A 144,179-nucleotide genomic window follows, 5' to 3' on the forward strand; every position below is an offset into this window, starting at 1 on the left:
GCCCCTGATGATGGATTGTGATGTAGATGTGCTGAGTAGTGGGGAGAGCTTTACCTGTGATGGACTGGGCCGTGTCCACTACTTTTTGTAAGATTTTCCATTCAAGGGCATTGGTGTTTCCATACCAGGCTGTGATGCATCCAATCGATATACTCTCCACTACACATCTATCGAAGTTTCTCGAAGTATTAGATGTCATGCCAAATCTTTGCAAATTTCTAAGTAAGTAGAGGCGCTGCCATGCTTTCTTCATAATTGTACTTACATGCTGGGCCCAGGACAGGTCTTCAGAAATGATAACACCAAGGAATTTAAAGTTGTTGACCCTCTCTACCTCTGATCCTCCAATGAGGACTGGCTCACGGACCTTCAGTTTCCTCCTCCAGAAGTCAATAATCAGTTCCTTGGTCTTGCTGACATTGAGTGAGAGGTTGTTGTCATTACACCACTCAGCCAGATTTTCAGTCTCCCTCCTATATGCTGGTTTGTCACCATCTTTGATTCGGCCAACATCAGTAATGACATCAGCAGACTTAAATATGGCATCAGAGCTGTCCTTAGCCACGCAGTGTAATGTGAGTAGAGCAGGAGACTAACCATACCGCCTTGTGGTGCACCTGTGCTGATGGAGATTGTGGAGAAGATGTTCTTGCCAATCTGAACTGACTGGAATTTGCAAATGAGGAAATCAAGGATCCAGCTGCACAAGAAGGTATTGAGGCCAAGGTCTTGAAGCTTATTTTAGTTTTAACGGGATGGTGGTGTTGAATGCTGAGCTGTAATCGATAGAATATCCTGATGTATGCATCTTTGCTATCTAGATGTTCCAGGGTTGAGCAAAGAGCCAATGAAACAGCATCTGCAGTGGACTTGTTGTGCCGCAGGCAAATTGGAGCAGATCCAAGTCGCAGGAGTTGATGTGTTTCATCACCAACCTCTTAAAACACTTCATCACAGTGGATGTAAGTGATACTGACGATAGTCATTGAGGCAGGTTACCTCGTTCTTCTGTGGCACTGGTATAGTCGAGGCCTGCTTGAAGCAGGTGGGTACCTCAGGCTGCCAAAGCGAGAAGTTAAAAGTATCAGTGAAAACTCCAGTCAGTTGATCAGCACAAACGGTACTTGGCATGAATCCCCATCTGGGCCAAATGCTTTCTGTGGGTTCACCCTCCTGAAGGATGCTGTCATGTTGACCTTAGAGACAGAAATCACAGGGTCATCAGGGGCTGTGGGAGTTCATGAATGTTCCTCCATAGTCAACGTGGCATATCTAAATCTCTTTGTCACCTCACTTAGTATCTGAAATTAGTTACAGAGAGAGTGGAGGCTATCAGAGAGTGCCCAGCACCATGTGGAGTATTTTGGTCAAGAAGGATTTATTGACATTTAGACAGTTTCTTTAAAATCACAGCACAGGGCACTTTCCAATGTAAAATAAAAAAATCAAGAGGCACACAGCAAGGCCTGAGAAAGAACAGCACAGTGATAGCGACGAAGGGGCAAACCAGCCAGAGTATCAGGAGACCTTGGCAAGATGAGAATTCAGTTTGTGGACTCATCTGAGAGGCATTGTCTCACAGACAGACAGACAGACTTTAGTGATCCCGAGGGAAATTGGGTTTTGTTACGGTCGCACCAACCAAGAATAGTGTAGAAATATAGCAATATAAAACCATAAATAATTAAATAATAATAGGTAAAGTATGCCAAGTGGAAATAAGTCCAGGACCAGCCTATTGGCTCAGGGTGTCTGACACTCCGAGGGAGGAGTTGTAAAGTTTGATGGCCACAGGCAGGAATGACTTCCTATGACGCTCAGTGTTACATCTCGGTGGAATGAGTCTCTGGCTGAACGTACTCCTGTGCCTAACCAGTACATTATGGAGTGGATGGGAGACATTGTCCAAGATGGTGTGCAACTTGGACAGCATCCTCTTTCCAGACACCAGACTCCAGCAATGCAACATTCCCTCATTGTCCTGGAGATGAGGAGCTGAGCCACTGTACTGACTGATCCTGGTCCTTAGGGCTTTAGAATAATACACACAAAATGCTGGAGGAACTCAGCAGGTCAGGCAGCATCTATGAAGAGGAATAAGGAGCCGACATTTCGGGCCAGGATGATTTATCAGAGGAGTGGCCTCTAGAGACTACAGCCTTAGACCTGTAGTCTCTACGGATTCTGATTCAGAAGTGAAGGCAGCAACTACTGTGCCCCTGGGGGAGAAAGATTCTCCGACTCACCTCAAGAGTGATAGTTTCACATTGCTTTTGGGTTCCATTTAGAACAGGATCAGCTACAGGCACACGGAGTCCCCTTGCAGTTGCCTGCATAAGTTAAGCTGGGTTTTATTATGCAGGATATTGTTAGTTCCTGAATCTTGGGCACGATCTGGTTGTCTAAATGAACTCAGCTATTCCTCCACGGCAGAAAGAATCCAACAAAGATGAACATCTTTCCTCAGTCTCAAGGGCAGGCACTTCCCTTTCAAAAGCCTGTCAAACCAGAAACAGCCACGTTCCTGCACCATGAATGAAATGCTCACCCTGTGTAAAGGAGTGCTCACTCTGCAGTGCCATGTTTCATTTCCCAATGCTTTTCTACATCCTCTTGTTCCTTTGAATCCTCAAAGCAGCAGTTCTGGCGCCACAGTGCTCAACAGTAGTTTTATAACTGCAAGAGATCAGGCGGGCTCGACTAGCAGACAGAGCCAAGGCTTTGCCGAGCTGCAGCCCTGCTCATTGCAGCGGCTGTTGTGTGAACGGCAAAGGCCTTTGGTGGAAATAGACTGCCCACCCAACCTTACATTCACCCCCTGTGACTGGGGATGTCCACACCTTGTGGCCACATGTAGATAGGGGATTGCCAGCTTATATCCATGCCCCAGATGACGGAAGGCAAGGAGCTTGGGGGAGGGAGAGGGCTTCAATGAGATCACACCTGGTTCTTCTGAGTACAGGCCCAGAGACATCGAGTGTTCCTCATGTGTCAAGTATTTCATGCCTGGAATCTTTCTTATGAACCTCCTCAAAGTTGTCTCCAGGGCCATCACATTTTTCCTTAGATGCAAAGCCCAAAGTTGCACACAATATTCCAAATGCAATATGACCGACTGTTCACAAAGCCTCAGCAGTAAGCCCTTGCTTTTACATTCTAGCTCTCTTGAAATGATTGAGAGGACACTCACAAGTGAACCCAGTTGTGAACTCAGGGCCCGGGTAGCAGTTAGTGTGCATTTTATCACCACAGGGAATAGCTGAAGCAATTAGTGTAGATCAGGTGAATGCTAGGTCAGCACACAAAACTGGAAGGAAACACAAGATGAAGAGTGTTTTTTGAAGGAAGTTTGTACACTTGGTGGCCACTTTATGAGGTACACCTGCACACCTGCTTGTTAATGCAGATATCTAATCAGCCAATCATGTGACAGTGCACAACAGCATGCAGACACGGTCACGTGGTTCAGTTAATGTACAGACCAAGCATCAGCATGGGGAAGAAATGTGATCTAAACTACTCTGACCATGGAATGGTGTCAGGTGCCAGATGGGGAGGTTTGAGTATCTCAGAAACCGCAGATCTCCAGTGCTTTTCACATACAATAGTCTCTAATTCATTCAGAGATTGGTGCAAAAAAAAAACACATCATGTGAGTGGCAGTTCTGTGGGCAAATCACTTCGTCAATGTGTGAGGGCAGAGGAAAATGGCCAGACCGGATCAATCTGGTAGGAAAGCAACAGTAGCTGAAAAATCATATGTTACAACAGTGGTGTGCAGAAAAGTGTTCCTGAACTCACAACATGCAGAACCATGAAGTGAATGGGCTACAGCAGCAGGGCTACACACAGTGGCCACTTTATTGGGTACAGGAGGCACCCAGTAAGGTCACGTACAAGCTTATCAACTTAAGCCCTGTTTTTGTAATGTCAGTGATGGAAAGGATTCCACTTTTCTTTCCCTTGACCAACCTTACCTGCCGTAACAACTGAGGAAACAAAGCCCAGTTGCCATGACAGTCGAATGATGCAAGGTCCGTTGAAGAAACTGTTTCTGTCTCTGCCTCAGGCAGCACCAAAACCACATTCACACATTGGATTCCAGTCTGATATTGAACTTTGAGAAACACACATCCTGTTGCATGACTAATTTGTGAGATTTCATATAACCCAAGCGAAAGGCACAGGAACCCAAACTACCTCACAGTTAGCTCAGCAATAAAGCCTTGCCTGCACCAACCTTACCAGTTCACTAATCTGAATGAGGGCTAACCACTTTGTGATAAGCTTTGTGGGTCGAGATAAAGCAGCTACTTTATCCCAAACAATATCCATACCACATCCTGGCCTGTCCCACGTGACTGACAGAAGCTGACAGAAACGTGAGCAGTTGCTTACTCTGTTGCAGTCTAAGGGAGATTTTAGTGGCGAGTGGGATTCCCTATTTGAAAACTGCCCAGACAAAGACTCGTTCATCCTTTAGATATGCTCATGGAATAGAACCACCCAGGAGAGAGCATGCCTTACGAGGGAATTCTGAGCAAGCTAGGACTTTCCTCTCTGGAGCAAAGGAGGATGAGCAATGACTTGATAGAGTTATAGCCGATTGGATAACCAGAAATTTTTCCCAGGGTAGAAATTGTTAATAATTTTAAGGGAATCGGAGGAAAGTATAGGGGATTCAAAGGTAAGTTTTTATACACAGAGAGTGGTGGGTGCATAGAATGCCCTGCCTAGGGTGGTACTAGATGCAGTACTAAAGTACTAAAGGTACTAAAGTACCTACTTTAGGAATATTTAAGAAACTCTTGGATAGGCAGACAGACAGACAGACAGACATACTTTATTGATCCTGAGGGAAATTGGGTTTCGTTACAGTCGCATCAACCAAGAATAGTGTAGAAATATATAGAAATATAAAACCATAAATAATTAATAAGTTAATCATGCCCGGTGGAAATAAGTCCAGGACCAGCCTATTGGCTCGGGGTGTCTGACACTCTGAGGGAGGAGTTGTAAAGTTTGATGGCCACAGGTAGGAATGACTTCCTATGACGCTTAGTGTTACATCTCGGTGGAATGAGTCTCTGGCTGAATGTACTCCTGTGCCTAACCAGTACATTATGGAGTGGATGGGAGACATTGTCCAAGATGACCTGCAACTTGGACAGCATCCTCTTTTCAGACACCACCGTCAGAAAGTCCAGTTCCACCCCCACAACATCACTGGCCTTATGAATGAGTTTGTTGATTCTGTTGGTGTCTGCTACCCTCAGCCTGCTGCCCCAGCACACAACAGCAAACATGATAGCACTAGCCACCACAGACTCGTAGAACATCCTCAGCATCGTCCGGCAGATGTTAAAGGACCTCAGTCTCCTCAGGAAATAGAGACGGCTCTGCCCCTTCTTGTAGACAGCCTCAGTGTTCTTTGACCAGTCCAGTTTATTGTCCATTCGTATCCCCAGGTATTTGTAATCCTCCACCATGTCCACACTGACCCCATGGATGGAGAATAGAGAAAAGGAGGGCTGTATCGGAGGGAAGGGTTAGATTGATCTTAGAGTAGGTTATAAATTGGCAAAGCATCGTGGGCTGAAGGGCTGTACTGTGCTGTGGTGTTCTGTGTTCCAAAATCCAGATGTGTGGGATTCACGGTGACCTGGCTGTTTGGATGCAGAATTTGCTGGCCCACAGAAAACAGAGAGGAGTGGTCAGTGGGTCTAAATCTAGCTAGAGGTGCAAGACTAGTGACGTTCCGCAGGGATCTGTACTGGGACTTCTGTAACAAATGTGTTGGAGGAAAAAGTGGATGGGTAGGTTGGTGATTTTGCAGATAGTGCAAAGATTGATGGTATTGTTGATAGCCAAACATTACAGCGGGGTGACGATTGGTTTCAGATGTGGGCGGGGGAAATGGCAAGTGGACTTTAATCCAGGCAAGTGTGAGGTGCTGCACTGGGGAATGTAATGTAAAGAGAGAGCACACATCTAATGGAGGGATCCCTAACAGTGCTGATGTAGAGAGGGATCTTACAGTCCATGTCCACAGCTCCCTGAAAATGGCCACACAAGTCAATAGGGACACAAGAGATTCTGCAGATGCCTGAAATCTTGAGTAATACACACAAAATGCTGGGAAAAACTCAGCAAGTCATGCAGCGCCTTTGGAGAGGAACAAACAGTCAACATGGCAATAATAAACCAATCGCCAATGGCAGGGAATCAAGGATATACTCAAAGCTTTCTTTAAAGAAATGCAGCTGCTCCTCTAACTCCTGGGAATCCCTGGAGCTTGACTGCTTAGAGTGGAGGAGAAACACTCAAGATGGATGCCTGCATCAGGAACACTCTGAACAGATGCTGACCTGCTGAGTTCCTCCAGCATTTTACGTGTGTTATCACCTCACAATCTACCTGCCCACTCACAACGCCGACAGCATCGTGTCCTCGGTGTGTGCTGATCCCACATCAGTCACCCTAGAGCATGCTGGATGTAGAGGAAGCAAGCCACTTCGACCCTGAAAGTCTGCCTAGAAAGAAGGTTATATATCCTCAGTGGTACTTTATTAGGTCAGTCCTGTGCCTAATGAAGTGGCCACTGAGTTTGTCTCTGTACGTTCATGGTCTCCCATTCACCTCAAGATTTGACATGTTGTGCATTCAGAGAAACTCTTCTGCACACCACTGTTGTAATGCATGGTTATCTGAGTTACGGCTGCCTTCCTGTCAATGTGAACACATCCAGCTATTCTCCTATGAACTCTCTCATTAATAAAGCATTGTCCCCACAGAACTGCCACTCACTGGATTTTTTTTTTTGCACCATTCTCTGTAAACTCTAGTTGTGCGTGAAAATCCCAGAAGATCAGCAGTTTCTAAGATACTCAAATCACCCCATCTGGCACCAACAACACTGGACAGCATTTTTTTAAAGTGTTGCAATGGATTCACTTTCAAGGTCTCTTCATCTCATGCTCTTGAAACTTATTGCTTATTTATTTTTTTTCTCTCTCCAATCAAGCTGGTAAAACCTGACGTATGGGCATAGCCAAGGAAACTCATTTTGCAATTGCTAGGAATTTCAGGACTTTTTATTCTAATGGTGTTTAGTATTGTGGCTTTCTGTATTTAATAAAGTGGCCACCATGTGTATGACCAATGTGAGAGAAATCGAGACAAAGAGAATGACAGAGTGTGTGTGTGTGTGTGTGTGTGTGTGTGTGAGAGAGAGAGATAGAGAGAGAGAAAGAGAAACTCCTTGACTTCCCTTGTCAGACGTGGTTGCCTCATCCTCCCTTTAGAATATTTCTTCTTCTTTAGGATGTACTGTATCTATCTTACACTTTCTGAATTGCTCCCAGAAACTCCAGCCATTGCTGTCCTGCCATCGTCCCTGCTAGCGTCCCCTTCCAATCAGCTTGGTCAGCTGTTCCTTCCTGCTTCTGTCCTTTACTCCACTGTAATACTGGTACATCTGATTTTATCTCCTGCCAGATCCACTTACACAGTCTAACCCCTGCTTGTTGATGCCACTTTTTACCATTCTCAGGCAGATATTAATTCACTGTTTGGATACTGATCTATTTTGCGGGCTTACTAATAGAAGTTGGTTACAGTACAGCTAATCGATGGGTGTGACTCAAGTTATTTAAAAAATTCACAGTAAAACCAAAGAATACCTGATCATACCAAAAATAACCCACTGGGGAAGGTATGAGATTTTTATCAGATTGGTTACTTTAAGATTCATTGGAGAACTCTCCTGTCCATTGTCAAACATAACTGAAAGGCTCTCCAAACCAGACTTTATAAATTTGATATAACTTGTATCCTAGTAGCACAAATGTAGTCAGTTCTAAATCATGTTTATATATATCTCTCTTCAACGGTGTTGGTGATTAGGGCAAAGTGTGGAGAAATCTCCTTTCTGTTTACACCCCAAACCGCCAACACTACTGCAGATTATCACGTACTTTTGTGCACAGAGCTGGACCTGGTACTTCCTGCACTGCAGCTGAAATGATACATCTGAACTGTGAAGACCTGTGAAACTTACTGATCTTGCTAAGGGAATTGGAAAGCTGAAGCCAGGTTCATTGCCATATGCACAACTATCTGTATGCAGTAAGTTACTAGCGGCAGCACGACAAGCCCATCATTCACAAGAAGAAACATAAGTTATATAAAATTATACCGGAGAGTGCAATTGGAATAGAAAATATGCATTCTAGCGCATTATAGTCATGGAGCAGCTATACAGAGCGAGTGATTAGTGTTGCACAGGTCAGTTCAAAGCTATATATATCAGGACCAGCATGAGATGGGGTAGATTTCTCTGCAACAGAGGAGGCTGAAGGGAGGATCAACTGAGTATAAAATTAGAAGAGAGTTGGATGATGGGATTTGAAAGAGTGTATTTCTCTGAGTCATAAACCTGGGAAGGTAAATTCAGAATAATCAAAAGGATTAGGGGCAGAGATGGAAACACAGTCTGTGCCTGAAAGGTGACGAGGCACCTCACTGTCTGAAAAAACAGGAGAGGGAAAAACCCAAACACTTAATCAGCACTCGGCTGTGACCTGGCTGAAAACCGACACAGAGTGAATGCGCTGAGAGACCTTCTTGATTGCACACATTTTCTGAGTTGTGTGAAGGCCCCTGCATTAGTTCACTTCTATCCTATTTCATTGGTTTTCATTTTTATCCTGAAGATATGAAATAGGCAGGGGATCTGACAGCTCAAATGGTTTATCTCGAAAAAATCACGGAAGACTGTGTGCAGGTAGCAATTGTGGAGGGAAAATGGTAGCATTTCGGGTCAAAACCTTGTATCAGATCCACGTTTGTCTCTCCCGCTACCACGTATATCAACACGATTGGCTGTAAGTGTGATGCGGAGGACGGCAAGACTCTTAATGTTCCATTATTGCTTCAAAGCTTCTAGGCCACATAATTGAAAAGCAGTTTATCTAAAATCAGTAGTGAGCAATTCATCGGAAGTCCTGAAAAGCAGCTTAAGTCGTGTATGAAGATGCAAATTTGTCAAGGAGTCTCAGGATTGGTTTGTTAAGTGAAGTTCAGATATCCAAATGATCTGATTGAATTCTTTAAGGTGGTAACATTTGGATAGATCGGAGGAAGTATATATTTGATCAGATGAATGGATTTTAATAAGATATTTATCAATGCCCCTTAGGAACATTTGTAAATAACCAACCATCTGACATTACTTTAAATCTAGATTGGATACTCATTTATAAAGACAAAAGATTCTGCAACTGCTGGAGATCTTGAGCAGCACACACACAAAATGTTGGAGGAACTCAGCAGGTCAGACAGCATTTATAAACAGGAATAAACACTCAGCAATTTGGGCCAAGACCTTTTGTCGGTACCTGAAACAAAGTGGGACTGAAGAGGGTGGCGAGGGAGATGTACTACAAACTGATAGGTGAGGCCAGCTGACAGGGAAGTGGCTGGGTGAGGTAGCGGTGACGAGGTAAGAAGCTGCGACATGATAGGTGGAAACGGTGGAAGAGATAATGAACAAGGTGGTAGGCTTACAAATGATCTGTTTAAATGAAGCGATAAAGAGCAATGGAATTCAGTACAAAGAGGTAAATCACACACCAAGGAGTAACAGAGAAACAGAATTTACAGTAAAAGCTGATGCACATCCCTCAATAAAGCAAGGTATGGAAATAACATGGCACAGATATTCTTCATTACTGGTTAAGGCTGTACTAATATAACTACAGCCCACAAGAGTAGACAGGTGTAGATTCCTGATCACTGCTCTAATTTGAAGTCAGGATGTGGTCTTGTTTGAAAAACATTGAACCAAAGACAGGTTTAAATATTATAATCCAAGTCTAAAACCAGGCTGTTTTCCAAAAGTTCAGGGAGTAACTAATAAAGCAAATTAGGGAGGCAAATAGACTGACAACAGATTGGTCAGCATACACGTGCTGGGCTAAAAGGCAAGATTCTACACAGGCCAACTAAACTCAGTCAGAGATTTGTCAACCCAATTTACCCATGCCAGCTGAACTAGTCCTATGTTGCCCTATCCCTCTCTAAACCTTTCCTATTTCCATGTACCTGTCCAAATGTCTTTTAAACATTGCAACTGCACTCACCTCCGCCACCTCCTTTCTGAAACCCAACACCCTCCATGTGAAAAAATTAGTCCCTCAGATCCCTTGTAAATATTTCCCGTCTCACCTTAAACCAAAGCCTTCTACTCTTAAACTCCTACTGTGGGGAAAAGACTATAATCATTCATTTAATTTAGACCCCTTGTGCTGTTACATACTTCCATAAGAGCACCATTCCAGTCTCCTAAATTGAAGGGTAAACAATCCCAGCCTATCCTGTTCCTCCTTATAGTTTAAGCTATCCAGTCCTGAGTAAGTGTTTGTGAGTCTTTACGACACCCTTTCCAATTAATTCTGGGGCCGTGCTGTAGTGTTAGTTCGCACACCGCTCTACAGTGCCAGCAGCCCAGGTTGAATTCCCACTGCCGCTTCTAAGGAGTTTGTACGTTCTCCCTGTAACTCCGGGTGCTCCCACAGCCCAAAGACATACCGGTTAATTGTTCATTGTAAATTGTCCCATGACTAGGCTAGGATTAAATCAGGAGATTGCTGGGCAGCATAGCTCTTAGTTAATTAATTAATTACGTCCTTCTTAAAGCTGTGCAAGAACAACTACACACATTGCAATCTCACCTGGAACACAACTTCCCGAAATTTTGTGCTGACCACCCTCTCCAGCGAAGGCAAATGTAGCAGAAGCCTTCTTCGCCACCCTGTCTACCTGGGTCACCACTTCTCAGGGAGCTAAATCTCTCTGTTCTGTAACACCTACCTGAGCATTATCATTTACTATGTAACTCCGGTCTGGTTTAGCTTCCCAGGATGTATCAGTTCTCACATGTCTATGTTAAAGTCCATCTGCCATTCTGTAGCCCAGTTTTCCCTTTGATCTAAATCCTAAAATAGTCTTAGATAGTCAAAGTGCTAGAAACTAACTAGGGATGAATGTGCATTGATTAGAGAAAGCCAGTATCGGCTTAATCTCTGGTGAGTCTGCACTTAGAGTATTGTGTTCAATTCTGGTCACCTCATTACAGGAATGATGTGGAAGCTACAGAGAGGGTGCAGAGGATATTTACCAGGATGTTGCCTGGTTTGGAGAACAAGTCATATGAAGCAAGGTTAGCAGAACTGGGACTTTCCTCATGAGCGTAGAAGAATGAGAGGGGACTTGATAGAGGTCGACAAGATTATGAGAGGCATAGATAGGGTGGATACCTGTTTCCCGGGGCTCCAACAGCAAACACCAGAGGGCATATGTACAAAATCAAGGGAGGGAAGTTTAGGGGAGACATCAGGGGTAAGTTTTTTACACAGAGGGTTGTGAGAGCCTGGAATGACTTGCCAGGGATGGTGGTGGAGGCTAAAACATTAGGGATATTTAAGAGCCTCTTGGACAGGCACATGGATGAAAGAAAAATAGAGGGTTACAGGGTAGTATGGGTTTAGCACTTTTTCTTAAGGATTATATGGGTTAGCACAACATGGAGGGCTGAAGGGCCTGTACTGTGCTGTAATGTTCTATGGTTCTAATACACACTCCATCCCTGACAAACTAGAGTGTTTGAAGCGGTAATAGGGAGAGAGAAAGAACACAGAACAAGAGAGTGAAAGCACACCACAAGAGCAGTCCAGATTCATAGATTCACCAAGCTAATGTACATTCTACAGAGGTGTGGTTGAGAGTGTGCTGACCTTTTGCATCACAACCTGGTACTCCAGCTGCAGTGCTGCCGACAAAAAAGCCTTGCAGAGGGTGGTTAGGGGTGCAGAGAAGGTTATTGGGGTCTCCCTACCTTCTGTCCAAGACCTCTTTCTGAGTCGATGCCTCCAGAAGACACGGTACATCATTAAAGACCCCTCACACTCTCTCCATGAACTGTTTGTTCTTCTGCCATCAGGTAAACGTTACAGGAGCATCAAAACTAAAACCACAAGGCTACTAAACATCTTCCTCCCACAAGCAGTCAGACTGCTAAATAGCTGCTCTACCTGACTCTGCTTTGGACACTTTTAACTTGCACTGGACACTTATAACTTGTTTTTAACTGACATGTGGCTGTTGTGTTTTACTACTTATTGTTAAGTTTATTATTTAATGTTGCATTTGTTATGTTATGATTGCACTGCTCCTGGGAAGCGCTGTCTCATTCTGCCCCGCAGAGCTGATGTACAGTTAGAATGACAATAAAGTTTTTGAACCTTGAAAAATCTTGAATCTAATTAAACTAATGATGCCTAATGGCAGGAGATGGTCCTTATCCCTCATTTCTCTGCAAATTCATATGCCTATCTAAGAGCCTTTTAAATGCCCCTGTTGTATCTGCCTCTACCACCAACCTTGGGAGCACATTCCAGGCATCCACCACTCTCCACCCTTACATATACTCTTGTATTAGACCTTTTGACCCTGAGAGAAATGTGAATGTGGTGAACTACATATACCTGTCTGGACACGCCCCCCCCCCCCCCCCCGCTGACCACTGACCGTGGCTCCTCCCACAGACCCCTGTACAAAGGCGATTGAGGCCTGAGCCCTACCCTCAGTCTCCAGGATGTAGTATAGAAAGTAGCTTGTTCTTTCTTCCAGTCAATAAAAGCCGGTATCTCGCCCCACGTCTCAGAGTTATCGATGGTGCATCAGTGATTGAAGTAGCAAATCTGGATTTTAAAAGGCGTTCAGAAAGTGATATATGTAACCAGGTGACAGTCGGATCTTATTCAGTATCATTAAAAGTGTACTTGGGCATTCATCCAGGTAATGCTCAAATAGTTGTCTGTGCCTTTAAATGGAGATGGTGACGTCATTACGCATGTGCTGGATAGCTGGGAGACCATTTCTGCTTTCTGCTGCCGAAGCTGGTGGGGCATTGGAATCAAGCTCCCGCCCCCCCCCCCCCCGCCCCAGAGGTACTGGGCTGGGTGAGGAAAGGTTTTCACGATTAAAGGTCTTGACGCTGGATAGCGTGGCTTGCAAAGTTCCTCACCAGCCAAGTAGAATTGCCACTACCATATTAGAAACGTAGAAACATAGAAAATAGGTGCAGGAGTAGGCCATTCGGTCCTTCGAGCCTGCACCGCCATTCAGTATGATCATGGCTGATCATCCAACTCAGAACCCTGTACCTGCTTTCCCTCCATACCCCCGATCCCTTTAGCCACAAGGGCCATATCTAACTTCCTCTTAAATATAGCTAATGAACTGGCCTCAACTGTTTCCTGTGGCAGAGAATTCCACAGATTCACCACTCTCTATGTGAAGAATTTTCTCCTCATCTCGGTCCTAAAAGGCTTCCCCTTTATCCTTAACTGTGACCCCTCATTCTGGACTTCCCCAACATCAGGAACAATCTTCCTGCATCTAGCCTGTCCAATCCCTTTAGAATTTTATACGTTTCAATAAGGTCCTCCCTCAATCTTCTAAATTCCAGCGAGTATAAGCCTAGTCAATCCAGTCTTTCTTCATATGAAAGCCCTGCCATCCCAGGAATCAATCTGGTGAACCTTCTTTGTACTCCGTCTATGGCAAGAATGTCTTTCCTCAGATTAGGGGACCAAAACTGCACACAATACTCCAGCTGTGGTCTCACCAAGGCCTTGTACAACTGCAGTAGAACCTCCCTGCTCCTGTACTCGAACCCTCTTGCTATGAATGCCAACATACCATTTCCCTTTTTCACCGCCTGCTGTACCTGCATGCCCACCTTCAATGACTGGTGTACAATGACACCCAGGTCTCGTTGCATCTCCCATTTTCCTAATCGGCCATCGTTCAGATAATAATCTGTTTTCCTGTTCTTGCCACCAAAGTGGATAACCTCACATTTATCCACATTAAATTGCATCTGCCATGAATTTGCCCACTCACCTAACCTATCCAAGTCACCCTGCATCCTCTTAGCATCCTCCTCACAGCCAACACCACCGCCCAGCTTCGTGTCATCCGCAAACTTGGAGATGCTGCATTTATTCCCTCGTCTAAATCATTAATATATATTGCAAACAACCGGGGTCCCAGCACTGAGCCTTGCGGTACCCCACTAGTCACTGCCTGCCATTCTGAAAAGGTCACGTTTGCTCCCACTCTTTGCTTCCTGTCTGCCAACCAATTCTGTATCCACATCAATACCATACCCCCAATACTGTGTGCTTTAAGTTTGCACACTAATCTCCTGTGTGGGACCTTGTCAAAAGCCTTTTGAAAATCCAAATATACCACATCCACTGGCTCTCCCCTATCCACTCTAATAGTTACATCCTTAAAAAATTCTATAAGATTCGTCAGACATAATTTTCCTTTCACAAATCCATGCTGACTTTGTCCAATGATTTCACCTCTTTCCAAATGTGCTGTTATCACATCTTTGATAACTGACTCTAGCATTTTCCCCACCACCGATGTCAGACTAACCGGTCTATAATTCCCCGGTTTCTCTCACCCTCCTTTTTTTAAAAAGTGGGGTTACATTAGCCACCCTCCAATCCTCAGGAACTAATCCAGAATCTAAGGAGTTTTGAAAAATTATCACTAATGTATCCATTATTTCTTGGGCTACTTCCTTAAGCACTCTGGGATGCAGACCATCTGGCCCTGGGGATTTATCTGCTTTTAATCCCTTCAATTTACCTAACACCACTTCCCTACTAACATGTATTTCCCTCAGTTCCTCCATCTCACTAGACCCTTGATCCCCTACTATTTCCGGAAGATTATTTATGTCCTCCTTAGTGAAGACAGAACCAAAGTAGTTATTCAATTGGTCTGCCATGTCCTTGTTCCCCATGATCAATTCAGCTGTTTCTGACTGTAAGGGACCTACATTTGTCTTAACCAATCTTTTTCTTTTCACATATCTATAAAAGCTTTTACAGTCAGTTTTTATGTTCCCTGCCAGCTTTCTCTCATAATCTTTTTTCCCTTTCCTAATTAAGCCCTTTATCCTCCTCTGCTGGACTGAATTTCTCCCAGTCCTCAGATGTGCCGTTTTTTCTGGCTAATTTGTATGTTTCTTCTTTGGACTTGATACTATCTCTAATTTCCTTTGTCAGCCACGGGTGCACTACCTTCCCTGGTTTATTCTTTTGCCAAACTGGGATGAACAATTGTTGTAGTTCATCCATGTGGTCGCTAAATGCTTGCCATTGCATATCCACTGTCAACCCCTTAAGTATCATTTGCCAGTCTATCTTAGCTAATTCACGTCTCATACCTTCAAAGTTACCCTTCTTTAAGTTCAGAACTTTTGTTTCTGAATAAACTATGTCACTCTCCATCTTAATGAAGAATTCCACCATATTATGGTCACTCTTACCCAAGGAGCCTCGCACAACAAGATTGCTAACTAACCCTTCCTCATTGCTCAATACTCAATCTAGAATGACCTGCTCTCTAGTTGGTTCCTCAACATGTTGCTTCAGAAAACCATCCCGCATACACTCCAAGAAATCCTCTTCCTCAGCACCCTTACCAATTTGGTTCACCCAATCTATATGTAGATTGAAGTCTCCCATTATAACTGCTGTTCCTTTATTGCATGCATTTCTAATTTCCTGTTTAATGCCATCCCCAACCTCACTACTAACTGTTAGGTGGCCTGTACACAACTCCCACCAGCGTTTTCTGCCCCTTAGTGTTATGCAGCTCTACCCATATCGATTCCACATCCTCCAGGCTAATGTCCTTCCTTTCTATTGCGTTAATCTCCTCTCTAATCAGCAATGCTATCCCACCTCCTTTTCTTTCCTATCTATTCCTCCTGAATATTGAATATCCCTGGATGTTGAGCTCCCATCCTTGGTCACCCTGCAGCTATGTATCTGTGATCCCAGCTATATCATATCCATTAATAACTATCTGCACATTCAATTCATCCACCTTGTTACGAATGCTCCTCTCATTGACACACAAAGCCTTCAGGTTTGTTTTTACAACACTCTTAGCCCTTATACAATTATGTTGAAAAGTGGCCCTTTTTGCTTTTTGCCCTGGATTTGCCTGCCTGCCACTTTTACTTTTCACCTTACTACTTTTTGCTTCTACTCTCATTTTACACCCCTCTGTCTCTCTGCACTTGTTCCCACCCCCCGCCACATTAGTTTAAATCCTCCTGAACAACAAGACTTCCTTGACTTATTTCTATTTTCCTCTTCCTCGACCCTAACACCCTGGTTTCCTTCCCCTTGCCAATTCAGTTTAAACCCTCCCTAATAGCTATATTAAACAATCCTGCCAGGATATTGGTACCCTTTGAGTTCAGGTGTAACCCATCGTTTCTGTATAAGTCATGCCTTCCCCAAAATGGATCCCAGTGATCTAAGAATTTGAAGCCCTGCCCCCTGCACGAGTTACTTAGCCACACGTTCATCTGCTTAATTCTGCTATTCTTACCATCATTAGCACGTGGCTCAAGCAGTAATCCTGAGATTATTACTCTGGCAGTCTGCTATAAGTACAGTGTTAGTTTTGTGTGGTTTTCTTTGTATTTTCATACTGCATACGCAATTGGTCGAGACACAAGTGTGTGGATCGAAGGTTAAACGGAGATTGTAATGGCAGGACCTGATTGTAAAGTCGTTTGTTTTGTTTTAAGACCCTCTTCTGGCACTTAAACCTCTAAAACAGATAAAGGAATTAAAATCCGAAGAAGTAGTTGTTGTCCTGAGTGTGTACTTTTCCCCGGGTTACAACACATATAACAAGCTTCTCAGCGAGAGTGAAGGGCATGGATGAAAAGGGAATGTGGCAAAATGGATAAAAATTATTTCAGTAACAGGAAACAGAAGTGTGAAGGGTCGGTTTTCATACAGGAAGGATGTGTACAGTGCATTTCCCCGGGGGGTGGTGCTAGGACCACCATTTTAAAAGTTGCATCCATAACTTGGATGTCCAGGGCACAATTTCCAAACTTGTGGATGAAATAAAACTTGAACTGTGAGGAGGATGGAGATTGCTCTGGGTTGTGATGGGAAGGAGAGAGGCAATGCAATCGAGAGCACACAAATCTCGAAGGGCTACAAGAGCAGTGTGAACTGGAGGTCTATGTGCATTGTTCATTGGGAACAGCAGGGTACACTGAGAAAAATGTTTTAAAAAATGTAAGGATCCTGAGCATTATTATCGAGCATTGACCGCAAGAACTCACAAGTCATTACGAATTGTTGTGTATTTGGCCGTTTACTCAGCAATATCATTAATAAAAATGCTGGAGACTGGAGCTACGTTAACAGGGTTCTTTACTAACTAAAGCTGAACTGAACACATACATACAGATCAATACATGCCCAATAGCGCATGCTCAATAACGTGTTACTACGACATAAAGTAGTCCCATATTATACAGTAGGCTATATGGTACACTCTTCCCCTTTTATTTAAAGTGTATTAACTTTTTTTAATGTTAATCTAATACTGTATGTGTACTCTATATATAAACACGCCCACCCACTGTTTAATTAGTAACTTAATAATATGAAATTATAACAAAGTAATGTTATAATAATAATTATAACTCAAGTCTCTGGGGGAGGTCTTCTCTGCCCTTCTGAGTAACGTCTGTCACTAAACTTGTTAGTTTTAATACAGATTTCTACATAAAAGTCATGAAAAGTTGACCTCTGAGCATAGGGAGTTTCCATGGTCTGCTTCAAAGATGACTTGTCACCAGCAAAAGAAGTGGTTGGTGATCTGCTGTCTCTGCTAGTTATTCAAAAGTTGGGCAATCCAATGACTCACAGAAAGATCAGTATTTTACCAGTAATCTTCCGCCATTTGGTGCAGCAGTTGATCAAAATCCTGTTGTTCGTTCCACTGTTCTGAAGCTGCTGTTAAAGTACAGTTTTGCTGATATTAAGGACTACCTGCAGTGCTATCTGTCCGGCTCCAGAGGGAGAATTCCTTCAGGTCAAGTGTGAAAATACAACAATAGAAACCTTACAGTCTGGTGCCAGAATTCATTTCTGCTTTGATGTTGTTTCCCAATTCCTTTGTGACAAGTAAGACACGTTGGCTGAGGATTCAAAATGCACACGTGCAAAAGAAACTTCCCCACAAAGAATTATGATTCTCAATGGAGGAAATGATTGGTTCAAGATTTACCTTGTGCAAAAGCTGTTCTGTTTGAATGGAATTGATTTTGTCCTCTGTTAGGTTTACCTTCTTCCCCAGCAACCTGGTTTTCATTTATTTCACCACCCTCAGTAATTTCTCCCTGAGGCTGGTTGCTATATTGTGGGCGGCGACCATAGCAACGATTAACAAAGTAAGTTGGGTAACGCTGTCTTCTGTAAGGAGGGCAATGTTGCTGATTTTAATAATCTTGGTTTTCTCCATCTGTTGCTGTCTCTGCTCCATCTCCTTTCTCTCCACCTTCAATGTTCGGTTGGTAATTTATGAACATTTATGAAACATTGTTTCAGTCACATCTGGAGTATCCTTTCAAGTTCTAGGCACCACAGTTTAGCAATGGTGTGAAGGGTTTGGAGAGGGTACAAAGTAGATTTACTATGGATGATTAACTCCATTATACGGATAAACTGGAAAAGGTGGCTTGGTCTCTTCGGAGCAGAACAGGTTATGAGGGGATCTGCTAGGGATATCTAAAATCATGAGGGGTATACATTGCTTTCATTAGTGCAAGGGTCAACAATCAGAGGAAATGAATGGCTGGCCAACGCACGGTGTCACCGTACTAATTCCAGCTCCCCCCACCTCCCACTTCACAGTCTGACTACTTGGATAAAAATCACTTTATCACAAAATATAATTTATTCATAAAATAAATATAGAACATTAAATTCAATATTTTCATAACAAGTCACATATTTGCTGTTATTTTAACATTAACATATCATCAGTTTATGTTAATTTGCAACTTTGCAATTCACTGTCAATAAATGTTGACAACACAAGTTCTCAGTTATTTTTCTGCAGTTTGCCTTCTTTTGCACATTGGCTGTTTGTCGGTCTTTGTTTATGTATAGATTTTTTTAAAAATTCTATTGTATTTCTTTTTCCTTGTAAATGGCCGAAAGAAAACGAATCTCAGGGGAGCATATATATTTTGATAATAAATTCACCTTGAATTTTGAACCCTAAAGCACATAAATTTCAGATAGTTGTGTGTCAACCGCAGGACTCTGCAGAGAGTGGTGCAGACAGCCCAGCACATCCGTAGATGTGAATTTCCCACTGTGGAGGACATTTACAGAGACAAGTACGTAAAAAGGGCCCGAAGGATCATTTGGGAGTCCAAGTCACCCCCAACCACAAACTGTTCCAGCTGCTACCATCCAGAAAATCTTTTGTAAGTGCTATTTATTACAAATTACTATAATTGCACATTGCACATTCTGACGGAGACGTAATGTAAAGAACTTTACTCCTCACGTGTGTGAAGGATGTAAGTCAATTCAATTCAATAGCAAGGTAGAACTAAACTGTGCGTGGTACCATTCATGGTCCAGCTCACAGGAAGGACGAGAAAACCAGTGTGAAAGAGGACTGTGGAGAAATAAGTGTTGTGGAGTTTAGGAATCTATGTAGTGGCTGCTTCAGAGCATTCCACAGAACACAGTGCTGGAGCCAGGGAGGTACAACACCACCTTCCTGCTCCCCCTTGCCCTTCAGACTGTCACCTCTTCCTTTCCCACCTGCATTCTTGTGAGTGACCAGCTCCTTAACTGTCTATCATGCATCCCTGCCTCATTATCTCCTTACAGGAACCAGCATTAGACACCATGAACCACAATGGGTTGTTTGGCAACATAACGTAAGTACAAATTATCGTTGTTGCCACTAAGGTTGGGATAGAGGAGGGATTATGGGGCAAAGCCACGGCTGATCCGCTGGGAGCAAGATGGAGGTGAAATTGAGAAAAACAACAATCTGCTGATGACCATCTTCTAATTCACATTAACTGCAAATCGTTCCTCCTGTGAGCCTTGGCACAAGTGGTAGAAACTCAGGGATACACATCACTTTCAATATCTGCAGGACCACAGTGCCATTTTCTCCCAGAGATCTGGGGTTAAGGGCAGATTAGGAATTTACAGATAAATATTAAAGTGATCACCTTTATTTGTCACACCTACATTGAAGCATACAGTCCAAAGAAATGCCTTATTTGCGTCAGGATGAATTCGCAAATAGGATGATAATGGTACTCAAAATAGAACTAGTGAAACTGAGAGCCAGGCCTGTCTTAAAAGGTGATATCAGAACATGAAAAAAAATCCCTTTCTTCTTCTAGATCCCATTAGAACTTGGAGAGCATTATCTCTGATCCAGATATAAAGAGACAGCAAGTCCAATTAATCTGTTGCTTAGTAACATCCTTTTACTTGGTGGACAGTCCCTCAGTGACAAGGACAGTTGACGTCCACTGCAGTGAGGGATGAACCTACGTGGAGTGGCTGATTCACACCAGCCATCATGCAGAGAAGGTCTCAACCTCATGCCAAGAAGGTCCAGGGTGACTGGAAACCAAGAGTTATGGCATGGATTTAAACAAATTCATATGCAAATGAACAAAAATGCCTTCTCTCATTCTGATCAGATTCAGACAGGGGAAGACAAGCACTATACAGGTTCTTGCCTCTGCTCTCTTTCTCACCTCTCTCTCTCTCAACCACTGCCCTTCAGTCTCTCTTTTTCTCTAGTGCCCTCTCTCCCCTCTCCCTCACCCCTTTCACTTCCCACCTTCCTTCTCCAATCCCCTTTCCCAGTGTCCCTTCATTTTCCATTGACTAATCCTTTCCCCGTCCACTTCCCCACTGCCCGACTCCTCCCATCCACTCACAAGGGTGAGGTTGCCCCACCCAACAACTCTGACCCGATGTATGGACTCCTCCAGACCAGCTCAGGGAGGAATTTTACATGGATACCTGGAAAACTATGCTGATCAAAACAGGACCTTTAATATCCTCCTGAACTCCTGAAACTCCCTGCTCGAAGCCTCATTCTACAAGGAATGCCAGAATGAGCGGGACGAGCAAGAAACAAAAACTAACGAGAAAAACACAGAACCAAACCAAACCCACAGTGTTACATCCTGGTGCGGAGTTTCACACACAGAAGCTACAGTGACAGCCTCGGCTCAATGCACTTGTAACATTCTGAATAACAGAAATCCATACCTGGGGATGGGGTTCACGAGATGTCATGAACCCAAAGGTTTCTGCCATTGTGAGCAGAGAGAGAACGAAAATCACAGCAACTTCAGAACAGGTTTCTTCTTAAACTGGAATTCTCCACTGTCCATACACTTAAATTGCCCAAATGGTGTCTGAATTCACAGTGCGTGAACTAAGTGCCTGTAGCAACCAGTCCAGCTGTATGGTTGGTTTTGCTGAGTATCCTTGATGAGTTCTGTCACATTGGGGTTTCAAAACAGGGGTATTGTACCCGAACGTCACTGCTAATTAGAAAAAGATAGTTCCCTCCTCCAAGATATATTTAACCACTATCTAGACTGCAGATGCAACCACAGTGGTTAATAGCATAGGTACTGTAACACACCACTTCCTAACTCCATTGCACAAATAGAAATGGGGTGAATAGGAAAAGCCACTGCATTTTAAAGGTTTGGAACTCTGCCATTTAAATTCCAACCACTTCTTTGTGACAAGATCGTGCAAATTCTGGCGGAACTGTTTTAAGGAAGTCCAGTGCTCTGGTGACTTCCTGAGCTGCAGCGTTATGCTCAGAGCACAGAAGTCATACATAGTGGACCCTGTGACCAAGTGTTGAGGTGCCAGCCCCTGGAGGGTCACAGCTGGTTCTCTGCCAGAGGAGATGGGGTGCGGGAGGAGTAGTGAAGCAGGTGGTCGGAGAGCTCTGGGAGGAAGAACAATTAGACTCTGCTTCCATAAAAGGGAAAGATGTCAAATTCAAAGTTAAAAGCACCTTCCTTACTGAAGTATATATGCTACGTGCAGTCTTGAGATTCGTCTCTTTACAGGCAGTCACAAAGCAAAGAAACCCAGTGGAGGCCAGTTAAGGAAGAAAACCGCCACCCACCCAATGAGCGGGAAAAAAGCAAATCGTGCAAACAACAAAAAGTCAGCAAATGACACTCAGAACTGAGGTCCACAGCCACGACCGATCCAGGATCCCATTAGCTGCAGGCCACAGCCTCAGTTCAGCACAGACTAGTGAAGCTCGTGAAGCAGCAAGCTGAAAACCAGCCCATTCCTCGCCTCCGGCCTCAACTCCCCCGACTCTTCAGTCTGGCCTGGCGCTTAAATTGCCAGGCAGTGGGTCATTTCTTGCTCTTGGGCCCATGCCCTGCCGCTTCAATATGCTCTCGGTGATTGATATCAATCACTCAATATTCACACCAGTTAGGGTTCTGCGAGAAATCAAGCTCTCGGTGAAACGGCTCATTCAAAACCCAACTGCCGTTTCCCTGACTAACTCCTGTCCATTCAGTACCTCTGTATTTAGCAACCTTCATTCACTCAGAGTCCAGTTAAGTTGCTCGTCCTTCCTCAGTACTGTATCTCCTTCCTTTCCCTCATCACTACGCACTCAGGGGCCACTTTGTTAGATACACACGGACAGCTGCTACTTAATGCAAATCAGTCAATCATGTGGCAGCATGATAAAAGCACGCAGACATGGTCAAGAGGTTCAATTGTTGTTCAGACCAGAATCAGAATGGGGGAATAAATGTGATCTAAGTGACTTTGACCGTGGAATGATTGCTGGTGCCAGATGGGGTGGTTTGATTATCTCAGAAACGGCTGATTTACTAGGATTTTCACACACAACAGTCACTGGAGTTTACAGAGATTTGTGCGTAAAACAAAGAATGTCCAGTGAACGGTGGTTCTGTGGGCAGAAGTGCCTTGTTATTAAGAATAGCCAGGCTGGTTCAAGCTGGCAGGAATGTGATAGTAACCATGCATTACAACAGTGGTGTGCAGAAGAGTATTTCCGAAGATGCAGCATGCCAAATCTTGAAGTGGATGGGCTACAGCAGAAGACCACACTGGGTTCCACTCCTGTATGTAATTAAGCACCACTGAACTTAAGCACCATCCTTTAACAACCTGCAATGATAAACTCAGCTCCCACCCTCTTCTGATCCCTTGTGCAGCCCAATACTCCTCCCACCACCAGTGTCTCACTCTGTAACCTCATCCATGCCTTGGGTAAACTGCAATGAGAGTGCGTGCTGAGTTGGTGCAAAAATGGCATACCACTGTGGCTTTGTTCCATTCATGAAGACTGAGCATGTGGGTATGGAGAGAATGTTATAATATGGTCTTCCAAAGAGCACTTTAAATACCCTGATGTCCCATTGTGAAGAACAGGAGTGAAATTCAACCCACATTAGAAAATGGCATCAAAGGTAGATAGCTTTAGGCAAATTGGCCTTCATAAATCAAAGTATTGAATACAGGAGTTGGGACGTTATGTTGAAGTTGTACAACACATTGGTGAGGGCAGCACTGGAGTATCATGGGCAGTTCTCTTACCTCAAAGGTTCAAAGGTTCATTTTATTATCAAAGTATGCATGTAGAATACAACTCTGAGATTTGTCTTCTCCAGATAGCCGTAAAATACAGAAAACCACAGAAGTAGTTGAAAGAAAGGCATCAATCCCCCCCCCAATGAAAAGAAACAAAAACTCATGAACCCTGAACACCCCGACCCCTCCCTTGCACAAAAACTAACATGGAGAAACAACAAGAAAATCAAACCCCAAAGCCCCAGCAACAAGAATGGGCGAGAACACAAAAAAACAGAAGTTTTACTAAAGGAGAGCTATCAATAAGATTGGAAGAGTAATGAGAGAGCTTACAGGGATGTTGCTGGGATTTGAGGAGCTGACTTATACCATGAAAGGCTGAATAGCTTAGGACATTTTTCCTGGAGCGTAGGAGAATGAGAGGAGGTTTGATAGAGGCATAAATGATTATGAGGGGTATAGGTAGGATAAATGCAAGCATACTTTTCACACTGAGGCTGGCTGAGACTAGAGTTGAAGGGTGAATATATAAGGGGAACTCTTGGGGGAACTTCATTCAGAGGTTGGTGAGGGTGTGGAACGAACTATCACTGGAAGTGGTGAATTCAGGATCAATTTCAACATTCAAGAGAAACTTGGATAGGTTCATGGATGTGAGGGGTATGGTCCAGGTGCAGGTCAATTAGAGGGCAGATTAATAGTTTGGCATGGACTAGATGGGCTGAATGGCCTGTTTCTGTGCTGTAATGTTCTATGACTATCTCTATAGTGCTTCTCAATAATTATCTCACAAGCAACTTTATAAAATAGAAAGGTTTTCTAGCCTTAATACTTTGTAAAAGGATGTTTATAAGAGAATGCTGGATTGCCATGCAATTTTTACTACCATAAATTATTTCAAAACTACTACTGTTAATATAAAGCACTTTTAGACGTTGAGATCATGCAGTGTGCTACATAAAAGCAATCCATTTTCATAATAAGGATTCAGACTGTAGAACTGTAGCCACTATGGGGAAGGTGTGACCTGTTTAAGTGTGGATGCTTCTGTAAGGTATCAACATTAGTAAAGTTATAAGAAGAAAGCATATACTGGATCAAGGAAAAACATGATAGTATTCCACATTCCTGTAATAGTAAACACTACACTATCAGAATCAGGTTTAATTTCACTGGCATATGTCACCTTCTTTGTAATTGCATCAAATGTTGGGGCCAGGATAAATCTTCAGAGATGTTGACACCCAGGAACTTGAAACTGCTCACCATTTTCACTTCTGATCCCTCAGTGAGGACTGGGAGTATGCCCTCAATGATCCTATCCTGGTCCATGATTGCTTATTCATACTGACATTGACAGCGAGGTTGTTATTGCAACACATCTGAACCAGCTGATCTACCTTGCTCTTTACACTTCCTCATCACCATCTAAAATTCACCAACAATAGTCAAGTTTATTGTCATTATACATGGATATAACGTATATAACCATATAACGTATATAGAAACAAGGCAACGTTTCTTCAAGTCAGGTCAAGTCAACTTTTATTGTCATTTTGACCATAACTGCTGGTACAGTGCATAGTAAAAATGAGACAATGTTTTTCAGGACCATGGTGTTACATGACACAGTACAAAAACTAGACTGAACTACGTTAAAAAAACAACACAGAGAAAGCTACACTAGACTACAGACCTACATTGGACTGCATAAAGTGCCCAAAAACAGTACCAACATTACAATAAATAATAAACAGGACAGTAGGGCAAGGTGTCAGTCCAGGCTTCGGGTATTGAGGAGTCTGATAGCTTGGGGGAAGAAACTGTTATATAGTCTGGTCGTAAGAGCCCAAATGTTTCAGAGCCTTTTCCCAGACGGCAGGAGGGAGAAGAGATTGTATGAAGGGTGCATGGGGTCCTTCATAATGCTGTTTCCTTTGCGTATGCAGTGTAAATGTCCGTGATGGCGGGAAGAGAGACCCCAATGATCTTCTCAGCTGACCTCACTATCCGCTGCAGGGTCTTGCGATCCAAAATGGTACAATTTCCAAACCAGGCAGTGATGCAGCTGCTCAGGATGCTCTCAATACAACCCCTGTAGAATGTGATGAGGATGGGGGGTGGGAGATGGACTTTCCTCAGCCTTCGCAAAAAGTAGAGACACTGCTAGGCTTTCTTTGCTATGGAGCTGGCGTTGAGGGACCAGGTGAGATTTTCCGCTAGGTGAACACCAAGAAATTTGGTGCTCTAACGATCTCTACCGAGGAGCCGTCGATGTTCAGTGGGGTGTGGTTGTTCCATGCCCGCCTGAAGTCAACAACCATCTCTTTTGTTCACATTCAGAGACAGGTTGTTGGCTCTGCACCAGTCCGTTAGCCGCTGCACCTCCTCTCTGTAAGTTGTCTCATCGGTCTTGCTGATGAGACCAACCATGGTCATGTCATCAGCGAACTTGATGATGTGGTTCGAGCTGTGTTGCAGCACAGTCATGGGTCAGCAGAGTGAACAGCAGTGGACTGAGCACGCAGCCCTGGGGAGCCCCCGTGCTCAGTGTGATGGTGTTGGAGATGCTGCCCTCGATCCGGACTGACTGAGATCTCCCAGTCAGGAAGTCTAGGATCCAGTTGCAGAGGGAGGTGTTCAGGCCCAGTAGGCTCAGCTTTCCAATCAGTTTCTGAGGGATGATTGTGTTGAATGCTGAACTGAAGTCTATGAACAGCATCCGAACGTATGTGTCTTTTTTGTCCAGGTGGGTTAGGGCCAGGTGGAGGGTGGTGGCAATGGCATCATCTGTTGAGCGGTTGGGATGGTATGCAAGCTGCAGGGGGTCCAGTGAGGGGGGCAGCAGGGTCTTGATATGCCTCATGATGAACCTCTCGAAACACTTCATGATGATGGATGTAAGTGCAATGGGACAGTAGTCATTTAGGCAGGACACTGAAGACTTCTTCGGCACGGGGATGATGGTGGCAGCCTTGAAGCACATTGGAACAGTGGCACTGCTCAGGGAGATGTTGAAGATGTCAGTGGGAACATCTGCTAGCAGGTCTGCACATCCTCTGGGCACTCTACCAGGAATGTTGTCTGGTCCAGCAGCCTTCTGTGGGTTGATCCTGCACAGGATTCTTCTCACATCGGCCATGGAGGGACACAGCACCTGGTCACTCGCAGAAGGGGTGGACTTTCTCGCCGTCATGTCATTTTCCGTCTCAAACCGGGCGTAGAAGTTATTCAGCGCATTTGGGAGGGAGGCATCACCCGCACAGTCTGGTGATGTTGTCCTGTAATTGGTGATGTCCTGGATGCCCTTCCACATGCGCCGCGTGTCGCCGCTGTCCTGGAAATGACTGTGAATTAGCTGGGCGTGTGCAGGCTTTGCCCCTCTGATGGCCCGGGACAGTTTGGCCCTTACTGTTGTTAGAGCTGCCTTGTCACCTGCTCTGAAGGCGGAGTCGTGGGACCTCAGCAGCGCACGCACCTCCGTGGTCATCAATGGCTTCTGGTTGGCACGTGTAGTGATGGTCTTGGACAGAGTAACATCATCAATGCACTTGCTGATGTAGATGGTCACTGATGCTGTGTACTCCTCTAAGTTGGTAGAGTCGCCATCGGTTGCAGCCTCCCTGAACATGTGCCAGTCAGTGTGCTCCAAGCAGTCTTGAAGAGCAGAGATGGCTCCTGCTGGCCAGGTTTTCACCTGCTTCTAAACTGGTCTGGAGCTCCTGATGAGCGGTCTGTACGCTGGGATTAGCACAACAGAGATGTGGTCTGAGTATCCGAGGTGGGGGCGGGGCTCTGCCCAGTACGCATCGGGAATGTTTGTGTAAACCAGGTCCAATGCGTTCTCCATCCTTGTTGCAAAGTCCACATACTGATGGAATTGAGGGGGGGCACTAACTTAAGGTTCGCGTGGTTAAAATCACCGGCAACTATAAACAGACCATCAGGGTGTGCGTTCTGCAGTTTGCTAATAGCCCTGTACAGCGCAAATGGTGTAAAGCGCAATAGTACACATAACTTATGAAAGCATGGATAAAATTTACAGATGAATCACATATTTTGTAGATATTCAGTTGTTCAGTCACGTCTGACTCTCCGTGACCTCATGGACTCCTGCACATCGAGCCTTCTTGTTGGAAACTGCCTCTCTAAGATCCCCCAAGGTCATACGCATTTGTCTGAGTGATATTATCTATCCTTCGTAGCCCCTGTCGTCCTCTCCTTCTTTTACCTTCAGTTTCACATATACAGTGCCTATAAAAAGTATTCACCCTTCCCTTGGAAGTTTTTATGTTTTATTGTTTTACAACATTGGATCACAATATATTTAATAGGCTTTTTTGATATAGATTAACAGAAAAAGATGAAAAAAAGTGCTTTAGTTTTAAATATTGGAAGGTATGGAACAGATTAACCAGTGACACTTTGAATACAATGCAGCCGGGAGTTCAGAAGCCGACAAAACTGTTTCTCATCCCGGCCGTTCTTGTTTTTATGCATCATAATCTCCTGCCTGATGATAGAAAGTCAAAGAGGCTCAGCATATGCAGTGCTCCTGATAAATGCCCCCAATGGATGGTAAGAAAACACGAATTTATGTCGTCAGCAGATTTAATGATGCATTTGAGTTGTGCCTATCCACACAGACTTGGGTGTAGAGAGTGGAGCAGTGGGCTAAGCACGAATCCTTGAGGTGCAACAGTGTTGATTGTCTGATCTGCCCAGGTTTTGGAGCTTTTAGATTAAAACTGAGATATGATTGTGTTGAACGCTGGAGCTGTAGTCAATAAACGGCAGCCTGACATAAATATTACTATTGTCCAGGCGATCCAAGGCAGAGTGAAGAGCCAGTGAGATCACTTCTGCTGTAGACCTATTGTGGTGAAAGGCAAATTGCAGCTGGTCAAGGTCCTTGCTTAGGCAGGAGTTGATTCTAACCATGACCAACCTCTCAAATCACTTCATCACAGTATATACATGAGTGCCACTGGGTGATAGTCTTGAAGCATCCTGCTCTTCTTGGGTTGGGCACTGGTGAGGTTCCACAGTCCAGTAGCCTTCAGTCAGCTTGGACAATACATTAAAGATGCACATTCTAAACAACTGGAATTAGAATCGGTTCATTATTGACACATGTACCGAGATACAGTAAAAAGCTGATCTTGCATTCTGTTCATACAGATCAGATAATTAAACAGTGCATTGTTCAAAGTTCAAAATAAATTTTATTATTAAAGTAAATATATGTCACCATGTACTACCCTGAGATTTACTTTCCTGTGGGTATACTCAGCAAATCTATAGAATAATAACTAATACAAGATCAACCAAAGTGTAGAAGACAATAAACTGTGCAAATGCAAATATAAATAAATAATGAGAACATGAGATAACCAGATAAGAAGTCCTTAAAGTGAGGTCATTGGTTGTGGGAACATCTCAGTGGATGGGCAAGTGAATGTAGTTATCCCCTTTTGTTCAAGAGCCTGATGGCTGAGGGGTAGTAACTGTTCCTGACCCTGGTGGTGCAAGTCCTGAGGCTCTTGTACCTTCTACCTGATGGCAACAGCGAGAAAAGAGCATGGCTGGTTGGTGGCTGTGATGCACTCTCCACCACACATCTATAGAAGTTTAACAAAGTTTTAGATGCCATGCTGAATCTCCATAAACTCCTAAGGAAGTTGAGGCACTAGCATGCTTTCATTGCAATTGCATTTACGTGCTGACCCTCTGAAACTGTAACACCCAGGAATTTAATGTTGCTTGCCCTCTGATGAAGACGGACTTATAGACCTCTGGTTTCCCTCTCTTGAAGCCTTGTTCTTGCTGACATTGAGTGAGAGGTTGTTAAGACACCACTCAGCCAATTTTTGATCTCCCTCCTGCACTGTGAATTATCGCCACCTTTGATTTGGTCCACAACAGTGGTGTCATCAGCAAACTTGAAGTATACAAGATAAAAAAAATACAGAACAAGGTATACAGAGAAAGAGCAGTGTAGGCAGACTATAAGGTGAAAGATCATAATGAGGAGATAGAGAGGTCAAGAGTTTTACAATAATAATAACTCCCACCGCAGTAAACTTTTGACAGTTCATAGCACAATGAACCTAAGAAACAGAAAATGCACTTGGTCAGTGAAGTTAGGAAATGCAAATTGAAACAAAATTGAATGCAGTAAGGAACTCATTAGAGTAAGGTTGGACATTCCAGCATGTTTGAAAATGTCAGAAGATATATTACAACATGGGTGCACATTGCTACATGAATGGACAATGCCAAAGGACTGCAGTAGAGCTATGTGCTGGAGTCCATATACACATTGCAGTAATATTCCCATTGCTTTAAAGATGGGTACCACAGGAAGGATACATATTACAATAAAAGTTAACTACCACATTGCAGAAAGGTACTCCCTGTTGTAAGTTTGAGCAGCACATGCCAGAAGCTTGGGCTGTGTATACTTCCGTGAGGTTGCATAATAAATTTATATTTACAGAACAATACATATGTAGCAACCCTTGCTGCATGTACATGGCAACTTAAGGTTCTTTGATTCTTCCCCACACAAAACTTCATCCTTTTCTAGTCCAGTATTCATTTTTTATTGGAGTACAATTTAATTGTTACAATCACTCTTATTTGTGTTTTGATAGTGATTTCAAAAATGGAGAAGCCAGAGCAAAACACACAAAATACTGAAGTAACTCAGCACGTTAAACAGCTTCTACGGAAAGGAATAAACAGCCGCCTGTATATTCCTTAAATGCTGCCTGATCTGCTGAGTTCCTCCAGTATTTTGTGCATATTGCTCTGGAATTCCAGCATCTGCAGAATCTCTTGTGTTTATAGAGAAGCCAGAATGAGTCTTAATGAACATTCACACCATTGTCAGAATCAGATTTATTATTGCTGGCAGGTGTTGTGAAATTTGTTAACTTAGCAGTATGTATTATGTACCATATGTGACTCAAGGATCAAATAATCTTGCTGTTCTTGAGCGCAGGAACGGTGATGTCAATATGTCAAGAACAGGCAACACCCACTCCCCCCCCTTACAGAGGGTTATGTTCCTCAGAAACAGACCATGTCCCAATTTTGCATAATGCAAAGCAATGTCACCTGCGCTTGTATCAAGAAAAGAAAGTTGAAAAAATACTGTGCTGATTTGTTTACTTTTTTTCCCAGATAAATTCACTGAGAGTAAATATTGTTCTCTATCTCAAATTCTTGGCTAGTGATTTGTGAATTCTGTAAGGTCAAATTTATGTTACCTAAATGGCTGTAGTGTGGGAGTCACCAGTGTAGAGCAACTACAGTATAACTAAATAACAACTCAATTTATTAAGCCACTCATGTTTAAAGACTCTATTAATCTGCCATCCTCTGAGTAGAATTTACCTTACTGCTGTTGTAAATCCAAGAAAATTTACAGGAGACCCATCAATAGACTGAATGGTCTCCTTCCTTAAGTATTAAGCATGCAGGGCCTGTGCCAGTTCAGAAAGTGCCATCCAGCCCATTCCGACCTTACAGCTCTAGATTGCTAACCTCCACAGTCCACGACATATGTCCACAGCCAAGTATAGTCTAAACATAATGAGGGTTTATGCCACTCCGAACCTTTTCATCCCATCTCATCGGCCTCTGGGAGAAAGCAAATTTCCTCATTGTCCCTTTAACCTGTCTATTAATTTCTTTAAATTGTTTATGACCCATTGTTAAGGAAGGTAAGTTATCCAATCTCATTTTGTAGTGACGATTTTCCAAAACTGGCAACGTCCATATTAATCTCCTCCAACTCTGTCCAATGTAATCTTGTCTTTTCTCTAAAGTGGTGACCAGGAATGTATGCAGTTCTGTGTACTTAATTCTGTGCCTTAGATAATGAAACATGTGCCCTCTAACCCACATTATTTAGGATTTATAGATCTGTAAATACATCCATTCCTTTATATATCAATAGCTTGCAATATATTGCATCTTCCCTTTCCTTGTTAATCCTTCCCAAATGCATGACTTCACACTTCACTGGATTCTTGTTGAAGCATTCATAGCTCTGACAGAAAGATTGAATTAGCAATGAGCTAGTTTGGATTCAATCTGTCACTCTGTTTAGTATCCAATGTATATTTTTACGGCCAGTAAATTTAACTAAAGGGAACTTCAGTTAAAAATCTTTCTAAAATCCATGTAGGTAATATCAAACCAAAAGCACTCATCAGCTCTCCTTGCTAGCTCAACAGAAAGCAACTAGTCTGACAATTTAGCAAGTCTACATTTCCTTCCTCTGGTTAATCTGTGCCTTTCAAATTAAGTTTTATACTGTCTCCCAGAAGTGAATTTAAACTAGCTACTTCAGTTACTTTTTCCCTTTCTTCCTTTGTAAGTAACAATACTTCTGTCGCTGATCAATCGCCCCTGATCTCATAACCAAGAACAATTGAATGGTGACGGGTCAAAAACTCAACAACTTCCTGGTTTCTTTTAATACCTAGGATATATTTCCTTCATGCCTGGAGATTTATAGAATTTTGAAGATTTTCACTCCCTCAATGATTCCATTGCCCATTCGTCCCTCCCTACTAATCTTTATCCCAGCACTTAACCTTGCAAGAGGCCTTAGTGCTACACCTGCCCATACACCTCCTCCCTCAACTCCATTCAGGGCACCAAACTGTCCTTCCAGGTGAGGCAACACTTCACCTGTGAATCTGCTGGGGTCATCTATTGTGTCCAGTGCTCCCGATGCAGCCTCCTCTACACCAATGAGAACCATCGTAAGTTCAGGGATTGCTTCTTCAAGCATCATTGCACCATCTGCCACAGGCAGAACTTCCCAGTGACCAAACATTTTAGTTCCCATTCCCATTCTCAAGAAGTGGCTTCCCCTTGAGCCAAGATGAGGCTACCCTCAGGTTGCCGGAGCAACACCTTATATTCCGTCTGGGTACCCTCAAACCTGATGATATAAATATTGATTTCTCTTTCTGGTGAACAGATTTCACCACATGCTCCCCCCCCCCCAACCGTCTTCCTCTAATCCCCTCTGTGACCTCTCACTTCCTCTCACCTGCCTATTACTTTCCCCTGGTCCCTTCCTCCGTGGTCCTATCAGGTTCTTTCTTCTCCAGCCCTTGACCTTTCCCAACCACCATGCTTCACCGATCACCTTACAGCTAGTCTCTTTCCCCTTCCCCCATCTTTTTATACAGGTATCTCCCACCCCCCCACCCCCACCCAACCCCAGGTCCTGAAGAGAATTTAAATTATAAATCATAATTAGAAAATAGAAAAGGGAAAGTAAGATAGTGCAAATCAGGTCCGGATGTTTGGAAGGTACAGCCCAGATCCGGGTCAGGATCCATTCAGCAGTCTTATCACAGTTGGAAAGAAGCTGGTCCCAAATCTGGCCGTATGAATCTTCAAGCTGCTGAACTTTCTCCCAGAGGGAAGAGGGAGAAAAAGTGTGTTGGCTTGGTGGGTCGTGTCCTTGATTATCCTGGCAGCACTGCTCGGACAGCGTGCGGTGGAAAGTGAGTCCAAAGATGTAAGATTGGTTTGTGTGATGTGCTGGGCTATGTTCACGATCTTCTGCAGCTTCTTCCAGTCTTGAACAGGACAACTTCCATACCAGGTTGTGATGCACCCTATAAGAATGCTTTCTACAGTGCATCTATAAAAATTAATGAGGGTTTTAGGGAATGGGCCAAATTTCTTCAGCTTTCTCAGGAAGTAAAGGCGCTGGTGGGCCTTCTTGGCAGTGGACTCTGCTTGGTTAGACCAAGTTAGGTCATTTGTGATATTCATCCCAAGGAACTTAAAGCTTTTGACCTGTTCCACCTGCGCACCACCAATGTGGATGGGGTTGTGCTAGTCCTGAAGTCAACAACCCTTCATCTTGCTGACATTAAGGGATAGGTTATTGTCTTTGCACCATGCCACCAGGTTCTTAATTTCCTCTCTGTACTCAGACTCATCATTACCCAAGATACGGCTTACAATTGTGATGTCATCAGCAAACTTATACATTGAGTTCGATGGAAACTTGGCTACACAATCATGGGTGTACAGTGAGTACAGCAGGGGGCTGAGTACACAGCCTTGGGGAGCACCGGTGCTCAGAGTGATTGTAGAGGAGAGTTTGTCTCCTATTTTTACAGCCTGGGTCCTGTCTGTGAGGAAGTTGAAGAACCAGCTGCAGATCGGAGTGCTAAGACCCAGGTTCCGGAGCATAGGAATCAGTTTATTTGGAATGATGGTATTAAAGGCAGAGCTGTAGTCAATGAAAAGGAGCCTTTATTCTCCAGGTGTTCTAAGGACGAATGTAGGATTATCCTTGCCACTGAAGTTACAGGTTAACCTCTATCACATTTGGATCTAATCTTGTTTTTCACGAGACCCATCTGATATTGTTCTGCATGGGGAATCCAACATTTAGGCCACGTTGAATAAAGCTAAGTTAATAAAATTTAATAAGGAAATCAGGACTAAACTAGAATACTGAAAAAGAGGAACTTGCTGTCAGAGGAAGTCATTGAGGTGTGCAGCACCTGCTGCACAGCTGCACTTAAGGCAGCAGGGAAGTACAGGGAAGGAACACTTTATGGAACTTAAAATACTGATATGAAATGCTGACTGACGTGAAAACCTAAAATATGTTGCTTTAACTCAACCACCATCACAAGTGACCCAATACCTAACATTGCTGGTCACCAAGCTGCTAAAGAGAGAATGCCATAAACTTAAAGTCACAATTATGTTCTTGGAATGAATAAAATACTTTCCATTACAGCTGATGTGATACCCATTTTCAAGAGCAAGAGAGGATAGAGAATGACCCTTCCTGCCACTAAAAGATTAGGTAGTAGCCATTTACGAATTTAGAGAGATTCACTTCTGCTCAGTCTACACATTAGCACTCTGCAGTTGGAAAAAAAGCATTTGATTACCCTACGCACTGCAGGCTGTCAAAACTGATAGGAGAAAACTGTTGAAGGGCATGGCTCTATCCTTGATACAGTTCAGACAGAAAATTTACCAAGAGGTAATGTAATAGCTATATAGGACCCTGGTCAGACCCCACTTGAAGTACTGTGCTCAGTTCTGGTCACCTCACTACAGGAAGGATGTGGAAACTATAGAAAGGGTGCAGAGATTTACAAGGATGTTGCCTGGATTGGGGAGCATGCCTTATGAGAATAGGTTGAATGGCCTTTTCTCCTTGGAGCAAAGGAGCATGAGAGGTGACCTGATAGAGGTGTATAAGATGATGAGAGGCATTGATCGTGTGGATAGTCAGAGGCTTTTTCTCAGGGCTGAAATGGCTAGCATGAGCCGGTGCAGTTTTAAGGTGTCTGGAAGTAGGTACAGAGGATTTGTCAGGGGTAAGTTTTTTGCACCAAGAGTGGTGAGTGCATGGAATGGACTACCGGCAATAGTGATGGAGGTGGATTCAATACGATCTTTTAAGAAGCTCCTGGATAGGTACATGAAGCTTAGCAAAATAGAGGGCTATGGGTAACCCTAGGTAATTTCTAAGTAAGTACATGTTCAGCACTGCATTGTGGGCCAAAGGGCCTGTATTGTGCTGTAGGCTTTCTATGTTTCTATGTGGATACTAGTCGAATTCAGCTCTGAGCAAGGCTTTTAATTCTCTTCAAAACTTCTTAGATTCTCTTAAAGCTTTTAGCACAGTTTATGCACAAAGACTGAAAGCAAAACAACAATGGCTGGAGTTCCTGGGAGCAATTTGGAAGGTGCAAGATAAACATAATGCAAAGATGTAGAATTATTCTAAAAGGAAGATGATGCAACCACAGCTGACAAGGGAAGACAGGGTCAGCATAAAGTCTAAAGAGAGGGCATATAATATAGTAAAAATTAGTGGGGAGTTAGAGGATTGGGAAGCTTTTAAAAACTAACAGAAGACAACTAAAAAGCCATGCAAGTGGAAAGAAGAATTATGAAAGTAAGCTAGCCAATAATATCAAAGAGGATACCAAAGTTTTTTTCAGATATAAAAACAAATGAGAGGCAAGAGTGGATATCCAAGTGCTGGAAAATGAAGCCAGATAGGTAGTAATGGGCGATGAAAAAATGGGAGATGAATGTAAGTATTTTGAGTCAGTCTTCTCTGTGGAAGACACTAGCAGCAAGCTGGAAATTTTAGTGTTGGGGCAGAAATGAGTGTAATTGCTGTTACTAAGCAGAAGGTGCTCGGGAGCTGAAGGGCCTGATGGTAGGCAAGTCATCAGAACCAAATGGACTACACCCCAGGGTTCTGAGAGAGGTAGCTAAATAGATTATGGAGGCACTGGTAATGATCTTTTAAGAATCACTAGATTCTGGCAATGTCACTCCACTCTAAGGAGAGGGTGGCATAATTAAAGGAAATTATAGGTGCCAAGTTTTGTAACTTCAAAACATTAAGCCAACTCAAAGACATGGGAGTTTGAAATGTGTGTCTAACTGTGTTTAAGCAAGATGTGCACATATCACTTGGAAGAGTGATGATGTATGCAATTCACATGTTTATACATATAACCTACAACAAATTATTTATACAAGAAAGAATGCTTACTCAACCAATATATATATATACACACACACACACACAATATTACTGAAATATTAAAGTCACAACACTCCTCCTTGCTTAACTACAAAGTCCAACTCAATATAGAATGCATCTCAACTATATACACAGTATATGGTATAATACAACTACTATACAGACAACCACAGCATAGTACATTTTAAATTGTCCTATTCAGGCCTAAAGATTTAATCTCTGTGGTGGATTTCTTACTCTTGTGGGATAACATCTTTCCTGACAAGGGGGATCACTCTGCTTGGCAGGTGAGATTTATGGCTGTGAAATAATGAGGTTCTGATTCTGGGACCTCCTCCACGGTGGTTGTAGTTCACTCTGGGACTGCAGGAAACTATTCTGACAGCCATGGCCACCTTTCTTCCCTAACAATTGACTCTGCTCTCTTCAACTGATCAATGTGTCACCTCCAAATGATATCAGACACAATCTCCACTGTGCAGGAGAGTTCTGTCCTTAAGTCTTTCCAAGTACGCACTTTTGATCACTTCCATAGTCCCTCACCAGGGCTGCTTGTACAGGTGTGAAACATTGAACCTTGTTGTTTGAGAAGCCTTCAATTTGTCTCTGCTGTTGGTCCTGCATACACCTTCTGAGACTGGGTTTGAGGAGATTCAAGTGTAAGGGACAAGCTAGGATCAGCATAGCTAATGTGTTGCTGGTTGTGGAGTGTGCTGTGTTGTGATACGCAAGGAGGAAACTAGCGAGCTTTGAGTTCAGTGTCGGTGTAGAGTGCTCTGCTGATATTGTTCACGGTACACTCTTTAGATTCCCTACAGAGCTTTCCGCTAAGCTGTTTGTAGCTGGGTGATATGGTGCAGATGTAATTTGTCTTATTTCATTCCACTGAAACTGTTCCCCACAAACTGTGGTCCATTGTCACTAACCTTGTGTTCCAGAACACCAGTCCTTTCAAAGAGGCTTCTCGACACATCAGCGCTATGCAAGGCTGTAGTGGAGGCTATTGGAAACACTTCTAGCCAGCTGCATCCACTACCACCAATAAATATGAGCCCATGAATGGTCCTGCAAAATTCACATGAATCCTCTGCTGGGGATGGAGGCCTCTTGGCATTTTCTGGATGCATTAGCATCCCAAACAGTGCATGCGAGCTGCTCAATCTGCTGGTTTTCCCAAGCCACCAGACAAAGCTTTGAGCCAACTCTTCATTTTGAACACACCTAGATGACCAGCATGGGGCTTCTCCAACACTTTACCTCTCAGCTTGGATGGTACAACACTCAATCCTCACATAAGGCAACTTCCATCAAGGGCAAGTTCATCGCAGAGCTGGTAAAAATGGGGAAACTGGAGCTTCTGCTGCACATTCCAGCCATTTAGGGACAGAGTGGGATCATTACCAGTTTCCCTTTGGATTATCTCAGCCATAATAGGGAGACTTCCGATTTGCGTCAGGGAGAATATGTCAATTGGTTTTAGAAGCCACATAATTAGTTAAATGGAGATCTGTGTGCAGTCAAGGTGTTTCAATTGATTGCAGCAAAAATACACTTGTATCTGGAAGGTTCAACTGCTGGTGAGTCAGTATCCTGGCAAAAACTACACCATGAAGACAAAAGAACATTCCAAAGAGCTCCATGAAAAAGTTACTGAAAAATAACAAGTCAAGGGATGGATACAAAAAAATTTTCAAGTCACTGAATATCCCTTGGAGTACAGTTAAGTCAATCAAGAAATGGAAAGAATATGGCACAGCTGTAAATCTGCCGAGAGCAGGCCATCCTCAAAAACTGATTGACAGTGCAAGAAGGGAGCCCATGAAGGAGGCCACCAAGAGACCTACTCCTACTCTGGAGGAGTTACAAGCTTCAATGGCTGAGATGAGAGAGTCTGTGCGTACAACTGCTGCCCAAGGTGCTTCACCAGCCACAGCTTAATGTGAGAGTGGCAAAGAGAAAGTCACTGTTGAAAAAAGATCACATGAAAACTCACCTAGAGTTTGCCAGGAGGCATGTGGGAATCTCTGAAGCCAACTGGAAGAGGGTTATATGATTTGATGAAACCAGAACTGAGCTACTGGTCATCAGACTAAGTTTGATGTAAGCCAAACACTGCACATTGTCGAAGACACACCATCCCTACCGTGAAGCATGGTGGTGGCTGCATTATGCGCTGGGGATGCTTCACTGCAGCAGACCCTGAAAGGTTTCTGAAGGTAGAGGATAAAATGAATATAGCAAAATACAGGGAAATCCTGATGCGGTCTGCAAGAGAACTGCAACCTGGGAGATTTGTTTTCCAACAAGACAATGACCTCAAGTATAAAGCCAAAGCTACACAGGAATGGTTTAAAAAGAACAAAGTTAATGTCCTGGAATGACCAAGCTGTAGTCCAAACTGATTGAGAATTTGTGACTGGACTTCAAAAGGACTGTTCACTCATGATCTCCATGCAATCTGACAGAGCTTGAGCAATTTTGTAATGAAGAATGGGGAATAGTTGCAGTGTCCAGATGTGCAAAGCCAATAGAGACCTATCCACACAAACTAAAAGTTGTAATTGCTGCCAAAGATGCATCTACTGAATACTAACTTGAAGGGAGTGAACACTTATGCAATCAATTGTTTTGTGTTTTATGATTGTAATTAATTTAGATTGCTTTGTCGAGATGTTTTCCCTTTGATAAGAAACAGACTTTTTCTGTTGATCAGTGTAAAAAAAAGCCAAATTAAATCTGCTATGATCCAATGTTGCAAAATAATAAAACATAAAAACTTCCAACAGGAGTGAATACTTTTTATAGGCACTGTGAACGCAATTATCCAAGGCTGAGATTTTATAAGGCATTGGCCAGACCACACTAGGAGTACTTTGAGTAGTTTATATTTCTTATTTTTTAGAGATACAAAACAATATAGGCTCTTCTGGTCCTTCAAGTTGCACTGCCCAGCAAACCCTGACAACCTCAATTTAACCCTAACGTAATCACGGGACAATTCACCTACCCTGCACGTCTTTGGACTAAGCACCCAGAGCAAACCCATGCATTCCACAGGGAGGACATACAGAGACTCCTTACAGAGGATCCCAAGATTGAACTCCGAGCCCTGATGCCCCAGACTATAACAGTGATACACTAGCTGCTACACTACAATGGCATGGCATTTTGGGCCCCTTAACTAAGAAAAGATGAGCTGGTATTGGAGGGTCCAGAGGAGGTTCTTGAGAATAATTCCAAGAATGAAAGTGTATAAGCTGTGTTTGATGGCTCAAGGCCTGTACTCACTGGAGTTTAGTAGAATGACGAAGGATCTCATTAAAACATACTGAATACAGAAAGGCCTAGATAGAAAAGAAGTGGAGAGGACATTTCCTATAATGGCGCACAGAGGGCACAGTCTCACAATAAGGTATCCACTTAGAACAAAGATGAGAAGGAACTTCTTGAGCCAGATGGTAGAGAATATGTGAATTCATTGCCACAAGGACTATGGAGACCAAGTCATTGGGTATAAGTAATGTGGGGGCTGATAGGCTCTTGATTAGTCAGGGCATCAAAGGTTACAGGGAGAAGACAAGAAAATGGGGTTGAGGGGAATAATAAATCAGCCATGGAGGACAGACTCAATGGGCCAAGAGACCTAATTCTGTTCCTATGTCTTACGGAAGATCTCTAATTTTAATCTTTGAAATTCCAAGAACCACTTGTTTTGAAAACAATAGTTTCTATTCTTCTGAAAGGATCAAAAATCCCAACTAAATTTGTTAAAAATCAAGTTGTTTCCTCTTTTGTTAATCATGACTATAACACCTTAGAAAGATATCTTACTGGACCTTTGTGATGTTTTGATTTAATCTCGCCAAAAACTAGCACCAAATAATGCATCAGTTCTTCAAGTGTTGTCTAGATTAAGCACCTAATTTCTGGAAAGGAAATAAATAGAGAATGCTGCTAGGTAAGATGGAAGGCACAATGAGGATGCTCAAATCTGCTATGGATGTCCTGTGCTTTTAAGTAGTTTTTAGCTCCTAATCCAATGATCCATATAGGTAAATGCTTATGTGTAAATACCATTGGTAAAAAAGTAACTTTGGTCCATTTGATACTCATCCATCACAATAATTATGAAAGGGTTATTCACAAATAATAGAACCTTATATCAGAAGTCAGTTAACAGAAAGTTAAGAGGATTCATAATAATACAATAGTAAACAGTAGCCAGAGTTTCAAATTTATTTGTTACTATTTAGCTGCCAACAGCATAACCCTAACTTTATATGGCTGACAGGTTAAAAATACATCAGAAGGAAAAGTGGGCAACCCTCATAGTAATCTTGCATATTACAAATTTAGTACTTTATTAATATGAAAATAGGATCAATTTTTAGATTACCAGATGCCAATTTTGACTTAAAGCATATCAAAAGTTAGTCAGGACAAGAGCATCCAAAAATAATGTAAAGATTACACTAACGTATAACAACACTGATCATTAAGCAAAAATAAGTGTACAGTCAGCATTTACACTAAATTTATTTATATTCAATAGCAAAATTCTCAGGCCATACATGGAAATGCAGAAAAGGATAAAGGCTATTCCTGCTCATCAACTTTCACACTACTTGCTTTGAATCATTCTGAGAGAGAATATTAATTGTAGCAGTTTTATGCTCTGGGGCCAAATTGATTAGGACTTACATTGGGATAATCCAAATTAATTTCTTGACAGCTAGCATTTGCACACACAAGTTTGGAAATACTAAAGCAAATTAATGCCACCATGCTCTCATTTTGTAAATTTCAGAGACATAGTAATCCATTTTAAACAGATTTCATGTTATGATAGTTTCAAAAAAAATCCTGAAACATAAACAGCCTCACATACCAGGAAAAGAATATTACAGTTTAGCTATAATAGTAAATAGGATTTCAGGAATACTTAATTGTGGCAACAAGAAAAGTATTACTACACCCACTCACAATCATCAATATCTTGTTGCCAAATTATAGATTTTGTCCTTCCAGACAGAAGTCCTGTCAAAAGAGAAACAGCTTGAACTTTACAAAACATGAGAGAAATACTCGAGTAATATTGCAAGATAATGCATTAAGATGGCTCAAGAATCAGACTAATACATTTTTTTTTACAAAGGTATACCTCAGGTGCTCACTAGGTAAAGATAATGTCTTGCAAACTACAAACAAGGTCCCAAAGGTGATTTTCTAGTTTCAGCTTGGGTGTTCTCATTGTGATACTCACTTGAGTAAATTGTCTGTCAACATTTAGCCTACAGTTTACATATGAAGAACAGACACTATATGACAAGATGATAATGATTATAAAGAAAATAATTTCAACCCACTTTAATGATATCAAGGAATCTTTTAAAAGCACACACAAAGTTCAATGCTAGAATTCTGGGCTAATTTAGTGATCTTTCACACCAGTAACTACAGTTTCCATCATTAAAGTTTGGTATTACATCAACTACGTGATGAAAGCAACAGCCTGAGTTCTGAGATTAGAGTAACTTTAATAAACACAGAAAGTTAAGATTTTGTTTTAGTTTAAATTGCAGGAAGAGAAAATGAGAATATAAACCTGTAGTTTCTCATGTAACAAAATATTGCTCTGTCAGGAATAAATTGAACAAAACCAATATGGGCCAAACAGTCTATTGATTTGTGGAGACCAATCAGAATAACATCTTAGAACTAATTGGGTAATTACCATAATGTTAACTGAAACCGAAGTTTGGAACACAATAGTGGAAAATTGGCCAAGTTGGAAAAGTTTTAATTCCTACAAACTCCCAACTCCTTCTCACTGTATAGAAAGCAGGTTCTGGCCTCCCTACATTTTTGTTCCTTTGTTGAACGTCTCAATCAGTGCTGGACCTTCTATACCAGAATCTAGCCCTGAAGTCATCACTGCACGTCATAAAACCAGGATTTGTTGGAGAATGCACAATGCAGCGAACAATATTGTTATGACCAAGAGACAGGAGGTTCTTGCGTTCAGCTGTACGTGAATCCCAGCAACAAAGGCTAATTGTTCTTTCATCAGGGAGAAGCACATAATCTTCAGTGTGGTTGAAAACTGCCTGGGTGCGATGAGTTTGTCTACCACTTAATCCAGCTCCTAAATGGAAAGAAATTACAAATATGAGACTGCAATCAATACTTTTTCTGTGTCTAGTTTCATTAAGATAACTGGCACAATGTGGTAAAAAACAGTCCTTCTCATCTTTGAAATCCTATCCCCAATGAAATCTTTTATCTCTTAACCTCCTAAATTGCAAGTCATTCATATTGGCCAAGAGCTCACTATTTAGGTAAAGGACTATGTAGTTGATACAGTAAAAGTGAAAATGAGTACTACAGAACAGAAGAGTTTCAAATATAATCCCAGGTCTGTATTGAACCAGCTACACCAGCACTTGATGCACCACCCGAAAACTATCCTCTGGCTAGGTTGTTAATCTGGCCTTCTGGGTACCACTGCAGTCAACAACCTACTGGGTCCTAGCACTTTCAGGATACTTCTAGTAGTCTGAATCTAATCCACTACTTTGTCATCTAACTAGATATTTGTCTTCTCAAATACAAATTTTTAATTGTGACCTAACCAGAATATATGTTGGCTTAACCTTGCTGACTGTGTGATTGTGAAGCCTGACATGTGATATGCTTTGCAAACTATTCGCTTAGGCTTCTTGGAACTCCTGCCCTGATAGTATTGCAGGAATACCAGATTTCACTAGGATTGCAGCAGTTCAATAAGGCAATTCATCACCAGCACCCAAAGGTAGAAAGTTTTCGGCAATAACTTTTTCCTTTTCGATGCAATACCCACAGCCTGGAAATTAAACTAAAATGCCTTGTAACTCCTCTAACACTGTAACTTCTCTCCCATGGCTCTTTTAAGTAATATTCCTTGACTGGATTTTTAATCCATCATATTCTATACTCATTACAAAAGGAAATAAAGTCTTCAGCAAACTAAAATTCCAAAGACTGTAATGATTCATTCTGGCAAAACGAGGTAAATTTTACATTGATGGTAGGACATAAGAACAAAATTTTCCAGAGTTCTCATTTATTATTGCTTTGCTGGAATTCCTGCTGATCTGTATTGAGAACATCAGTTGAGAACCGGATCGACCACAGATGCAAATTCTCTAACCATCTCAAATAATCCCTACACTTGCTACCTAGGGAGCATACAGAAAGTCAAGGGGTTGGACAAGTGCTGTAGTGTTCATCATGCTGTTCAAGGATTACTGACAATCTCAAGCAACTGAAATCCAACCAATTCAGTTATATTTGAGTTTCAATTTCTTTTTCATTCAATTGCCTCCAGATTTTTTTTTAGAATTTATCTAGCAATGCAACATAAATTCAAAGCCAGTATGAAGATAAAACTTTAGCCTCCTTTAAACTATTCAAGTCAAGTTGATTGTCATTAAACTACGTACATGCATTTAACAAATATAATGTATATAGAAATTAGCTAAGGTTCCTTTTAACCAGGGTCTAAAGCAAATAACATACATAACACAATAACTTATGAAGATAAGGATAAAATCTACAAATCAATCATCCATAAATAACAAATAAAAATGCATTAATATTAAATATTGTAAGATATGGTACAGATTAACCAAAGACAATTCGAATATGATACAGCCCGGAGTTCAGAAGCTTAATGGTCTGGGGGAAGAAACTGTTTCTCATCCTGACCGTTCTTGTTTTTCTGCATTGCAGTCTTCTGCCTGAGGATACTGGTTGGATGGGTGGGATCCTCAATAATACTAAGGGGCCTCTATATGCACTGTTCCTAATGAATGGTAGGTAGACACCCATGAACCTCTCAGCTGCTCTCAAAGTCCATTGTAGGGACTTCAGGTCCAATGCTCGACTGCTCCCATACTAGACAGAGATACAACTTGTCAGGATACTCTTAACGGTGCCCTGGGTTAAGATGGGGGGTAGGAGCATTGCTTGCCTCAATCTTCTCAGGAAGTGGAGGCACTACTGTACCTTTTTACTCAAGGAGGTAATATTAAAGGACTAGTTGAGGTCATCATGATGTGAAGTCCCAGGAAATTGGTGCACTTAACTCTCCCTACGAGGATCTATGTAATCGCAGAGGGAGATGGTTTGTCTGCACCTTCCTGAAGTCCACAATGACTTGCTTTGTCTTCTCTACATTCAGACTTAGGTTGTTCTTCTCACACCAATCCACCAGCCACTCCACTTCTTCTCTATACTCCATCCCTTCATTGTTCTTGATAAGACCACCTTTGTTGTGTCATCTACAAACTTAATGACACGGTTTGAGCTGGATCCTTCCCTTAGTCATGCAACAGCAGTGTTAACAGTAGGGGGCTGAGTACACAGCCTTGGGGACCACCTGTGCTCAGTGCAATGGTACAAGAGAAGTTGCTGCCTACACGGACTGACTGTAGACTTACTGTTAAGAAGTCCAGGGAGGTGTTGAGGCCCAGCAAGGGCAGTTTCCCCATCAGTTTCTGGGGTATGATGGTGCTGAATGCCAGACTGAAGCCCGTAAATAGCAGTCCAGCATATGAGATCCCATTTTCTAGGTGGGACAGGACAGAGTGGAGAGCAGAGACTATTGCATCATCAGTGGATCGATTTGAGCTAGACACGAACTGGAAAGGGTCGAGTGTAGCCTGGAGAAAGGCTTTAATGTGCTCCATGACAAGCCGCTCAAAGCATTTCATAATGGTTGACGTTAATGCCAGGGAGGAATACACTATCAGTCAAACTATAACAAAGTACCGTACTTTTAAGAAAACTGGTCATGAAAAATTACCATATTTTAGTAAATGCTAAAATTCAATCTTCTTTTGAAATTACTAAAACAAAGTAAATTTAAAACTGGAATATGAAAATATTAGGTTGAATGATGAGGTTGCAGGATATCATTTTGAGAACAAACATTCCAGTCCAATATTAATGGGTAAGCACATATCAGCAGAATATCTTGTACTTAAAGTATTTTATTTTTATTGAAAATTCATTTAGAGATACAGTGCAGAACAGGCTCTACCGGCCCTTTGAGCCGAACCACACAGCTACCTAATGATTTAACCCTAGCCTAATCACAGGACAATTTTCAATGACCAATCAACCTACTAACCAGCATGTCTTTGGACTATGAGAGAAAATAGAGTACCAAGAGGAAATACACACGCACGCACATGAGACGAAAGTACAAATAGAGGATGTTGGAATTGAACTCTGACACCCCGAGCTGTAATAGTGCCGCACTAACCACTAAGCTACTGTGACATTCAATATTAATGGGTGTACCAACTTACACTGAAACTTAAGTTCCATCATGTTTTTAGCTTTATGGTAAAGCTGTCGGAATCAGCATGAAGTTATTTAATCTCAACTAACCAAACCTGTAAAGCTAAATTAGCTGAAGTCAATCAACTACAAGGAGTTTAATTTAGCTTTAGTGTTCAGTTCTTAGAGATCAGCTAACAATCACGAATCCTGATCCTGCTGAAAGAGGCTATGTGGTTTTTTGACTGAAAAAAACTATGCTGTGATATGCATACCCCACCGTTAAGGAATCTGATAGCATCCGAAGTTAACAGACAAAGTGTCATGTTTTAGTTCAGTGCCACTGCTTTCTTGTGTAGTTAATAATTTAAAGAAATGGGGAAAGCAGAGAATGCATGTAAAAAGGCATCACCTGAGCACTCACCTGCAACCCTTTTCAGGCATGTATATATAACTTGTATTCAAATACAATCATCAACACGTGTGGCCCAAATCACTCTCTGCTTATGTTCCATATAGAAATTCGTGGATGAAATTGACTACAGTTTCTGGATCACATTGTACAATTTAAAGATCTGACAATTAGGAACTAACATGCTTTAGGATTTTGAGGAAGCCCAATTGTACATTACCAGTTGGTTTTCCGATGGTCTCCAAAGTCACACCACAAGAAAACGTTAAAAAAACTTCAAGATTTTTGTTAGTGTGACAGCTCATGATTTGCCAAATTAATTTAATTTTAGAAAACAGTACTGATTACAGAGAAAGACAGTTACTTTTCTTGCTCATGACTTTCCTGTGCTTTGTAAATTTCACGACTCTCCAAATTCAGTAAGAGGATGTGCATTTACACAAACTATAGAATGTTCAAAAGTGCCTTACAACCAGTTGAGAAATTTTGAAGTGCAGTTACCAATGCCCAGAAATGGCAATGACATTGACTGAGTAAATTATCATCACTTTGGTTGAGGGATAAAATACTGACCATTACACTATGTTGTTCAAAAACTGAAGTCAATATTTTTGTGACTTTCTGTTAAAGACCTAATAGCAAGGACATCACCTCAAAATATACTAATGCCTTATAACATAAACTACAACCTGGCATTTGTATTCATATCTTGAAACAGGGGCCATGGGGCTCAGGATGCTCAATCTGTTCACTATGCACTGTCTATACAGTTTTGAAACATCTCTTCTTCAGGCGGCATAAACGCTTTATTATGAAGACAATCAGAGGTAAATAATATCCAATATTTCCAAACCTCCACGGCCTACATCTTAAATCCACAACAAATGATTCTCCAACAGTTAAACCTGAATTAGGATCTACACTGAGTGAATTCCTCAGATTCCTCCATGATATTTCCTCTCTTCCATTTCTGTAATTTGCTCCATCTTTGCAGCTTTTCAAAATCCCTCTAATTCTGATTGCCCTAGCTTTATTTCTTTTACCTTGCCATTGACAAGTGTTCCTTCAACCACAGCCTCACTCTCTGGATTTCTATTTTAAATTTAAATGAGGGCACATTGCAAACTCAACGAACAGAATTTGGTGAGATTATAAATCAAAACTACATTACAGTATTTTAACACACACAAAATGCTGGTGGAACACAGCAGGCCAGGCAGCACCTATAGGGAGAAGCGCTGTCGACATTTTGGTCTGAGACCCTTCGTCAGGCCCGAAACGTCGACAGCGCTTCTCCCTACAGATGCTGCCTGGCCTGCTGTGTTCCACCAACATTTTGTGTGTGTGTTGTTGTTTGAATTTCCAGCATCTGCAGATTTCCTTGTGTTTACAGTATTTTAAACTTGGATTCAGTCCCAGGTTTCCTCTGAAACCCCTTCCCAACCTAGTTAATTCATTAATTTGTCTTTATTCTTTCTTTTTACATTTATATTTACAAACTGATTTCCTTGTTTTATATTTAAAAGCTGATTTTTTGTTTAAAACTCATTTTCTTCCTATTTTTCCTTCCCCTTTCTCACAATTTTCTTCCTTTTTCTGATTTCTTATTTTTTCTGCATTTTTTTTTACTAATTCTAATCTTCCTACTTTTATCCACTCTAATCTGGTCGAAAGACACTTACCCACCTTAGAATTCACAGAGAAGTACATTGCAACCAGGTACAACAGTTAAAAGTCTCTTTACACTCCAAGATCTGCCAGTTTCTAGGAAAGGAAATGAAAATACTTACAAGAACTCTTTGTACACCTTTTCCCTCAGCAACAGGCAACAGTTACCTTTAGTTCTCAGCTGTCAAACCAGATCTGTGTGTAATGCTGATCTGTACAGCAATGATTGAGCACAGGTGAGCAGGGATATTTCGACAGACATATTAAGCAAAATGGTTTTGCTAAATTTAAACCGTACACTAACAACATTATTTTGGTAGTCAATTCTCTAGCTCTCCACTCTTATCTGTAACCAATAGAATTTTGAACATTCAGAGGCTTAGAGAAGATAAACTCTATCCTCAAATAACATTGCACATGCACAGTCAAAGAACAATTGTGTAATTATCAAGGATAAGAAAACTGACAGGCCTTTCCTCTTAATCCTTTGTGTCATGATATTTTTCTAACATCTTACCCTCTCATTGACAAGAGATTACAGAATCACAATTCTTATAATGTAAAAATGTTTTCACACTGTTCCTGCACATTATGTGTTGCGATGTAAAAGTAGCATATGTTTGGCTTGTCAAGTTTGGACAAGTTCTATAAAAGACCAATTATGCCCTCTCACTTTACACATGCAACCTTTCCATTTCAAATACTTACACAACATTTGCATGCTTAAAATTGGAAGAGACTCCACTACTAAATTTGCCAATGCAATCTAGACTGTTATGGTGACCCACTTTCTGCGCAGGCGAACCAGCTCACAAACAGCCAGCGCGCGGGGGGAGACTTTGGTAATGCACCTCTGACGTCATTTCCTAGGGATGTCATTTCCTACGGCGTCATTTCCTAGGGCGCTAGGGATTAAATGCCAGCGCCGCGAAGTTTGAATAAACTAGTCTCGAAACGACTTACCGACTTTGCGTGTCGTTATTTCAGCGCTGTGTGTAGCACATCGCTACATTAGTGACCCCGACGGTTCAAACGGGATTTGGACCAAAGATGACTGACTCTTCATCTGTTTACGCAGTTTCGCTAAAACTGCCGACTTTCTGGGTGCTGCAACCACACATGGTTTAGCCAAGCAGAAATCCAGTTCCAGATTCGGCAGATATCCTCTGATTCCATGTGTTACTATCACATGGTGAGCCCCCTTGACCAGGAGACGGCCGCCCAGGTTGCGGATTTCATACAGTCGCCCCCGGAAGAAGGCAAATATGAAGCATTCAAAGCGCTGCTCATTGGGACCTTTGGCCTCTGACAGCGTGAGCGGGGTGCCCGCCTGTTTCACCTGGACGGTTTGGGAGACAGACTGCCGTCAGCATTGATGAACGAGATGCTGGCCCTGACGGATACAAGCCCTGCCTCATGTTCGAGCAAGCATTCCGAGAGCAACTGCCCGAGGACATACATCTGCTGCTGGCCGACGCAGATTTCAGTGACCCCCGGAAGGTGGCGGCCCAGGCAGATGTGCTGTAGAAAGCCAAGAGGGAGAGCCTGGCGTCTGTCGGTCAGATTACCAGGCCACGCGTCCAACAGCGGACCAGACCAGGACCGGCAGGACAACACAGAGGCAGGAGTGAGGAGGCCGGTGAACAGTGGTGTTTCAACCACCAACAGTGGGGCACAAAGGCCCGCAGTAGTCGCCCGCCCTGCAAGGGCCAGGGCCAGCTGCCGTTAATGACTATGGCAGCTGGACACCAGGACAGCCTCTTGTATGTCTGGGACAAACAGTCGGGACGCCGCTTCTTGGTCGACACCGGAGCGGAAATCAGCGTCTTGCCCCCGACGGGGTACGACACCCGTAACAGGAAGCCAGGACCCACCCTGAGGGCCGCAAATGGCAGCACGGTACGGACCTACGGCACCCGCACAGTGCAGCTGCAGTTCGGCGCCAGCTGGTTCATGTGTGACTTCACACTGGCCGAGCTGGCCCAACCACTCCTGGGGGCAGACTTCTTGTGAACTCACAGCCTGCTGTTCGACTTGCAAGGGAACAGACTGGTACATGCCGAGACTTTCCAGACATTCTCCCTGGGTGAAGCCAAGTTGTCGGCCCCATACCTGGACTCCATCATTCTGTCGGACAACGAATTCACCAGAACCCTGGCGGACTTTCCATCGATTCTGGCACCGCAGTTCACGGCAGCCATGCCCAGACACGGGGTTCAGCACCACATCCCGACCAAGGGACCACCCTTCCACGCCCACGCACAAAGGCTCCCCCCAGAAAAGCTCCACCTGGCGAAGGAGGAGTTCAAGCAGATGGAGGAATTGGGGATCGTACGGAGGTCCGACATCCCATGGGCCTCCCTCCCGCGCATGGTGCCCAAAGCAGCTGGGGGTTGGAGACCATGCGGCGACTACCGCAGACTGAACGAGGCTACAACTCCAGACCGCTACCCCATGCCGCACATACAGGACTTTGCAGCAAACTTGCATGGGGCAAGAATATTTTCCAAAGTAGACCTCATCCGGGAATACCATCAAATCCTGGTGCACCCTGAAGACATCCCCAAAATGGTACTTATCACCCTGTTCAGCCTGTTCGAGTTCCTCTGAATGCCACTTGGCCTGAAGAATGCCGCACAGACGTTCCAGCGGCTTATGGATGCAGTGGGACGCAATCTGGACTTTGTGTTGATCTATTTGGACGACATCCTTATAGCCAGCAGTAGTCGCCAGGAGCATCTGTCCCACCTCCGCCAGCTCTACTCCCGCCTGAGTGATTTTGGCCTCACGATCAACCCGGCCAAATGCCAGTTCAGTCTCGATACCATCGACTTCCTGGGCCACAGGATTACCAAAGACGGGGCAACACCTCTGCCCACCAAGGTAGATGCGATCCGACACTTTGCCCGGCCCAACACGGTCAAAGGCCTATAGAAGTTCGTTGGTATGGTGAACTTCTACCACCGTTTCCTCCCCTCAGCAGCCCATATCATGTGCCCTTTGTACACCCTGATGTCGGGTAAAGGCAAGGAAATTACTTGGGACGAGGAGGCCGTAGCCGCTTTCGTTAAAGCCAAGGAAGCCTTGGCAGATGCCACGATGCTGGTGCACCCCAGAACGGACGTTCCGACTGCACTCACGGTGGACGCATCCAACACAGCAGTCGGTGGGGTGCTGGAGCAGCTCATCGAGGGGCGCTGGCAACCCTTGGCGCTCTTCAGCAAGCACCTACAACTACCCGAACTCAAGTACAGTGCTTTCGACCGGGAGCTGCTCGCACTGTATCTGGCAATCCAGCATTTCAAGTACTTCTTAGAAGGCAGGCCGTTCACCGCGTTCACGGACCACAAACAGTTGACCTTCACATTCACAAAGGTGTCCGATCCCTGGTCGGCTCGCCAGCAGCGACATCTGTCCTACATCTCCGAGTACACGACGGACATCCAGCTTGTCTTGGGAAAGGACAACGTCGTGGTGGACGCACTCTCCAGACCAGCTGTCCAGGCCCTGTCCCTGGGGGTGGACTATGCAGCACTGGCGGAGGCGCAGCTGGCAGACGACGAGATGCCCAGCTACAGGACTGCAGTCTCGGGTTTGCAGCTGCAGGACTTTCTCGTAGGCTCAGGTGAGAGGACCCTCCTGTACGACGTGGCTACCGGCCAACCTCGCCCCATCGTCCCGGCAGACTGGAGGCGGCGAGTTTTGACTCCATACACGGTTTGGCACACCCATCTATCAGGACAACCGTCCGGCTGGTCTCCAGCAAGTTTGCATGGCATGGACTTCTCAAGCAGGTCAGTGAATGGGCCAATATGCGCGCGTTGTGCCAAACAGCCAAGGTGCAGCGGCACACTAAAGCCCCGCCACAGCAGTTTGAACCCACCCACCAAAAGTTCGACCACATTCATGTGGATATCGTGGGCCCCCTACCAGTGTCCCGAGGAGCGCGGTACCTCCTAACAATGGTAGACCGGTTCACGAGGTGGCCAGAGGCCGTCCCACTCACCGACACATCTGCCGATTCCTGCGCCCGAGCACTGATTGTAACCTGAGTAGCACGCTTCAGGGTACCGGCCCACATTACCTCCGACAGGGGCGCCCAGTTCACCTCCAGCCTATGGCCAGCCTGTTGGGAACGCAGCTAGACCACACTATTGCCTACCACCCACAGTCGAATGGACTAGTGGAACGCTTCCACCGTCACTTGAAGTCGGCTCTCATGGCCCGCCTAAGAGGACCTAACTGGGTGGACGAGCTTCCCTGGCTCCTACTTGGAATTTGCACAGCGCCCAAAGAGGATCTGCACGCCTCATCGGCGAGTTGGTGTACGGCACACCCCTGACCGTCCCGGGAGAGTTCATACCAGCCCCAAGGGGGCAAGAGGAAGAACCCGCAGCAGTCCTGGACAGACTATGCGAGAGGATCAGCAACCCGGCCCCCGTACCGACTTCACAGCACAGGCGGACCCCGACCCATGTACCCATAGACCTGCAGAGCTGTAAGTTTGTGTTTGTCTGAAGGGGCGGACACCGGGCACCGCTACAGCAGCTGTACGAAGGGCCGTTCAAGGTGATCAACAACAACGGGTCCACGTACGTTCTGGACATTGGGGGGAAAGAGGAGGTTTTCACAGTGGACCGACTCAAACCAGCCCATGTGGACTTGGTGCAGCCGGTCGAGGTTCAGGCATCGCAACACAGAAACAGACCTCCCAAACAGAGGCTGATCCAGACTGTGGACATTGGGGGGTCTATCGCCGGTTCTGGGGGGGTGGGGGGGGTTATGTGGCGACCCACTTTCTGCACAGGCAAACTGACTCACAAATAGCCAGAGTGCAGGGGGAGACTTTGGTAATGTACCTTTGATGTCATTTCCGCCCCGAGAGGGCAGGCGCTCGGGATTAAATGTCAGCGCCGTGAAGTTTGAATAAACTAGTCTCGAAACGACTTACCGACTGCGTGTCGTTATTTCAGCGCTGTGTGTGGCACATCGCTACACTGTAACAATTCACTGCATAAGATTTTTTTCACCAATGGCCATCACTTCTATGTCCTCCTCTCTAATGGTTTTCTTTATAATCTTAAATACCATCTCTCAGGTCTTCTCGCAACCTCCTTCATCAAGCTGGGAGAACAACCCCAGGTTCTCCAGTCTATATAAATTATTAAAGTTCCTCAGCCCCTGAATTGTTTTAAAAAATCTCTCTCTAGCTTCTCCAAACCTATTGTCATCCTTCCTAAGGTGTGGTGCCTACAGACAAATTCAGTAATCCTTCTGTGGCCCAAAGTTTGTGTCTTATAAAGGTCGCACATGGTGATGTTGTGAGTTTGAGAGGTACTGTCAGCATAGCCTGAATGAATAAATGTAGTGCACTTAGTAGATGATACCTACATTGCAGCCATGATATGTGCAGGGGCAGAAAGAATTGACGTAAGAGGTGCCAATCAAGCAGGCTAATTTATCCTAGATGATGTTGAAGTTCTGAGAATCACTGAAGTTGCACAGTATAATCAAGTGGACTGCATCCCATCAAGTGTGTTATAGTTGGGGGAGAAAACATCAGCAGGTGAGGCACTTAGAGCAACATGGAACAATTCTCAGAGAAACAGGTCTTTTGACCCACAACATTGTGCTGAACTAGTTAAATTAGTAATCAAATGCCCAATTAAACTAATCCCTTCCTCATACACTATGCCCATATCTTTTCATTTCCTGCACTTTCTTAAGCCTGTCAAAGAGACGCTCCAACACCTCTATTATACAAATACAGTGCCTGGCAGCACATTCCAGGCACCCATCAATGTGTAAAAATGTGCCTTGCACACCTCCTTTGATCTTCCCTCCAACCCCCCCCCCCCCCCAACCCCCAGTGTCAGCTCAATTGCACACCCTCTGGTATTAGACATTTCAACCCTAGGATAGTCCTTGGCTTTCAAGTATGTATCCATCTTCACCTTAAAAATATCTAATGATCTGACCTCTACCACACTCAGGTGAAGAGAATTCAAGAGGTTCACTGGATAGACCTTTCAGCCTAAATTGTGCTGATATCAATATTAATCTGTCTAATAGCCTCTTAACTGTACCAAACTGCCTGCATCCACAATTACACCTGGTAACCTACTGCAAGCAACTATCATGCTTTACTTTAAAAAAAACTTGCCTTTAAACTTCACCCCTCTAACCATAAAAGCATGTCCTCTGGTGTTTAATATTTCTGCATGGGGGAAAAGTTTGGAGTGTTTATCCTATCAATGCCTCCAATAATGTTACAAACCTCCATCGTCTCCTTTCAGCCTACAATGCTCTAGGGAGAACAATCCAAGTTTGTCCAATCTTTCCTTAGTTCATACCTCTAATACAGGAAGCATCCTCATAAACCACCTCTGCAACCTCACCACATCCTTCCTATAATGCAGCAAATAGACTGCATGCAATACTCCAAATTCTGTCTGACTAAAGATTTATATTGCTATAGAATGACTCCCTCACCCTTATAATCAACAGCCCATCAATGAAGGCAAGCATACCTTTCTTACCACCTTAGTCACTTGTGTGAACTATGGATGTGAACCCCAAAATTCCTCTGTACCTCAACACTACTAACTTTTAAAACTTTTTTAACTTCACAATTAACTTTATAATTTCTCCTTTCATTTAATCTCCCAAAGTGCAACACCTCACACTTGCCCAGGTTAAACTCCATCTGCTACTTCTCTGCCAATATCTGTAACTGATCTATATTCCACTGTATTCTTTGATGGTCTCACTTTAAGGACTTTATCTTGTTATTTCATGTTCTCATTATTTACTGCTATTTACTTAAAATTGTAATTGCACAGTTTGCTGTCCAGTGACCATTTGTTCAATAGATTTGCCAAGTATGTCCACAGAAAAAAGAATACAAAAGGGTTGTATGGGGTGACATGTACGTACGCTGATAATAAATTTTACTTTGATAGTCCTGCGCACTCTCCACAACTCTGCCCAATCCAGGTGTTGTCTGCAAACTTGCTAATCCACCTATCTACATTTTTATCCAAATCATTGATATATCACATACAGAGGTCCCAGTACTGATTCTTGCAAAACACCACTGAACATGTTCCTCCAGCCAGAAGAAAAGCAGACTTCCAAACATACTTTTTTCTATGGGCAAGCCAGTTCTGAATCCAAACTCACAATTCACCCCAGACCTTATGTACCTTCATCTTCAGAAGCAACCTACCATAAGGAACCTTATCAAATGCCTTACAAAAGTAATTGTAAATATACTCCAATGCCCTACCCTCAATTTCCATTATCATCTCCTTAAAAAAACTCAAGCTATTTCTAAAGCATGACTTGCTTTGCTGATTGACCCTAGACATGCCCTTCCAAATGCACATAAATTCAATTGTTCAGGATCCTAACTGCTAGCCTATCACTGAAATAAGGCTCACTGGTCTATAATTACTTGTTTTATTCCTATTTTCTTTATTGAACACAGACACAAAATTCAGTACTCTCCAATACTCTGCAACCATGCTGCTGATTGTGAGGACACAAAACTTGTTCAAAGCCCAAGCAATACCCTCACTTGCTGCTTTCAATTCCAGGATGAATTGCAAGATTGGATATCAGGCCCTAGGGACTTACCTACCTTTTCAGATGATCCTGCTTAACTTCCTCCTTATTATCTACCCTCTCCTTAGTTATCCTCTTTCTAAATGAAAGTATGAAATGCCTTGGAATAATCCTTGATCCTTCTTGCAAAGGCCACTTAATGGCCTATTTAGGAATTCCTAATCATCTTTTCAAGCACTTTTCTGCTATCTTTATATCCTACAAGTGCCCAGTCTCTTTTTAGCTTCCTAAACTAACATATGCTTCCTTTTTCTTTCCATCTAAAGTTGGGACCCCGTGGATCAACAAAGGATCCCATACCTTATCATCCTTGTCCTTACTCCTTACCAGAATATGCAGATATTGAACTGTAATCAGCTGCTCTCAATCAACACCCCATAGATCTTATATTTTTGGATTGTAATCTGCCCTCCCACAAGATCTGATTTTATCCTTACTCATAACTACATTAAAACATAATGAGTTATGTTCACTTTTCCCAAAATTTTAACCCACTATCAGGTCTGTCACCTGGTCTGGTTCATTCCCCAAGTCCATTACATTTTCTATAATAGTTGAACTCTCAACACTATATTTCAAGAACCCTCTTAGATGTCTTGAAGAAATCTCACCCCGTCTAAGCCTGTTATATTGAAGAATTTTCAGTTAATACTGGGAAAATCCTCCACTATGACAATCCTAAACAAGAAAAAATCTGCAGATGCTGGAAATCCAAGCAACACACACAAAATGCTGGAGGAACTTTATGGAAAAGAGTAAACAGTTAATGTTTCCACCCGAAACATCAACTCTTTACACTTTTCCATAGACACTGCCTGGCCAGCTGAGTTCCTCCAGCATTTTGTGTATGTTGCCATAACAACCCTGTTGTTTCCACACCTTTTCATAATCTGTCTATGTTCTATTCCCCCATCTTTTGTTGGCCTTTGCAGGGCTCATAGTATAAGATCATCAGTGTAATTGCACCTTTCTTAATTCAGAGCTCCACCAAACTGCCTCTGGGGATGAGCCCTCCAGTGTGCTTTGTGAATACTGCTATGATATTCTCTCTTAAAAGATGAAACATGAAGGTAAGCTAAATCAAAATATAAAAAAGGGGTTACCTAAAGTTTGTTCAGATATATAAGGAAAAAAAGAGAGGCGTGAGTGGATATTGGGCTACTAGAAAGTATGTTGGAGAGGTAGTAATGGGGAATAAAGAAATGGCAGACAAATTTAATAAATATTTTGCATCAGTCCTTACTGTGAAAAATACTAGCAGTAAGCCAGAAAAGAGAAAGTGCTTGGGAAGCTGAAAGGTCTTAAGCTAAAATAGGCACCTGGACCAGATGGACTTTCAGAACTCCGGCTCTTAAAGGTAGCTAAAGGGATTATGGAGAAATTAATAGTCATCCTTCAAGAATCACTAGATTCTGGAATGGTTTCAGAAGACTAGAAAATTGTAAATGTCACTCCACTCTTTGAGAAGGGAGGGATGCAAAAGGCAGACAATTACAGACCAGTTATCCTGACTTCATTAATTGGGAAGATGTTTGAGGTGTCCATTATTAAGATTGCAGTTTTAGGGTACTTGGAGGCACATGATAAAATAGGCCGGTCAGCATGGTTTCCTTAAGGGGAAATATTGCCTGACAAATCTGTTGGAATTCTTTTGAGGAAATTCAAAACTTCAAAAGTACATTTATTATCAAAGTATGTATAAACTGTACACTCCTTGAGTTTTGTTTGCTTACAGGGAGCCACAAAGCAAGAATTCTGAAAGAACCCAAATAAAAACAGGAAGACTAATATCCAATGCACAGAGAAAGAGAAAAACACAAGCCATGCAAACAGAAGCAAGGAACAGCATTCCAAACCAAATTGAGTCTGTAGATCCAAATCCCTAGAGCAGCTGCCAGTAGGCCCAATGACTCTGTCTCAGTTCACATTAGCTGGGCAAATACAGACACTTCAGCCCACAATGCTGTGCCGAACATGTACTTAATTTAAAAATTACCTAGGGTTGCCCATAGCCCTCTATTTGTCTAAGCTCCATGTACCTATCCAGGAGTCTCTTAAAAGACCCTATCGTATCTGCCTCCACCAGTTGCTGGCAGCCCATTCCACGCACTCAATACTCTCTGCGTAAAAAAAACTTACCCCTGACATCCCCTCTGTACCTACTTCCACGCACCTTAAATCCGTGCCCTATTGCGTTAAGCCATTTCAGTCCTTGGAGAAAGCCTCTATCCACACGATCAATGCCTCTCAGCATCTTATATACCTCTATCAGGTCACCTCTCATCCTCCATCGCTCCAAGGAGAAAAGGCCAAGTTCACTCAACCTATTCTCGTAAGGCATGCTCCCCAATCCAGGCAACATGATTGTCAATCTCCTCTGCACTTTTTCTATAGTTTCCACATCTTTTCTGTAGTGAGGTGACCAGAACTGAGCATGGTACTCCAAGTGGGCTCTGACCAGGGTCCCATTTAGCTGCAATATTACCTCTCGGCTCTTAAACTCAATCGTACAGTTGATGAAGGCCAAAGCACCACATGCCTTCTTAAGCAGTCAACCTGCGCAGCAGCTTTGAGTGTCCTACAGACACGGACCCCAAGATTCCTCTGATCCTCCACATTGTAAATGTTTTATCAGAGTTTAGGTCTAGAGGACACAGCCTCAAAATAGAAGGATGTCCCTTTAGAACAGAGATGAGGAGGAACTTTTTTAGCCCAAGGGTGGTGAATCTGTGGAATTCAATGCCACAGATGGTTGTAAAGGTAAAGACATTGGGTATATTCAAAGCAGAGGTTGATAGGTTCTTGATTAGAAAGGGTGTCAAAGGTTACGGGAAGAAGGTATAAGAACGGGATTGAGAGGGATAACAGATTACCCATGATTGAATGGCAGAGCAAACTCAATGGGCCAACGACCTAATTCTGTTCTTATGTTTTATAGTCTTATCAGCAGTCCAACCTCTCGATATATTTAACATTTAGCCCAGGAATATTGAGCTGCTGATCCCATTCCTCACACATCTAGGTCCCTGTAACAGCAACAGCACAATGAAGCATAATCTCCCTACTTTTCCATTCAATACCTCTTGCAAAAAGTGAGAATATTTCGGGAGCTTTCCTAATTAATTGCTGTACCCGCATTCAAACATTTTGTATAACGTGTACCAGGTTATCTGGACCTACATTTTATAGTACTACAAGTTTTCATTATTTAATAATGCCTTTCATCTCATTTTCTCACAATACACTCATTTACTAGATCTTTGCTTTCACTTAATCTACCCATATTTTTGTAGTTGTTTTTTGTCCTCTGCATGATATAAAAAAGCGAAAGGAAATTTTCTATTATCGACATGAAAGTCTGCTGAAAATGAGATGCACAGCAAGTGGCGGAAGGCCATGCAGTTAAACTGCAGTTCAGTTAGCTCTCTTACCAGTATATTTGACCATTGTGCGTCCAGTTGATATTTCCCATAGTTTCACGATAGAATCCTTTCCACTTGACAAAACATACTTAGAATTTCTTGAGAACATAATGGAGCACACCTCCGCACCATCGTGGGCTTTCTCGTAAGTTGTGATGCAGCGGTTTGATACACCGTCCCAGAGTTTGATGTTGCCATCTTTACTGCAAGTGACGTATGTATTGGCACTGGGATTGTAGCTCACAGCACAGATGGCATCTTTATGCTGATCACGGGGATTGCTTGACACAAAGCACTGAAAGGTGTTGACATCATACAATCGCAGAGTGGGATGCTGTGTTCCCACAAGAATGTAATCTCCAGAAGGATGAAAAGAGATAGAGCGCAGCATCTCCGCTTCCTAAAAAAATAAAAAGCAAGCTGTGGAGATCATTGATAGACAATTACATAAACCCACACAGACTCCTTCCAATTTCTTTCTCTTAAATGCTCTTAAATTTCTCTTAAAGTGAAATGTTGTACTTTTTAAATCAATATGAAATAAAATTTGAAAGCTGGAAGTAACAAGATCAAGATCACCTGTGGAGAAAAGGACAGAGTTAATGTTTCATCTAAATTTGCAAATGTTCGTTGGCTGGGCATTGAAATGAACAGCTTAAAATGTTCAGGGACTAGATAAAAGTTTCCATCACAGAAATCATCCAATTGGATTGCTGCCAAATGTGGAGCTGAAATTCACCAAAATTCAATAACGTTGTAAGGAAGATCAACAAGGACCGCGCAAACCCATTGGCACTTACGTGAACGCACCTGTCGTAACATGCTGCTCTAATTTATTTTAACCTCAAGTCACACCGTACACTTGACCTACACCCCCGTACAGGTGTACTCCTACTGCACACTCTCTGCGGTCAACTAGACAGCGGCACACACCAGCTACCTACCTGTCATCTAAGAAACGAATCTGTCATCTAAGCGAATTGTTACCAGCAATACGATACGGACCCTAAACCGAGAACAACATGGCCTGCACGAAAAAGCACAAAGTCGACCAGGAAAACCGTCAGTTCAAATCTGACTGGACTGATCAGTTTTGTTTTATTTTACCGAACCATGCCAATGCTAAACTGACATGCAGTCCGTAGCTGTCTGCAAATCAAAAAATCTAAAGCGGCACTTCAACACTATGCATGCTGTCAGTTTTAATGCCAACTACCCTGCAAAGTCAGATCAACGCAAACAAAAAATTGCAAATATGATAACATCATACAAGCACTCTGTTTCTGTCTGTTAAGTCAACATTTGCACAAGAGAGCGCAACAGCTGCATCACTGCATGTGTCATGGAATCTTGCCAAAGCTAAGAAGCCATTCGTTGATGCCGAGCCGATTAAAACATGTGCCATTGATATGATTGGCAAAGTTTTAAGTCACGATGAGAAAACCAAGAAAATGGTTGTGGAGCTATTAAAAACGGTGCCATTGTCGGCTAACACGGCAACAAGAAGAGTAGAAGTTTTAGCAGAGGAATGTTTTTCCAATCTACTCACCAATTTGGAGAAAGCAGAAGTCATATCACTAGCCATGGACTCGTCCTGTGACCGAACCAATATGGAAGAGCTATCTGTGTTTCCAAGATTTTTTGATGGGAAGACCTTTCGAGAAGAGCTACTTTGTTTGCTTCCTCTGCCTGGATGCACAACTGGGGAAATAATTTTTAATGAATTGCCACAGTTCTTTGAGAAGAATGGCTTGTATGTGAGAAAAATTGTGTCTGTTGTCACCGATGGGGCTCCGTCAATGGTGGGACAACACAAGGGCTTGGTAAGCAGGTCTGCCACTGTAAACCCAGCAATCTTGGCATTTCATTGTATTATTCACAAATCAGTGTTGTGCGCTAAGCTTTGTGGGGAAATGAAGGAGGCGATGGATACTGTGACAAGACTGGTAAATTTCGTTCATGAGAGTCCTAGTCTGCAACATCACCTTTTCAGAGCATTGCTGGAGGAAATGTCAGCAGAACACAAAGGTCTTTTGCTGCATAATGATGTTCGCTGGCTGAGCAAAGGCCATGTGTTGGAGAGGGTGTGCGACCTTCTCAATAGCTTTTGTCATTTTTATCCAGCCTGCACAGCCAAAAAGCCCAAGGATTTAAGAAGTTTTTAAGTGACAACAAGGTGATGGCACATGCTCTTTTTTTGTGTGACATCATGTCTCATCTAAATCAACTTAATCTGCCATTACAAGGCAACAACCACACTGTTGTAGATATGTACGAGGCGATTGAAGCTTTCCGGTCAGAGCAGAACCATTTGGAGAGAGACATTCAGAGGAGAAAGTTGCACTTTGCACATCTATGGGAGCATTGCGAGAAGAACGAAATGCGGGAGGGTCCAGTGATGAAGGATTTCATGACGAGCCTGGCAGAAAACTTCAGGGGACGATTTAAAAGCTCCCCTAAACTCTCAGGTGACATCCTCCTCTTCCTGAGACAGCCGTTCTCCGTTTCTGCTGATGGCCAGTGGACTGTAGAGGCCAAAAGGGTGGTGCCTTCCATAGATGAGGAAACTCTTCAGATGGAGGTCTTGGAAATGGGAACATCTGATTTGCTCAAGGCACAACACAAGGTTGGGGTGAGTGACTTTTGGATCAACGTGGTACCCAAGCTCAATTCAAAAACACGAGTTATTGCAATGCTCCTACTTACAATGTTCCCCTCCATGTACGTATGTGAGTCATCGTTTTCTTCAATGAAATCTATCAAGAACCAGGACAGAAACAGACTCTCCAATGCACGTCTTGGCCAGTGCCTCAGGATTGCCACAACAGAATACAGGTCCAACATCAGAAGGATTGCCTCATCCCGTCACTGTCAGTTCTGTCACTGATTGGTGAGTGAATCAATTTATCTTTGTCCATTTGTCAATCTTATCGTGGTATAATAATATTACAACAACAATAATACTGATAATTTCATTTATAGCTAAACTTCATACTTCAAATGCTGAAAAACAAAATGGCAACCTAGTGAACCCATATTTAAGGAATATATTCTTACTAAACAGTAAGTAATTGACTAAGTGAGCTCACAATAAACAGAGCAGATAAAAGCTCTATTGTTCATGTCTTTTCATGAGTACTGGACTATTAATTAAAGGAATGAAGTAACTTCAAAAACATCCCAATTCTAAACAATAGTAGGACACATAACTATTATGCTGTGTTGGAAATCTATCAGTGCTGTTGCATTGTCACCATGTTGAAACACTCCTCAGCATTGGCATTGACATGTTACCATCACCAGAAATACTGCAGTGGTCTGACCATCTTCTCTAGGACAATTAAAGGTGGAGAATAAATGCTGCATTTGTGATATCCACATTCTGAAAATAAAAAAATAAAACTACCACCTGCAAATTTAAAGTTATGAAACTACATATTCATTTGTTCGCAGGAGCATCTAGAGCTTAAAAAGCAAGAGTTATATTGAAATTCATTGCTATCAATCACCAAAAGCAGCAAGGCCCCATGAACAGAAAATAATTAAGTAACAAATAATTTCACTTCGATAATAGAGAAAGAAATTTAGCTGGAAACCTGGGAACACCACACCATATATTTTTAAATGTCTTTTATATCCATTTAAAAACAAACCTTAGTTTAATAAAAAACAAGACAGTGCAAAGTCTTTTCTCATTGTGGGACTTGAATCCAAATCACAATAGAGGCAACAATGAACTTCTCTTACCTGAAGATACTTGAATGCTCTTTTGGCAGAGGGTTTGGAATAATCAAAAAGTTTCAGTGTGTAATCCTTTGACCCCGATGCTAATATCTGTTCTGTGGGGTGGAAAGCAAGGCACGTAACCTCATCCACATGATCATAAAGCGTGCGAATTACAGGATGATTCTCCATGTTTTGCTGTGCTGTCTCATTCATCATCACCTGATTAAAACAATTAAAATATTACGTTACAAAATTTTCTCATGTAATTAAATAACATGCTTTGCTGTTGTCCATTCCTGTATAGTCTGCATGCAGTAATGCATCATATGAAATTGTGTAATCCAGTATCTATGCACCAAACTACAGGCAATAACTTCTCACAGCTAAATTAAAAAGAAGCCATCAAAAACTCATTCAGAATATCAGACCGACAGGACCCTGTTGGCAGCCGACGGAGTAACATCATTTTAGATTGCTCCTACCCTATTTACTTTACTTTATTATCACCAAACAATTGATACTAGAGCATACAATCATCACAGTGATATTTGATTCTGCACTTTGCGGTCCCTGGAATACAAATCAAAGTAAATATAATAAAAAAATTTAAATAATCAATCATAATTAGAAAATAGAAAAGGAAAAGTAAAGTAGTGCAAAAAGAAACTGAGGTCTGGATATTTGGAAAAGACGGCTCAGATCTGGGTCAGGATCCGTTCAGCAGTCTTATCACAGTTGGAAAGAAGCTGTTCCCAAATCTGGCCGTACGAATCTTCAAGCTCCTGAACCTTCCCCCAGAGGGAAGGAGGACGAAAACTGTGTTGGCTGGGTGGGTCATGTCCTTGATTATCCTGGCAGCACTCCTCTGACAGTGTGTGGTGTAAAGTGAGTCCAAGGATGGAGGATTGGTTTGTGTGATTTGCTGGGCTATGTTCAGATTCAGATTCAGTTTATTGTCATTTAGAAACCACAAATGCAATGCAGTTTAAAAAATGAGACAACGTTCCTCCAGAATGATATCACAAAAGCATATGACAAAACAGATTACACCAGAAAATCCACATAACGTTTGGCAATCCCCAATCCAGAGTCCGGAGAGGCTGCTGCGTATTAATATCGCTCTACTGTCTTAGCATGTTCCCCGGAAAGGAGCTCCAAAACCACCGGACAAACAAGACCAAAAGCTAAAGCTACAAGACCTGCAAAAAACCACATAGTTACAACAGTGCAAACAACAGCATAGTTGATAAAAAAAAACAGACCATGGGCACAGTAAAAATAGTCCAAAGATGTTAAAGGACTATAAGTTCAAAAGAAATCACCACACAGTTTCCACGTCCCCAGGGTCCCGACAAACTCGCCATCCCATGCCAGTGGCAGAAGGGAATACCCCCGCTATCGACTTCCATGGCGCCGCCTGACTCAGCCTTGCAGACGCAGCACACAATGAAAGCTCTGTCAAAACCAGCCTCACAGACGCAGCACACACCGAAAGCAACCTGACCGCAGCAGACTCTGAGTCCGTCGAACCTCTGAGCCGACGACCATCCCCTCCGCCACAGCTTCTCCGAACACCATCCTCTGCCAAGTGTACTAAGACGGCCCTGCCAACGGCCATCGGCAACGCGACCCCGAAGATTGGGGGCCTGTTCTTCCCAGCAGAGTCCCGGACCTCACAGCAGCAGCAGCAACGAAGGAGGTCTTCCTGGAGATTTCCCGATGTTCCTCCGTGCTCCCACGTCTGTTTTCAATCAATTATGATTGCGCACGGCACCCCACTTCACAAATAACAGATAATCAACTCCGGAGTGGCCGCTGCAAGCTGCGTCATGCCGCCATCTAGGAAAAGGTTCACGATCTTCTGCAGCTTCTTCCGGTCTCTTGGATAGGACAACTTCCATACCAGGTTGTGATGCACCCTAGAAGAATGGTTTCTACAGTGGATCTATAAAAATTACTGAAGGTTTTAGGGAATGGGCCATGGGTGTACAGTGAGTACAGCAGGGGGCTGAGTACACAGCCTTGTAGGGCACCAGAGCTCAGAGTGATTGCAGAAGAGAGCTTATCCCCTATTTAACAGCCAGGGTCCTGTCTGTGAGGAAGTTGAAGATCCAGCTGCATATCTGCGTGCTAAGACCCAGGTTTACTTTATTGTCTCCTACCAGTTTTTTTAAAACCTTATTATAATACTTTGATACTGTTCTACTATGGCTGGGAAAAGAACAAAAGATTTTGCAAAAGAAAGAGAAGATGAATCCCCAGTCACTTTGGATTCAATCAGTGACTTCCTTAAACGGCAAAAATTGGAAACAATCCAACAAACTTTAACTGAGCATGAGATCCGAATTCAGGAAAATAAAGTTGGTGACCCTTGAAGAGGATGTTGAAGATACAATTAAACTCAACAAAGAGTTATCCTTATCCAATGAAAAAATGATGAAAAGGATTAACAGTCTAGAAAATAGAAACAGGAGAAACAACTTGCAAATTCTGGGTCTTGAAGAATCAATTGAAGGCGTTGACCCTATGAAGTTCTTTGAAAACTTTCTGAAACAGTTTTTGCCTGTTTTATTCACTTCTGGGCTGAAGCTCGATCGAGCATATTGCTGACTTCGAAGCCTTTGGCGTCGGCAGCAAGACACAGGTCGGTCATTCTAAGTTTTCATGAATTTAGTATTAAGGACCTTTCAATTCACCATACGCATCGACTAAGAATAACCGATTTCCATGGTTACAAGGTCAAATTTGTGGAAGACTATTCGCCTGAAGTTATGGCTGAATGTATGAAATATAAAGAAGTCGGAACTTTACAATAAAGGATTTAAACCATCCCTTCAGTTTCCCACCCGACTGAATATTGTTTTGAAGAACGGATTGCAAAGAAGAATAAAGTCGGTTGAAGACACACATATTTGATCAATTTTTTCTTCTGTTAATATGAATTTGAAATAAGGTTTCAATAAGCTTACGTTTTGGCTGTTAATATACTGTCTTTTGTTTTTTTTTGATACTTTTTTATTATATCCCTTTTTGAGGCTTTATTTTAACATAGTTTTCTTTGAATTTGTTTAAATTGACCCCTTTATATTTTTGAATACTGAGATATTTTTTCTTTTTATGTTGTGTCTTGGTAGGGACATAATTAACCTCGAAGGACCGGAGTTTCTGTCAACGGGATTTTTGGGGGAGGGAACTTAGTTGTTAGCTCACTGACTGTCTATTGGTCAGCCTTCTTGCTTTGGGTGGGGGAGGGGCTAGGGCCTATTTCTTTCTGGGAGCTGTGTTGGGTTGATTATATGATTGCCTATTTGACTACTTTACCTTACAATTCGCTTTCTAGTTTTAATAACTTAAGGTCAGATCTTTTAATTACATGATGATTTGTATTTAAAATGGTTTGAAATATTAACTTATTTAGTTTGAACATGAAAGGGCTGAATTACCCCATTAACAGAACAAAGCATTTGCTAAAATTAAAAAATTAAAAGCATCCATTATTTTCTTACAAGAAATGGACATACACAGCTGTGATAGTTTACGCTTTTTTACTCAATGGAAGGATATGCAATTCCAATCTTTGTTTAATGCTAAATCACATGGAGTTTCGATTTTTGTAGATAATACAGAATCCTTTGTTCAGCATAAAGTTGTTTCCGGTCCTAATGATCGATTTGTTATTGTATCAGAGATTTTAGACAATAATTTTATTGATTTTGCTAATGTTATATGCCCACAACATAGACGATCCAGGATTTTTTGAACGCCTATTTTCATATTTGCCAAATTTGTGTACCTACTCTCCTGTAATGGGAGATTTTAACTGCTGGTTAGATCCAGTATTAGATCGCTTATCTGTCAAACCAGCCACACTCAATAAATCAGCTTTGTTTATCCAATCCTTTCTAACTAAATGTGGTATAGTTGATGCTTGGCGTTTTCTTCATCCGACAGACAGGGAGTATTCTTTTTTTCTCTCATGTCCATCACGCTTATACCAGGATTGATCTTTTTTTTTATTGACAGTCAAATGATTCCATTGATTTGATCGATCAAATACAAAGAGATTGCTATTTCTGACCACTCTCCTGTACTTCTATCTCTAAATCTTCCTGGTCCTATCCCTGTAAGTAGATTTGGTGATTTAATTTAACTCTGTTATCCGATGAAGACTTTTTAAAATTTATGAAGAATCACATTACACTTTTTTTGAAGAAAACACGTTGGAAGAGATGTCTAGTCTTATTACATGGGATACTTTTAAAGCATATACCCGGGGTCAAATTATTTCTTATACAGCAAATATCATTAAAAAAGCTAACAAAGAGAGAAACGAACTAGCTAATCAGTTAAAACAACTGGATCATCACTATACTTCGGTACCTGATCCTGAAACATATAAGAGACATATTGAAACTGTTATGAAGATACCACAGCTCTGAGGGGCCGAAGGAGCGGGAGCAGCCCCCTCCTTCCGGAGAATCGCAAGATCGCTATTAATTCGGGACTCGGAAGTGAGAGACAATGCAACGGTTTTGACCATTTGTTCTTAGAGGCACCTGTGTCACGTGCAAGTCCCGGCTACGTGACAACTACCATGAACCCTCGGGCCATGTGGGGGTGGAGATTGCATCCCCCTACTTTGATGGACAGCTACAACTCTGCAAGTAAAGATAAAAGCGGACTGCAGGAGGCAGTACCATAGCGATGCACCAGAGGAACTTGCTCGCTCAACGCTCCCGGGAGAGCTGGAAGCCACTCAGCGCCACGTGTGCTCCTAACTCCTTTGCCTGGGGAGCGGGTGGCTGATACTACCGAGAAGGACTTCGAACTAACAACGGGGAAACCAATGCTCCCCTGATTTTAACGGAGTGGTCCAAAAGATACGGGCAAGTCTTCTTTTAGTTCTCACCGATCCCTCTAAGACACGTGAAACCCAGCAATTCCTCGAAAGACTTCTGAATGACTCTTTAGATTTCCAATGGACAAAAATATTATCCCCTAGACAACAGCCGAGATTAATGATGATTATGACTATATCCGGGCTTTAGATTGCGTATTGGTGATGTGCATTATCTGAATGCTTGCATTAACCTTACTTTTGTGCCCCTTTATAAATAAAAACGTTTGAAAATAGTGACATCAGACTTCAACATACCTCTCTATCTTTGCTGGTAAGTTATCCAGTTACGGGATACGTAACAAAACCAAAACTAAATATTATCTCCTTTTAACGTATCCAATTGAAAGCCAGCTATTAAAAGATAGAAGTCAATTTTATATACACAAAAATTAAACTGGTAAGCTACTAGCCAATCATCTGAAGCCATTTATAGCCAAACGGCAAATTAAAGAAATACGTAAAATCAATGGGGATATGACAACTGATCACTTTGAAATTAATGACACTTCAGGGGAATTTTATTCCAAATTGTATAGTTCTGACTCTGTTAATGATAATACTGCAATGAATAATTTTTTAGAACAATTAAATATTCCTAAACTTTCGATAGATGATCATAGGCAATTAGATCTACCCATTTTCCAGGAGGAAATTGCTCAGGCTGTTCGAGAATTGCAGTCTGGGAAATCCCCAAGGCCCGATGGATTCTCCAGAGAGTTTTAAGGCTTTTTCCTCCTTGCTTATACCACACTTATGTTCAACCCTTACAGATTCCTTCAAGGTAGGAAGATTACCGTAGTCTTTTTACGAAGCTTCCATTTCACTTATTCCCAAAAAGAATAAGAATCCTACTGAATGCTCTTTGTATAGACCTATCTCTTTACTCAGTTATGATACTAAAATTTTATCTAAAGTGTTGGCTCATTGACTTGAAAAGATTGTATCTTCTATAGTTTCGGATGTTCTGGCAGCATTTATTAAAAATTGATATTCCCATTTTAATATACGGCATTTGTTAAATGTTATGCATGCTCCATCTAAGGAAATATTGGAATGTGTGATGTCTTTGGATGCGGAGAAGGCTTTTGACAGAGTTGAATGGAATTATCTTTATACATTCTTAGAAAAATTTAATTTTGGACTTAATTTTATTCACTGGATTAAATTACTTTACTCATTTCCCTCCGCTCGGGTTCTAAGTAATTTTCAGAATTCTAAGCCCTTTAAACTCCAACGTGGAACTAGACACGGTTGTCCTTTGAGCCCTCTGCTTTTTGATTTGGCATTAGAACCCTTAGCAATTGCTTTTTGAGAGTCTGAAGAGATCACTGGTATCTTAAGGAGAGGTAATAGCCATAAAGCGTCGCTCTATGCTGATGACTTATTGCTTTTTATATCTAATGTTACAACCTCTACCATTTGTGTTCCGTCTACTGACTAATTTTAATCAGTTCTCAGGATATAAATTAAAATTACTTAAGAGTGAACTATTTCCTTGAAACAATTTAATACCAACTGATATTAACCTTCCTTTTAAAATTTTAAGAAAACAATTTACGTATTTAGGAGTAACAATTATCAAAAATTATAAAGATTTATTTAAGGAAAATTTTTTAACTTTAATGAATTAATTAAAAAAAAAACTTTCTAATTGGTCACCTCTCTCTTTATCACTGATCAGCCAAATTAATTCTATTAAAATGAATATCTTAGCTAAACTTATATAACTTTTTCAAGCTGGGCCTGTTTTTATTCCTAAATCTTTTTTTGACTCTTTGGATTCAATTCTTTCTTCTTATATACAGAAGAATAAAAAACCTCGAATAAATAAAGCTCACCTTCAAAAAACCAAACAGAATGGAGGCTTTGTCTTACCCAATTCTAGATTATATTATTGGGCAGTTAACATATGAAATATTACGTTCTGGTTATATTACATTAGCCATGAGAATTGCCCTATATGGGTTTCTTTGTAAGTCAACTCTGTTATGCAATTTTCCCATTATTTCTTTACTTGGATCCTCACTTCCTTTATCTTTAAATAAACTAACTGACAATGTGGTGGTCAAACATACTTTGAGGATTTGGTTACAGTTTAGAAAACATTTTGGTTTATTGAGATTATCCCTCTCGAGTCCCATCTTTTCTAATTGTTTTTTAAAACCATCTTTATTTGACCTAACTTTTAAAGAATGGCATAGATTGGGTATTAAATTATTTCAGGATTTGTTTGATGGAGGGAATCTCTTCTCTTTTGCGCAACTTTCAACAAAATTTAACCTTTCCAATACTCACTTTTTTCGAAACTTACAGATTAGAGATATTTTAAGATCCCAACTACATACATTTCCCACAAGTCCAGATAAGAATATAATAGATACAATTTTTAATCTGAAACCCTTTGACAACGGTTCGATATCTTACATTTATGGTCTGCTGTTGGGACTGAAAAAGGCCTCTTTAGATAAAATTAAAGGAGACTGGGAAAAGGATTTACAGATTTTCATATCTGAAGAGAGCTGGAAGAGTATTTTTAAATTGATAAATTCTTCATCATTATGTGCTCATCATTCTTTATTACAATTCAAAGTGGTACATAGAGTTCCTATGTATAAAGACAAGCTCTCTTGTTTCTACGTAGATATTTCCCCTTACTGTGACAGATGCACTAATGGAGTGGCCACACTAATTCATATGTTTTGGATATGTCTGAGCCTTGAAAAATTTTGGAAAGATGTATTTCGAACTTTTACTGTACTTTTCAATGTTAGTTTTAAGCCCAATCCCTTGACTGCCATGTTTGGTATTGTTGAGGATAGTATTACAAAACCGAAGCCATCTAATTTGCGGGTATTGGCCTTTATGTCTCCTATGGCCAGGAGGGTGATCTTGCTCAAGTGGAAGGAGGCTGCCCCGCCCACTCATGTTCAATGGCTATCTGAAATTATGTTGTGCCTTGATCTAGAGAAGATTCGTTGTTCGATTTCTGATTCTAAACATGATTTTCTAATGTTATGGGGACCCTCTGAGTTATTTTCATAACCTTTGAACTGTTATTAAAGTATGGATCTGAGCCTTTATTAATATAATATTATAAGTTTTTTTCACCAACCAGCTCATTTTGATAGTGGGGGTAAGATTTTTAAAATAAAATACAATTCATTTCATTTCATAATTCAATCTTTTTTTCCTACATGATTGATTTGGAATATGGGATACTGTGATCATATTACTGTGATTTAAATGTAATGTAATTTGCATTACTTGTATCCTTATGCAATTTATATAATATTAAAAAATATTGAAAAAGAATATCAGACCAAATTAATTATGAGATGGAGGGAGTGCACATATACTTGTATTCCAGTTAATTGGAACACATTAGGACCAGTGCATTTTGGCCCAATTAAGCAGCTGTCCTAATTAGACAGTTACTTGGAAATAGTTTAAAAAAGTGTAAAAAAGACAAACTGAGCAACAAATTATGTATCTAAATGAAATACGGAAAAAATTAGAACACTACTAATACTACTACAGTACTGTAAAACTGTGTATTAGTTCTTAATAGTTATTGACGGAGGAATTCATCCAGTATACACTATGTTTTCTTTTGATTGACTGTAAATGAACAAAATCAATGCAAACACCTACTGCAGATAATGGACTGTCTTCATAAAATGCTTTTAATAATTACATCCTCCAAATCCTAATTTTCATTGTAACATTCAAGATGTTATCATTCGTCATACTTACAAATTTTTCATAAGTCCAAATTTGTTGAAGTAGTGAAATTGTTTCATTTTCACTCCCAGCCATTTCAGGCATCTCCAAGCATGAAAACTTGAAAACACAGTGAGCAAACCAGTTCTGAATTGTCTTACTGCTTACTTCTTGCTAACTGTCAGTGAAAAAAATCATTGCGATTTGAACACAACTGATGCTATTTAAAAGTTGGTTGCTCTAAGCATGGTATAGCGTCATAACAGCACAGAATTGCATGTGACAAAAACTAGTTAGAATCTCTCAATAATTCCTCCTTTAACTCCTCCCACTTCTTTCAAACAAATGATGGGCACTCGCATGGGTCCCAGCTATACCTGCCTTCTGTCGGCTATGTGGAACAGTCTATGTTCCAAGCCTATTCTGCTATCATTCCCCCAACTTTTCCCATGCTACTTTGACAACTGTATTGGTGCTGCTTCCTGCACCCATGCCAAGCTTGATGACTTCATCAACTATGCCTCCAACTTCCACCCGGCTCTCAAGTTTACCTGATCTATTTCTGACACCTCCCTCCCCTTTCTCAATCTCTCTCACTATCTCTGGAGACAGTTTATCCATTGATACCTTTTATAAACCCACTGATTCTCACAGCTACCTGGACAATACATACCTCTTCCCACCCCGCCATCCTCTTCTCTCAATTCCTCCATCTCTACTGCATCTGCTCTCAGAACGAGGCTTTTCATTCCAGAACTAATGAGATATCCTCCTTCTTCAAACAAAGGAGCTTTCCTTCCTCAAATATCAACATTGCTCCCACACACATCTCTTCCATTTCTCGCACATCTGCCGTCACCCCATCTAACCTGCCACCCTATTAGGGACAGGGCTCCTCTTGTCCTCACCTACCACCCTGCTAGCCTCCACATGCAGCTCATAATTCTCCATAACTTCCACCATCTCCAATGGGAACCCGCCACCTAGCACATCTTTCCCTCCCCTCCCACCACCTGCCTTCCACAGGAATCACTTCCTATGTGAATCCCTTGTCTGTTCATCCCTCCCCACTGACCTCCTTCCTGGTGTTTATCCTTGCAAGTGGAACAAACGCCACGAATCTCCTATCAGATTCCCCTTCTCCAGCCCTTTATCTCATTCACCAATTGACTTCCCAGCTCTTTACTTCACCCCCTTCCCAGTTTCACCTATCACCTACTACCTTTTACTTCTTCCTTTCCTTCCCCCACCTTCTTACCATGACTTCTCAAATCTTTTTTCCAGCGCCGATAAAGGGTCTCTGCCTGAAACGTTGACTGTTTACTCTTTTCCATAAGTGCCGCCTGGCCTACTGAGTCCTCCATCATTTTGCATGTGCTATCTTGACTTCTGCAGATTTTCGCTTGCTAGTTAGAATCTGTTTAGCAACAGTCTCCTAACCCAATTAAGTGGCATAGTGTCTCGAATAAACAAAGGGAACCCTGACAACTTTTTTCATTGTAAGTTACTGTATATATTTCTTATTGTAACTTATAGACTTTTTAAGTATTTCACAGTACTGCTACCCCAAAACAAATTTAATGACACATGTCAGTGATAATAAAATTGATTCTGAAGACAAAAATAATAATGAATTGAAGACTGAAATAACACTGATTTAACAAGAATTTTTTGGGACCATCTGGAATAATGAATGAATCTATCACACTTAATGAAAATTAATTACTGCACTTCAGGACAAAATTGTTCTGCATACACTATCCTTGAGTCAGAGTGCCCCCTTCCTGCTTATAAAGTGCAGTACACAAAGTTTCATAATAAAATAACAACTCTAAATGCTTCTGATACCAAAGATTTTATTGCTTTAAGAAGAGATGTACTCCTAAACACAGTATCACCTTCAACATTTTTAATTTTAACTAGAACTACAGAATGCATCGAGACCAATGCTAGAATGCATATATTCTTTAAATAAAAAATCAGAGTGTCAGAAAGTTATTCCCATTGTGAAATCATTCAACAGATCTAATTTTCAAGTTCAATTAGGATTTGAAACAACTGATAAAAGAACAAAAACATTCTGTATTTCTTCTGGCTTGGGTGTCAGTACACCTTAAGATAAATATTTTAGCCTACTGATTTTTACTCTTGTTAAGTTTACTTCTTATAAGAAAGGGGCTAGTGCTTGCTGGTATATTGTTTTAACTAATTGGTTATAAGAATTTACATAGCTGAATCTGATCTTGCTCTCATTCAAATTTGATGTATGTACTACCACCTCTGTTTAGGTTTACTGAATATTAAATAGGAATGAAATGCCAAAACACTTCTCACTCTGATACTGAGATCAAATGTGGATTTTTTTCACCTTTTGCTCAAACTAAAGTCAACCCTAGATCTTGTATTTCTTGAATCAAAATGATTCAAGCTTACTTAATATTTTCAAGTTAAGTTACTGTAAATGCATAAAGAACATCCTTAAGAATAATCAGTAAGAGCAAGCCATCATTTTTTACATCCTGAGATTGGTCTGAATTTGCTGGAGTAACAAATAGCACTGTTCACCTTTATTACACTTTGACTGACACAAGCTTATGAATATGTACTTAAATTAGTAAACTTCAAAATTGCTATCAGTAGTTTAGCAAAGATGTAGCAGATTGTAACACTATAATTAAGGAATAACACGCATTAATTGACACCACCTAAAAACTTCACTTAGCAATAGATATTATGCCAGTTTGACAAAGTACATTGAGAAAGGATCTAGGTCTTTCCCGGTGTATATGACAAATAAATTTCTCTCGGGCTTTCAGCCGGGTTGTAGGTATAGATCATAACCAATGTTTTGATGGCAATGCTGCAATCTTCATCTAGCAGAGTCTGTCATCAAAATGTTGATTATAACTGATACCTATACCCAGCCAGAAGCCTGAGAAGTGTTTATTTGTTAAAGTACATTGAGCCTGTATGACTAAGGCAGAAGATTTTAATGGAAGAGTCTGTCAAAAAAAAATGTTTGTGAGACATCTAATAGCTGATACAGTGCCTTATAAAAGTATTCATCCTCCAACCCTTAGTTCACATTAATGAGTACTACAACCAGGGATTTTGATCAATTTAACTGAAAATGTATTTGTGAATTGCATATTCCTTTTCTTGCCCTCCCCCAAAAAACAGGGAAAATTGTAAAGCTTGAAAAACTAAAAATTCAAAAACTAAATCGTCAGCAGTTCAAAAGTATTCATCCCCCTTTGCTCAGAATTTAGTAGAACCACCAGTAGAATAACTGGTAGCTATTGCAACCAGTTGTGTTTTTTTTGTTAAGTCTCATAGCTTTGCACAACTTAATGGAGCAAGATTTGCCCATCCCTCCTTGCAAAATTGCTCAAGCTGTGCCAGGTTAGTTGGGGAAAGGCAGTGGACAGCAATCTTGAGATCATGCCAGAGATGTCAATTGGGTTAAGGTCAGGATTCTGACTGGGCCACTCAAGGACAAATTTTCTTCATTTGAAGCCACTCCATGGTTGCTCTGGCAGTGTAGTTTGGGTTGTTGTCCTGCTAAAAGACAAACTTCCTCACCAGTTTAAGCTGTCTGGCAAGACTAGCAAGTTTTTATCCAGGATCTCTCAGTATTTTAACAGAATTCATCTTCCCATCAATCCTGATCAGATTTCCAGTCCCTGTTGCTGAAAAAAAACCATTGCACGATGCTACCTCCACCATACTTTACAGTAGGGATGATGTTACCTGGCTGATACACGGTATTAGATTTAGACCACACATACTACTTAATGTTAAGGTAAAAAAAAATCCACTTTAGTCTCATCTGACCACAAGACCTTCTTCCAGATCTTCACAGTATCTTTTAAGTGATGATTTGCAAAACTTTTACAGGCAAAGATGTGCTTTTTTTTTAAAGCCAGGAATTTTTTCCTGCCACTCTTCCAGTTGGCCCTGACCTTGAATACACCATAATCATTATACTAGAATATACCCCTAGTTCTGTCACAAAACATTCTTTCACAACTTGGCACTCAGAAAGTGGGTCCTTGTATAAATCTTTCATTTACAATTCATAAGAGTTTATTTGGATAATTTAGAGTATGCTTTAGTTTTACTTATTTCTTTGGTCAAGGTGAGAAAGAAGGCTAATTGGAGACTCAACAAAGGTAAATAAAATTATAAGAGATACGTGAAACACGAAGGACCAATTTCCCCTAGCTGAAGTGGTTTTTAAAAAAATGAACAAAATGATAGACGAATCAGGGCTTTCCCCAGCTAGGTAAAATAAGAGTTTGAAATTCACTGCCTGAAAGGGTAATACTAGCAGAAACCATGATTACTGAAGTGCTGGAAGGTACTTTTTGCCCAACAAGTGCAGATCAATAGGTTATGTGGTTAATATTCTTTGACTCTGTAAGATCCATATCTTATACTGACCTCATTATACATTCATAACTAAAGAATGTTACACAGGCTACTCTTTGTCCAAGAATAATGGCTTCTTGGATGAAGAATTTCTCTAAAACAAAAAGATGTACTTAACAACATTTGAACCTGTGCAAAATAGATATCTACTCTAACCCTGTACCTCAATAGGCATGGCACTCTTTGCTAGCATCCTCTCTGTATCCAGAATCTTGATGGATGCATCAGCAGAACCTGTAGCAATCAGCTGTCCATCTCGGCTGTAGGTAGCAACTCGACATGGTCCTTTGTGTGATGTCACATAGCATGTCTCATACTCAGCAGCCTCCGGGGACATGGTCTGAACATCAGCATCAAATTCCATATCAATGCCTGTACCAGGAGCCACTGTATCTGAGCGTCCAATAGCATACTGAACAGTATTGTCATCATTCTCCATTCCTGTGAACAAAAACCGGATTAAAATACAAAAAATCAATACAAAATCAAACCAAACCAGCCTTCTTCCAGGAGTAGAGCAAGATCCACAGCCTGACATCACAATAGCAACAGCAATTTTCATTAACATTATTTGAAAATTTCCAAATCCTTAGAAGACCTATTCTCTCATTCTCACTCCCACTCAATTCTTTTACAAAATTAGCTACAGATAATTTACTGAAAACTATATCTATCTTGCAGGATGTATATTGAAGCATTGCAATTCTGTAAGAATGGCTTGAGACACCAATATGTAAATAGAGCTATGATGATTTTTTATCACTAATTTTTATTGCAACATCAACAAATTACATTCAATAGAACCAGTTGCCAATTACATTTTGACTGTTTAACCCAGCCATCCCTCAACCCTCATCCCCACCACCCTCTCCGCCCCTCTCTCCCCCCCACCCACCTCTCTCCCCTCTACCAACCGAACAGTAGTGCGTACACAGACAGAGCATTCCTATTTTAACAGAAGATCTTTTAAGTTAGATATCAAATTTGTCCACAATAAGATTGTGTTTGGTCATGCATCATTTACTCTTGCTGATGATAATTCCAGGTAAGAAATGTCCAAAATGCTCCGAAGCCAGTGAGTACTTGAAATATCATGAGGTTTCCAACACTGGACTACAATCTTCTTAGCTGCAGTCAGGCCTGCCAACCAGATTTTGTGTTTTTTTTCCATAAGGGAAAGGTGGGAGTCATCATTTAGTTGATGTACAGAGGGGTCCATTGGTGATTGTACCCCCATTAGTTCTGTAAGAGTACTGATAACATTCCCCCACAAACCAAAAACCCCTGGACATTCCCATGCAACATGTATAAAAGAGGCAACAGTTCTATGGGAACAAAATGAGCAATATGGGTCAGGAACCAGTCCCATTTGATGTCTAACTCTCAGTGTTAAATATGCTCTATGACAAAATTTCACGTGTATATATATCGATGATTTGGGTTTTTCAAAGCACCAGCAGCGTCATCCCAAATTGCATCCCAGTCTAAGTCTTGTCCCAAATCAGATATGTCCTTATCCCAGGCTTTCATTCCTGATGTGGGCATATATTTCTGTGAGTTTAATTTATCATAGATATATGACACTATCTGTCTTGGGGCACTCTGTATCCAACTTAAAATGGGATGGTCCTTTAAATCTGACCCCCCAAGGAACCCCATAGGCTTTACAAGCTGATCTTACTCTAAAGGAGAAGACAGTGTTTATCAATATTACATCGAGATACCAGTTCTTGTAAGCTAAGGATAGTACTTGCCCCATAAATATCTTGAATAGTAATACCTTTATCCTCCCAAGTCCTGTTAGTGAATGGTTTCCCCCCACATAGAAAATGATTATTGCTCCATAATGGAGATGATTTGCACCACACGCTTTTAAATTTTAGGAACTTTTCTGCTGCTCTAAACACTTGTAGCATTTGGGTTAAAATTGGACCGTAATACAAATCACATTTTTTGGTAGACATACCTATAAGGAGAAAGTCTTTCAACCTTATTGGTGCTATTAGCTCTTGTTCTATATTTTTCCATGACGAAACTTTATCCTCGTCCATCCAATAGCTAAGACTTTTTAATACAAATGCCCAGTGACAGTTTAAAATTTGAACATGCCAATCCCCCATCCGCTTTTCAAATTGCATAGCTAACCACTTTATACTGGGTCGTTTACCGTTCCAAACATAGCATCGTAGTAAGGAGTCCAGTTTTTTGCCAATATCCTGCTAGAGGAGGAAGTGGGATCATTGAGCTGATAAAATTAATACAGGGTAAGATATTCATTTTAATGACTGATATATGGGCTGGGACTGATGCTGGCAAGTGTCTCCACCTACTAATATCTTACATTTTTTCAAAATTAAAAAGTAATTTGTTTTAGCCACAGACAATAGAGAAGTTTAATACCCAAATGGAGGACTTCATTTGTTACATTAACCTGGGGAGGGAGAGACACTTTACTTTTATCTGTATTAATCAGCATCAGTGTTGATTTTGACAATATTAACTTTGTATCCTGAAAGAAATCCAAAATGCTTCTGGTTTTTTAAAACATAGGGGAGAATTTGTTGAACATTTGCCATATAAACTAATGTGTCATCCACGTAAAGTGGTATCGAATTTGATGATGTACCTATTGTAATAGGAGAGACCTGACAAGCAGTTCAATAGATATAGTAGAAATTAAAGGAGACAAAGGATCTCCTTGTCGTGTGCCCCATCCTATGTCAAATAACTCTGAGAAACCTCCTCCCACATATACCCAGGCTAAAGGATTAGCATACAGTATTTGAATCATATTGATAAATTTACTGCCGAACTTAAATTCTTCCAGAACTCTCCAAAGATATCACCATTCAAGGCGATCGAACGCTTTTTCAGCATCTAGAAATAGCAGGTCACAGGCAGGCAGGATTTTGTATTGTACTCAGTATGTGTAAGAGCCGGCAAATATTATAAGTTGCGAGACATCCCCTGATAAAGCCAGTTTAATCTGGGCTAATTATTTTCCCAACTACTGTCTTGACTCTACTGGCTAAGACTTTGGAAAATATCCTGAGGTCGGCATTTATCAAGGAGACTAGACGGTGATTGGCACACTCCAAGGGATCCTTACCAGGCTTGGGTATAACTGTGATCAGGACTGTGTTTAGATCTCTATGGAAAGCGCCATTTCCAATAGCATAATTTAATGTTTTTAACCATACTGGTCCAAGAATATCCCAACGTGCTAGGTAACGTTCCACAGGTATGTCATCTATAGCTGGCGTACAGCCCTTATTTGTAGCTTTGACTGCTTTAAGTAGCTCATCCAGTGTATTATGAGAGTCTAGAGTTTTGGTATCCTCTAAAGACAATGTAGGGAGGTCGAATCAACCAAAAAAAAATTGGTGGTCATTCTCAGAAGGAACTGAGACACTTGTATACAGTTCTTTAAAGTAATTCTTGAATGTCTCATTTATTTCCTCTGTTGAAGATACTACTCTATATTTAGCACCTCAAATCGCTGGTATAGACCTTTTAGCTTCCTGTTTTTTGAGCGTTAGTGCCAAAAGATGGCTCAGTCTGCTTCCTTCTGCATAATACAGTTGGCCCTCCTCATCTGCAGGGGAATTGGTTCCGGGACCCCCCGCAGATACCAAAATTCGTGGATGCTCAAGTCCCTTATTCAACCTGTCTCAATGTGCTGGACCTTAGGACCCAGCGGAACCCCAGATCTTATTTAGCCTGTCTCAGTGCAGTCGACATTAGGACCCGACAGCTGAGATCTGAATCCGCAGTGTTTCTGTTCGCAAAAATAATCACGAACACGATTGAAAATAAAGTGAAAATAATAAAGCGATTGGAAAGAGGTGAAAAGCCATCGGTCACTGGAAAAGCATTATGCTACGTCGGTCAACGATTGGAACAATTTTAAAGGATAAAGTGAGAAAGGCTCTGCCTCGATGAAAACTACAATTATTACTAAGCAACGCAGTGGGTTAATTATTGGGTTTTGGGTTTTGGGTTTTTGATCCTCCACATCAACCCAGCATGGTGGACAGCGCACTCAGGAGTGGTCTGTCATGAGTCCGGGGAACTTCCGTTCCCGAGCCCGGCACTGAGACATACATTCTTAAGTGTTTTATTTGCATAGGAAGGTAAAATATATACTATATACTAAGACAAACGTTTGATTAACTGACGCTAAATAATACCAGATGTACCTGTTCCGACTTACTTAGTAAGAGAACTTCTGATTTTTTTCGATCCCTATCCACGATAACCCACGCACATCCTCCCATATACTTTAAATCATCTCTAGGTTACTTATAATACCTAATACAACGTAAATGCTATGTAAAATGGCTGTTATACTGCATTGTTTAGGGAATAATGACAAGAAAAAAAGTCTGCACATGCTCGAACAACAAGTGCGGGAAGAGCACTTCCGGGTTTTCGCGATTCGCGGTTGGTTGAATTCATGCATGCAGAATTCACGGATAAGGAGGGCCGACTGTACTTATATTTGGCTATATGGATCATATATTCTGCCCTGCTTCTTAATAAATCATTTAATTCCGCTTGTTTCGTTTTGAGCTCGTTTTCTTTTGTTATGTTGTATTTCCTTTTGAGATCATTCTCCAAAACATTACATTGTTCTTCTAGGGTGGAAATCTTTTGAAGCCGGTTTTTATGTAGGTGGGAACTGAACTATGTGGCGTTATTTCATAAGAAACCCTTGATGAAGGCCCAAACCACTTTCACATCCGAGACACTATTTTTATTTAAACTAATAAATTCCGTCAATTTTGTTCTCAGTTGTGTTAGAAATTTGTCATTTTTTAGAAGGGTGGCGTTAAACCTCCACCTAGTAGCCTTATTTTTGATTTTGCCATAATTAAAAGTAGATATAACTGGGTTGTGATCAGATAGATGTCTGGACAAATATTCTATTGAGTGTACCAAAGGCAGCAAACCAGAGGATATAAGAATTAATCTATCTGAGAGATATTTTCTTTCTGCATAAAAAATCTAAACCCTTTGAACGCCTGCAGGGAGAGTTTAATCCTCTAACATTAAATGAAACGATAGTAAAATATTCTAATTTATCTGTGTGGCACATCTTCCCCTGGATCTGTTGTAAGTTAGTGGTGGAGCCGAGCTACCACCTTCCCATCACCCCTCCAATTCAACCCTTTGTAACATCTGTGAGAGTCAATTAGCAATGTCAGACACTGAACATTAACCGCCCCCCCAGCACCAACAAATTAGAAAGGCAAAACAGTTCTCAGACAATCATATCAAAGAGACAAGAAAAAAAAACCTGGTCAAACCTGTTAACCTATATAATTAAAACCATTCCCCTCTCAAATATAGTATAACACATAATCAAGACCCCAACAGTCTCTTGCAAGAGACTGTTGCTTTACTAGACCGTCGCTTAGCTATGACGCCAGTGACGTCTTATCTAGCGCCCGGGAACGTAAACAAGTCTGCTGGAGACATAACCCGAAATGAACATGTACAACTAAAGTTATTCAGAACAAACTGCTGTTTTCAGCTTCATTCTTGATGAAGTATGACATTTGGGTGTGTTGAACATCACCTTAGAAAGTAAAAGATAAAAAGTATATTCTAGGTGGACCTGTATCACATTACCATGTTATCCTTGTACTAACAAGTTAACTGAAACATTGCCTTAAAATCCTGACCTGTAATACTCAAGAAACAAACTGGCCCCTTAACTAACTAAATACAAAAGTGCATGGAATGACTTTCCAATAAAAGAATAACCAGAAAACTTCACACCTGGGTGATAACTTGCCCGTGCCTGTCAGATTGTGCGTACAGGCTGGTCTGAGCTCTTAATGCAGTTCCATCTCCTCCTGAGGGGAGTGTGGACTTTGCCCAGGGTCTTCTTCCATATCTCCCAGCACCAATGATTTTGGGGCTTCTTTCGCTTCCTCTGCCAAGTTAAATGACATCTACATGCCCTTGATATTCACTCTCAATACTGCCAGATATATGAGGAACGACTCAATCCCCTTCTGTCGAAGCTCAGTGCAAATCTCCTTGTATCCCTACCATTCCTGCATCATGTCGGGGCTGTAATCGGCGAAGAACTGCAGCTGGGTGCCATCAGGGAGAGTAGGTTTGGCTTTCCTCGTGCCCTCCAGGATAGCCTGCCAGTCGGTGTACCGTAGAAGCCTAAGATCATGGTCCGCGGTCTTGAGGTGTTGTTGGAGAAGATCCTATGTGCTCTATCAATCTCCAATGGAATGCTGTGTGAGTTCTTGAGCACTGGAATCCAATTAGGCAGCATCTCTTGGAGGTAGCCTCTCAAATCATCGCCCTCAACGTCTATAAGTTGACCAGCCGTACATTGTTTCTCCTGGATCTATCCTCCAAGTTGTTTAACTTCTTCTGTATATTAGTCACCTCAGCGAGACAGGAGCTAGTATCTTTCTCATTCTTGCATAAGCTAACCTGAATGTTTTCTATTTTGTTGAAGACTGCTAAATTTTTTAGCATGAATGTCTGCTTGCTCCTTTAATGACCAGAGAATATCCCCATTCTCTGCCATATGCTTCTGTATCAGATCGAGAGCTTTTTCCAGCAACTTCTTTAGCAAGCAGTTTACTCTTTCTTGCAGCGATTCCATCTCCATTGCCATTGTTTGCTTAATTAACATAGCTATTTCCTCTGATGAATCACTAGCTTGGTGTCATCTGCTGGTGTCTTGTTTCCTGGTTGAGTTTGGATCTTTTTTTTTGAGGTCATGTCTTTGGTTAGATCTTTCTCTAACTCAAACTTGTATTAAGACCATATATAAGCCCTAAAAAACACGATAAAGGAGGTGTGTTGCCCTTAAAGCATTTATTTAGCTTTATTACATTCTCACTTTAGTAATTCATTTGTAATTATTTTCTAGTTAAAGTTAAGGTTGATAACTACGTTGCAGTTGTTGAGGGTAAGTTCATTATCTGTGATGTTTTGCAGCATGTGGTGACATCACACCCGGTTTTGCCGCATCTTGTGGGTAAATACCAGTTTGGAGAAACTGGAAGGCGGGGGCTTGCATGTGCAGGATCAGGGCGAGAAAAGTTCCATTTCTACACACTAAGAAACATCATAGAAGCAACGCCGTAAGTTCATATGACAGTCAATATGTTGAAGTCAAAATTTTAATGCTGTTTCTGTTAAAAGAAATGACTGTTGATGAGGTTTATTTTCTTGTGCTATTGAAAGCGTTGCTGGAAAGTTTGTGTTGAAGCGTATTTAAAGCTGTTGATGGCGTAGGTAAATTCTGATTGTATGTTGTACTTTAATGAGGCTTTAATTTAATATAGTTTGCTGTAGTTTTACTTTTACAAGTATTTATGATGTAAATGTGATGCCAAGAAAGAAACAAATACTGTATATATTTTGTATTGTTTTATCAACAGTTTTCACCATACATTAATGTGGAAGAGTGAACAGTAAACGGTTAATCTTACAGTCCTCATTGACTTCAGTTTAACTTGGTGTTAGTTCAGAGTTTCTACACCCTGCACGAGAACACTAAAGTAGAGTTATATGTCAGCACTCAGTGTTGTGCTGCCATTTTGCCTCGTGCCTCATCAGAAGTCCCTTGACGCCCCTCTCGAGCTATGATGAGTTTGAAGTGTCAAGCAAGATTAAAATAGTTGAGGATAAGAGCACAAAACAAATAGGTGTTCAGCACCAACTGCCTGCATTTGAGCGGTCTCCCTCGCTTTTCATTGCAGTCATTGGATCAGAGATGCACAAGTCTTGGGCCCCATGCTGCCAGGTTCAGGAGCAATTGTTGCCCTGCAACCATCGGGCTCTTGCATGGGGTTCACTTGCTTCAGTGACAACGTAGTTCATGTTCCAAACAAATACTGTCGACAGAAGCACTGTCAACGTTTTGGGCCGAGACCCTTCGTCAGGTCCAGTGCTTCTCCCTATAGATGCTGCCTGGCCTGCTGTGTTCCACCAGCATTTTGTGTGTGTTGTTTGAATTTCCAGCATTTGCAGATTTCCTCGTGTTTAGTTCATGTTCTATGTGTTTTTGTTTACATTTTTCCACTAATTCACACAATTTGATTCTGCAGCTGTGGCCTGCAACCATCAGTACAGCGCTGAACTGCTTCTGTGGCTATGGCCTGTAGCCATCGGGCTCTTGCACCTGCTTCACTCGCCTCATCACTGAATTAGCTCTGAAGTTGCGGACACATGTTTGGGGACTCTATGGTTAATGTTCTGTGTGTTATTTGTTTACTTTTTTATTGTTTGCACAACTTGTTCTTTTTTTACATATTGGGTGTTTGATCATCTTTGGAGTATGGGTTTTTTTTAAATGGGTTATGTTGTGTTTCCTTTTTTGTGACAGCCTCCAAGGTTGTATATAGTATATATACTATGATAATAAATATACTTTGATAATAAAAGTACTTTGAACTTAAGCATTAAAATGATCTTAAACTTTAACTGATCCCATAGATATGATCTAATTTTATCTTTCCAGCATCCATAGTTATTTTGATTTTTTTTAACCAGATGGCTTGTTACCTCAAAAATTTTGATAGTCTCTCCAAAGTTTTGCTGATTTACAAAAAATAAGGTCACAAGCTACTGTGATGTGAGAAGTTAAAGAAGTATGACTGTGAAATTAATATTATAACAATTAGGCAATAATTTCCATTTGTGCAAAGCCTTTAACACAGGAAAAACACCCAGAAGCATTATTAAACAAAACAAGCCACATAAAAAGACATTTTAACAGAAGACCAACAAATTGGTTCAGAGGCTTAGGAAGTGAATGACAGAAATTATGGCTCAGGTTGTTCAGAATTCTAGAGAGTTGCAGGAAATTACAGAGGTAGGATGGCATACACCTACAGAAAAAAATACAAGAAGCTAGGCACCTTTATGCCTTTGAAATGCGCTCTATTTACGTTTACTATTATGTCACTAGCTTAACAACTAGTTGAAATAAATATAGCAAAGGTGTTTCAGACGGACTTCCCCACTCTCATCAGACAGGCTGCAACATTTAGGTCCAGCAGCCCTGGTTACAAAAATTGATTTGGGACAGACAGATGGGAAATCGACCAGGCTTGCTTATCAGCTTCCAGAGTGCATGAGGTTTGGCATTAGCTGTGACAGTACGAGGCTGGATGCTATCTGAAGTACAATTATTAATTCATTTTGGAAGGCTTCACATATAAGCAAAATCATATGGGATGATTGGAGGAAATTGACTAAAAGCATCGTATAAAAATATTGATGAGTCTTTTAAAAATAGAGAAACCTAAGAGGACAACTAGGAATTGATGATAAATGCTATTGTTTGTAAGCATCTTTTTCAGTACTGCAACCTTGACTCTCAGGATTCATTAATATTAACCTTATTTATTAAAAGCAGTGAAAAACGGCAAAGCTACAGAAAAAAATGGTTGTCACAGATGTGTATCCTATTAGAAATGAACCATTCAATATCTTAAACATTAAACCAAAATGTCAGCAATTCCCTTCCTTCCACAAATGCTGCACAAGTAGCTGAGTTCCTTCATCTGTTTGTTTTCTTTAAACCAAGGCGTGTTAGGAAAGGACACTCACAACATGAGAACTTCATTAGACGGAAAATGGACTAGTTCAATTGGGAGCCAGAGTCCTAAAACAAGGAAAGGATAAAAGTTGGCTATGGGGCTCAGTTGGCTATATTAGACTTCTGAGCTTAATTAAAAGGCATGATAGTGCAGACTTCCGGGAAGATGGCGACTGCTTAGCTGCTTCGAACTTTTGTTCCGTTATTTTCGCTATCTTTGCACTAAACGTCTCCATTTTTTAAACCTTAGTTAGGAACTTTATTTGGTTTCTTTCACTTGCCTAGAACTTCACTAGAACACATCTACCTTACAATGTCTAACAAGAGTTCTAAAACCAGGAGAAAGGAAGTTGCCGCTCTGTCTTCTGAGACCCTCGCTGCGCTGGAACAGCACCGTGATGATATTTTAAAGGAATTTAGAACCGCTTTCAAACAGCTGGAAGCCAAATTGGATCAGATCAACGATAGAGTGGACGAACATGCTGAACACTTATCGCGTATCGATTCGACTTCTGAAGATTTAGAAAGTCGTGTTCGATACTTGGAGACTCTCTGTTCCAGCCTAGAAGAAAAAAAATAATAAACTCCTTTTCAAAATGGTGGATTTCGAAAATCGGAGCAGACACTGTAACCTTCGAATTCTTGGGTTGCCAGAGGCCACCGAACAGGGATCAACCGTGAAGTTTTACGCCGAGTTTCTCTGTGAGATATTCGGGAAACATTTGCTTCCGAACCCGCCTGAGCTCAAAAGGGCACACAGGGTCTACGTTCCCCCCGGAATTCTGGGCTCCCGCCCGCGACCGGTAATTTTGTGCTTCCATCAATATCAGGTAAAACACTGTCTGATTATGGAGGCACGTCGCAGAGGTACTTTTACTTTCCAAAACACAGCCATTCAATTTGTGGAGGATTTTGCACCTCAGATCTTAAAGATGCGCGCTGAGTCTAAAGGCATAATGAAAGTGCTTTTTGACCGTGGTTTTAGACCCTCGCTTCGCAATCCTGCTGTTTTACGAATCACGCTTAGTACTGAAAAATATAAGTGGTTCAAGTCAGTGAAGGAGGCTGAGGCATTTGTTGCAAGTCTTCCGGCTATCCAGCCACCTTCGGAACCCGATCGGACCTCCTAAAATGGTGAATAAGTACTTCTCGTAGTAAAATTACTTTTTCCGGACTCAGACTTCACTTGAATCACTCAGTCATTATTTACTGAAAATCTAAGGGCTGTTGACAATCTCTCCCTGGATTTGGTGAGTCTTCTTTTTAAATAGACATTCTATGCTTAATGTTTCCCTATGGACATTACTTGTGTAATCTATCTTATTCTTGTATAACTTTATCTATAGAGTTCTACAATTGACTCTAACTTGTTTTGGAGGTTTGAAGTCTTTATTGAAGGCCTCCCTGTTTGTTGGTTCACAGTTTAACTGCTAATTATTTTTTACTATTTTTTTAATTTATTTTTTTCCACTTTTTTTTAAATTTTTGACTTTTTTTCCTCTCTGTAAATGGTTGATAAGTACTCTTCCTGAATCTATAATTTTCCCCTTCCTCCCTTTTTTTTCTTTTTTTTTCTTCCTTTTATTTTCCCTTTTTCTTCCTTTATACTTCCATAATTTTTCACGGGTAGGTTAGTTTTGGTTTTCTTCCGATTTTCTCTGTATAAGTTTTATATTTCTGCAGATGTTCCAATTTGTAGTTATGTTTTCTAGTGCATAAACTAGTTACTATTTCCTATAATATTTATACGGAACTACTGTTAATGACACAGATCTGGAAGTTATATTTGGGTTAATTTTTTTGGTAGAGCTAGCTGCTTTTTTTGGTAGCCGTCTAGTTTTGGGTTGTGTGGATGGGGTGGATTTTCCAGTTTCAACATTATTCACTGTATTTATTGTTTTTCTTTATTGCTCAAACATGTGTCTGTTTTGATTTTACGAATCTATGTTTATATTTCTGCTCCCAGACTGCTATTGTATTGCTTGACTTTTTATATGCCTGCTGCCTTTATGCATTAGTAATTGATAATGGCTAGCACACTTAAATTTGTGAGCTGGAATGTAAAGGGATTGAATCACCCTGTTAAAAGGAGGAAGGTATTCTCACATATTAAACAACTCAAAGCTGACATTGCTTTCCTTTAAGAAACTCATATTCGTTGTTTTGATAACTCCCGGCTTCTGTCAAAGTGGGCGGGTCAGCATTTTCATTCATCCTTTGCCGCTAAAGCGAGGGGAGTCTCCATTCTTATTAACTCAAATATTCCGTTTGAACTCCATAATAAAATATCTGATACAAATGGCCGTTTTATTATTGTTTCTGGTAAACTATATAACACTAAAGTTGTACGAGCAACCCTGTATGCCCCCAACTTTGATGATGTTAACTTTTTTTGAACGTTTTTTTTTTCCTCACTACCAGACTTAAACTCATACTCTCTTATACTGCATGGTGACTTCAACTGTTGGTTAGATCCTAATCTGGATCGATTGTCCTCTGTTACCAGATCCCCTACTAAATCTGCCTTAGCTATCCAATCGTTTCTCTCTAATTTTGGTATCTCTGATATATGGCGTTTCCTTCATCCTACTGAGAGAGATTATTCTTTTTTTTCCACATGTTCACCATACCTTCAGTAGAATTGACTATTTCTTACTCGATAACCAACTTATTCCATTTGTCTACTCTTGTGAGTATCAGAGTATATTGATTTCTGACCATGCCCCAATTACTCTCTCTTTAAACTTTCCTGGTCTCCCTCAGAGGAATAAACACTGGCGGTTTGATTCAACTTTATTATCGGATGATGATTTTCTAAAATTTATTAAGGATCAGATAACCTTTTATTTTAACACTAATACATCACCTGAAGTGTCATCCCAGATTGTCTGGAATGCCATGAAAGCATATCTGAGGGGTCAAATAATCTCTTACACAGCAAATCTCAACAGAAGATCCTGTGCAGACCAATTAGATTTCATTAACCAGATTAAAGAATTGGATCAACTATATGCTCAAACTAAGAACCCTGAACTATACAAGAAGCGTGTAGAACTCCAAACTAAATTTAATCTTCTGTCTACTCAACCTGTCGAACGCCAACTCCTCAAAAGTAAGAGTCTCTTTTACATTCATGGGGATAAGTCTGGTGAATTTCTAGCCAATCAGCTGAGGCGCTCCAAAGCCAAACAACATATGACAAAGATCCGGAAGGAGAACGGAGACTTTACATCGGATCATTTGGAAATTAATGATGCATTTAAAAATTTTTATTCTCAGCTTTATGCCTCTGAATCTTTGAATGACAATATCTCTGTTGATCAATTTTTAAATAATCTGAATATTCCTTCACTTTCATCTGATTTTAAAGCCAAACTTAATGCGCCTATATCATCAGAAGAATTATCTTTTGCAATTTCTGCACTGTCCTCAGGGAAATCTCCTGGACCTGATGGGTTCCCTGTAGAATTTTATAAATCATTCTCTTCACTTCTTTCTCCTCAGTTACTTTCAGTATTATCTGTCTCGTTTAATTACGGCAAATTGCCACCCTCTTTTAATGAGGCATCTATTATTCTCCTATTAAAAAAGGGTAAAGACCCAACAGAGTGTTCCTCGTATAGGCTGATTTCTTTGCTCAATGTTGACGTAAAGATCTTAGCTAAAGTTTTGGCTTATAGATTAGAAACCGTTATTCCCTCTATTATCTCTGATGACCAATCAGGTTTCATTAAAAACCGTCTCCCTTTTTTTAACATTCGGTGTTTACTTATTATTTAATATTCACCCCCAACTGGGATTCCTGAATGTGTTATTTCCCTCGATGTGGAGAAAGCATTTGATTGTATAGAGTGGAACTACTTTTTGCAGTCTTAGAAAAATTTGACCTCGGTCAAAGTTTCATCTCTTGGATCAAATTGCTGTACCTGTGTCCTACTGCTTCTGTTTTAACTAATTTTCAGAAACCCCAGGTATTTAATCTCAAATGTGGCACCCGTCAGGGATGCCCCTTAAGTCCCTTTCTCTTTGATTTGGCTATAGAACCTTTGGTGATAGCATTTCGAAATTGTCCTGAATTGACCGGGATTTGGAGAGGGGGTATTGAGCATATAGTTTCCCTTTATGCTGATGACTTATTACTCTTTCTCTCAAATCCGTCTACATCCTTACCTCCAATGTTTTCACTTCTTGACCAGTTTAGCCAGATCTCTGGCTATAAACTTAATTTACATAAGAGTGAATTTTTCCCAATTAGTAAAGAAGCACAAGAATTAACATTTCGTGATCTCCCTTTTAAATTAGTCCATAATCAATTTACTTATCTTGGAATTACAGTCACAAGGAAGTTTAAAGATCTCTTTCGTGAAAACTTTGCCAATCTTTCATATACTATAAAACAGAGTCTGGTACAATAGTCACCTCTATCTACATCTTTGGTAGGTCATATTAATGTTGTTAAAATGTATGTTCCCCCCAAATTTTTATACGTATTTCAATCTATCCCAATTTTTATTCCTAAATCTTTTTTTGACTCCTTAGACTCTATTATTTTGTCATATCTGTGGAGGAATAAGTGCTCTAGAATTAGTAAAATCCATCTCCAAAAACCTAAAAAAAGAGGGTGGCATGGCTTTACCTAACTTTTGTTTATATTATTGGGCAGCTAATATACATTGTGCTACCTTTTGGTCTTTTTTCCATGGCCAACCCGAGTGCCCTAATTGGGTGGCAATGGAGTTGAGCTCCACTAAAGAACTATCTATCTCTGCACTTCTTGGCTCTGCACTCCCTAGTAGTCTGTCTAGATTAATAGCTAATCCTCGTTAGACACACTTTGCGTATATGGGCTCAGTTTAGGAAATGCTATGGTTTCCATGGTTTTTCCATTTCCAGCCCTGTCGTACATAATCACCTTTTTCTACCTACTACGTACGATTCAGCATTCCATGTTTGGTATAGGAAGGGCATTAGGCATTTTGAAGATCTTTTCATTGATAATCGCTTTGCTTCTTTTCAGCAGCTCTCTGTTAAGTTCAATCTGCCCAATGCTCATTTTTTTAGTTATCTCCAAATTAGACACTTTATTGCTCCTTTAATTCCTAACTTTCCTGAAATGCCTGAGAAAAATGCTATGGACTTATTTCTTTCCATTAATCCACTAGGTAAAGGTTTAATATCAATTATTCGAGATAAGTTAGCAGCCTTACGACGGGCCCCTGTGGATAAAATTAAAATGGCATGGGAGCAGGATTTAAATATCTCCTTATCTGATGAGAGTTGGGACTCGATTCTCAAATCGGTTAACTCAACCTCTCTTTGTGCTCGCCATTGCCTTTTACAGTTTAAGATTGTTCATAGAGCCCATATGTCTAAATCTAAACTATCTCGATTCTACCCTAACATTAGTCAGCTTTGTGATAAATGCAAGAGGGGCGAGGCCTCTCTCATTCATATGTACTGGTTCTGTCCTAGCTTGGAGAAATTTTGGAAAGATGTCTTCACTACATTATCGTATATTCTGAATCAGCACCTAGAACCAAACCCCTTAATTGCTTTGTTCGGTTTCTGGGGCGAGACAGATTTACGTCTGAGTCCGACCAAATGCCGAATATTATCCTTTGCCTCTCTCCTGGCTAGACGCTTGATCCTCCTTAGATGGAGAGATGTTGCCCCGCCCACTCATGCTCAATGGCTTAACGACATTATGGCCTGCTTGGGCGTCGAAAAAATCCATTATTCAGTTCTTAATTCGGATTTAAATTTCCATAAGGTCTGGGGACCTTTTATCGAGTACTTTCATAACCTTCCTCTTGACTAGGGTTTTTTTTTTCTCGGTCCCTTGCTTTCAGCTCTTTTTTCTGGCAGTAGGCATTATTATCCTCTGTTGCTAAGTGTATTTACAGTCTAGGAGTTTGATTGTCCTGATTTATATTCTCTATATTGTGTTGTGGTTGGTCTGGAGTTTTTTTTTATTGTGTTGTGGGGTTGGGGGAGGACACTAAGTTTACTTGTCTTCAATTTAGGTGCTTTTTTTAAATTCTCTTTCTTTATATCATATTGTCATTGTATGCTTAATTTTGCACTGTATTAATGTTCCTCATTCTGATTTGGGGTTTTTTTAATTTGTAAAATGTATTAAAAAACTAATAATAAAAAAAAAGGCATGATAGTGAAAAACAATAGCTAGCATGTAGGAATGAATGCAGGTACTGCAACAGTCACTGATTCCATCTTTACCATGGGCATACAATCCTCCTGCATCTCCATCCTACACCATGATAGACTAAGGATTCAGGGGAGAAGGCTTAGGACAGAGATAAGGAGAAACTGTTTTTCCCAGAGAGTGGTGGATCCGTGGAATTATCTGCCCAGGGAAGCAGTTGAAGCTCTCCATTAAATATATTTAAGATACAGATAGATTTTTACATAGCAGGGGAATTCAGGTTTATGGGGAAAAGGCAGGTAGGTGGAGCCAAGTTTACGGACAGATCAGCCATGATCTTATTGACTGGCGGAGAAAGCTCGATGGGCCGGATGGCCTACTCCTGCTCTAATTTATTATGTTCTTATGTATGTAAGGACCTCCATTTCTTCTGCAAAAGAGGCCCAAATAGTTCCACTTCACTAAAATATACCTCTGTGTGGCTCAACTTATCTTCACGATGAAAAACTTTGCCTTCAACATCATTAGCTTTTGCAAAATCAAAGGTGTAGTTATGGGAATCACATGGGTCCAAGTTAGAACTTGCTTTGATAGTTGGCACAGTCCTTGTTTCAGTTTTTCTCCCTCCCTCTCCCCCACTATATACTGATGATTGTATTACTTTGTTTCCTGCACTCATACAGAACTCATAAATACCCATTATTTCAATTGCCAACTTCCACCTTGCACGGGTACTGCCTGATCTGAGATCTTCAGCAATTCTGCCTTCATTTCAGATTTTCAAAATTTGTATTTTTTTGCGGATGAAACCATAACTGGCAAATCTGACAGTGCAAGCTGTTCAAGAGGATCTGGATCAACTAGGAAATTGGGCAAAGCAATAACAGAGGGAATTTAACTCAGACAAATGTGAGGTGATTCATTTTGCTAATAAAAACCAGGGCATAGTATACTCAGTGAAAGACAAGTTCCTGGGGAGTATTGTAGAAGAGAGACCTAGAGGCACTGTATGTACCTAGCTTTCTAAAAGTGCCAAAACAAGTAAATAGAATGATGATATAGGAGTTGGTACACTATGTTAGCAGTACACATGATGTTGGTGAGACTGCCAGTGGAACACTATGTGCAGTCCTGTTTGTGATATTACAGGAAGGATGTGAATAAGCTAGAAGGAATATAGAAAAGAGTCACAAGATATTGCCAGGACTGGAGAGCTTGAGTATAAGGAGATATTGAATAGAAACATTTTCCTGGAGCATAGGAGGCTTAAGGCTTTATAAAATCATGAAGGACATAAATATTATAAGTCCATAAATGAGAAATTAACCATTTCAGCACAAAATCAGAAAAGTAGTACGTTATGTTAAAAGGGTTAGAAGGGTGTCTAAACTACAATTATACAAGACTTTAATGAGATAATACTTGGGAGCATTATGTGCAATTTGCTGTCCTTTCCTCAGAAAATATATGTTTATCTTACAGGGAGTACAGCAAAGATTCACCAAGTAGATTTTTGGGAGAGCAGAACTGTTCTGCAAGAACACAGAATGTAGAACATTTTAACACATATGGGTTCTTCGGCCCATGATGCTATACTGACCATATGCCTAAGAGATTCTTAAATGCCTCTAACTACCTTCACTCCAAAAATAAAACTAATGTTCATGGTACATGCTCTCTAATCCAAGCAGCATCATGGTAAATCTCCTCATAGGTATTTAAATATCAGTAATCTAGATTTGCATTCATTAGAACTCTGAATATAAAATTCAATTGGAAAATGACAAGACGTTCTAAGAGGACTAGACATACTGGATGCAAAGATGTTTCGCCAGACACAAGGCCAAAGTCTCTGGTAATAAGGCACAAGACTAAGGACAGAAATAAAGGGAAATTTCTTCATTCAGAGAATGCTGAATGCATGGAATTTGCTACCAGAAGACCACAAAGATGAAATCACTGAATATTTTAATGAGATTGTTATGTGTGATGAGAAAACCATGGGGAGATGGGGTCCAGAGTTGACCCCCCCTGAACTATGCTGCTAACAAGAGAGAGAGAGATAAAGAGTAGGAGAGGCGCCAAGCTACACATGCTGATAATGAGAGAGACACAAGGATTTAAAATTATGGCTTCTTCGCTGATTGTTGACTTTACCTCCAAGGACTTTGCCTGCTTGTGTGAATCCTTGCTGACACAGCAGAGTGAAGCCTGGTGCTTGTTGAGACAGCAGGGAGTGGCCCAATTTGATGGACATGGAGTTGATGGATGGCTGGTACCCCGGTAGGCCGAGACACAGGCAGACACGCCACTGGACACTGAAAGAGTGTTGTGCACCCACAGGAAGGTGGGGGGCTTGGAGGATCGATTCGGGGGGGGAATCGGTCAGAGGCTCACAGTGTGTGAACCATGCTAATGGGGGCTTGTGTGTGTGTCCACCCACGCCTGGGTGCTGAGCCCACCACTGAAGAATGGTCTGGCTTGGAATGGAGGGGTCATAATTGCTGACCACAACAGTACAAGACAATGGAAGGTTTGCCTGCTGCAGCTGCTCATCTCTCGCTCGCTCTCTCTCTCTCCAAAGTCACAACAGCAACTACCTCAACCCAAACTGAACAGAACTGAACTCTGCATTATCTTAAGCCTATTCATTTACCCCTAGACTATGATAGAGCCTGGTTTTGATTCTTATTCCTACACTTCTGTATTTATCATTGCTAACCTGTTTTATATATATATTTGCATTTTTTGATACTGTGTTACTTAGTTTACTAATAAACACCTTTAGTTACAGTATCACCAGACTCCAATGTATCATTCCATTTCTACTGGTTTAGTAACCCAGTCACGGGGTACGTGACAAATTGGGGGCTCGTCTGGGAGTTGAATTTCAATTTGGGGCCTCTATCCAGGATTTTGAATGTCAAATTGGGAGGTTGTTGGATTGATTGGGGTAAATTCCCTTATTTAATCTGGTGTGGAAAGACAGCAGAAATGGACATCAATAAGTTTCTGAAGGGTCCTACCTCGGAGGCATTGGAGGATGCCAGAAAGCTGGAATTGCTGAATATTGCGAGATGGTTGAAACTCTCAATGGTGAAACCGGCCATGAGGAAGTCGGAGATACAGACAGCAACAGCTGCATACTATGTATATCTGCATACTATGTATCCCAGGTGGTGTTCCAGGTAGAGGAGATGGAGCTGTTTCCTGAAAGTTGAGCTTCAGCTTCAGATGGAAAGATTAAGAATGGAGAAGGAGGAAAGGAAAAGGGAGCATGAGCTCCGAGTAATGAAGCTGGAGGCTGAGGAGGCTGAAAGGAGGAGTAAGAGGGAGAAAGAGGAAAAGGAAAGAGAGCGAGAGGAAAGGGAGAAAGAAAGGCAGTATGAGATGGATGTTACGAGCGTTGCAGGCAGGGGAACACGTGGTGGATCCAAACAGGGGGTTCAAGATTGGTCAGGAGGTTAAGTTGGTAACCCCATTCAAGGAGATGGAGGTCGATAGGTACTTCCTCCATTTTGAGAAAGTTGCTATGAATCAGGACTGGCCTAAGGAGAAGTGGGCTGTTCTGTTACAGAGTTTTCTTAAGGGGAAGGCTCAGCAAGCCTATTCGGTGTTGTCTATGGATGAGGCTAAAGATTATGATGAAGTAAAGAGGGCTATACTGAGAAGTTATGAGCTGGATCCAGAGGCATACCGGCAGAAGTTCTGGACTTTGAAGAAGCTGTGGGACTGCACGTATCTAGAGTTTACCCATGAGATGCAAATGTATTGTGATGGCTGTTGTGCCTCAAAAGGGGTCAATGGAGATTCTGATAAACTGAAACAGCTGATGCTGATTGAGCAGTTTAAAAGTTGAGTCCCTGAGGGTATAAGGATGTACTTAGATGAGAAGGAGGCAGAGACTCCGTCTGCGACTGCCAAGTTAGCAGACGAGTATGCCTTAACCCACAAGATAAAATTCCCCCCAAATAAGAGCTACCAGAGAGGTAGTAGGGACGGTAAAGAAAGCACACCGGCTCAGTCAGAGAATAAGCTGGGGACTAGTGGAAAGGGTAAGGAGGAGGAAAAGCGGGCTGGCAGGAAGTTTCCCAGCTTTACGAGTTATAATTGTGGGAAGGCTGGTCACATAGCATCTAAGTGCCTAGCTCCGAAGTGTTACGTACCCTGTAAATGGGTCACTTACCAGCAAAGATAGAGAGCTCCGTTGAAGTCTGATGGTACTATTTTTAAAAGTCTTTATTTATAAAGGGGCACAAAAATAAGATTAATACAAACATTCAGATAATATACGTCATCAATATTCAATCTAAAAGCGCGGGTATAATAATAATCATCAATAAGAAATTGCTCGATCGTTTGTCTAGGGGATAATATATTGTCCGATGGAAATATAAAAGTCACTCAGTTCCTGCAGGCTTCAGCCTTTGGGGACCGCTGGGTTTTCACTTGTTGGAGAGAGAGATTTGTGAGAAAAGAAACTTGCCCGGGTCTTTTATGAAGCAAATCCGTTGAATCGGGACAGTTGGTTCCCCGTTGTTAGTTCAAGAAAATCGTTTCTGTGGTACCCGCCACTGGCCCCCAGGCGAGGGAACCGAACGCACGTGGCTTCCTTCAAATGGCTTCCCGCTACTACAGGATCCTTAGCATTTCTTCTGGTGCGTCTGAAGGGGTTGTTCCCCCAGACCCTCTTTTATACTTCCTCACGGGGTCTCAGATGTCAATTAGGTTGGGATGATGCAATCCCTCTCTCAACCAGCCCACTTTGCCCAAGGGCTTGCACGTAGCATAGTCCCCAATCCACAAACGTGGTCTCCAGGAGACAATGGCCAGGTCTCTCTCATTTCCTGGGTCCTCTGAGCCAACCCAAGAATGCTCTTGCGATTCTCACAAAGAAGGGGGCTCCCCCACCCCTTCGGCCCCTCAGAGCAGTGGTGCATTCATAACAGAAGAAAGAGACAGGGAAAGGAAAGGCGCAAACCCCAACTGCCTGCATTAAGCCAAATGAAATGTCGCTACAGAAGGAGGAGGAGCTAAGCCGAGTTCAGAAGGGATGGGAGAAATTTCTTCTGAACGGGTAGGTATCTGTGAAGGAAGGGTCAACCCCAGTGCCAGTGAAAATCTGGAGAGACACTGGGGCTTTTCAGTCCCTAATCCTAAGCAGTGTGTTGGACTTTAGTGTTGAGACCGGTGACGTAGTAATAGAAGGGGTTGGAAAAGGGACTGAGGTAGTGCTGTTGCATAAAATATTTTTAAAGTGTGAGTTGGTATCCAGATCAGTCACGATCGGGGTGCGGTCTGCACTCCCAATACGTGATGTGGATGTCTTACTCGGGAATGACCTGGCAGAGTGGGATGTGTTCCCAACAGTTCAGCTCACGAGTAAGCCTGTAAGTGCTGAGGACCTGCCCACAGATTCTGAAGTTTATCCCACCTGCACAGTAACTCGCAGCACGTCAAGAAAGGCTGCCGAGAGAGTCCAGTGTGGATTTAGCTGAGATGTTTTTCCCAGCCTTGTATCAGAAGGGGTTAGAAGACAGTGAAGCTGAGGGGATAAAGGGGGACAATAAAGATTTATTGTTGTCAAGAAAATACTTTGTGGAGGAACAGAGGAAAGATGAGAAACAGATGTGGCAGTTGGGAGGTCCAGTGTTGGACATTGATGATTTATGTAGCTTGAAAGAGCCATTTGCAGTTGAAGAATTTAAGGAGAGTGTTCCTGACGATGTAACGGCATTCTGAGAGGAAAAGGATGCCGCTACCTTGAGTGAGTCTGCTGGGTAAGCAGATGAGGTTATTTTAACCCACAAGGTTGAATTTACTTTGGATAGGAGTGGCCCAGAGAGTAACATGGAGAATCAGGGGAACTTGGAATTTGAAACTGGGACTGGTATTGAAAGCCTAGGAGAGGCAGATGACCCGTTTGCCAGTGTTCAGGTTGTTGAGGTACCTGCGGATCCACAGGGTACTGAGCCTTGTGTTGAAACTCAGGAAAGGTCTGAGGTATCTGACTTGGTTAAAAAGGAATGCAATCCTTTTGGGTCAGATGGACTTGGTTCAGTGAGTAAGGGGATAACCCTGGCACCAGTGGAAAGTGAGGATTCTCAGTCACTTGTGTTAGATGGTGTTCTAAAAGTTAGTGATGAGATGAAAGCTGGTGATGTGAATATTAGTGAAGATATTGGAAAAAGTGTTACTGGACTTTTGAATAAGGAAAATTTAAAGTCTGGATTGGTTTTAGAAGCATTGTCAGTGACGAAGGGTCAGTGGTTAGGTAACAAGGTGCCTGCTAATCTGTTACAGTTTGTTTTGAAAATTAAAGATAAGCAACTTGGTGATGTTGTTCAAGTATGTGATTTGGAGAGGCAAAACTTGAAGTGTTGTTGTGACCAAGAGGGATCACCTGCTTGTGTTGTTATAAGAACTAATAGACTTAAAGATCTTGAAGATAAAATTAATGGCTTGCTTAAAATTAATGAGTGGTTTGAAAGTTCAGCAAGTGGGCTTAGTCTGGAAAACATTAGTGATAAGCTAGCTCCTGTGCAGGGAGTCTGTAAAGGCCTATTCCAAACTGGTGAGCACGTTGATCACGTGAGGGTTAAGTGTTCTGTGTCGAAGTGGAAATAAGATAATGGTTGACAAAACACCACTTTGTATAACAAGACCTGGTTCTGCAGGAATTTGATTTTTTTTGTAACAAAGCAAGTGAATAATAAAGATGAGGTCATGGTAGATTGACTGACTGAATGCTAAGTTTAAAAGTGAAATATAGATTAGTATTTGTATACATTTCTGTAATGTGTTACATGATAATCACACATGTATTAGTTTAACCTCTGTAATATACACCCAAGTTAAAAACTGTTTCACTGTAGAAAAAGGATTACTGTCACTTATTCTGGCATTACAGTATTTTGAGGTTTACATTTGTCCGGCACAGAAGCCATTGATAGTTTATACCGATCACAACTGATTGGTATTTTCGACTAACATGAAGGATAAAAATAGGCGGTTATTAAGTTGGAGTCTGATGTTACAAGAATTTGATATACAGATACAACATGTAAAGGGAACTGACAATGTAATTACTGATTGTTTATCTAGGAGTTAGATTTGAAAGTATATCTGTGTTACTCTGTTGGCTAATGACTATGTCTGTATTATATCAGACTCTGTAATGTGCCTTGCTATTGAATTCCTCCCCCCCCCCGGTAAAAATTATTTTAAGGGTGGGGGTGTTATGTGTGATGAGAAAACCATGGGGAGATGGGGTCCAGAGTTGACCCCCCCTGAACTATGCTGCTAACAAGAGACAGAGAGATAAAGAGTAGGAGAGGCGCCAAGCTACACATGCTGATAATGAGAGAGACACAAGGATTTAAAATTATGGCTTCTTCGCTGATTGTTGACTTTTACTTCCGAGGACTTCGCCTGCTTGTGTAAATCCTTGCTGACACAGCAGAGTGATGCCAGGTACTTGTTGAGACAGCAGGGAGTGGCCCAGTTTGATGGACATGGAGTTGATGGATGGCTGGCTGGTACCCCGGCAGGGGAGATAAAAGACAAGTCTGCTGAGACATAGGCAGACACGCCACTGGGCACTGAAAGATTGTTATGCACCCACAGGAAGGTGGGGAGCTTGGAGGATCGATTTGGGGGGAATCGGTCAGAGGCTCACAGTATGTGAAACCAGGCCGGTGGGGGCTTGTGTGTGTGTGTCTCCAACCATGCCTGGGTGACGAGACCACCACTGAAGAACAGTCTGGCTTGGAACGGAGGAGTCATAATCGGTGACCACAACGGTACAACAGAACAAGAAGACAATGGAAGGTTTATCTGCTGCAGCTGCTCATTTCTCGCTCGCTCTCGCTCTCTCCCTCTCTCCAACGTCACAACAGCAACTACCTCAACCCAAACTGAACTGAACTGAACTCTGCATTATCTTAAGACTATTCAGTTATCCCTAGACTACGACAGAGCTTGTTTTTGATTCTTATTCTTACACTTCTGTATTTATCATTGCTAACCTGTTTTATATGTATATTTGCATTTTTTGATACTGTGTTACTTGGTTTACTAATAAATACCTTTAGTTACAGTATCACCAGACTCCAACTATTTCTGCTGGTTTAGTAACCTAGTCACGGGGTATGTGACAAGATAAATTTTTAGATACAAAAGCCATCAAAGGCTGTGGGGGGAGCTTAGGGATACAGGTTTTCCCCGCTATCCGAAGGTAGAGCATTCCTATTAAACCATTTGTAAGCCGAAATGTCATAAAGCGGAGAAGCAATTACCATTAATTTATATGGGAAAATTTTTTTGAGCACTCGCATACCCAAAAAAATAACCTACCAAATCAAAGCAAATAACACATAAAACCTAAAATAACACTAACATATAGTAAAAGCAGGAATAATATGATAATTATACAGTCTATATAAAGTAGAAATATTGTATGTACGATGTAGTTTCACTTATCAAAATCAGGAAGACAGCAAGCCAAGATCGATTTGGAGAAAAAAAACTGGCACGTACATGTGTACGCACATACATGCATGCACACACAACTGCCCGCACAAGGCTTCACGGTCATGGTAGTCTTTCTCGGAGTAAACACACGAATAAAGCGGGCATCTTTTTACAGTAAAAGCAAAAATCCTCTTTGGTTAGCAAAAACAGGTACTAATGTAGGTCTTTCGTAACAGCGAGCTGTCGTAAAGCGAACGTTCGAAAAATGGAGGCCACCTGTATAGAATTGAAGCCTAAATTCAACGACTGAATGGTGAAGCAGGCTCAAAGGACCAAATAGCCTTTTCCTGCTCCAATTTTATGTTTCCAAGAATAATTCCTAGAGCGAGTCATCTATCAGCTCTGACTATATTGGTAAGCAGCAAAAAGAAAAAAGTATATACAAGGTACCTACCAAGCTTGGCAAGATGTAGTAGTTGCTCAGAGGGTGAGCAAACTGATGGTGGCTTGATCTCATTGATAAGGTTTGATGCAATGTTCATGTACCCATCATAAAGCAGTTGGCCAATAATAAGTCGGTAAAGGTGTTGCCGATCCTTAAGAGTAACTTTGGGTCGATACATTTCTTGTGTCTCCCTTGCCTGTAACTATCCTAAAAAAACAAAAATGATGAAAAATTATGAAGATATTGAGAGAGTACGTCTGTTTCAAATAGCATATTAGTTTCAGCTTATCTTATACACTCATTTGCATACCAAATCTTCCGTCTAAGGATTCCCTTTTGCTAATACTGTAACTATGGAAGTATGGAACACTGTTTCCTTTAACGCAAAATAAGTGATTTTTGCAAACTATGGAAAAGTATGAAGTTGACCCTGTAAATTACTGGAAAGACTGGAATTCAGCAAATCGTTATTAACATAAAATGCTTTAATGTCAACTCACTCTTTGTTATGTTAATACAAATTTTTTAATGATGAGCATATGCCATATAAACAATATTCTAAACATTTAAAGCTCATTACGTGTCCTGCTGAAGAGTTTTGGCCTGAAATGTCAATTGTACTTTTTTCTATAGATGTTAAAACACAAAAATACAACTGCAGATGCTGTGGATCAAAGAATATGTACACAACACTGGAAGAACTCAGCAGGTCAGGCAGGATCCATGAGAAAAGAGTAGCCAACGTTTCGGGCCGAGACCCTTCATCAACGTCTCGGCCCGAAACGTTGGCTACTCTTTTCTCACGGACACTGCCTGACCCGCTGAGTTCTTCCAGCACTGAGTACGTATTTTTTCTATAGATGTTGCTCAGCTTGCTGAGTTCCTCCAACATTTTGTGTGTGTTGCTTGGATTTCCAGCATCTGCAGATCTTCTCGTTTGTGAAAGCTCATTACATGCTATTTTAAGTATTGAGGTAGAAATGAAATATCAATGAAAAATGATCAGCAGCTTGGATTAACAGACAAGAAGATAGCTGCATGAATTTAGCACGGCAGACAGTATCTAAGGAGGGAAATGGACAGTTGCCATTTTAGGTTGAGACCCTTTGTCTGGACCAAGCAACTTGGGAGTTGTACGATTTGCAATTAAATTATAGGATTAATATAACTGAGTTATGAGTTCTGCCATGGAAAATCTCAGCTGGTTTGGTACCTATTCATCTCAAATAATTACAGGGTGTGCAGCTCCTTTACATGGAATAGTTCAACTCATTTAATAAAGTTCCAGATGATAACCCTGCATTTATATTTCACCAAATGGAACCTGTAATCCATTATCCTTCTCTTACAACGTAGCTTGAGGAAATTTCCTAGTTATATTTTCCATATGCTTCAGATAACCTTTTACATTTATCAACCAGCCACGGACCAGCTTTTATGTATCATTTAGTCTTTTTGTGTTTAGTCCTCTTCTGCTTGTGATCAACTTTAAACAGACAAAGCATTCTACATTTAAAAATTATTTTCAAAGTAGCACATCTACAGGGAGGGCTGAGAAGGGGATGTCTCTGACAGGGCAAAACCAGGGTGATTGTGGCACTATATAAGCCTCTCCTCTGCAACTACCTTACAGAAAACAAAACTACACAGATGTGACTCAGCCATTAAAACTTGGTCAATCCAGCCAATTACTTGTGCATTATTCTTATCTTCAGTGATGAGGGAAATTTGCTAACAGTTCCACAGTGAACATCTGTTTCATGGTACTCAGCTGAAACGAAGAAGAAAACAAAACTTTACGGTAACATTTGACCATATTCTGCATCAAGGAACTTTAGCAAAATAAAACAGAAATTGGGAGTAAATGACAGGTAACACCCCCACCAGGACAACTGGGTTAACAGATGCCAGTCACCTCTATCTCACAGTAGTTCCTCAAGGCAACATCCAGGTTAAATCACTTTCAGCTGTTCCACCAATATCCTCCTTAATGAGTTAAGAGATAGTAAATGGGACCTGGAACAAATTGAGATATGGCCCAAGTTTTGATATATCCTGAGTTCAAGGGTAATACCAAGAATTTGTCAGAAAATCATTGGAATACACAAGTCTAGACATAATAAATATATCGTTGAGATTCTTCATAGTTGATGAGTGATTACAGGGGAGATGCAAGTGATGCAATGAAGTTGGCTGACCTCTATTCATGCACATCCTTTAAAATGTGCTATCCAGTCTCAATTGTGCTTCTTTGTTTTTTCTGACAAAATATTTTAATTTCACATTTCTGTCTCACATCTAATTTGCCACTTGTCTACACATTCTAGTAGAGTTTGGAGCATTTTACTATCCTGTTCATCACAATGTTGACGTCAACTGCAAAATGGAATTTCACTCTACACACCTACATCCACTTTACTAATGAATCTGCAGGTCAAACTAGAAAATTTATACTATAAATGGTAGGAAATTCGGAAGTGTAATGAAACAGAGGGACCTAGGAGAACGAGTGCATAATTTGTTGGAAGTGTCATCACAGATAGACTGGAGTGGTGAAAAATCTTTAGCATACTGGCCTTCATCAATCCAGGCATTGAGTGTAAGAGTTGGGAGCTTTTACAGTTATACAAATCATTGGTGAGGCCACACTTGGGAATGCTGTGCATAATTTTGGTCACACTGTTATAGGAGAGACTTGATTAAATTGGAAAGAGTGCAAAAAAGATTTGAGGTCTATGACTAAAGGGTCTGCTTTATAGTGAAAGGTTGGCTGAGAGACACAAGTAAGGTGAAAAGCAACAGTCTCATCCTCAGGTTAGGGAGATTCAAAACTAGGAGACATTAACTTAGGCTAAAGATTTAAATGGTACTTGACGGGGAACTTTTTCCCACAGATGGTGGGGATATGATGGAACGAAATGCCAGAGGAAGTAGTGTAAGCAGGTACAATGTTATCATTTAAGAAGCACATGGATAGGTACATGAAAGTGAGAAGCATGGAGGAATATGCACTGGTGCAGGAAACTAAGACTAGCTAGATAGGCATGTGGTCGCTCATTGGGCCAAAGGGCCTATATCATGTTGTATTGCTCTATGAATCAATTAGAAAAATTAATGACCATCTCAAAATCAATCATCAATCTTTTATCCATACTGCCATTGACCCAATTATTCCATGACCTTTTTTTACTGACCATTTTTTATATATCAAATAGTCAAGTACATTCTGATAACTACACAGATATGTACTACATTCCTTCCATCAGCTTTGACATTAATAAAGGAGTTTGTCAGTTGTGCCATTAGAATCTATATTTCCTGATTTCCGATAGGTTTTCAGCAGCAACAATATAACCTTAATGGTACAGAAAGATCTCAAGGGGTCACCCCGAATGCCTGCCTAGCTCAAATTCAGCAAGAGCACTGAACAAAACTGTAGAGAACAAACGAGTCCATGGATTTCCTGGTTTAGTTCCTTGTTACATTTGCTGCAAGAACTCTGCCCAAGCTGCACCAGTCTGAAGGCAATCTTTGACCAGTGTCACATACTCAGCCAAACCTCAAGCTCGGTTCGAGAAGACCAATTGAAGAAATGAGGGCAAAGACCTTACCCGAACTCCATTGACCGGAATAATCATATAACTCAGATAAACAGCACTTGTCTAAGAATATTTCATAGTTCAGTTCTCCATGACTATTCATAAATCTAACTTAGCTTCCACATAGGACCTAAACTGGAATTCTTCATTAAGATGGAGAGTGACGTAGCTAATTCAGAAACAAAGGTTGACTTTGGGTTAACTTTGAAGGGATGAGACGTGAATTAGCTAAGATAGACTGGCAAATGATACTTAAGGGGTTGACGGTGGATATGCAATGGCAAGCATTTAAAGATCGCATGGATGAACTACAACAATTGTTCATCCCAGTTTGGCAAAAGAATAAACCATGGAAGGTAGTGCATCCGTGACTGACAAAGGAAATTAGGGATAGTATCAAGTCCAAAGAAGAAACATACAATTTAGCCAGAAAAAGCAGCACACCTGAAGACTGGGAGAAATTCAGAGTCCAGCAGAGGACAAAGGGCTTTATTAGGAAAAGGAAAAAAGATTATGAGAGAAGGCTGGCAGGGAACATAAAAACTGACTATAAAAGCTTTTATAGATATGTGAAAAGAAAAAGATTGGTTAAGACAAATGTAGGTCCCTTACAGTCAGAAACAGGTGAATTGATCATGGGGAACAAGGACATGGCAGACCAATTGAATAACTACTTTGGTTCTGTCTTCACTAAGGAGGACATAAATAATCTTCCGGAAATAGAAGGGGATTGAGGGTCTAGTGAAATGGAGGAACTGAGGGAAATACATGTTAGTAGGGAAGTGGTGTTAGGTAAATTGAAGGGATTAAAAGCAGATAAATCCCCAGGGCCAGATGGTCTGCATCCCAGAGTGCTTAAGGAAGTAGTCCAAGAAATACCGGATGCATTAGTGATAATTTTTCAAAACTCTTTAGATTCTGGATTAGTTCCTGAGGATTGGAGGGTGGCTAATGTAACCCCACTTTTTAAAAAAGGAGGGAGAGAGAAACCGGGGAATTATAGACCGGTTAGTGTGACATCGGTGGTGGGGAAAATGTAGAGTCAGTTATCAAAGATGTGATAACAGCACATTTGGAAAGAGGTGAAATCATTGGACAAAGTCAGCATGGATTTGTGAAAGGAAAATTATGTCTGACGAATCTTATAGAATTTTTTAAGGATGTAACTATTAGAGTGGATAGGGGAGAGCCAGTGGATGTGGTATATTTGGATTTTCAAAAGGCTTTTGACAAGGTCCCACACAGGAGATTAGTGTGCAAACTTAAAGCACACAGTATTGGGGGTATGGTATTGATGTGGATACAGAATTGGTTGGCAGACAGGAAGCAAAGAGTGGGAGCAAACGTGACCTTTTCAGAATGGCAGGCAGTGACTAGTGGGGTACCGCAAGGCTCAGTGCTGGGACCCCGGTTGTTTGCAATATATATTAATGATTTAGACGAGGGAATAAATGCAGCATCTCCAAGTTTGCGGATGACACGAAGCTGGGCGGTGGTGTTGGCTGTGAGGAGGATGCTAAGAGGATGCAGGGTGACTTGGATAGGTTAGGTGAGTGGGCAAATTCATGGCAGATGCAATTTAATGTGGATAAATGTGAGGTTATCCACTTTGGTGGCAAGAACAGGAAAACAGATTATTATCTGAACGATGGCCGATTAGGAAAATGGGAGATGCAACGAGACCTGGGTGTCATTGTACACCAGTCATTGAAAGTGGGCATGCAGGTTTCCGGTGACGTCGAGAATGGCAGCCTAAATCACTAGCTCCTCCGGAAAAACGCATATTAAGTCCCGTTAACCCATCAAATATAATATTTTTCGAAAAATATTTGAACTGAAAAGAGGGGCAAGAATGGGGAAAAGAAATAGAAATTAAAAAAGGGAAACTGCAGAGCCAGCGTTCGAGAGGAGTACAGCGAGCGGCTCTCCTACCCGACCACGTGCTAGTGAGGCGGCCGCCGGGCCTCGTTCAGACGAAGTGGCGAATGTCTTCGAAATCCTGAAATAATGGAGGTCCAGAAAGATAATAAAGCAGCAGCTCCGTGATATTACGGCAGAGCTCGCCAGCATTAATCAAAAAGTAGCGGTGGCAGAGACTGGAATTGAGAAGGTAGAAGATCGCGTCCAAAAGGTGGAACAGATACTGAGCAAGACAATAAAAATAATACATCACCAAGAAGGTAAACTGCTTGACCTGGAGGGAAGATCACGGCAGAAAAATATCAGAACCTACAACGTTCCTGAAGGAGCGGAGGGCTCGTCCATGATGGAGTTTGTCAGAAAGTTATTGCGGGACACGCTGGATCTTCCCCCGGCTATGAAGCTGGAAGTTGAAAGAGCCCACCGCACGTTAGTCCCAAAACCTACCCAAGATAGAAAGCCGCGCTCAATAATAATTAAATTCCTATGGTACAGCACCAAGGCGGAGATTCTACGAAGGGCCTGGGGTAAGAAGACAGTGTTTTTAGAGTATAAATTAATATATTTCAACCAAGATTAAACCCCCCCCCCCCCACGGTCCTCCAGAAACGCAAAGAATACTCCGAAATAAAGCGAGTACTAAAGCAAAATAAGATTAGATTTCAAACTCCGTACCCTGCTAAACTTCGAGTGTTTTATGACAATGGGACGCGGTTGTACCAGACAGTGGAAGAGGCAACTACAGACATAAAGGCCAGAGGGTTGCCTGTCAGCATGACCAAAATGAGTGAAAGCCCGACTGAAGAATTATCCCACTCCGCTTGGGAAATAATGCGAGAATCGAGAAGACAGGAGATGGGAAGAGGCCGAGAGAAATATATCAGGAAGAGACCGGGAGTTTCCCAAAGACAGTCCTCACCCCCTTCAGAAGAGCCATAAGGTTTGGCTAACTTTAAAAATGTTGAGAAGCTAAACGGAAGCAAAAGTACACGGTGATAGAACCAACTCAAGAAATACTTATTATATTGTGGATTTTATATTACTTAGTTGTTATTCTTTATTCGCTCACTTACTCCTTTTCCCCAACAAAGTGAGAATATATATATATGTGTATATGTGTGTGTGTGTGTGTGTGTGTGTGTGTGTGTGTGTGTGTGTGTGTAAAATGTGTGTGTATATGTATGTGGGTGTGTATATGTGTATGCAGGTGTATACATGTTTAAATTTGTGTGTGTGTGTGTGTGTGTGTGTACATATATATATATATATATATATATATATATTTAGAGTACACTGAAATCTTTTCTGTGTAATGGATTTGTTCACTGACTTTTATGAATACTGCAATGGGGGCCCTCAACTCACAAGTAGGAGGAGTTACCCTCCACAGCTAGACATTTCCTCTAGCTCAACACAGGGTCATCTACCAGAGACCTCAGCCTTGGAATCACACGTTCGTTGCCATTTTTGTTATTATTTGCGTTTCTTGGTTCTTATTTGTTCAGGGAGTAGATCGATATAGTTTTATTCTAATTTCAATGATACATTGACAGATAAATACAGATGGCTAAGGACAATGTAAGATTCATTTCTTTTAATGTCAATGGGCTATTAAATCCAATCAAACATAAGAGAATTTTATCCAAAACGAAAAAAGAACAAACCCATACAGTATATTTACAGGAAACTCATTTAAGTGATAATGAGCATAAAAAACTAAAGAGAATGGGCTTCACTAATCTGTTTTTCTCCTCATATAAATCAGGACATAGGAAAGGAGTTGCTATTCTTATCTCAAGTAGGCTAAATTTTGAAAAAGTATTCGAAATAGGAGATAAAGAAGGCAGATATATTCTGGTAAGGGGGAATATAGACAGAAATTCAGTTACTTTATTGAATATATACACACCCCCCGGGAAGTGATGTTGGTTTCTTTCAGAAAATTACTGATATTATGGTAACGGAAACAGAAGGTCTCCTGATATGTGGGGGAGAACTAAATTTACAATTACAACCTAACTTAGACTCTTCCAATAGAAAAACCTATGAAACAAAATCCTTACATAAGAAAGTCAATACACTTTTTGAGGATGTTGGTTTAATTGATATATGGAGGGACCTTTTCCCCGACAGAAGGGATTACACTCATTATTCTGCTCCCCATTCTGTATATACAAGAATAGACTATTTCATAACATTTGGAAAAGACAAAGACAAAATAAACACCGGTGGAATTGGGACAATAGATGTAAGTGACCATGCACCTATATATTTATCTGTTGATTTTGACCTACAACCAAAGAATACTATTTGGAAACTAAATTCAAGTCTACTCAATGAGCTGTACTTTAAGGAACAAATTAAAAAAGAAATTGGTCTCTATTTAGAATTTAATGATAATGGAGAGGTTTCACCTCCCATTTTATGGGATACTCTGAAGGCGGTCTTAAGAGGGAAAATTATAGCGATATCTTCATATAAGAAAAAAATAAGGAATAAAACATTAGAAGAATTACAAAATAGGCTGAAGGAACTAGAGAAAAGACACAAATTGAATTTGGCACAGGATACATTAGGGGAAATTGAAAGAATTAGGAATGAAATAAATAATTTGGCTACGCAAGAAATCAGGAAAAACTTAATGTTTCTGAAACAGAGACATTATGAAAGTGGATCGAAATCTATGAAAATACTGGCGTGGAAACTGAAAAAAAAAGAGCAAAAAATACAATTCATAGAATTAGGGACCCAAGAACAAAAATAATAAAAAATAAGCTAAGTAAAATTCAAGAAGCTTTTGAAGTGTTTTACAAAACTCTATATTTCAAAGTTCCAGGGGGAAGCATAACCCAAAGTGACACCTTCTTGAATTCTCTAGAGTTACCCACTTTAAGCGAAGAACAAAATAGAATGATGACTGCTGACGTAACTGAAGTTGAATTAAAAGCTGCAATTAGTAGGCTTAAATTAAGCAAATCACCAGGATAGATGAGTATATGGCAGAGTGGTACAAAGAATTTAAAAAATTAGTTAATTCCTGTTTTACTCCCCGCACTGAACTGGGCTCTAAAAAAGGCACAAGTGCCACCCAGTTGGAAAGAAGCAATAATCTCAGCTATACCGAAAGAAGGCAAGATAAAATGGAATGCAGGTCATTTAGACCAATATCCATTCTTAATGTAGATTATAGGTTATTTACTTCCATCACGGCCAAACGATTAGAGGAGTTTCTACCCATACTGACATGTATTGATCAGACAGGTTTTATACGACAACGCCAGACTCAAAACAAAATACGAAGAACACTTCACATTATGGATTATATACAAAAAAATAAAATCGAAGCAATAGTGATAAGCGTGGACGCTGAAAAAGCATTTGATTCAGTTAATTGGAATTTTCTTTACAGAGCTTTACATAGATTTGGCTTCCAAGACACAATTATTAAAACTATACAGACACTATATCACAAACCTACTGCTAGGATTAAAATCAATGGATATTTATCAAATAGTCTTACCCTAGAAAGGGGCACAAGACAGGGTTGTGCATGGTCACCACTACTCTTCGCGTTATATCTGGGACCATTAGCTCAATACATCAAACAAAATGAAGATATCAGGGGAATTACTATTAAAGGGACAGAGCATAAATTGGCTTATTATGCGGATGACATTTTGATCTATCTAGGGCAACCAACATACTCTTTACCTAAATTGATGCAATCCTTTGAACAATATAATATGTCAATTATCAGGATACAAGATCAACATAGATAAAACCCAATTACTTTCATATTACTATAGCCCACCAAGAGAAATTGAAAGTCGATACTCCTGGGCATGGCACACAGAGTCTTTCAAATATTTGGGCATCATTATGCCAAAAGATTTGGCAAAATTATCAGAATGTAATTATCAGCCTTTATATAAAAAAAATTAAGGAAGATGTGGCAAGATGGAACCTGATTCCTTTTTTCAGTCTCAGTTCAAGGATTGAGTCTATTAAAATGAATATACTGCCCAGACTGTTACATCTCTTTCAGACTCTGCCAATAGAGATTAATCAAAATCAATTCAATGAATGGAACAAGATGCTATCAAGGTATATTTGGCAAGGTAAAAGGCCCAGAGTTGGTCTCAAAACTTTGCAGTTAGCAAAGGAAAAGGGGGGATGGGGCCTACCTTCCCTTAGATTATTATTTTGCAGCATAGTTGAGAGCTGTGATATGTTGGTGTAACCCATCATATGACGCCAAATGGGAAAACATTGAGGAGCTGGTACTTCCCATCCCCATACAAGCAATTTTGGCTGATAAAAATCTGCAAAGGTACATAAATACTATTGATAACCCATGGGTGAAATTGACTCTTAAAATATGGAAAACAACTATAAAAGAATATAATCTAGAGGGAGATATTGCAATTCTTAAAAGGTGTACATATGACTCGGATTTTACACCAAATAAATTGGATGCTAGATTTAAGGACTGGACAGCTAAAGGAATAATAGTTCTTTGCAACATAACGAAAGAAGGAACACTGTTCAGTTTTGAAATGCTTAAAGAGAAACACTTATTAGAAAAACAAGATTTTTATCCATAGTTACAGATGTGACAATATGTTAATAAGACATTTAAAAATGTAACCAAGGCAAATACATGCTTGATAGAGCTATTTAGAAAAAGCATATAATTCAGATAATGGTAGTAGAATCATTTCAAGCGTGTATATGGGGTTGTCAAATCTTAAAACATATTCGACTTCATACATTAAAACAAAATGGGAGAAGGAAGGAGGGATAATTATATCTGAGGAAGAATGGACAACAATATGGAGATATCAATGGAAGTGCACCAGTTCACAGAAATGGAGGGAGTTTGGCTGGAAAAACTTGATAAGATATTTTATTACACCCTCTCAGAAATCCCATTATGATAGTAACCTCCCTGTTTGCTGAAGAAATTGTGGAAATCAAAATGCAAATCATTAACATATTTTTTGGGATTGCCCTGTTATCAAAAACTATTGGAGGGGGATGCACAATGCCCTACAAGACATCTTTAAATGTGAAATACCCTTAGAGAGTAAGACCATATATTTTGGATATATACCTCAAGAATGGTTGAAAAGAGATAAATATTTAATGAATATACTGTTGGTGGCTAGTAAAAAAACTCTTACTAGGAAATGGTTATCACAGGAGAGCCCAACTTTAAATAAATGGATGGAAATTACAATGGACATTTACAAAATGGAGAAGATAACAGTATCTGTTAACCATAAGCTGGAACAATTTGATTCACGTTGAGAAAAATGGTTTAACTACATAATGCCTCATAGGCCTGATTTTATTCTCACAAATCAATGAATCTGTTGTAAAAAAAAATCACTCCCTACTTGTACATAGTTCTTTCCTTTTGCTTGTTTTTTCATTCCACTCTTTTCTATAAGTGTATACCCCAGATAAATACTTTGTGGATATTTGTGATATATATGATTATATGATATATTTGTACAATGTCTGAAATACATCTTATGGAAATGTTTGTTTGATGATGAACTTCAATAAAAAAATAAATTACAAAAAAAAGTGGGCATGCAGGTACAGCAAGCAGTGAAAAAGGCGAATGGTATGTTCGCATTCATAGCAAGAGGATTCAAGTATAGGAGCAGGGAGGTTCTACTGCAGTTGCACAAGGCCTGACGAAGGGTCTCGGCCCGAAACGTCGACAGTGCTTCTCCTTATAGATGCTGCCTGGCCTGCTGTATTCCACCAGCATTTTGTGTGTGTTGTTCCTGGAGAATTGTGTGCAGTTTTGGTCCCTTAATCTGAGGAAAGACATTCTTGCCATAGAGGGAGTACAAAGAAGGTTCACCAGATTGATTCTGTGATGGCAGGACGTTCATATGAAGAAAGACTGGATCGACTAGGCTTATACTCGCTGGAATTTAGAAGACTGAGAGGGGGGAATCTTATTGAAACGTATAAAATTCTAAAGGGATTGGACAGGCTAGATGCAGGAAGATTGTTCCCAATGTTGGGGAAGTCCAGAACGAGGGGTCACAGTTTAAGGATAAAGGGGAAGCCTTTTAGGACCGAGATGAGGAAAAACTTCTTCACACAGAGAGCGGTGAATCTGTGGAATTCTCTGCCACAGGAAACAGTTCAGGCCAGTTCACTGTCTATATTTAAGAGGGAGTTAGATATGGCCCTTGTGGCTAAAGGGATCAGGGGGTAAGGAGAGAAAGCAGGTACAGGGTTCTGAGTTGGATGATCAGCCATGATCATACTGAATGGTGGTGCAGGCTTGAAAGGCCGAATGGCCTACTCCTGCACCTATTTTCTGTTTCAAACATAACCAGCCCTAACAACAGCTGGGGCTCAGCTTTGATGACCACTCCAATAACCCTCACCCCTCACCCCATTTCCCCTACACCCCCATCTCATCTTGCTTCAGGACTAATTTGGGGATTTTAGAAATCAATCTTTGCACAAAAGACTGGTCAGCATAGCGAATGCACATGAAATCAAGGTTAGTATACTTACACTTATTTATCAGACAAAAAAAAAACAATGAGCAGGAATAATGAGATCTGCTCAGGTTGTGCCTAATGGAACACCATAATGCTTTGAACCTAAGTATTCACATACTCTATCAACAATTTGCTCTGGGGACTGAGTGTCTTATTAAATATCTTATGATAATAGTAAATTGGGTGGGATTATGGGGACTGAAGCTTCAAGGGGAAATGGACAATGGAGTGAATAGGTGAGAATATGGCAGAAATAATATATTGAAATGTACCGCCTCAGTCATTGTGTTTGTTCAATAGAGATCAAAAGGAAATAAGGGATTGGACTGATACAATGCTAAACACTGAAGCTGAGGCAAAGGATCAGACATGATTTAATGAATATAATAGGTTCAAAGAGGGATAGCCTACTCAAGTTGTCTTTTCTTTCTACCCACCCTTCTAACTTCAACTAACCCCCTCTCCATTTCCCATCTCACTTCCCCATCCCACCCCATCAACCAACCCTTCCCTACATTCATTTACCCATTCCTTTGCTACTACACTTACCCATCCCACCCTACATCCTTCGCCACCCGCTCCACTCACCCACACAACCCGACCTACCCCCACCCCATACAACCCCTTACCAGTCCCATCCTACCCCCTCGCCAGCCCCTATATTCACTAAACCGCCTCCTAACATTCACCAGACCCACATTTGACCTCATTAACTCCAACCCCATCCCTCACCTCACCTTCCCTGTCGGGCCGGGCCTAAGCTTGCCCCTGTTCCACACTGCTCCCTCTACCCTGTTTTGACTGACTCTATAACCACGAAGCTCTTAGGTTATAAACCCCTCTCGTACCAAAGCAAACAAAGCCACGACGTTGAGGACCGGCGAGGATAAACGACTAACAACCGAGAGAGCGCGGCGGGTACTCACCGCGAGGGACGGCAACGGCGGGCGACGCGCTGCGTGATGACGTCACGCGCACCGCACTCTCGACGGCCGAGGTCCGCTGCTGTCAATCATTCTAACCTGAACACGTGATTCTGCTGATGTTGGAACTTCGGAGCAACAGCAGGTCAGGCGGTAATCGGGAGTGGCGCAGAAGCCAGAATGAGGTGGAGGAGGGAGGAGTACAAGCTGACGAGTGATAGGTGAAACTAGGTGAGGGGGATTCTTTAGTGACAGGATGCGTCTTTCCATTGCTACAAAACTTACTGTGCAAAAGTTAAACGGTATAAATACCCAGCAGGTCAGACATCATTCTTGGCTCTGGAGGCAAGGTTAACAGTTAGTCAAGTGCATTTTCAAATCCCTTCTGCTTTCTCCCCAAAACCTTCACAGCCTTCCTTTAATGTTGGACCCAGACATGACGCAGTGCTCGATTTGTGGCCAAACTAATTTCCTCTGTTTACTTTTACACATTCTCAACCCATTCTGCCACAACTGGGTACAAATACACCACTTTGGTCCTGAAAGATGTTTAGAATTGTGCCCTTCTGGTTTATATTGTTACTTCACATTCTTCAGGTAAAAATAAAATACTTCACATTTCCCAGTATTAAATTTAATCTGCCATTTGTCTATAATCTCCTTTAAGTCTTTGCCTGTGTTATTGTCAGTGTTATATTCATGACACCTAGCTTTGTCACCTGAGAATTTGCGGTAACACAGCTATTAGAGCTATTCACAATTCCAGTGATCCAGTTCGACCCTGTCCTCAGATGCTGTCTTTGTGGAGTTTTCTCCTTCTCCCTGTGAGTATCTTAAGGCTCTGGTTTTCCTCCCACATCCCAGGGACGTGCAAATTGGTTGGCTAATTGACTGCTGTAAATTGCCTCTAGTGTGCAGATGAGTATGAAAATCGGGGAAGTTGATGGGAATATGCAGAGAGATTTCTGTAGGATTAATGTAAATGAGTGCCTGATGGTCAAGATGGACTCTGTGGATTGAAGGTCCTGTTTCCAAGCTTTGAGACTTGCACTGCATTTGTACCCAGCATTCCAAAGTCCAAGTCATTACTATATGCAGTGTTCTGCCCTTCAGGCACTTCATTCACGCTTTTCAATGTGATTAAACACATTCAGCTTTTATTTTATCAAACAGTTTCTGATCTGTAGTAGGTCATTTCCTAGGCAATAAGTGGAAAAAATGAATTGGCTCACAGGAGGCCAAAGGTGTATGTTAGGAGTAAAAGAAGTTTCTGTCTAAAGCCATCCTGTTGTTTCCCCAGCAGAAACATTGCTTGTAAATTGATGTTATATTGTTTAGAAGTCCCCAATGTTGGCCTCACCCTGATGGCCAACTTTGTGTGTGGCTGCATCAGGTTGTGTGTGGATCCCAGGTACGTGGGCACCAAGTACCACTATGTGCCCAGGTTCTACCTGTCGCCCTGGCTATGAAGGATGGGTCTGGCCCCTTTCCCGCACAACACCCCTGTCAGCTGGTCGTTGCCGCCATACCTGTCCTTTGTAGAGAAGTTCTTTCAGGTCAACGCCTTTGACCACAGGGCCATCAGGCAGTGGTCAGCGCGTAAGGTCCTGCAGGCACTGCAGGAGAAGGACGTGATGGACACAGTGGGGTGGTTCCCTGAGCAGACCGTCCAGTTCAGCTGGCAAAATGCCTCATTGCCACACCTCACCAACAGGCACCAAGACCTTGCCTGGCTGGCGGTGAGAGGGGACCTCCCAGTCCGATCCCTCCTGTACGCCCGGAACGTCGTCTCCACACCCCTCTGCCCATGTGAGGACTGCAGTGAGGAGGAGTCGGTGATCCACCTCTTTGCACACTGTGGGTTCGCGGAGAAGGTGTGGAGGAGGATGGAAGGGGTAGTGTCGAGGTTCATCCCCAGCAGCTGCGTAACAGAGGACTCTTTGATCTACGGGCTGTTCCCGGGGACGAACACAGAGACCAACATCCGGTGCTGCTGGCAAATCATCAACTCGGTGAAAGACGCTCTTTGGTCCCCCCAAGATTTGATGGTCTACCAGCACACAGAGATGTCCGTGGGGGAATGCTGCCAACTGGCACATTCTGGGCTGCAGGAGTACGTGCTGAGGGACGCACTCAAACTCGGTGCAGCCACCGCAAGGGCCCGGTGGGGAAGGACCACAGTCTAGGGTCCTTCTCCCATGAGAGTTGAGGGGTAGGGGGTATACCCCCTGAATGTAAATATGGAATAACAGAGTGCCACCTGGGTGGCAAAAGTGTGGGAATGTAAAGACTGTAATGAAAGCATTTGTAAAGGACTGAGAGTCATTGAATGGTTTATTGTACATAATTTTATTTTTGAATAAAGTATATTTTGATTAAAAAATATTGTTTAGAAGTTAATTCAGTGCTATCAACAGAATTTTGCTGAAATAAGATGTTATTTTTATGTTTATTAGACACTAATCTAGGTGCTAATGGTTTACACATATACCATTTGCCTGTAGTATTTACTTGTTGAAATCTCATAATATTTAATTGCAGGGAACTTACCTAAGTTCTTACTTATCTGGGTGTTTATACTTGTGTGAATGGAACAACGTAATAATTGTCCTGTATTTTGTTCTTGTTTCACTCCTTACTCACTATGTCATTTCACAGATTCTGCAAAAAAACCAAGGATTTAGGAGGCTATTTCCTTACTGTCACGTCATTTTGAATGGAATTCAGCTGACTGTCTAATTGATGTTACAACTGCTGAGTGAGGTCAGTACAGTGAAAAAAACAGATTAGTTGGTGCTTCAACAACTGCGGCTACAGGTGAAACCTCCTTACATCTAAGGCTGTGGCCACACTAGACTGAATAAATCTATAACCAAAGCATTTTCTCTTCGTCTTGACCCTCCGTCCACACTGAAACCGCATTTTCCTCCCCTGAAAACGTAGCTTTTCTGAAACGCTCTCCAGAGTATTTAAATCTGAAAATGCCAATTGGCCGGTGTGTGTATGGGTTAACCAGAGCATTTTACAAACTCTGTCATGACGTGCCGGAACAGATGGTAGTGGCAGTGTGGCATTTCATTATTTTCTTGAATGCAACCTCCAACACCACAACAACAATGGCGGACGGCTTCAGGAGACTGTTCCTGAGCAAAATGTTACTGCAACTTTGCAGTATGACAGAGAATTTCAACCCCCCACACCACTGTGGTAAACTATGTATACCTATCTGGACATGCCCCCCTGCTGACTGCTCCTGTGGCTCCTCCCACAGACCCCTGTATAAAGGTGATTGGAGGCACTGCTCCTCCCTCAGTCTCCAGGATGTTGTGGTCACTTCTGCTGCTAATAAAAGCCTATTGCTCGCCTCCCGTCTCCGAGAGTTATTGATGGTGCATTGATTTTATGAGCAGCATTTTAAAACATGGAGAGCATTTTACGACCCGAGAGATTGGATATTGACCCTCAATCTCCGGAAGCCAGCATCGCTTTTGAACTCTGGCTTGCATGCTTCCAATCGTACCTGGGAGAGATTCCCGTGACTGAGCCTGCTATCATGCACAGAGTTCTCCTCTCCAGGGTCAGTCCGCGGGTCCACTCCCTGATCAGGGACCTGCCAACCTACCAAGGGGCACTGGACGCCCTCAAAAGACAATACCTGTGGCCGGTGAACACCGTCTATGCAAGACATCGCTTAGCGACACGGCGGCAGCGGGCCGGAGAGTCGAGCGCTGAGTTTGTCCGGGCCCTACAAACACTCGTGCGGGCCTGAGACTGCAGGGGACTGACGGCGGAACAGCATGCGGAGCTCCCAGTACGAGACGCCTTCGTTACGGGGTTCAGGTCAATGTACGTGCACCAGCAGCTGCTGGAACACGCCGATCTTACCTTATATTCGGCAATCAGGCTGGCTGACACGCTGAAGGCCGCTTTGCACAACGCTGACGCTCTCCAGGCGTGCGATCTCCCGCCGGCCCCGTGGACGCTGCAGACCCCGCAACCCACTGGCGAATCGATCTCGGCTGCTGCCAGTCGCGAGTCCGTGAAGTCCCTGCAACCCACCGACGAGTCGACCATGGCTGCTGCCAGTCGCAAGTCTGCGCAGTGTTACTTCTGCAGACTCAAAAAGCACCCCCGAAAACACTGCCCGACCCGAGAAGCTACCTGCTCCAGCTGCGGAAAGAAGGGCTACTTCGCCAAGGCCTGTAAGTCCAAACCACAAGCGGGGTCAAGCAGCACTGTGTGCGAGGCATGGGGGTCGCCATCTTGGTTGCTGCCTTCTTGCCCGCCTGCCTCATGCGAGGCATGGGGGTGGCCATCTTGGTCACCGCCATCTTGCCTGCACGCTGCATGCAAGGCATGGGGGCGGCCATCTTTGTTGGCACCACCACACCCCTCCTCCGATCCACGGGTGCTTACTGGGCACCTAGTCCGCGATGCAACTCTGGCCTCCATGACCCTCAACCAAAGTGCTCCACACCAGCTCTCAAGGTCAATGATGGACATCCTGGTGGAGGGGCACAGGACTAGCTGCCTGACACGGGTAGCACTGTAAGCCAGAAGGTCACCATGGCTTCTGGATCGCATTCCACAGACATCTGGGGGGGGGTTGTGTAGCAACATTGGTGGTGCAGGGCACAGAATATCGGAACTTTGCATTACTGGTCATGCCTCAACTGTGTGCCCCTGTGCTATTGGGGCTCGACTTCCAGAGCCACCTGAAAAGTGTGACAATGGAGTATGACGGGCCCCTCCCACCAATCACTGTCAGAAATCCTCAGTTTTGTGAGACTTCGTCATATACCCCACTACTGACCACACACACACACACACACACACACACACACACACACACACACACACACACACCGACCTGCACATCCCATCCAACACCATGCCAACGGCCGCGCTACTGACACCACTTGCAACCTCTCCACCCTCAAGATACCTCCCCCACCGCTGTTCACCACCCTGACCCCGGACTGTAAACCTGTGGCAACTAAAAGCAGGAGGTACAGCGCGGGGGACAGGGCCTTCATTCAGTCAGAGGTGCAGCGGCTGCTCGGGGAGGGGATCATTGAGCCAAGCACAAGTCCTTGGAGGGCCCAGGTGGTCGTTGTTTGGACCGGGCAGAAAAATAGGATGATCGTGGACTATAGCCAGACCATCAATAGGTTCACGCAGCTTGACGCTTACCCCCTACCCCGCATCGCGGATATGGTCAATCAGATAGCTCAGTACAAGGTGTACTCGACAATAGATCTGAAATCCGCTTATCACCAGCTCCCCATCCGCCCAGAGGACCGCCCCTACACCGCCTTCGAGGCGGGCGGCAGGCTCTATCACTTCCTGCGCGTCCCCTTTGGTGTCACGAATGGTGTCTCTGTCTTCCAGAGGGAAATGGACCGGATGGTGGACCAGTGCCAACTGAAGGCCACGTTCCCATATCTGGATAACATCACCATCTGCAATCACGACTGGCAGGATCACGACACCAACCTCCAACGATTTTTCCAAGCGGCCAAAGCTCTTAACCTCACCTATAACAGGGACAAGTGTGTGTTCGGAACCACCCGACTTGCTATCCTTGGGTATGTCGTGGAGAACAGGGTCATGGCCCTGACCCCGACCGTATGCGCCCCCTGTTGGAACTCCATCTTCCCACCACCCTCAGAGCCCTCAAACGGTGCCTGGGCTTCTTTTCCTATTACGCCCAATGGGTCCCTCACTACGCAGACAAGGCCCACCCCCTGGTCAAGTACACCGCATTTCCCTCTCTGCTGAGGCCCGCGCGGCCTTCAGCCGCATTAAGGGGGACATTGCCAAAGCAACAATGCATGCGGTGGACGAGACCATTCCCTTCCAAGTAGAGAGTGACGCCTCTGACTTCGCGCTGGCTGCTACCCTCAATCAGGCAGGAAGGCCGGTAGCATTCTTCCCTCGTACCCTTCAGGGCCCTGAAATTCAGCACTCCGCGGTGGAGAAAGAAGCCCAGGCCATAGTGGAAGCTATTAGCCACTGGAGGCACTATCTCACCGGCAAAAGGTTCACCTTGCTGACCAACCAGCGCTTAGTTGTGTTCATGTTTAGCAACCAACAGCGGGGCAAAATCAAAAATGATAAAATTTTGAGGTGGAGAATAGAACTCTCCACCTACAACTATGACATCCTGTACTGGCCTGGGAGGCTCAATGAGCCCCCTGATGCCCTATCACGGGGAGCGTGTTCCAGCACACAGTTCGACCAGCTATATGCCCTCCATGCAGATCTTTGTCACCCGGGGGTCACCCAACTTTACCATTTAGTGAAAGCCTGGAACCTGCCTTACTCCCCTGAGGAAATCAGGACGCTGACCAGGGACTGTCAAGTCTGCGCTGAGTGCAAACCGCACTTCTACCGTCCTGAAATGGCCACCCGCCCCTTTGAGCGACTGAGTGTCGACTTTAAGGGCCCCCTTCCCTCCACCGACCGCAATGCCTACTTTCTCAACATAATCAACGAGTACTCGCGGCTCCCCTTTGCCATCCCCTGCCCCAATACCACTGCCAAGTCCATCATAAAAGCCCTGCGCCAGCTCCTCACTCTGTTTGGATATCCCGGCTATATCCACAGTAATAGAGGGTCCTCATTTATCAGTGACGAGCTGCGCCAGTACCTGCTGGCTAGGGGTATTGCTACTAGTAGGACCACGAGCTATAATCCCCGGGGTGATGGACAGGTGGAGAGGGAGAATGCCACTGTGTGGAAGGCCACACTCTTAGCCCTTAGGTCAAAGGGATTGCCGGTCTCTCGCTGGCAGGAGGTCCTCCCCGAGGCACTCCACTCCATCCACTCCCTGTTATGCACGTCCACCAATGCCACCCCTCATGAGCAACTCTTTTCCCAGGAAGTCTGCCACTGGGACCACCCTACCGGCTTGGCTGACATCCCCAGGGCCAGTACTGCTCCGGAAACATGCGAGGAGCAATAAATACTCCCCAATGGTTGAGAGGGTTCACCTACTACATGTGAACCCCCAGATGTAGATGTGTACTGCACATGCCCAGTACAAGGAGTTTCACCCAAATACCCTTTTTATTGTGGACGGAGGTATTTTCAAAAACACCTGGTGTGGACGCCTATCATTTTTACGCGAAACCAGCGTTTTCAGAAGTATCCGGTCTAGTGTGAACATACCATAAGAACCTCATCATGGACCAGAAACAAGGTGATAATGCTTCGATATCCAGCTCTAAGAGTTCCCATACATCCAACCTCGTGCAGCAGCAAGAGCCTGCACCAAAGCAAAGGTGGCAACAGCACCTGCTTCGTTTGCTGAGAAGGAGGCCCATTGCACAGACTGAGGTCTTAGAGGCAGCTGAAGAACTGGGGGGAGCAATGAAGTAGGAAAGGGCCAGTGAAGCAGTGTCAGAAAAGGACATCGTGGAGTGAACGGGCAAGTGTGTGAAAGCACAATTTGAACCTCACACATCCCAGAACCAAACTGCAGGGGAGACTCTTGGATAAGCCGTATTCAACCAAAGTCTGACAACAAACCTGCTCCATCCATCGAGAGCACAACCTTCCAGAAGACAATAGACAAGGAAGTCTACAAGGATGAGACAAACGGTTACATTGCTCCTCTCCTCTTTAGAGTTTCATGGCAGCTCTTACTCATCTATCGTGAACACACATTTCACTTCCAGTACATGTCCAGTGAACTCTGAAAAGAAGGCCAGAGATGAGAGAGTAGGTTGTTGCCTTTGTGGGCAAGATTTTTGCAGACAATGCCGTGTGCATCAGAGGCTGCCTGAAACAGAGAAGAAAGGAACCCCCCTCATCCTCCCCAGGTTCAGCCACATCTCTAGTATGGTATCTTCATGACCAGTTGGAACATCATGGCCATCACTTTATGGAAGAAGTCATTAGAGCAGCAGGTTTGTGGATGAAACGAGGTAGGATACTCATTAACTCAGTTCTGCATGCATGTGTCATCTGTCAGAAGCTCTGTGGCAAAATGGAGGAACTCTGCATGGCAGATCTACCTCCCGAGCGCCTGCATACCTGCCCTCCCTTCACGTATGCTGGGTTGGATGTGTCGGGCCCAGGTCAGTCCCCGCCAGATGTGCAAGGGGAGGCCATGCACAGAGCAAACGGGCAGTGCTGTTCAGCTGGGTGAGCTCAAGAGCAGTCCATGTCGAAATTATTGAATCCACGGACACCTCAAGTTGCATCAACGCACTCTGGTGCTTTACTGCAATCTGTAGGCCAGCGAACAGGGAAGATCGGACTGTGGCATGAATATCTGTATCAGCCAGTAAGGAACTGCAACTATAGAAAATGCAACAGGACTCCAGCGTGCACAGGTACTTGAATCAACAAGGATACACATAGGAGTTCAAACCCCCACCCCCATGCCTCCCACAAAAGCGGCTCATGGGAGTGTATGATTGGGTGGCAAGAAGAATCCTTGGCTTTTTGCTGCTCCAGGAGAACACTTGTCTTACCCATGAAGTCCTGTGCACCGTCATGGTGGAGGTTGCAGCATAGCAAATACGAGACCTCTTGTTGCGATTTCCACAGACCCTGACTCACCATTTATACTGCAATGATGCTCACTCAGAAGGTCGGAGTACCCCCTGTTTGGAGACTTTAAGGATAACGATCTTCTCATTCGACAGTGGAAACAGATACAAATTCCCACCAGAAAGCTTTGGATTCACTGGAGCCACGAGTACCTCCCAACACTGCAGACCCACCAGACATAGATGAAAGTTCACAGGGATTTACAAGAGGGAGATTCATGCTCTTGAGAATCAAGCTACCTGCAATGATTGGCCCATGGCTAAAGTTACTGCTACCTTCCCTGGAAGGGATGGAAGAGTCCCACAGGGAGAGGTCAACACGTCAGACCAAGGTTTTGCCAGGACCTGCCTGAGACCTGCCTCAGAAATTGTTTTGCTCCTTCCCAAAAAAGAATAGTAGAAACCTCACGGAGGTGGCAGGGAGAATTTTGGGCAATTCATTTATGTTTTTCTATGTGATTAAACATGTTCAGCTTTTATTTTAATGAGCAGTTTCTGATCTGTATTAGGTCACTTCCGGTGCAGTCAGGAAGAAGTAAGTAGAAAAGTGCATTGGCTGACAAAAGGCCAGATGTGTATGTTAGGAGCAAAAAAAGTTTCTATCTAAAGCCATCCTGTTGTTTCCTCAGCAGAAAGAAGCATTGCTTGTAAGTTGATGTCATATTGCTTACAAGGTTAATCTAAATGTATCAACAAGGTTTGCTGAAATAGAATGTTATTTTTATGTTTATTAGACACTAACCTAGAATCTAATGGTTTACACATACTATTTACCTGTAGTATTTACTTGTTGGAATCTTATAATAACTACCTGTAGGGAACTAATAAGTGTATATTTACTTAAGTGAATGAAACTACGAAAATCTGGAATGTTCAGGACTTTGGTGGTGTCGGAATATAAATTTTCATTTTTAGAATCTTTTTATTGATATATGATCTTCAACAGCTATAAAATGATACAAAACTTCAACAGATTAATATGTATACAATTAATAAAGCTGAAGAAAAAACATTTTAAAATATAAAAATGGAAAAAAAAATTTATATATAGGAAAAAGAAAGTAAAAGAAGAACCCCATCTAACTGGAAAAAACCCCACTAACTACACAAAAAAACCCATTAGGAATCAAACCCCGGAGCAATACATTTAACCATCATCTAAATATATTAAAAAAAAGTCATCAACTGCCATTTCATATTTATATTTTAAAATAAAATTGGAAGGATAACATATAATTTAATTCAAATTAAATGATAATATTTGGCAAAATCAAATCGAGGATCAAAAATACTACTTCTAATTTTTTCCAAACTAAGACATAACATCACTTGAGAAAACCATTCAATTAATGTAGGTGAAGAAATATCTTTCCATTTTAATAAGATAGCCCTTCTTGCCAGTAGTGTAACAAATGTGATTACATGTTGATCTGAAAATGAGATACCCTGAATATGATGCAGAACTATTCCAAATAGAACAGTCAATCTATTAGGTTGTAAATTAATTTTCAAAGCTTTAGAGAATGTAGAAAATAAAGATTTCCAGAACGATTTTAATGCAGAACATGACCAGAACATATTGACAAAGTAGCTACTTCAGTTTTACATGTATCGCAATAGTTATCTATACTAGGAAATATTTTAGATAGTCTCTTCTTTGTTAAGTAATAACAGTGTACAATTTTAAATTGAATTAAACAATGATTGGCACGTACAGAAGAAGAATTTACGTTTTTCAAAACTCAAAGCCAATCTTCATTAACAAAGGTCATATTAAGTACTCTCTCCCAATCTTGTTTAATCTTTAGTAATAGGTTCTTTTTTTGTAACAAAAATAAATTATAAATTCTACTAATGGAACCTTTCACTAACAGATTCAATTTCAAAGTGATATCCAACAAATCAGATTCTTTTAAATATGGAAACTTAGGTAAATATTGTTGTCAAAAAAGTCTAACCCGAAAATATTGCAAAAAATGTGTATGAGCGAGAAAATATTTGTTAATTAACTCCTCAAAAGTCATCAATCAACTATCACAAAATAAATCTGTAGAAGAATTAATTCCTTTATTTTTCCATGGAAGAAAAATAGGGTCAGTTGTTGAAGGTTTAAATGAGAAATTTCGATGTAAAAAACTAGATAACTTAAATTGTTTCAAATTTTAAAAATTACAAAACTGATCCCAAATCTGTAAAGATTGTTTAATAACCAGATAAAGATTTAAATTTGGAATTTTAGAGAGCTGTAAAGGTAATGGAGTTCCTAAAATTGAAGTTAAATGAAATTGTTTAACAGCTTTTAATTCCAAATCAACCCATAATGGTTTTTGGTTCTTGCCAAGCCAATATAACCAAAAACATAATTGTGTAATATTCACAGCCCAATAATACAGTCTTAAATTAGGAAGTGCAAGTCCACCATCTTTTTTAGATTTTTGTAAATGATACTTATTAATTCTTGGTCTCTTATTGTTCCAAATAAAAGAAAAAATAACAGAGTCAATTTGATCGAAAAATTTTTTAGCTAAAAAGATAAGTATATTTTGGAAAATGTATAAAAATCTAGGTTAAATCATCATTTTCACAGAATGAATATGACCTATTAAAGAAAAAGTGGATTCCATCTAGAAAATAGTTGTTTCATGGAGTCCATTAAATAACTATATTCGCTCTATAGAGATCTTTATATTTTTTAGTAATTATGATACCTAAATATCTAAATGTATTAACAATTCTAAAAGGAATGTCATTGTATATACTGACAGGGACATTTAATGGAAACAATTCACTTTTATTCAAATTAAGTTTATACCCTGAAAATCTACCAAAATCTTTAAGTATTTCCAAAAGATTAGGAATTTATTAGTAATAACCATGGCAATAGGATTCTTATAAATCATTTGAACCCATCTATTAAAATTATTACCAAAACTAATTTTTTCTAATACTTTAAACAAATATGGCCATTCAACTCTATCAAATGCCTTTTCTGCATCGAGAGAGATAACACATTGAGTTTGTTTAGATAATGAAGAATATATAATATTCATCAATCTCTGAATGTTCGAGACAGAATAACGGCCTTTAATAAAGCCTGTTTGATCCATAGAAATGATTTTAGTTCAAATATTTTCCAAGCAATTAGCCATTATTTTATTGAGAATTTTTGCATTCACATTTAATAGCGAAATAGGTCTATATGATGAGCATTTAACAGGATCTTTATCTTTTTTAAGAATTAAGGAAATAGATGCTTCATAAAAAGAAGGTAAATTACCCTACTCAAAGGATTTATGAAATATTTCCAAAAGATACAGAGAAAGTAACCTTTCGAATTTTTTGTAAAATCCCACTGAATAACCATCAAGTCCAGGAGCTTTACCTGATTGCAATGATAAAATAGCTTTCTGAATTTCATGCTTGGTAATTGGAGCATCAAGTTTCTGTTGATCTTCAAGAGAAATTTGTGGAAATTTAATCTTATGTAGAAAAGACTTCATTTTAGAGGAATCTGCAGGAAATTGAGATCTATAAAGATCAGAATAAAAATTTTGAAATGTATTATTAATGTCCTCATGATTACTTACTATATCTCCATTGTTTTTACGAATCTTTAAGATTTGTCTTTTAGCTCTGGCTGCTCTTAATTGAGAAGCTAAGAGTTTATTGTTTTTATCCCCAAAGATATAAAATTGACTTTTCAATTCAAGCAAATATCCTTCAAGAAATATGACTTAACTCTATAAAACAAATCTATTACAAGAACAGCGAGAAACTATGAAATTAAAAAAGGGGGAAGAAAATTGATTACGAAGGTTAAACTGGGACCTGATAACAAATTAAATAGCAGGGTTTCTATGGATATGTAAAAAGATAAAGGGTAGCTAGGATAAATGTGGGGTGCCTAGTGAGCAAGACTAATGGATTTATAATGGGAAACAAGGAAATGTAGATAAGTATAAACCAATAATTTTGCCTAAGTCTTCACTTTGAAAATGTGTATAAATATCCAAGAGGTATTTGATGGGCTGGTTTCAAACTATGTGTGATAATTCATAAAATCACTGTCACAAGGAATAGAATAAAGAACATGGAGCCTTTGAAGGCTTTAGTGAAACAAGGTAAGTACACCATACGCCATATTCTAGCTTCTGCTCCCTGCCTTTCCATCCTGATGAAGGGTCTCAGTCTGAAATGTTGACTGTTCATTTGCCTCCATAGATGCTGCCTGACCTGCTGTGTTCCTCCAGCATTTTATATGCATTGCTCAAGATTTCCAGCATCTGCAGAACCTTTTGCGTCGGTGTACCATACACGATCTTTGCTTATTGATTTGTACAGTCCTTTCCAGGACCACTTAATCTGCTCCGCCATTTCATCATGGCTGATCCAATTTTCCTCCCAGCCCCAATCTCCTGCCTGTTCTCCATATCCCTTCATGCCCTAATCAATCAAGAATCTATCAACCTCTGTTTCAAAGATACATAAAGACTTGGCCTCCACACCTATCTGTGATAATGATTTCCACAGTTTCACCACTCACTAGCTAAAGAAATTCCTCCTCACCTCCATTCTAAAAGGATGCCACTCTATTCTGAGGCTGTATCCTCTGATCTTAGACTCTCCCACCATAGGAAACATCCTCTCTGCATCCACTCTATCAAGGCCTTTCACCATTCAATAGATTTTATTGAGGTCACCCCTCATTCTTCTGAATTCCAGTGAGTACAGGCCCAGACCCATCAAACATTCTTCATATGGCAATCCATTCAATCCCAGAATCATTTTCATGAATCTCCTTTGAACCCTCTCCAGTTTCAGCACATCCTTTCCATGATAAGGGGCCCAAAACTGCTTACAATGTTCTAAGTGAGGCCTCTAAATTCTAAATTCTCAACACTACATCCCTGCTTTTGACCACTTGAAATGAATGCTAACCTTTCACTTGTCTTCCTCACCACAGACTCAACTTGCAAAATAACCTTTAGGGAATCCTGCACAAACACTCCCAAGTCCCTTTACAACTCAGTTTTTTTTAAATTTTCTCTCCATTTAAAAAATAGTCAACCCTTTTATTTCTTCTACCAAAGTGCACAACTATACACTTGACAACACTGTATTCCATCTGCCATTTCTTTGCCCATTCGCCTAATCTGTCTAAGTCTTTCTGTAGCCTCTCTACTTCCTCAAAACTACCTGCCCCTTCACCTTTCTTCATACTGTCTGCAAACTTTGCAACAAAGCCGGCAATTCCATCATCCAGATCATTGACATATAACATAAAAAGAATTGGTCTCAACATACACCTCTATAGAACACCACTAGTCAGACAGCCAACCAGAAAAAGCTCCTTTTATTCCCATTCTTTGCCTCCTACCAGTCAGCAACTGCTTTATCCATGCTAGAATCTTTCCTGTAATACCTTGGGCTCATAGTTTGTTAAACAGCTTCATATGTGACACCTTGTCAATGGCTGTCTGAAAATCCAAATACACAACTCAACGAATTCTCCTTTGTCTATCCTACTTGTTATTTCTTCAAAGAATTCCAATAGATTTGTCAGGCAAGATTTTCCCTCAAGGAATCCATGCTAACTATGGACTATTTTATTATGTGCATCCAAGTACCCAGAGATCTCATCCTTAGTAATCAACTCCAACATCTTCCCAACCACTAGGTCAGACTAACTAGCCTATAGTTTCCTTTCTCCTGCCTGTCTCCCTCCTTGTAGAGCGGGGTGACATTTGCAGTTCTCCAGTCTTCCGGGACCATTCCAGAATCTAGTGATTCTTGAAAGATCATTACTAATGCCTCCACAATCTCTTCAGCTACCTCTTTCAGAACCCTGGGGTCTACACCATCTGGTTCAGGTGACTTATCTACCTACAGTCCTTTCAGTTTCCCAAGAACCTTCTCCCTAGTAATGTTAACTTCACACATTTCATGACCCCTGACATCTGGAACTTCCACCATGCTGCTAGTGTCTTCCACAGTGAAGACTGGTGCAAAATACCTATACCTCATTTGCAATTTCATTGTCTCCCATTACTACCACTCCAACATCTTTTTCCAGTGGTCTGAAATCCACTTTACCTCTCTTTTACACACTATGGATCTGAAGAAACTTTTGGTATCCTCTTTAATATTATTGGCTAGCTTACTTTTGTATTCCAACTTTCCCTTAATGACTTTCTTCATTGCCATCTGTTGGTATTTGAAAGCTTCCCAATCCTCTTACTTCCCGCTAATTTTTGCTCAATTATACGCCCTCTCTTTGGCTTTTCTTTGCTTTGACTTCTCTTCTTAGCCACGGTTGTGCCATCTTGCCTTTATAATACTTCTTCCTCTTTGGGATTTGTTTATCCTGTGCTTTCCAAAATGCTTTAAGAAATTCCAGCCATTGCTGCTCTGTTGTCATCCCTGTCAATGACTGATTATTTCTTCCCATTAATTCTGCCTGACCGGCTAAGTTCCTCCAGCATTTTGTATGTGTTACTCTGGATGTCCAGCATTTGCAGAATATCTTGTATTCAAAATACATTCTTTAGCCAGAGGGTAGTGAACCTGTGGAATTCATTGTCTTAGACGTCTGTGGAGACCAAGTCATTGGGTATATGTTAAGCAGAGGTTCTTGATTTGTATCAAAGGTTATGGGAAGTAGGCAGGAGAATGAGGTTGAGAGGGATAATAAATCAGCCATGACCAATTGGACTTATTCCACTCCTGTGTCTTATGGTTTTACTACTATGATCCAGCGTCATTTTTCAGCAGTCCTATATATATGAAAAAAACTTTTGGAATCTTCTTTTATATTATCAGCTAGACTTTATGTCTCATCTTTTCTTCTCATATTGTTTCGTTTGTCTTCTGTTGGTTTTTAAAAACTTCCCACTAGTTTTTGCTATATTATATGCACTCTCTTATGTGTTTATTCTGTTTTTGACTTCCCTTGTCAGCCATGGTTACCTCATCCTACCTTTAGAATGCTTCTTCTTTGAGATGAACTGAGTCTGTGTTCTCCAAATTATTCCCTGAAAATCAAGTCATTGCTGCTTTACCATCATCACCGCTAGCTTCCCCTTCTAATCAAATTTGGCCAGCTCCTCTATCATGCCTTTGTAATTCCCTTTACTCTGCTGTGATACCGATATATCCAGTTTTAGCTTCTCTCTCTCAAACTGCAAGGTGAATTCTATCATATTGTAACCACTGCATCCTAAGAGATCTCTTGCCCTTCATGAACACGAAGCCAGAAACATTGTCATGATTGTGACAAGCTCCTTTCCTGTTGTTGGGAACTGCACTCATCCAATAGCCAAACAATCTAAAATTGCTGGGATCTGCAAGACTACAGACCAGATGGCACCTTGTTGTTAGATCCCTGCTTAAGAACCTCTAACATTAAATTCATCTTTGGAGATGATATTTCAGTTTTCCTTGAAACTGTTTCTAAATTCCAGCATCACAGTTGGGCTGAATCTTATCTTCTCTCTTACATCCAATGGCTGATTTTCTACACACAAGCTCAGTGCAGCTGAAAACCCTGTGGACGTTGATCAACCTCATTTATTTGTCACTGGATTGCTGAATTTGCCTCCTCATCTCTCCCAGACCACTGATAATGTAATAATTATTATTTTATCTTCTATGACAATTATCCATGTCTGCAGATACATATCAGCATTTTGAACAGAAAAAAAATTCTGGAAATAACAAATAAGGCAAGCAACATCTGTGGACAGACAAAGAGTTAATATTTATAGCTGATGACTTTTCATCAGAACTGAGAAACCTTAGAAAGGGAATGTCTGTAAGAGGATGGAGACCAGAAGATACCAAATGACACAATGGATGGTGGTGCCTGCTGAAGGAGTAGTAAATTTTGGACCTTTGCAAACAGACTGCCAAGGTAGATCACCATCAAGCAAACAAAGAAGACAAACTAGTCCTGCTGAATGGTTTCGGCCTGAAACGTCAACTGTACTTTTTTCCATAGATGCTGCCTGGCCTGCTGAGTTCCTCCAGCATTTTGTGTGTGTTGCTCTGATTTCCATCATCTGCAGATTTGCTCGTTTAAGGCAGGAAATCAGCAGATCTGTTTTTGAATTTTCAGCCATTCTAATATTTCCATCAATTGTTTAACTAATCTTACAGATTTTTTTGAGGTTACATGTAAAGTTGATAGGCAAAATGCACTGGATATTGTCTACATGGACTTTAACAAGGCTTTTAACAAAGTCCTGAAAGGGAGGTTGGTCAGAAAGTTTCAGTCGCTTGACATTCATGAGGTAGTAACTTGGATTCCACATTGGCGAGGAGTAGCAGTAGATGGTTTCTCTCTGACTGCAGAGCTGTGTCTACTGGAGTACCACAGTGATCCGTGTTGGGTCTGTTATTATTGGTCATCTATATCAATGATCTGTATTGTATACAGTTTTGTTTTCCAGGGTTAAGGAAGGACAACCTGGCTGTAGAGGAAGTACATTCACGAGGTTAATTCCTGGGATGTCTGGACTGTCTTACGCAGAGAGGTTAGAGAGACTGGGCTTGTACACGCTGGAATTAAGGAGATTGAGAGGGGATCTGATTGCAACATATAAGATTATTAAGGGATTGGACAAGATAGAGGCAGGAAATATGTTCCAGATGCTGGGAGAGTCCAGTACCAGAGGGCATGGTTTGAGAATAAGGGGTAGGTCATTTAGGACAGAGTTAAGGAAAAACTACTTCTCCCAGAGAGTTGTGGGGGTCTGGAATGCACTGCCTCGGAAGGCAGTGGAGGCCAATTCTCTGGATGCTTTCAAGAAGGAGCTAGATAGGTATCTTATGGATAGGGGAATCAAGGGATATGGGGACAAGGCAGGAACCGGGTATTGATAGTAGATTTTCAGCCATGATCTCAACATGGCAGTGCAGGCTCGAAGGGCCGAATGGTCTACACCTATTGTCTATTGTCTAAACTAGATCAGCAAATTTACAGATGACACCAACATTGGAGGAACAGTGAACAGCGAGTAAGGCCGTCTGAGTTTGCAGCAGGATTTGGACCAGCTGAGAAAGTAGGCTGAAAAATGGCAGACGGAGTTTAATGCAGACCAGCGTGAGGTGTTGGAGTTTGGAAGGACAAACCAGGATAGGACTTACACAGTGTACATTAGGGCACTGAGAAGTGCAGTAGAACTGAGGGATCTGGGAATACAGATGCATAATCCTTGAAAGTGGCACCACGGGTAGATAGGGTCATAAAATAGATCTTTCAGCACATTCTCCTTCATAAATCAAAGTATGGAGTATGGAGTTAGAATGTTGTATTAAATTTCTCTGAGATGTTGGTGAGGTCTCATTGGAGTACTGTATGCAGTTCTGTCCCCCTTTTGTCAGGAAAGATATCCATAAGATTGAAGGAGTACAGAAAAAATATACAAGAATGTTCCCAGGATTTGAGTTACAAGAAACGTTGAATAGGTTAGGACTGCATTCACTGGAGTGTACCAGAATGAGGAGAGATTTGATAAAGTATAGAAAATTATGAAGGTCATGGATAGGGTAAGCGCAAGCTGGCATTTTCTACCAAGGTTGAGTGAGACTAGAACTAGAGGTCATAGGTTAACGGTGAAAGGTAAAATTGTTAAGGGGAATTTTTTTGCTGAAGAGAGTGGTGAGTGTGTGGTATGAGCTGCCATCAGACATTGTGGATCAGAGTTCAATTTCAATGTTTAAGAGAAGTTTGGATATGTACATGAATATGTTGGGTGACTTTAACCTTATTAAGTGTATTTTTATTGCTATTGCTATTGCTATTGCTAATGTTCCATGATGAGAGAAATCTTCAAAATTAAACAGATTGTTTTGAAGAGATGTATATATTTTATTTTAGGCTTATTCATTTAGCTTACTAGTCAGATAGTTCAGAAATAACCATTGAGGTGACTGTTTATCATTAATGTTTATATCGGGGTTCAGTATTCACATACAGAGTAAAATAATACAGATTTCGGCCTTCTGCCTTGTGCAGTCTCATAACCTCTAGCCATATTTCTTTCAGAGATTTGGAGAAAGCAAGGTTTATTTCTGTTTCCCCTGTGAAATCTGGATTTTCAGGATAAAGTTCCTCCCCAGGATACAAGATGGCAAGACCATCAGATGTTGTTAGTCGGACTGGAAGCCATCGTTCACAACCTTCCACAGAACGATCTTCACTAAACCTCTGCAGATCTTGAAGGTAGTTAAATTGACAAAGTCTTCCTATCTCATACCATTGTGGAGGAGGAATAAAAAGTTGCTCAGATTGGTGATGCTTTATTGCCTCAATAGGGGTCATCCAACTGTGAGAAATTGTTTCACTACCATCATGTGCAGTGAAAGGAATTTCTTCCAAACAAATAAAGAATGCAGTATCAAATCTCCTTCTCTGAAAAGTGGGAGTCAACCAATTACTCCACTCCTTCAATACCCAAATATTTGGCAAACAGTCCAACTCTTTGCACAGTTTTATAAAATTTGCTGCATTTTCCTGCACAAGAGGCCTCCAACTTTCAGGTTTATTTTGGCTACATTGTGTAAGCTGTATGTCCCCATGGTTGTTCAACTCTTTATCAGGGTGATTTGGCTTCACAAGGAGTACACCCATCTCTTCAAAAGTTTCCCTAATGGCACAAATACGGAAAGCTACCTCCGCAGGTATTTGAGATCCTAGCTTTCTCTTGTCTGTGGCAAAGATTGGAGACCTCCGAGCAGTTTGTTTGACTGTATCCAGCTTAAAGTTGGGTGACTGGCAAAAAGGATGGAACAACTGGATCCATTCATTGGAAAAATCACCTGAGCTTATCCGACCTCCTGGAAACACATATGCATTGGGAAAAAAATTGCTCCTCATATTCCGTTGCAACATAAGTAAGGCATAATTATACCCTGAATTCTCGAAGCATTTTTGTGGTAGATTCCTTCCTTGTGGTTGTTGACAGGTTTGCATATTTGTAACACTTTTACTCAAATTATGCCTTCAGATACCTGCAACCAGGATCACAGTTGCTGCTTCCTTCCAATATTTTAAGTCTCTATTCATCTTTACTGCAAGAAACAATAACTTATTTATCTTTAGCGGATGGAAATGTTACTTTGATACGGTACATCAGTAATCAAATTTCAATTACAACATTCAAATAATTATGTATCTGAATTATGTAACTTGCAAGGATATGTGGAGAGGGTAAACTGAGAAGCTGATGAGCCCGAAAGTCTGTAAGTCCCAGGGACCTGAAAGGCACATCCCAAAGGCTTGAAAGAGCTTATGCTCGGGATATCACCTTTAAAAAAATTATACTTATTGTGAAAATCAGGTTTCAAAGTTGAGTTTGTCGTCATATGAGTAAGTACATGCATGTCATACAGAGACTTTCCTGTGAATTTGAGGGTATCAAATGTAATCCATCCACTTAAGAAGGGAGGTGGGAATAAAACAGGGATCTACCTGTTAGCCTAATCTCAATACAAGAGAAACTGCTGGAATCTACCCAGGGATGTAATACCAGAAAATCTTGAAATGAATAATAAGAATGAGCAGAGTCAGCATAGATCAATGAAAGAAAACTAAGGTTTCACTATCCTACTACGTTTCTTTGGGTATTTGACTAGTAGGATAGATAAGGGGAACCTTGTGGTTGTTTCAAAAAGCTTTTCAGAGGATCACTTACAGTAAGTGCTCTTTGGCAACTATTTTAACCATTGTTTCATTCCTTCACTGACAGGTTTGATCACCCAAAGGTGCTAGGAAGTTGTTTCAGAGAATATATGGCATGCACCAAGTGTTGGTTGGAGCAAAACCAGAAGTGAAATAGAAGCTGGCAAAATGGATGCAAGAATAAGTGCAAAATGATGCACTGAAGTGGATCTTCAACTTCCTCACTTGCAGACCCCAGTCAGTTCGAATCTCTTCACAATCTCCATCAGCACAGGTACATCACAAGGCTGTGTACTTAGCCCCTGCTCTACTCACTTTACACATATGACTCTGAGGCAATGCTCTATTTAAGTTTGCTGACATTGCCACTTTCGTGGGCCAAATCAAAGGCAGTGATGAATCAGCGTACAGGAGGGAGATCGAAAATCTGGCTGAGTGGTGCCATAACAACAACCTCTCACTCAATATCAGCAAGACCAAGGTCAGGATGCTGTTCATCAACTACAGCTCAGTATTTAATACCATCATTCCCACAATCCTGATTGAGAAGTTGCAGAACCTGGGCCTCTGTACCACCCTCTGCAAATGGATCCTCGTCTTCCTAACTGGAAGTCCACAATATGTGCGGATTGGCGATAACATATCCTCCTCGTGGACAATCAACGCTGGTGCACCACAGGGGTGTGTGCTTAGCCCACTGCTCTACTCTCAATATACACATGACTGTGTGGCTAGGCATAGCTCAAATACCATCTATAAATTTGCTGACAATACAACCATTGTTGGTAGAATCTCAGGTGGTGACAAGAGGGTGTACAGGAGTGAGATATGCCAACTAGTGGAGTGGTGCCGCAGCAACAACCTAGCACTCAGCGTCAGTAAGACAAAAGAGCTGATTGTGGACTTCAGGAAGGGTAAGATGAAGGAACACATACCGATCCTCATAGAGGGATCAGAAGTGGAAAGAGTGAGCAGTTTCAAGTTCCTGGGTGTCAAGATCTCTGTGGATGTAACCTGGTCCCAACATATCGATGTACTTGTAAAGAAGGCAAGATAGTGACTATACTTTATAAGGAGTTAGAAGAGATTTGGCATGTCAACAAATACACTCAAAAACTTCTATAGTTGTTCCGAGGAGAGCATTCTGACAGGCTGCATCACTGTCTGGTATGGAGGGGCTACTGCACAGGACCAAAAGAAGCTGCAGAAGGTTGTAAATCTAGTCAGCTCCATCTTGTGTAGTCACCTACAAAGTACCCAGGACATCTTTAGGGAGCGGTGTCTCAGAAAGGTTGCGTCCATTATTAAGGGCCTCCAGGTGTTCTTGTACATCAGTTCTTATCTAGCTGTACTTATCTAGGTGGTCTTGTACATCAGTCAATGAAAGCAAGCATGCAGCTACAGCAGGCAGTGAAGAAAGTTAATGGCATGCTGGCCTTTATAACAAGAGGAATTGAGTATGGGAGTAAAGAGGTCCTTCTGCAGCTGTACAGGATCCTGGTGGGACCCCACCTGGAGTAATGTGTGTAGTTTTGGTCTCCAAATTTGAGGAAGGACATTCTTGCTATTGAGGGAGTGCAGCATAGGTTCATGAGGTTAATTCCTGGAATGTCGTATGTCGAAAGATTGGAGCGACTGGGCTTGCATACACTGGTATTTAGAAGGATGAGAGGGGATCTGATTGAAACATATAAGAATATTAAGGGATTGTTCCCGCTGATGGGCGAGTCCAGAACTAGAGGCCACAATTTAAGAATAAGGGGTAGGCTATTTAGAACAGAGATGCGGAAAAACTTTTTCACCCAGAGAGTGGTGGATATGTGGAATGCTCTGCCCCAGAAGGCAGTGGAGGCCAAGTCTCTGGATGCATTCAAGAGAGAGTTAGATAGACCTCTTATAGATAGTGGGGTCAAGGGATATGGGGAGAGGGCAGGAATGGGGTACTGATTGTGTATGATCAGCCGTAATCACAGTGAATGGTGGTGCTGGCTAGAAGGGCTGAATGGCCTACTCTTGCACCTACTGTCTATTGTCCAGCATCCAGGACATGTCTTTTTTTCACTATTACCATCAGGTAGGAGGTACTGAAGCCTGAAGGCACAAACTCAGCGATTCAGGAACAGCATCTTCCCCTCTGCCAACCGATTCCTAAATGGACATCGAATCTTTGGACACTACCTCACTTATCTTTTAATATACTGTATTTCAGTGTTTGCATCTTTTTTAAAATCTATTCAATATATGTAATTGATTTACTTTTATTTTACTTATTATTTTTTTTCCTCTGCTAGATTACGTATTGTATTGAACTGCTGCTGCTAAGTTAACAAATTTCACATCACATGCCGGTGATAATAAACCCAATTCTGATTCTGATTATTGACTTCAGGAGGAGGGAACCAAAGGTCCATGAGCCAGTCCTCATCAGAGGATCAGAGGTGGAGAGGGTCAGCAACTTAAGATTCCTCAGTGTTATCATTTTAGAGGATCTGTCCAGGGCTTGGACATGAGTGCAATTACAGCAGCGCCTCTAGACCCTGAGAGGTTTGCGAAGATTCGGCATGGCATCTAAAACTTTGACAATCTTCTATAAATGTTTGGTGAAGAGTTTATTAACTGCCTGGTGTGGAAATACCAGTGTCCTTGAACAAAGGTCGTGGATACAACCCAGTCCATCACAGATAAAGCCCTCCCCACCATTGTGCAATTCTACACGGAGTGCTGTTACAGGAAAGCAGTATCAATCATCAGCGATTCCCACCATCCAGGTCATGCAATCTTCTCACCTCTGCCATCAGGAAGAAGGTACAGGAGCCCAAGACTCACACCACCAGGTTCAGGAACAGTTATTACCCCTCAACCATCAGGCTCTGAACCAAAGGGGATAGCTTCACTCGGCTTCACTTGTCCTTTCACTGAACTGTTCCCACAACCTATGGACTCACTTTCAAGAACTTTTCATCTCATGTTCTTGATAGTTGTTGCTTATTTATTTATTAATATTATTTCCCTTTTTCTTTCTTTTTTAATTTGCAGGTGGTTGTTTTTTGCACACTGGTTGTCTGCACTGTTTGTGGGGTGTATCATTGATTCTATTATGGTTATTGGATTCATTGGGTATGCCTGCAAGAAAGTAAATCTCAGGGCTGTATATCTGTGGGGGTGCACAGAATAAGATCCTGCTACCAGAGGCCACTGAGGGGTTAGGCTGTGTGTAAAAACCTCTCAAACATTTAATTGGTGGAATGACAACATATTACAAGTGTATGTATTGAAATGTTTAGTACCATAAAGTAATGATAAGTCCCAATTGTATTACTTTATACTTTAAGAATAAAGTATTTTTGGGGGAATAATGCAGGGCCAGGCTGCAAAATTGAGCAGACTTGAGCCTGGATAGAGAGCAGTGACGCCTTTGCTATAAAGAGCTGAATTGAAGCAGCCCAGGTTGGTGTTGATTTAAATCTGATTTGAAGCAGGGACCTTCTAGGTGTGGCAAAGATACACATGCATCTTCACCAAGCTTGCCTGCTGTGTTTAGTGCTCCCGATATGGCCTCTTCTACACTGGTGAGATTGAGTGCAGACCCAGCCACAGGATCATAGCACACCTAAGCTCAGTCCGCAATGGCCGTCCCAAGCTCTTAGTTGCAGACAAGTTCAACTCCCCTTCCCATCCCCACAGACCTATTCCTCTATGGCCTTCTATACTGCCAGGATAAAGGCCAAAGCAAAATGAAGGAGTAACGTCTTATATCCTATCTGTGTAGTCTACAACACAAAGGCTTGAATATTGAGTTTTCTAATTTTAAGTTACCCCCCCCCCCACCTCCCCTCTTCCTCCCATTCTCCAGTCATTTCATTTTTATCTCCTTTCCCACCCTCTCCCAGACCATGTCCCATCTTCATTATACCCTCCTGGCTCATTCCACACACTTCACGCCTGGATTCCCTGAAACCACCCCCCCCCCCCATCTAGTTCCAATTGCCCTTCACCTTTCCTCGAATTGTCATCTTCATGATCTTGTTTATCTCCCTCCAGCCGCTGTCTCCCATCTTTATACTCCCCTCCCTTCACCCTGCTCGGACTGTTTCTTTCTTTTTCTCTGTCTGTATCCATCTCTAACAATCTTTCACCTGTTGCAGTCTTCCAGCTCCACCTCCCTTACCCAGCACTACATGCCCGTGATCCCACACCCCTTCCCACCGTTAACCTCGAGGAGGCGTACAAGAGTGAGGTAGATCAGTTGGCTGAGTGGTTTCCCAACGACAGCCTTGCACTCAGCACCTGTAAGACCAAGGGAGGGAAAGTTGGGAGGACAAAGGCCAGAACTCATCAAGGGATCAGCAGATTCAAAGTACAGTCATCATCAAAAAATGTATGAAATGATACAACCTTGAGATTTGTTTGCTTACAGGCATTCGCGGGAGCTTCAAGTCGTGGGTGGCAACATCTCAAGAGTATCTATCTTGGGCCCAAAAGATTGATGCAATTACAAAGAAGGCATATTCCTCATTAGGAGTTTGAAAAGATTTGGTATGTCGCCACACTAGCAAATTTCTACATACATACCAAGAAGAGGTGTGGGGGCTACAATGCACAGGACTTCAAAAGGCTGCAGAGGGTTTTAGACTCAGCTATCTCCATTGCGGGCAGCAGCCTCACACCAACGGGGATATCTTCAAAAGGCAATGTCACAAGAAGGCAGCATCCATCAATAATGACTCTCACCATCCATGACATGCCATCCTCATTACTAAAATCAACTTATGCTAATTATTATTTATGTATTATACAGTACTGCTGCTGGAAAATAACAAATTCCATGATATAGAGTATGTCAGTGATAATACAGCTGAGTCTGACTCCTTTCTTGCCACTCCTCTTCCCGCTTTCAGTCTTAATGCTGGGTTTTGATCCAAGATGTCTGCAGTTTCTCCTCTCAGATGCTGCTCCCCCAGCATAAACACACGCAGAATGCAGGAGACACTCAGCAAGTCAGGCCCCATCTAGAGAGGAAAATGAACAGTCAACGATTTGGACTGAGTCCATTCATTGGCCTGAATGGTCACCTGCCCAGTCCCCTCCATCTGCAGATGCTGGAAATCTGAGCAACACACACAAAATGCTGGAGGAGCTCAGCAGGCCAGGAAGCATCCATGGAAAAAAGTACAGCTGATGTTTCAGGCCGAAACCCTGTGGCAGGACTGGAGAAAAAAATCTGAGGAGTAGATTTAAAAGATGGGGGAGTGGAGAGAGAACCACCAGATGATAGGTGAAACCTGGAGGGGGAGGGATGAAGTAAAGAGCTGGGACGTTGATTGGTGAGATGAGATGAGAGAGGGGTGGGAAATGGAGAAGGGGGAGGGTGGTTGGGGGCATACCAGAAGTTTGGAAGATCAATGTTCATGCCATCAGGTTGGAAGCTACCCAAATAGAATACAAGGTTTTGTTCCTCCAACCCAAGTGTGGTTCTATGTCAACATTTGACCTGAGAGTCTCTTGGTATCATTTACGGTGTCTGGTGCTCCCAGTATGGCCTCCTGTACATCGGTGAGACCCAATGTAGATTGGGAGACTGCTTCACTGAGCACCTATGCTCCGTCAGCTAGAACAAGTGGGATTTCCCGGTGACCACCCATTTTAGTTCCACTTCCCATTCCCATATGTCTATCCATGGCCTCCTCTACTGCCGCAATGAGCCCACAGTCTGGTTGGAGGGACAACACCTTATATTCCATTTGGGTAGCCTCCAACCTGACGGCAGGAACATTGATTTCTCAAGCTGCCAGTAATGCACCCCCCTTCACCATTTCCCATCCCCTTTTCCCTCTCTCACCTAATCTCCAAACAACTTTCCAGCTCTTTACTTGTTCCCCTCCCCCTCCAGTTTTCACTCTCCCTGATGGATCTCTCTTCCCTCCATTTTAAAACTACTCCCCAGCTTGCTTTCTCCAGTCCTGCCGAAGGGTTTCAGCTCGAAACGTTGATTGTACAGTTTTCCATGGATGCGGCCTGGCCTGCTGAGTTCTTGTAGCATTCTGTGTGTGTTGATCCAAATTTCCAATGTCTACAGTCACTCTTGTGAGTTCCTCAGCTCATCGTTTATTGTTCTAGATCTAATATCTACAGATTTTTTTTGTGTCTCCCCTGACTTACGGCTGGGGTGTTTGGTGAAATCGGGAGGCAATCACCCCCGTTTGCCTGTTGAACCGCCCGCCGGGACCCGTTCCCGGTGGGTTCCAGCCGTCTGCCCCGCTTGGTGAGAGCGTGCAAATACCTCCCGTCCCCCAAGATCTCCCCAAACCCTGTAACGGCCGTGCAACAATTAATACGGTACAGTACCTGCAACTAGCTGTCAGCTTCAAGATACCTCGGATCTACGCTGGCCCCCGTGTATCAAAAAAAGCATAAGGCTTTGAGTTAATGAAGTCAAGCTCTCACTAGAACTGATATAAAAAATAGACGCCCCGCGAATATATTTTGGCGGAGCAGCTAATACTGAGCATGCAAGACAGTGATCTTGCGTTTAACTTGCGTCGCTCAGAGAGCAGGACCGTGATCGGGCAAGGAAGACGCAGTAGTGTAGGGTAATGTAATGGGTGACAGATGACACATATTGTTCTTTAATGAAAACTGTTCTACATAATTCGCAAACACCGTCATTGAGTAGTTGTGCTCACTTTAAGAGACGGTGGCTGACGTAATGACGTCTATGCAGGGCGAGTCCCCCTCCCGGTTTCATCTATCGCTTTGTGTATCTCCCTCCCCTCCCTCCAGCTTTTAAATCTGCTCATCTGTTTTCCCCCCCAGTCCTGCTGGAGGGTCTTGGCCCGAAATGGACAACTGTACTCTTTTCCATAGCTGCTGTCTGACCTGCTGAGTTCCCCCAGCATTTTGTGCGCGTTGCTTGGATTTGCGGCATCTGCAGCTTTTCTCTTGTTCGTGTTGGAAGTAAAGGGCTGCGGCTTTTGTTAAGCACATAAAGTGCATGTTTTGTTCACAAGATCAGAAGTGTGAAGACTAATGCATTTTAATTGCCCTAGTTTATAAATACGGGATGACTTTGAAAGTGCCCAAAGGCGAAATCAGAGGGAGGTAGAACATGGCTTCCTTCTAAACCTACAATCAACTGTCCATTTAAATTACTCCTACATTAATCTTACTTTTTATTCTCCCCATATTCTCATCAAAACCTGAAGACTCCAGCATACTAGAGGCAATTTGCAATGGCCAATTCTTCTACACAATCATTGGGATGAGGGAGGAGACCAGAACGTAAAATCTACACTGACATGAAGAATGTACAAACTCCACCTGAAATCAGACGGAACTTAGGTGTCTGGTGACGTGACGCAGTGGCTTTACCAGCTGCACCACTCTGCTGCCCTCTGAAGGATGAAAATATTCAACCTTCAGTTTTCATTCTTGTCCATACTGCACCAAACGCTGCCCGGGCTATAAACGTGCAATTAATGCCATATATAAATTAAATTTATAAACTTATATCAAGAATGGATAAAAACTTTGTAAAATGTTTCACTTTTGTAACACCCTGGGAAAGGTTTCACTGCTAATGTAATGGTTTCTTTGTAGCAGCAGTGTTTGGGTGATGGCTGGAGATAACGGGGGGGGGGCTTTGGAATGTGCACCATTCAATGAAGGGAGTGGTTTTTCTTGTGTGCCTGAGAACTAGGCTCTCTGGGTCTTTTGTTCAGCGAGAGATGAAGAGAGAAGACCCAGAAAGGAGAGGTTGTAGACAGCAGGATGGAGTGGGACCAGGAGTCAATGAAGCACGGGAAAATTGATGGAGTTCCAATGGAAGGGCAACTGTGAGTTCCAACATGCACATTAGACTTTTTCATTAAAATTTGTTTTTCTTTACTAATCCTATAGTCAAATTAAGAATTGTAAAGCTAAATCATTTAACTGCATATGGTATACTGTCTGCTATTTTGTGGTATGTCTCCCATCCACTCCATAATGTACTGGTTAGGCACAGGATTACATTCAGCCAGAGACTCATTCCACCGAGATGCAACACTGAGCGTCATAGGAAGTCATTCCTGCCTGTGGCCATCAAACTTTACAACTCCTCCCTCAGAGTGTCAGACACCCCGAGCCAATAGGCTGGTCCTGGACTTCTTTCCACTTGGCATAATTTACTTATTATTATGTAATTATTTATGGTTTTATATTGCTATATTTCTACACTGTTCTTGGTTGGTGTGACTGTAACGAAACCCAATTTCCCTCGGGATCAATAAAGTATGTCAGTCTGTCTGTCTGTCTGTATTGATTTTTAATGGGGCAAAGGATCACACAGTATCCACACAAATGAGAGGTTTCGCATCTCAGATTTCACGTTTGGCTGGGCCAGAGACTGTCTTCCCTAGACTAATGCAGCTTGCGGAACCTGTGGGTTACACTTTGGTTTGGGAAAATCATATTCCAAGAAGCACAGAACAGTCTATCGATTGGTTAAAGTGATGGATTTGGAAGGAGAGTCTCAAGTTAGATGAGGAAGGTAGAACAGTAGAAGAATTTTGGGGATGAATGCCAAGCCATTAGGGATTGCATAGGCAAATGACGGTATGAACTTTTGACAGTATAAACCTTGCTTCAGCATCCACAGAGGAAGAAGTCAATCCTGATTATAATCCAATAATTCCTGCTAGTAATTTGAGAAAATAGGGCATCACAACAGGGACTTATTGCTATTTTTCCTCGTCCTTGTGAAAAAAAGGCTATTTATATTTGTTTTAAGCACACAAAGCAGAAATGAGAGGGAACACAGAAAATTAGTAAGAGAGGGTTAAAAAGCAGACAAAAAGTGAGTCTGCCTTTACTTAATGCAAGGAGTAAAGTGAAAAGGCCAGCTGAGCAGAAGGTAGAGATATAAACATGCAAATGTTATATTTTTGAGACACTGATATTACTGAATGTGCCTTGAAAGGAAGGACTGGAAGATTTAGCTTCCTTGCCTCAAGGTTTTCAGGTAGCTGAGGAAGGGAATATGATGAACTCTTGACCTTGCAATCTACCTCTTCGAGGTCTTGCACCTGAATATCTGCCTGTACTGCACTTTCTCTAACTGTAACACTGTGTACTGCCAACAAGAGAAGAGATGCTGGAAATCCGAGCAACACACATAAGATGATGGAAGAAGAACCCAGGCAGCGTCTTTGGAAAAAAAGTACAGTCAACGTTTCGGGCAGGACTGGAGAAAAAAAAGTTAAAAGGGGGGGGGAGAGAGAAACACAAGGTGGCAGGTGAAACCTAGGGGGGAAGGGATGAAGTAAAGAGCTGGGAAGATGATTGGTGAGATGAGATGAGAGAGGGAAAAGGGGATGGGAAATGGAGAAGTGGGGTGGTGAAGGATTGGAGGGGCCATTTTGTTGTCCCCCATTAGGACCACTCCAGCATCATTTTCCAGTGGTCCAATATCCATGCTCGCCTCTCTTTGACACTTTATGCATCTGAAGAAACCTTAGGGATTCTCTTTAATATTATTGGCTAGCTTACTTTTGTATTCCATCTTTACCCTCTAAATGATTTTTTTAGTTGCCTTCTGTTGGTTTTTAAAAGTTTCCCAATCCTCTAACTTACAACTAATTTTTGCTCCATTAAATGCCCTCTCTTTGCCTTTTATATTGGATTTAACTTCTCTTCTTGGCCACGGTTGTATCATCTTTCCTTTAGAATACTTCTTCCTCTTTGTGATGTATGTATCCTATGCCTTCCACATTGCTTCCAGAAATTCCAGCCATTGCTGCTCTGCTGTCATCCCTGCCAGTGTTATTTTTTTCCAATCAATTCTGGCCAACTCCTCTCTCATGCCTCTGTAATTCCTTCGACTCTACTGTAATACTCATACATCTGATTTTAGCTTCTCTTTCTCAAATTTCAAGGTGAATTCAACCCCGATTTGTCCTACTCTCACGTTAGTCATCCTCCCGTTCATCATGTGGATGTAGAATGTCATAGATTTTCCTTAATTCTACTCACCAAGACCTTCTCACGTCCTGTTCTAGCTCTCCTAAGCCCTTCTTAACCTCTTCCCTGGCTATCTTATAATTCTCAAGATCTCTCTCTGATCTTTGCTTCCTAAATCTTAAGTATGCATCCTTCTTCCTCTTGACCAGAAGTTCCACCTCTCTTTTCATCTATGGTTCTTTCACCTTACCACATTTTCCTGCCTCAATGTATAAACCTATCCAGAACCTCATGAAAGTGGTTCATAAACAGCCTCCATATTTCCACAGTGTATTTCCTTGAGAACATCTGCTTATAATTTGCATTCACAAGTTCCTGCTTAATGCCCCTAAAATTAGCCCTCCCACAATTAAATATTTTCTCATACTGTCTGCTCCTATCCTAGTTCAGGGCAATGCTAAATGTCAGTAAGCTATGGGCACTATCTCCTAAATGCTCACCCCAGTGAGAGATCTGTCACTTGACCAGGTTAATTGCCTATTAATTCCACATATTGTTAGATAGAGGTCAATTACTGGTGTGCGTTGCAGATCATTTAAGGGAAAGAAAACAAAGAGTTGGAGTAAATGAGTCGTTTTTGGTTTAAGAGGCTGCAACAAGTGATATGTTGTAGAATTGTTCTGAAGGTCCAACTATTTCAGTTCCAATCTTTTCCAATATATCAATGAGTTAAATGAGCTGCCCAGTGTAATGAAAATGTTTGCCAACAATCCGAAGCTAGATAGTAATGTAACATCTGAGGAGGATGTAGAGAAACTTCCGGGGAATATATAAGAGCTAAGTGAACGGGAAGGTCACGGAACGTGAACTATAATGTGGAAAAATGTGAGGTCATCCACCTTATACATGTGGAGAGCTGGAGTAGTTTTAAATGACTAACGGTGATGTCTAAGGAAGGCAATATCCATCATTAAGGATGCAC

At 41.7% G+C, this 144,179-nt stretch overlaps 3 protein-coding genes across 8 annotated transcripts in view; all 3 read right to left on the reverse strand.

Moving 5' to 3' along the window:
• LOC132399679 (cas scaffolding protein family member 4-like) overlaps positions 1–21,536 on the reverse strand; it is a 132,672-nt gene extending 111,136 nt beyond the window's left edge. The window contains exon 1 of the mRNA XM_059980326.1: positions 21,234–21,536. Within this exon, the coding sequence (XP_059836309.1) occupies positions 21,234–21,281 (48 nt within the window). The 5' untranslated portion in view covers positions 21,282–21,536. The remainder of the gene's footprint in view (positions 1–21,233) is intronic.
• Positions 21,537–40,369: 18,833 nt separating this feature from the next.
• cstf1 (cleavage stimulation factor, 3' pre-RNA, subunit 1) lies at positions 40,370–113,075 on the reverse strand. 6 transcript variants are annotated; one of them, XM_059980328.1, is made up of 8 exons: positions 113,024–113,054; positions 101,958–102,058; positions 101,735–101,813; positions 100,052–100,249; positions 75,540–75,817; positions 62,347–62,544; positions 58,609–58,999; positions 40,370–42,292 (listed from the first exon to the last, which is right to left on the reverse strand). In XM_059980328.1, the coding sequence occupies exons 4-8, from the start codon at positions 100,218–100,220 to the stop codon at positions 42,033–42,035; spliced, it is 1,296 nt and encodes a 431-aa protein (XP_059836311.1). In that variant the 5' UTR covers positions 100,221–100,249; positions 101,735–101,813; positions 101,958–102,058; positions 113,024–113,054; the 3' UTR covers positions 40,370–42,032. The 6 variants fall into 6 exon arrangements, with proteins under 6 accessions (XP_059836311.1, XP_059836312.1, XP_059836314.1 ...); XM_059980329.1 differs by lacking the exon at positions 113,024–113,054 and adding an exon at positions 112,946–113,002; XM_059980331.1 differs by lacking the exon at positions 101,735–101,813 and having other exon boundaries at positions 113,024–113,055.
• Positions 113,076–130,164: 17,089 nt separating this feature from the next.
• Positions 130,165–133,306, reverse strand: LOC132399683 (acyl-coenzyme A diphosphatase NUDT19-like). The gene has a single exon (XM_059980339.1). It carries the CDS (start codon positions 132,551–132,553, stop codon positions 131,522–131,524), a length of 1,032 nt encoding a protein of 343 aa, XP_059836322.1. The 5' UTR covers positions 132,554–133,306; the 3' UTR covers positions 130,165–131,521.
• Between the last annotated feature and the right edge of the window lie 10,873 nt (positions 133,307–144,179).

The sequence above is a fragment of the Hypanus sabinus genome, chromosome 9, assembly GCF_030144855.1.
Source record: "Hypanus sabinus isolate sHypSab1 chromosome 9, sHypSab1.hap1, whole genome shotgun sequence".
Classification (NCBI taxonomy): Eukaryota; Metazoa; Chordata; class Chondrichthyes; order Myliobatiformes; family Dasyatidae; genus Hypanus; species Hypanus sabinus.

What these genes read in the sequence shown, in the direction of transcription:
- cstf1 (XM_059980332.1), bottom strand. Translation starts at nt 100,220, where the DNA reads ATGTATCGACCCAAAGTTACTCTTAAGGATCGGCAACACCTTTACCGA. An exon ending in AGAGTGCCATGCCTATTGAG is followed by an intron (nt 62,545 to 75,539) that starts GTACAGGGTTAG and finishes TGTTTTAATCAG; the next exon opens with GTGATGATGAATGAGACAGC. An exon ending in CACAATGGTCAAATATACTG is followed by an intron (nt 42,293 to 58,608) that starts GTAAGAGAGCTA and finishes CTTTCCATTTAG; the next exon opens with GAGCTGGATTAAGTGGTAGA.
- LOC132399683 (XM_059980339.1), bottom strand. Translation starts at nt 132,553, where the DNA reads ATGCAAACCTGTCAACAACCACAAGGAAGGAATCTACCACAAAAATGC.